General features: G+C 36.7%; 2 protein-coding genes and 1 long non-coding RNA gene across 4 annotated transcripts; 2 read left to right on the top strand and 1 right to left on the bottom strand.

The window, feature by feature from the left end:
• The first annotated feature begins 23,382 nt into the window (after positions 1–23,382).
• LOC120780298 (dolichyl-diphosphooligosaccharide--protein glycosyltransferase subunit STT3B) lies at positions 23,383–143,293 on the top strand. The gene is made up of 5 exons (XM_040112589.1): positions 23,383–24,890; positions 39,343–39,539; positions 90,884–91,354; positions 142,701–142,899; positions 142,956–143,293. The coding sequence occupies exons 1-5, from the start codon at positions 23,499–23,501 to the stop codon at positions 143,031–143,033; spliced, it is 2,337 nt and encodes a 778-aa protein (XP_039968523.1). The 5' UTR covers positions 23,383–23,498; the 3' UTR covers positions 143,034–143,293.
• On the bottom strand, positions 37,413–38,056 carry LOC120780299. Its single transcript, XM_040112590.1, has 2 exons — positions 37,785–38,056; positions 37,413–37,710 (listed from the first exon to the last, which is right to left on the bottom strand). Exons 1-2 carry the CDS (start codon positions 37,896–37,898, stop codon positions 37,447–37,449), a joined length of 378 nt encoding a protein of 125 aa, XP_039968524.1. The 5' UTR covers positions 37,899–38,056; the 3' UTR covers positions 37,413–37,446.
• Positions 67,214–68,333, top strand: LOC120780300. 2 transcript variants are annotated; one of them, XR_005705854.1, is made up of 3 exons: positions 67,214–67,563; positions 67,621–68,004; positions 68,062–68,333. It is a non-coding gene; the product is annotated as an uncharacterized LOC120780300 (long non-coding RNA). The 2 variants fall into 2 exon arrangements; XR_005705855.1 differs by having other exon boundaries at positions 68,093–68,138.
• Positions 143,294–144,179: the final 886 nt, after the last annotated feature.

Here is a 144,179-nt window from a genome sequence, read left to right as displayed (position 1 = left end):
CGCATGCCAAGCATTTTTTGCCAATGCCTTTCTCTGCCTACTCCTTCTTCCTTGCGGAGCAGCTCCTTTATGGAATGGGGAAGCACTCCAGTGAAGGGTTTGGGTCCTACCATGTTGGTGGAAGCTGCGGAGCGGGCGAGCTCATCAGCCAGTTCGTTACCGGTTATATCTCTGTGACCGAGCACTCGTTCTCTGCACTCCTGCACCAGTAGCGATTTCATTTCGTAGGAGGAGATCGCTCTTAGTGCCGCTTGACTATCACTAAGTATGGTTATCCGCTCATTGCGATACTTGCGAGGGAGGTTTATCTCTATGCACAGAATTATGGCAAAGACTTCTGCCTAAAAAATGCTCTTCCCATAGGTATGGAGATCTTAGTGCGTTGACCTGTGATCCCTGCACCGATTCCCTCTGAAGTTTTCGAGCCGTCATCGTACGACTTGAACGTACTATTCCTCAGCAGGAATCGTTCCACTCATCCTTACTGTCAAGGGTAACCTTGAACTTATTTGTGAAATTAACTTTTTTGGTAATGCTGTCCCTCGGTTGAAGGGCCAATGGTATAATGCCACTTATCTCTTTCATCCTCTGGGACGAGATTACCTTACCTTTGCCACACCCCTTTGCCGTTATTTGCAGAAGTGTGTGCTTGGCTACTTGACCCATCACTAAATGAAGCGGTGTGAGTTCACGCAAGACTTCAAGTGCTGCCGTCAGACAAGTGCGCATTGCACCTGACATGCATACAAAAGCTAGTCGTTGCAGCTTCGATAGTTGGAGTCCTACCGAAGTCTTCGAAGCTTTTGAGGCCAAGACCACCGCTCCGTACGTGATTATCGGTTGCATATCGGAGCCAATTGCACACCATAAGTGCTTTTGTCGCCTTGACCAAGGTCTGGTCAACATGCTGCTTCCACCGCAAAGTGGAATCCAGCGTGAGACCAAGATATTTGACCATGTTGGTCATCTCTATCCCTCTGCCCCCAAGTGTAAAGGGATGATGATCGTTTTGGAGGGGTTGATGTTCAACTCAACCCCACTACACCACCCTTTTGCCAGGTTTAAACCTCTTTGTAGTAGATCGCAGAGAGTTTCTTCAAATTTGTCTCTGGCTATAATTACAATGTCGTCCGCATACCCTTGGCAGCGGATCCCATTGTCGGTTAGAAGTACTAGAAGGTCGTCCACAACGAAACAGCAGAGGGTATGCACGCCCCCCTGTGCGCAGCCCTTTGTTGTGCCAAGACGGATCCTTGTATCTCCTACTGTGGTTTCAGCAATTCTGGTGCGCAGTACGGCCTCTATCCATCTGCGCACGGGTGCTGCCACATTTCTTTTCTCCAGTGCCCTGGCTACACTTCTGTGAAACGTGTTGTTAAAAGCACCTTCGATGTCTAGAAAGGTGCAAAGCATCACTTCCCCTTTCTCCAGCGAACTCTCTATCTCAGAGGTTAACTCATACAGAGCAGTATTGGTCGGTCTGCCTGCTCTGTAAGCATGCTGAGCAGATTGCAGGGGTGTTGCACTTCTTCGACCTTATTTCATGATCTACGATCTTAGTAAGAAGGAAGTTAGACTAATTGGCCTCAAGATGCCATCCACTCCCGGAGACTTGAATTTCTCGAACGAAGTCATTGCCCACTTGATCGAATCCGCAGTATATAGTTGCCTTGTGATTATCCAATCCGAGCGAGATGGCCTGTGTATTCATTATTATATAAGGTTTGGCTGCCCCTATATTCCTTCCAGACCCCTGTAAGTTTCGCTTTGGTGAACAGCCTCCGTACCTTTTTCCTGAGATCTGAGAGATTTCTTGACCACCAGGGCAGTTGCGCCTGTATGTGTTCGCTTTTAGGGGGCAGCTGCATTGATACGCGTCTATGATGAACTCATTAAAAGCAGACGACCTGCTCTCCATTCCTGGATCCGTAACACTATTGTCAGTCTGCCCCTCCCTGCTCAATTTCTCACTTAGCAAATCACGGAAGGCATTCCAGTTTGCCTTTCGAGGGTTACTTCTTGGGGGAGTTGCCTGACCTCTACCTTTAGCGCGAACCTTATGATTCGATGATCCGACAAGGAGGGCTCCGTTGACACCCTCCATTGTAAGATCAAACCGTTCACAGGCTCGTTGCTCAAGGTGATGTTAAGCATCTCTCTCTTGCTTATTGTAATGAAGGTGGGTTTACACCACACATTCTTTATAGTTAAGTTACCACTTATTATATACTTTAAAAGGGACTCACCTCGTGAGCTGCAATCCGTACTGCCCAACTCCATATGTTGGGCGTTCGCATCACACCCAATGATTAGGGCAGCCTGTGTTTCCTGCAGTGCCTTACTAGTCTGCCCACAGCCTCGCAACCTCTTCCGCCTTGCTGTCGCTGAATTGAGTAGTAACCTCATCCAACTGCATCTTATCCGCTTCCTTCCTCTCGGTGGTCGTTGTAGGCTTGTATGGCCTCAGGTCCACGTCATCTATATACAAATTTTGTCTCCCTACCTTTTTCTCGATCTTGCTGCTAACAACGCGCTAGGACGAGATACTGAGGGCCAGGTTCTGATTCTTGACCAGACCTAGAGCAAACTCATATGGCTTGTCTTCGCATCGAGGGAGGAAGGTCGTCATGCTCTTCATGATCGGTATGTCCTCGACCCTTCTTGCGCAGAGGACGGGACCTTTCCAGCAAGGGAGCGAAATCCCGTACCCAGTCGGCGGACGTCTCATTCATGCAGTCCACCTGCAACATGCCTCCTGTAAAATCCACCTCAAGGAAGGACACTTCGTATTCACTCCCTCTGAATACCATTTCCATCAAGAGGTCCTGGAGCACGGTAAGCTCTTCCGACTCCAACGTCTGCGCCGGGTAGCTTAGAGGCAGTATAGCCACGCAGACGCCTTTTACAGCATCCGCATATCTGCGCCGTCTCTCCTCCACCTGGGGGGGAACCGATGCGGTGGATTGGCCTCCGGCTGTCCTCGTGCTGTTGCCCTTCAGCCTTTTATAGGTGAGGGGCTCTTACGGCGTGATTTGCCTGCAGCAATACTAAGACTAAAGGACATTAGGTTTGCCTACAACCATTTGTACTATCGACAGACCATTCATAGTTTTCAGTTGTGTTCTTATTTTAAGCTGATAAATATATTTGGAAAAGTTCTTATCTGTCACTGATAATTACAATACATTATCATGATTATATGTCACGATACATGTTTTTATGCTTACAGCTGATAAGGATTTGTTGATTTGTTTGGGTTCGTGAGTATGATAAGGAATGTAATCTTCCTTAACTCTCCCCTCTGTTAAAATGAATTGTCCTCATTTCAAAGGCGCTGTGTTTGGAGTCGATGTACTTCAATTTATATACCTGCTTGAAAGCTCGGCATTTTTTTGGCTTCTTGTTTAATCTGGCAACATTTACATGCCTTTACTGTAGCGTATATAAATAATCCTAATATTATTAATAAAGGAATAACATAGCTTAAAAATTGTAAAGAGCGTTCCTAAACAGGAATTACTTATTAGTACATTTCTTGTATATTAGATTTTTTTCGATTTGGATTCTAATATTTTCATAATTTTGATTTGTTCATTTTGATGACCATGTATTATATTTTTTATTTCGTGGGCTTGGTTAAAATATGTCTTATTACCTAAAGTAGTGCTAATATTAAACTGAATTAATTTTGTGAATGTAATATTTTGGCCGTTCCATATATGGTTTCCGTAAATTAAAATATTTCCGTGATCTAATATAATTAATGGCACATTAGGGGGATTCTCTTGCTCTTGCAAAGCCCTTGCATGGTGCACGAATTGCAGATTTTTCCACCTAATGCAACGGCACAACAACAAACATACACAGAAAATTATTTTTAATGGCTGTAAAATATGTCAGACTAAAACCCATGTTTATTTTCGTGCAATGAAACTTAAAAAAATTATTGCAATCCTGTGCTAGCTGTCATTTTACTTAAATACATATTTTGACTTTAAATTGTTGAGGAAGATAAATTTTCAATACATTTTATAATTTCTTTTTAAATTATAAAGATTTGTTACAGTTTTTTTTTTGAAGAACGAAAGCGCCAGAAGGTGCGCCAATTCACAATAGCCATGCACAATAGTCATTTGCAATAAATTGACTGAATCAGCCGTTCATATATCACTAGATTTTGCAATGGGTGCTCTTGTGCCCTTGTATATTTCGGTATAGGATTTTTGCATTTTGTGTCATCGTGCAATCTTGCAAGAGCAAGAGAATCCCCCTATTGTTTTCTTGAACAATATTACAATATGCTTTGTCCTTATTTAGTAAAGGGATGATACAATTATCTTGCAATTCTTGTTTACAAATATTTATTCCTTAATTATTTTTAGACTTAGATACTCTTATAAATTTATTTTCACAATGTGTTATTTTTCTTCCAATTTGTAATTTTCCATGTTGTACCATTGGTTAACGGAATTAAATTGTATAATTTACATTTATTACACTGTGGAACATTTTTGGGATTATTGTCTGGGTGGTGAGAAATTCCAAGTCAGGGTGATGGTACTAGGTCAGTATAATAATACCCTCAAAGGGTTTGGCGTTCGTATGTGTCAGTTTTTTTATGACCTTTAAATTTTTTCCTTATCTTGATGTTTTTTCGCTTAGTTGTAAAATTTGGCAAAAACGTAGTTTAACATAACTCGCGAACCACTATTATCTATTTTTCCAATCCATTAGACGGTTGTAGCAGCTTTTACACACTATATTTGGTACCAATTTTCGTTCACTATAACATAAGAAAAAATTTAAAAGGTCATAAAAAAAACTGACACATACGAACGCCTAACCCTTTGAGGGTTTTACTATACTGACCTAGTACCATCACCCTGACTTGGAATTTCTCACCCCCCAGATTAGCTGTTGTACTGTGTTATTAATGATAGAGTATTTATATATTGTGAATATCGCATTCCTGTACATAAAAACGTGGATATCCGACTATTCTAACATATTTATGACAGGAACATCAAAAGTTTCATTTGAAATCAATTCGTGAATATTGTTCAAGTTTGTAAAGTTCCAGAGTAAAAATTTCCATTTCTAGCAAAATTAATTGTATTTGTAATTGCCTCTAGCTCTTTTTAAACTTCTCTAATTACAAATTATTCTACAACAGATGTCGAATCTAATTTTTCTAATAATATTTTAAACTGAAAGTACAGTGTAAGTATAATCGTTAAATTGGCTACGTGGTAAAAAAATTGTGTGTTTTCAAATAAATAAACGGGGTATTCGCTTGCTCTTGCAAGATTGCAGATTGCAAAAATACTATACCGAAATATCCAAGGGCACGAGAGCACCCATTGCAGAATCTAGTGATGTATGAACGGCTGATTCGGTCAATTTATTGTGAATGACTATTATACATGGCTATTGTGAGTACATTTTTAACAAAGAAAAACTGTAAAAAATCTTTATAATTTAAATGGAAATTATAAAATCTATTTAAAACTTACCTTCCTCAACAATTTAACGACGTAATATGTCTTTATGTAGAATGACAGCTAAAACAGGGTTGCAATTATATTTTTGCGTGACATTGCACGCAAATATACATGGGTTTTGGTCTGACATATTTTACAGCCATTGCAAATAATTTTCTGCGTGTGTTTGTTGTGGTGCCGGTGCACCAAGAGGAAATATATGCAGTTCTTGCACCGTGTAAGGGTTTTGCAAGAGCAAGATAATACCCCTACTATGTCTGTCTCAGTCAAAACAAATTTTCTATTACTGAGGCCAGTCACTAAATCTGCAAAAGAGAAGTAAATTGTAAATAATATTATAATACCGCCGTACATGCTGTAGCCAGTCTTCGAATGCTGTCCTTATGGATAATTTTTCCTCTCTCAGTTAGAATGGCGTCACCGCGATCTGCTTTTACAGTAAGTTTGTTATATTTATTAGCACTTTTATTCCGTCTGCCCATTCGGGAATAAAATATATCACCTGACTTATATGTATTTGTCTTTAATTTAATACTCTTCTACAGTTATTTAATACTCTTCTACAGTAAAATATCTTCTATTTCCAGATACTTTTCCCGATTGAAGAATACGTCTTCCGGTTTGTATCCTGTAGTCGAATGGATAGTTTTGTTGTACTGTCGTACAGCGTTAAACAATTCTTCCCCTGGTGCTGTTTTGTTTTCGCTAGCTAAGCTTGTCGAAGTTTCGATTAGAGTACTGTCAACCCGTTCAACTTGACCCTTCGTTGTTGAGTGGTGTATTGGAGTCAATACGTGTGCAATTTAAAGCCTGTTTTACGCTGCCTTCGCTACGTTTCCTACGAACACATGTTGGAATTGGAGTTTTACCTATAGGTTGTTTGTTTCGATATTTTCATACTCGTGTTGTAAAAAAATTTCACATTTTATTGCTTCTGTTCTACACATTTCCTTCACCTGGGACCAAAAATGTGTAATTAAAATTTCTTGAGTGTTATATTTACGGATATAATTGCGAGGAGCACGTCTGTGTGTCTTTACTACTAGTTCCTTTTGTTCTTCGGGTGGCGAAGAGAATATTAATACATCGTCTATATATACATGTGCAAATTTACCAATATATTCTCGTATGATATCGTCTACGCAAGCTAATGACAGCTTCCGGATAGCAACTTTACCATAACTGTAAATAAAATTGAATCTCTGTATTTTGCAATCACAAAGTCTCATAAATTAAAAATCTTAATTCACGTTTTTGATTACTTAAGAATTCGATATGCTTTTTCCGTTTTGAATCCAATAATCCATTCTTATCAAAACAATATCGCTCGCCCTCACAAGAAGGCATAACAATAATAATTGTGAAGGAAAGAGAACGTTTAATGTTCTGTCGAAGTATGCTGAAACAGCTAACATTGTAACTGACACTTTCTTTGTTCTGGATTCAATCACTAGGTGATGCTTACACTTCAGCTTTAGCTTTAACTTTAAGTAAAAAGAACAAAATGTATAAATACTGGTATTTGGAAATAAAGTTTTGATTTGTCTCTGGCAATCCACTAGAACCACATGTTTTGTGCGCGTTCGCGGATTCAAAATATATATTTTTTTGGGGCACGAAATAAAAAGTGCTCAAAAAAGTAGCTGTGCCTACTAAAGTGAAAATAAAAAAATAATTACAACACATTTTTTTTAAATAAATAGTGTAGTAAAAGCTATTTGTACTTACCTAAGTGAAAAGTGAAAGATATATAATTACAAACAATTATCTGGAAATGAAACATTTTAATAAAAACTATTTGTTCCTACTAAAGTGAATAGTGAAAGAAAAATAATTACAAACAATTTTGTTATAAAAAGAAACAGTTAAATAAAAACTATTTGTGCCTACCAAAGATTTAAAACGAAAATAGCTGTGTAAAAAAAACTAAGGAAAAATATTTTTAACTGGTGTAAAGAAAAGTAACAGTGACTAAAGAAGTGTAAAGAAAACTTGCACTAAAATATAATAAAAAACTACAAAAGTAGTATTCTTAATTGGCGTAGACACCGCTTACGCGATTATAGACGAGTTAACAACAGCGCGCCAGTTGTTCCTTCTTTCCTCTACGTGGCGCCGATTGGATATTCCAAGCGTAGCCAGGTCCTTTTTCACCTGGTCCTTCCAATGAAGTGGAGGTCTTCCTCTTCCTCTGCTTCCCCCTGCGGGTACTGCGTCGAATGCTTTCAGAGCTGGAGTGTTAATAACCAAACAAAAACTGAAATAAAGTGAGTGAGAACAAGCAACGAAGTGTCAATCGCAGGATAATAAAAACAAAAATAAGAAATTGGAAAAAAAGTTTTAATAATTAATTTCAAAATTAATATAATAATTAAAATAATTAACAACAAAATCAAAATTATAAAAACAGAAAGAGTGGCCTAAGTCACAAAAAGACAAATACACTCAGTCCTTTTTTACTCGATCTCTTATTACGCTATTTCACTTTAACGCGGTTATTTTTGCAGCGCAAATTCCTTTTTTTTACGCGAATTTATCACTTTAACGCGATTGCTATTTTCGTTTTTTGCTTGGTCTTAAACTTGCAGCAGAATTGGAAAATTATTTTGTAGCAAATGATACTGATGCCGAACGTGCACGAATTTTTCAAAAAGAATTGAGTCTCTGCATGTTAAGATATAAAGAACTACATTGGAATTTATTGGGTCCAAAAAGAAGCTTTCAAACAAAATCAACTGAATTTATGGTGCAAACTCAGTCGGAGATGCTATGTCAATCAGAACATCAATCCATAGTTCTTACTATTGATTCTGATACAAATTCTAGTGATATCAGTGCCGGCCATCAAAATAAGCGGCTAAGAATAATTTCCACTACGGATAATGACAGTGATTAAACATCATTCAACGGTTTTTTCAACAAATCTACCTATTTTCTATTTTCTTCTCTTTTATATATGGTTTTTGTTTTGTATTTTTTATTTTGTTATGAATGAATAAATCATAAGTCTGAAATTTGAAACTTATTGTATTGTTTTTGAATATTTTTTGCGCGTATATTTTGATATACGCGATATTTTTTATATTCGGAACCAATTCGTCAGTTAATATTGGAAAACTAACCGCTTTTACTCGATTTTTTTTTACGCGATTAGTGGCAGAACCAATAATCGCGTAAAAAAAGGACTGAGTGTATTTTATAAAACAGCATCATTAACAGCGGTAGCAACAGCAGCGGCAACAATTGTAAAAACAGCATCATCGGCGGAGGTTGCAACAGCGGCTGCGGCAATTATAAAGTACAACATCATCAACAGAGACAGCAACGGCCAATAATAAATTGAACCAGGAGAAAGCAGTTGACAACATGCAACAGAATATATTTGTAAGTTATATTTGAAAATTTACTGTTACTATTATTAAAAATGGGAAATAGCCCAACTATCAAATTTAAGAAATTATCATATTGCGACTTCTGTAAGGGCGCTCATGACAATAAGAAATGCCCAAAAATAAAAAAAAAAACTAACCAAAGAACATAACTAATGGTTTGTACAACCAATAAATAACATAATCAAAAGCTGCGATTCACCACCCTAGGGGGGACCCTCCAGCTTATAAAAATTAAAAATTCCCTGCGATTTACCACCCAAGGAACCCTCCAGAGAATTATAAAAAATTAAGACCTATCCGGCCATATTTAAATCAATAAAATAATAATTAAAGGCTCGACCAGCCATATAACAAAATATATTGAAACCGCGATTCAGCACCGCGAGGGGGACCCGGTTAGGTTTATAATAATTAATTCTGCTATTCTGAACTCCAGACCCTCCAGAATAAAAAAGCATCCCTTCCTAGAAGGGATAAAATAAAAATAGTTAACCAACAAGACGGTGATACATAAATTAAGGCTTGTACAGCCAATAAATTAAAGTAAAAATTCTATTATTCAAGCTCAATTCTGCGATTTTGAACTCCAGACCCTCCAGAATAGAAGAGCCTCCTTTCTTCAGGAAGGGACCAGGAAAAAGTAATATATACAAAAAAATTAATAATTTATCTCAAATTGTTACACTTGTGGTGAAAATAACTACCTTATAAAAAAAAAACAAAAACAACAGAAATACAGAAAATAAGACAAAATGGCTAACGTAGACTTAATAACTCGCCTTATGGCAGACAGTAATATAGCTCTTATAGCTATATTTTAATGTGAGTAGACAACAACGCAACCGAAATTTTAATCAAAATATATAACCAATACAAGCGAATGCAAACATTTAGGTTAATAGGGGTCAAAACCAGGAAGCACATGGTGTAAAGCGACAAAGAGAAAGTAATCATAGCTTTCGCCCGTAACAAAAATGTCAAAGAATTAATTATATGAATGAGAACCATTTTTTAGGCGAAGAGGGGATGAACTCCCCTATCTTAAACTTTATGATTTAAAATTAAAATTAAAATTTAAAAGCTTTTGTGGATACGGGAGCAACTTATTGCTATATCAAGCCAGGAGTCTATGATAATAAGACTTCATTAGTCAACCACCTACGGATAAAAACCGTGAATGGCTATTCCATTATCAAATATTCCCACATAATAAGTGACTGGTAGTTGGCACCACATAATTGAAAATTCATTGGTTTTTTATATAGATCAATAGTAGGACCTTTGTACATCATTGTAATACAATTAAAAAATTTTGTAGACCCTTCATTATTTTTTAATTAATTAAACAAAATAATGATGGGAAGTTAGCACCCCACCCCACTAATTTTTTATTTGTAGACCGAAATAATATTAACAATGGAAAGCAAATCGTTTGTAGACAATAATTTACACGTAATTATTCATTAAATTTTAATTAATTTAAAAAAAGGTCTACGCTTTTTAATAACTGCTACGACATCCTCAACAGCTACTTTACCATGAGGTGCCATTGTTGATGTAGCCTAAAAGAAAATTTAGTCGAAAAATTGCTAATAAAAAATTAAAAAGTCGACAAACTTTGTAAATATGCTCAATTCAAAATTCCTACCGTTAACAAATCACTTATTATATAGTTACTGATTTTAATTATCTTTAATCAAAACTCGAAAGCGAAAACCAGCCTGATAAACCTCAATAATAACTCATTCACCATATAACGATGTTAAGGAGGCTTATCCCACGGTAGTTGGCGCAGATTGTGGGGTCTCCCTTTTTGTGGATTGGACAGAGCACACTTTAATTCCAATCGTTGGGCATGCTTTCGTCCGACCATATTTTGCAAAGAAGCTGAAGCATGCTCCTTATCAGTTCTTCGCCGTCGTGTTTGAATAGCTCGGCCGGTAATCCATCGGCTCCCTCTGCTTTGTTGTTATTCAGACTGGTAAATGCTATTCGAACTTCTTCATGGTCGGGCAATGGAACGTCTGCTCCATCGTCATCGATTGGGGAATCGGGTTCGCCTTCTCATGGCGTTGTGCGTTCACTGCCATTCAGCAGGCTGGAGAAGTGTTCCCTCCATAATTTAAGTATGCTCTGGGCATCGGTGACTAGATCACCTTTGGGGGTTCTACAAGAGTATGCTCCAGTCTTGAAACCTTCAGTTAGCCGCTGCATCTTTTCGTAGAATTTTCGAGCATTACCCCTGTCGGCCAGCTTATCAAGCTCTTCATACTCACGCATTTCGGCCTCTTTCTTTTTCTGTCTACGAATGCGTCTCGCTTCCCTCGTCAACTCTCGGCATCTATCCCATCCCGCACGTGTTGTGGTCGATCTCAACGTTACGAGGTAAGCAGCCTGTTTTCTCTCCGCTGCGACACGGTACTCCTTGTCGTACCAGCTGTTCTTTGTCTTATAGTAAAAGCTCTAGGGGCCAGAGACAGTGATGCCAGACACTCTTCGACCAGCCCGGAACGCACCGTGAATGAGTTCAAGGCGAGTATCGTCGCTCTGCTATCTGAGTGAATGGTCACTTCTCTGAAGGTAGACACTCTCCGGAGTAGCAAATCTGCTGTCACCTTGATGGCTGCGACCGCCGCCTGGAAGACACTGCAATAGTCGGGAAGTCTGAAGCTGGATTTAATGGAGAGTTCCCGACAGTAGACCCCTCCACCAACCTTCCGCCCAAGATTTAAAGAAGCTTATTGTCCCTCTCCTCCAACGGCTTCTTCCCTCCCAAACCTCCCTCGTCGGTATATGGGCAGTGCAGAGCCGCCGAAGTTCGATATGGCGACTCCATGATCCAGACGATCCGGTATGAAGTCAAAGCTTGTGAGGATATCCGCGTGTTCAGATACACGCTCCATTAGGAACCCAGATTCCCTGAGCCTGATAGCCACTTTTTCGGCCATGCACATTCCGGCAATGTCCACCGGCGTTATGTTTAGAATTGCATTGAGTGCAATGATTGGGGTAGACCTTAATGCACCGCACATACTGATGAGCGTGGTCCGCTGAACGCTATCAAGTTTCTTTGCAAGTGTGGTCTTCTTTAAAGCCCTCCACCACATAAAGACTCCATAGAACATTATGGGCTTGACTATGGTGTCATAGAGCCAGAGGACCACCTTCGGCAAAAGTCCCCACATCTTGCCAATAGCTCTTCTACAGCAGTATAGGGCAATCGATGCCTTACTGGCTCTTTCCTCGATATTCGGCTTCCATGAAAGCTTCTTATCCAGGATGAGCCCTAAATACGTCACTGTATCCGCCGGTTGCAAGCGAACACCTCTCATTTGCGGCAACAGCCAAGGTCCTCTAGCTTTTTGAGGAGGTAGTTAACGACTAGGATCCATAAAAGAGGAAAAAGAACCCCCCCCTGAGGGGTTCCTCTGCTCACATTCCGCCGCGCGCTCGCGTTGCCCTATTCTGTTTCGACCACTCTGTCGCACGGAATACTAAAGATGAGGTGCTTGAGATTCCCTCAATATTTAGGAAGGTCCAAACAGTGAAGTCCTTAGCCTTGAAATCCTTGGCTGTGGCGTGTGAGCCCCTGCCAGCCTTCGGGATGAACGTAACTCTGACTCGTCTCCAGGCCCCCGGGATGTAACCTTATCTGATACAGTTTGCATAGATCGGTACTAACCAGCCGCATGACACCTTAGCAGCCTGCTGCAGCTGCGCTGGTATGATGCCGTCCGGTCCCGGGGACTTGAACGGTTTGAACGAATTGATCCCCACGTCAAGTGACGCTCATCCAGAAGGTCGACAAAGGCCGTGCAGTCAGCATGCAGCGCCCCGAGAGATACCTCCGCATAGGACGTGTTACTGGGGAAGTGAGCAACAAGGAGCATCTGAAGTGTATCTTCACTGCTCAGGGCCCACTTCCCACTTACGTCCTTGAGATACCCCAGGGACACAGGGTTTTTTGCGAGGATACGCCTGAATCTAGAGGACTCGTGACAGCCCTCCACTTTTTCCCAGGAGCTCTTCCACGAGGTCCTCTTAGCCCTTCTTAGCTTGGACTTGTATATCGAGAGTCCTGTTTTATACAAGGCCCAGTCGTCAGATAGCCCGCTCCTACGGGCCCTGTTAAATAAGCGTCTACAGGAAGCCCTAATTTCCGAGAGTTCCAAGGTCCATCACTGACCTTCTGTCTTTTCAGTAGACAAGAGCTCTCCAGTGAATTGTTGCACGCCGAGCTGAAAACTTAGACCCACCCATCCACCACATCGGCGGTGGCAAGCTCGTCCATCCTCGGTGCGCATGGGAGAGTTTGCCGAAGCCTCCTGCGATAACCTTCCTAGTTCGCGTTCCTGGCATTTCTGAAGGATTTTCTAAGCGGACCTTCTCCGACCAGAATAAACCCGATGTACCTGTGATCAGAAAAGGAGGGGTCATCGAAGACCTTCCAGTTTGAGATCAGTGAGGCAATTTCGTGTGAGGCCAAGGTGAGGTCAAGAACCTCCTCCCTGCCTGCGGTCACAAAAGTTGGAGAGTTTCCTCCGTTACAAATGCGAAGATTTTCGCTAACAATGAAATCAAAAAGCGACTCACCCCTGGTGTTGGTATCCGAGCTCCCCCAGATCGAATGTCGCGAGTTGGCGTCCGAACCGATGATGACACCGGCACCGTTCCGTGACGCTTCTGCCAAGGTCATCCTTAGCAAAACGGGAGGTGGCTCTACCTCATCGTCGTGAGATCAGCCAGACATTTCCGGTATCGCCCTCCAGTTTTGTTGTCACCACGTCAGGGTTGGTTGGTGATTAGGTAAAAGAAATACCGTTAATTCATTTCTGACCAGCATACAAGCTCTATTTCTACCTGCATCCTTGGCCGCCAGCAGCATATGGCTCTTCGTCCTCAAACCAGAGATCCCGTTGCCAGTTAGCCACGGTTCCTGGATCAGGACCACATCGGCTTCGTCTTGCTCCAGACGAAATAGTAGATTGGCGGAGGCCGCCTTTGCGTGATGGAGGTTAATCTGGAGGAATTTCATCCGTCAGACTCTCCTCCAGCAGCGCCAGTTCGGTGCTCAAGTCATGATCGACCCTCACCTCCTCAATTAATTCCTCGAGGCTGAAGACGGAGTCGCCGATCGACGAACCGCACCCAGAACTCGCCACGTCCGAGAGGTTTGGGTCGTTTGACCATCCTTGACGCCCTCTGTCTTCTCCCCCGCATCTGCAGCTTGGGTGCCATCAGCCCTGGTATCCGTCGGGAGTACTTTCAGCACTACCATTTCGAACCCATAACTGATGGCTCCCTTGGTTTTGCTGGAGGACCGATGGACTCCGCGTTTAGCATTATCAGCACCTGCCGATATGGTTCATCGGTTCTCCCAAGCCACATGACCCTCCAGTCGTGCGCGGGAAGTGAGAGGTTGCAGTATCGGAGGATTTCCTCGATCTCCTTCGCAGTAGACGGTTCGGCAGGCAGCCAGATGCGAGCCCTAGGGCGAAGAGGAATATTATCTTTGTCCACGGCCTCCAGTATGGCTCCCTTTCAAACCTCCTCCACCAGAGAAACTGCCTATTTATATAAGATGACCGATCTTTCATCGGCACATCTGGTCAGCTTGTGCAGCCCATGATGCCAACCGGCACTCATAGATTTTGGGGTGGCCCAGGGTTTTCCTTTACTACCTTGAGGAAGACTGAAGAGATAGCCGCAGCTACTCTCTACCACCTTTCATGGGGGATGGCACCGTCCTCCCTGCTGCTGCACACCAAGTACTCTAGCGTCGGCACGTTTTGCGATTTCGCTGAAGGTTGGTGCAGCCCCCGTTCGCTGTTTCTTACCAAGGGAGGTTTCTCCCTCATGCGACCATTGCCGCTTAACCACTGGTTCAGTTCTCTTTGTCTCGAGTCGCGTCCTATCGGTCTCGGTCTCACTCAGCACCTTCTTGGCCCATTCAAGCGTGTTAGCATGCTGCTCAGTTACCTGGCGAACATGCTTACCACCGTAGCGTTCCACTATTTTTGCCGCTAATCGACGGTCGGACTTCAGCTTCCTAGCTAAAGCACTTTTGCTAACGACCCCTGTGGAACCCTTGATAATTCTAGCAGAAGCTCCCCTGCTAGTACTGGCGATTCCGCCGTGTATGAAGGCTCCAACCTTCACTATTTCTTTCTCCGTTGGGTTTGCGCCGGTTTCCCCTATCTTGACTCCTACCGAAGTCTTGGTCATTTTGCTGCAGTTTCCCAACGACGGTTTCGTCGCTCTAGGAGCAGCAGCCCCGCCTTGGACAGATCTGGGTGTCGATTTCGACGTCCCTTCACCTCCTTTTGTCATCTTCTCGTCCGTGTGTTCGTTTGATGTATTCCTTAATTTTAAGTAAATAAGAACAAAATGTATAAACACTAGTATTTTGGAAATAAAGTTTTGTTTTGTCTCTGGCATCGCGGATCGTTCGCGGATATAAAATATATATTTTTTTTTAATTCCCTCGTCGCGGTAATTAATTCGTATCGCTGAAAGATTAAGGGTACGTTTTTAAACCCAAACGGCATCCTAACAAACTCATACTTTGCTCCATTGACTGCAAAAGGATTCCCATATTAAAATTTGATGGAATCCTGATTCTGAATCTTTTCCTAATTAACCCTAGGATGAAGGTGCTTACTGCTTCCTGATTCGCATAGTCTTTCATAGAACCACTGTTTTGGTTTTCGGACATGCAAATTAAAATTATTATGGAATACAGATTCATATTCGTGTTGTGGCTTGTAAGAATATCTGCTGCTGCTACTGTTATTTTTGTGCGTACTATACCAAGTGCACAAATTCAAGGTCAATTTCTATGGGATCGTTAATGTGCAAGGGTATTGCTTCGTATTGATCGACCGTCGATACTCCTTTTCACAATTGGTTTGATTCAAGCGCTGATAGCCGATTTTGCATCTCAATGCTCGATTGCGCGTAGTTGTGCAATTTCTGATGTCATCGTAACTGCTTCTGATTTTCTACGACTGCCGTGAATTTTCGCCATTTTTTATTTCCGGAATTTCCAGTTTTTAGTGGTTTCTCAGAATTCTGTTTTTCCTCCAATTTTTCAAGAACCTGCTGTGTCTTTCTTTCTTCTTCTTCTTAATTGGCGTAGACACCGCTTACGCGATTATAGCCGAGTTAACAACAGCGCGCCAGTCGTTTCTTCTTTTCGCTACGTTGCGCCAATTGGATATTCCAAGCGAAGCCAGGTCCTTCTCCATTTGGTCCTTCCAACGGAGTGGAGGTCTTCCTCTGCCTCTGTTTCCCCCCTGCGTCGAATACTTTCAGAGCTGGAGTGTTTTCGTCCATCCGTACAATATGACCTAGCCAGCGCAGCCGCTGTCTTTTAATTCGCTGAACTATGTCAATGTCGTCGTATGTCTCGTACAGCTCATTGTTCCATCGAATGCGATATTCGCCGTGGCCAATGCGCAAAGGACCATAAATTTTTCACAGAACCTTCCTCTCGAAAACTCGTAACGTCGACTCATCGGTTGCGGATTTTGGTTTTTAAGTCTTATATTTCAAAGACTGGCTGGAAAGCAAGTTGATTTGTGATCCCGGTTGATACCCCAGTTAAATAATAATAATATTTAATATTTAATTACCGACCCAATTTATTGGCCAATACAACACACTCGCGCGATTGTTTAAAATGAGAAAAAAGTTATTTATTTAACAGGTACAATTTATTTAAAATTATCGTTTGTTTACAGAACAATGTTTTGCGAAAATATATGTATGTATGTACATATATACATAGGTAAAAGCGTTGAGTCGCTGTAAGTCGGCGCAGGCGAAACAATGATGATCAAAGCAAATGGTGGGAAATCCGTGGCGCAGTGTAGAAGCGCAAGTATAAAGCGATTGTTGATGCGCGGCTTGTACAGATCGAATTGTAGATAACGAAAGTGTTGAGATCTAGCGGATTTGTAGCCGGAGTAAATATGAGAAATATGTCGACGCGGCGCAGTGTGTAAGCGAATGTCTGCTTTCTCGTTTTCCATCCTTTTTGATAAGTTTGTTGGTGTATAGGCATGGTAAGTTGTGTTGTCGTGTTCTCAGCTGTGGTGAACTATGCTGTCTTATTAGGGTGCGCCAGTTTTTCCCGGGTAGAGTGGGTGGATGTTTAACTCATTTAAACATCCTGGGCCCCCTAGGCGAATATTTTACCTAGTATTACGCTTTTATGCTGTTGCATGTATTTCGGCGTACTGCTGGTAGAGTAGCCGAGTGCGCAGAACACATGCTATAAATGTTGGTTTTAAACATAGTATTTGGTATGGTATGTACCATATTAGCTTTTATATGCATACAATAACAAAATATATTTTTATTTATGCGTTTTTAACTACTAGTTATTATATTTGCGGTTGTTTCTTTGATCGATTTATTATTTGTGGTTTTATTTAAAATCTTTATTTGAATTTTCCTTACAACGGTTTATCGGCAATAGTTTGCATTTCTTTATTATTGTGAAATATAGCGACGCCACGTCTGACTCCGATATAGCCAGAAGGCGTGCTCCTTAGCTTTGAGGTTTGAGCTGTGGAATTAGAAGGGTCTTGCGAGAGAGTGGCCGGTAAATACGAACGGCTTCATTTAGAATTATAATTTTTTAGGTGGGATGTTCAAGTTATTCTGCCGATTCCCACCGACTACCCATATGAGAAGCTCTAACGTAAGAATGATAAGAACGACCTTTGCTTTTTATAAGTCTAGGTGCGTCACACCATCGCATTGGGTATATGGTGCTCGTTGAACCTTAATTTTGTTTAAGATTTTATTTATTCTGAAAATTGAAAATTTACGAAAAAATGTCGATTTTTCGTTTTTTGATGCAACTGTGTTTATTTTATGTATGCGCTAATTTGGCATTTAGTAGCCCGCCCCCGCTCTAGGATCTGTTCGGAATTGTTTTTTTTTTCCATTTTTGGCGAAAGCCATCCTGCGGGGCCGAAAAGTAGTATGTCATTTTAATATGGGGACTGTCAGAGGTAATTCTAACTTTGTTTTTTATACCAATTTGTGGAGTGTTGGCTCTAGTGGTAGTCGTATGACGTACCGGCCATTATTTGACCGAGTAGTTGTGGCTTTAGAGAAGTGCTCACAATACTGATCCTTTAAAGTTTTGTTTGTTAATGGAAGTTTATTTAACTTTTGCGATTTACTTAATTGTGAATTAAGGTCTTTGTTCTCAACTTGAGTTGGTATGGTGGTAACTGGTTCTGTAACTAGTCCACTTTGTGTTTCGCTGTACAGCGTTTGAACTTTTTGTGCCTTTGAGCAACATGGTGTCTCTTGGCAATTTTTCGAATTTTGGGTTTGGTGATTTGCTTTTGCAATGTAACCCATGGTTCTTTTTGTAAAATCGCTTCTTTGGAGTGAGATCTGATATATGCTGTAACGAAGCATTGAATTGTGTCTTTTGTGACAATAGAAGCAATTATATTTGCTTTTGCAATTTTTAAGATTGTGTGTATGGGACAAGCAGTTTGTACAGAGTCTTTTTGATCTGACAAAGTTGTTCCTTTCGTTAATATTTAATTTTTTAAACTTATCGCAAGTTTTAAGCTTATTCCCTCTTGTGCATAGTTCGCATGACGTGTGTTTTTTCTGTTCGGATATGAACGAGTGCGTTTTGTGAAAGCTTTTGGGTCTATTGAAGCTTCTATTTTGGTCGTGTTTAATGATCTTAGTTTTGATTATTTTTTCTTCTAACCTTTCCGCAATTTCATATTGGGTGGTGAGAAAATCTTTCATTTGTTGCCACGTTGGACACTTTTTTCGTGATGAGAGCGATTGCTCCCTTAGAAGTAACGACTTTTCTGGTAATGCGGCGGTGCAAATGTTGACCAGAATTGGGTCCCAGCTGTCTGTGGGAATATTTAGTATCGATAGAATCGACAAACAATTCGAAACAGTGGATTCTAGTTTGATGAATTCTACACTAGTTCCTTTCTTAATTTTTGGTAAGTTCATTAGTGTCGTTACTTGTTTATCGACCAGTATTCTGTCGTTTTCATATCTAGCTTTTGAGAGATTCCCAAGCCAAATTGAAATTATTGTCATTTAATGCGAACTGTTTGACTATTTCGCCTGCTTGATCTTTAGTTCTGTATCTGAGGTGATACAATTTTTGCGCATGTGATAATTGAGGATGGTTTATGTACACGGCCGTGAACATGTCCCGGAAGGACGGCCATTCTTCATAACCTCCGTATAAGGTTTCTGTGTCACATGCGGGCAACTCGAGTTGGATGCCTGAACTTGCCTTCTGAATGTCTTCTTTTGACAGCTCTACTCTCGGATGTGGAGTAGGTGAAATTGCTTTTATTAGCTTCAATTGATCGGAGATCATAGCTTTCTTCTCTTCGTACTGGTCTAAGCAGTTTTCGTAAATATCGTAAGCCGATGATTTGAAATTGTGTGTATCTGAATCTGAATCTGAATCGCTAGAATCTAGAATGGCGTCATGAGCCGTTTGGAGGCGAATCCAAAAGTTTTCAAGATTTTGAATTTTGATTTCTAATAACGATTCAGAGTTTTCATGAATCGGCGAAGAGGCAAATCTAGTGCAGTATCTTAATAAACTGTCACTTTGTGAAATGAATTTAACAACCTGTTTTGGGCGTGTAGCTCCTGCAGGTGTATTTTTATTATTGTTGTTGTTAACCATATTTGCAAAATAATATTATTTATTTATATTTTAGTTCGAAAATATATTTGAATTGTTAATTGTTATTAAAAAACCGCGCTTTTTATTAATGAAAATATTTGTTGTCCGAATGATTTGTATTTAGGTACACCCTAATACTTGGACTTGTATTTGCTTATGTTTTGTGCAATTGAGAGCTCGTTGAAGAGATCAATATGCTTTGTACATAAGTATGCACGAATTGTTTGTTATGCTTTGTTCGTAAGCAATTGAGAGCTCGTTAGAGAGATCAATTAGCTTTTTGTCCACAATCCTGCTTGTTTTTGTTTGCCAAAGAACAAGAGGTATTGCTGGATAATTACAAATGTGGACTTTGAAGTTTTGGTTTTTTGAGATTTTGGGTTTTGCGTCACAGGCAGATTTTGCCGTATGTTTGTATGTAAATGATACTATATTATTTTGAAAAGGAAAACGAGATTGAAACTGGAGTTGAAAAAGGTAATTTTTTTTTAATTGATAATTTGGTGTGTTTTGAGAACACAAAGATAGCATTTTTATTTTTGATATATTTTAAAAGCTTTTGAAATGGATTTTAATCAAAGGTATAATATTAACTTCGACTGACATGCATATGTGCATAAATTAAATAAATAGTGGACATAATACGCTCACTTTGTTTCCCAGAAAGGGTTTTTGGGGATAATGCGGCTGTATATATGCATGCATGTATGTATATACTATATGTGCCTGCGGGTATTCGGGCTGTTGATGCTAATTCCTTCTCCTCCGCTTCCAGTTGGTTGTTCCCCTGGTTTCAGTATGTATGTATGTTGTTGCTGCTTTTTTTATTCTAGTTTAATTTAAATTCGCGCCCGTTTCTTTGTTTTTATTTATGTTTTGTTTTAGCGTTTCGCGCGCGATTTTCTGAGTGTTGTTCTCTGTTTCTTTTTTTTTATATATTTGTAAATGTGTTTGTATATATTGTATTGGTAGATTTTTCACCTACGGTAATTTTCTTCTTTCTGTTTGTGCAACTGCACTTTTCGTTTTTTAATGTTAGCACACATTCGCTCTTTTGGCTTGATTGCTTTTTTGTTTGTTTTAGTTTACAAAATATTGCATGTATTCATTTTGAATTTTGGAAATTCACCGCACATTTTTTTTTTTTTTGTAAAACTCAAATAAAATGCGTTACTGTATTGGGTACAATTTATAGTTTTAATGTGGCAATCCAATTATGTAAATATAACTTTTTGTAAGAAAACTATATGCAGCAAAGTCGTTTGTAATTATAAGACCACCACTGTATAAATATTTCGGCAATTCACTGCAGCTTTGTTTTAGTTGTCGGAATTTTTTTCTTTTGTTTTATGTGTGCATTTATTGTGTTACTGAGCATTTGCTTTGTTTTGTTTTCCGCACTTTTTAAACTTTGTCACCACAACTTATGTACACATTTATATACTTATGTTCTTTTCACAGCACTTTGTCACTGTTTAAAAATATATGTAAATTGTTTCTGTTTTGGTTTTGTGTTTTTATTTATGTATTTATTTATTTTATTAAATATCCGAGGTGCCTTTCGGAAAGGCTCGAAGGACCATGTTTACACCACTCAATTTTGGGGTATTCAAAATCAGCTAACACCCGCGATTAATAAAAATACTAGAGTAATTTGGTGCACAATTACTTTAATTTTTTGTATATTTAAAGCACAATAAAATTCCAAATATGTACATATGGATATGATTAATTAACCGCAGCGACAAATGTTGTTGGGTTGAAATAAGATGCTGCTCGCTGGAATTGGGTTGACCCGAAGTTGCTTTTAGCTCGGGGGAACTTTGTTGCGGCGCAGTGCAGAACGGACACAGTGTGGAATCGAATTGTGAGTCGGAAGGTGTCGACGCTGCGCAGTGTATAAGCGAAAGTAAGAAACGATTGTGGCCGGGCGGCTTGTGTAGAACGAATTGTGTCTGCTTTCTCCTTGTCCATCCTTTTTGATGAGTGGGTGGATGTACAAGTGTGGTCAGTTGTCTTGTGTGCGAGTGTGGTGTCGTCAAGTATTAGTGTGTGCTAGTTTTTCCCATTAAAGTGGGGGGATGCTTAACTCATTTAAACAATTGTTTTATCTAGTTGTTGAGTTTAATATTTCCACCTTCACGTTTGATGGCAATACTAAGATTAAAGGACATTAGGTTTGCTTACAACTATTTGTGCTATCGACAGAACATTCATGTTGTTCTGTTGTGCAACAAGATGCATCACATCTGGCAGCATTGTTTGTCAGTTATTCTGTTATTTTTCTATGTATATTCTTGGAAATGTACAGTTTCCAACTAAATTCCTATTCTTAGCTTACAGTTTTAAGAAGCGTCACTTTTTGTACAGACGCCGTCAAGAGTACAAGTGTTTAAGATCTCTTTAATAAATAATCGTTTTAATATTAAATGTGGTGTCTTATTATTTCCACAAATGTATTTGGATAAGATATATCTGTTACTGATAATTACAATACATTATTATGTGTATATGTCATGATACATGCTTTTATGTTTACAGCTAAAGAAGATTTATTGATATTTTTACGTTCGTGAGTATGACAAGGAATGTTATCTTTCTTAAAGTGCCCTAGAGACGATCAAATGATTGCGTCAAACACTTTAAGTGTGTTGGTGTCCTCGGCTCTCGTCGACTACACGTACGCTACACCGACATGTTTTTGGCTCTGGCTGATGAAAATCAAAAATTTTTGATATTTCTATTTGACGGACGATAATTTGATCGCCTCCACTCATGTTTGAGAAGCATGAGCTCATTTGCAATGGAGATTTCAAGCTGAGAGGACACAGAAAAATGAAGCTTATTGAAATTGAATTGACTCAGAAAAGTTAAGTGAATTGAAATAAGTCTGAAATTTTAAAATAAATAAAATAAAATAAAATAAATAAAGTAAAATCAAATAAAATATAACAAAATCAAATAAATAAATAAAATAAAATATAATAAAATCAAAAAAATAAAGTAAAGAAAATATAATAGAATCAAGTAAATAAAATAACAAAAACACATGCGAATAACAGATAATCATCCGACGCTGACATAATGACCGTTCGCTACGACCTCAAAACTAAACTGATGTTTCACGTATTAATTTTTACGTTTGTGGGCAAAACAGGATTGAACATCTCTAACACATACATATGCACTGTTTGACGTAATTATTTGATCGTCTCCAGGGCACTTAACTCGCGCGAGCTAACGCGGTCTTGCTACGCTTCTTTGCAAGGGTGTCTGCACTCGTGATACTTCTATCGTCAATAACGAGAATGCTAACACAAAATAGAATCGAGGATAAATTGCCAGAATTAACTCGACAGCAAAATTCGTGATTGCAAAAATGTTCAAGTGGCGATGGTTTGTTAACAATCTAAAGACTGCCGGATGAAACAGAGACAGTTTTAATTAGAGTGCTACCGTGATAAGAGCAAATGATATATAAATAGTAGTTGTTAATGCGGATAATGAGTAGTAAATAAATAAAGATATTATTGTATTTCTTATTTTTACCTTGAAGTTGGTCTTTTATTTAACAATCCAAGGCTCGAACTCAATAGTTGGTTATAAGGTAAACGATTTATCAAGAAATCCGTTACATTATGTATCACGATTTAAATATCACAATAAATATTGAACGTATGATAGTAGCCTAGGGCAATAATGACAAATACAATTGTCTAGGCAACATTTGTTGCTTGTCGAGATGTGTCGTTAGGTATCGATGTCTAATGTGTATCTCTATTAAAAGATTATTTAGAAACACGATAAGCAGTGACTACGTGTACTTTCTTAATTATATTGTTTAATTAGAGTAGATCAACTGTGGATTCCTTCATATAGAATATTGTATTTGTTGGAATAATGAATCATTCGCCCGCAGTAGTATCAAGGAGATCTGTTGGTTACAAAAGTTTAATAACGTTCACAGTACTTTTGATTGCGTGGCTTGCCGGTTTTTCTTCACGTTTATTCGCAGTGATTCGATTTGAATCTATTATTCATGAGTTCGATCCATGGTTTAATTACCGCGCTACAGGGTATATGGTGCAACATGGATTTTATAAATTTTTGAATTGGTTTGATGAACGAGCCTGGTATCCTTTGGGAAGAATTGTTGGTGGAACGGTATATCCAGGACTTATGATAACTTCTGGTTGCATACACTACATTTTACATACCTTGAATATACCGATACATATACGTGATATTTGCGTTTTTTTGGCACCGATTTTTAGTGGATTAACATCGATTTCAACCTATTTGCTTACTAGTGAATTATGGTCCCGAGGAGCAGGGCTTTTTGCTGCAAGTTTTATAGCTATTGTTCCTGGTTATATAAGCCGTTCAGTAGCAGGCTCTTACGACAACGAAGGAATTGCCATATTTGCACTACAATTTACATATTTCTTATGGGTACGTTCATTGAAAACTGGATCCGTTTTTTGGTCGGCTGGAGCAGCACTATCTTATTTTTACATGGTGTCGGCATGGGGAGGATATGTATTTATTACTAACTTAATACCACTTCACGTATTTGTCCTGCTTCTAATGGGTCGGTACTCTGAGAGGATTCTAACCAGCTATTCGACGTTCTACATTTTGGGACTACTATTATCGATGCAAATACCGTTTGTAGGTTTTCAACCTATACGAACAAGTGAGCACATGGCCGCTCTGGGAATATTTGTACTTTTGCTTATTATCGCAGTCCTTCGTCACTTACAAAGTGTATTATCTCGAAGTGAATATCGCAAAATATATCTCTTTGGAGTCATAGCGGCCGCAGTTATAGTATTTACTGGTGTAGTTGTTCTTACAGTATTGGGTGTTATTGCTCCGTGGAGTGGTCGATTTTATTCATTATGGGATACTGGATATGCTAAAATACATATCCCTATTATTGCCTCGGTATCGGAACATCAACCGACTACATGGTTTTCTTTTTTCTTCGATTTGCATATACTCGCTTGTTCGTTTCCAGTTGGAATTTGGTATTGCATAAAGAATGTTAATGATGAACGTGTTTTCGTTATACTTTATGCCATCAGTGCTGTATATTTTGCCGGTGTTATGGTGCGTTTAATGCTAACTCTTACTCCAGTCGTGTGCATTCTTGCTGGGATTGCATTTTCTAATTTGTTTGAAGTATTTCTCAAAGAAGACAGCAATTCAAATACATTTGCTCACAAAACTATAACCTATGTGGATGATCGCGATGATAATTCAATGGAGAAAAAAAATCTGTATGACAAAGTAAGAAATTTTAGAATACTAATATATGTATATACAGTAAATGCGTTATTTAATATGTGTATTTAAGGGGCTATACCAGTGTGACGCATGAAAAATTAGGCGATTTCGTGAATTTTTTTAAAAGAAATCTAGTTGAATGTTTCGACGTTCTATGTACGTAATAAAGTATATTTTTGGGGAATGCTTACTTTAGTATCCCATTTTGCAGAGGTTTTGCGCAAAGGGGGAGGGGTCTGGGGGCTTGCTACCCCCCTAATTTGAAAGATAATGAATAGAGCTTTTGAATAATAGCACCCTTCCCCCCTAAAATAGTAAAATCGTAGTTTTTCCATACAATTTTCACTAATTATTATAAAATGTATGAATTTTTACGCATAGAGTGACTCTATGTTTAGTATTTTTATTATTTCAATGATTTAAAGTGGAAATCCACTTTATTTAAATAATAAAAACACTGAAAATTAAAAATTGTATATGTATCGGTAATACCAAATTAACCCAACCAGCCATTTATACAAGACCGTGAAAAGTGGGCAATATATTACGTCCATATAACGAAAATTTGGAATAAAAAATCGCGCGATTTTCAGTATAATACATTGAAACAAGGGCACAATTCCGATTTCTTTGGCGCCGCGATTTGAAGGTACCGTTGGAAAGAGAAAGTCCTCCTGATTAAAAAATATATAGGGTTATAGGTACCGCAAACGCTTAGTTTACGAGATATTCGACCTTAAAGTTCAAAAATTCCCAAAATTCGAGCATTTCAACAAGCTATTTTACCGCATTAAACACACTTTACTCACATTTTTCACTTCAAATTAATTAATTTAAACTATGAACTTTTAAATAAATCCACATTTTACACTTTTAACAGTTTTTTTACCGAAGAAATCTTTATTTTAAAAATTACATTTTACACTCGTAGTGAACATAATGTGTGTGCTAAAATTACGACGAAATGGAGCGCTACCATGTGATAATAAGGAAATTCGCTGAAATGCCTTTTTTCCCAAAAATTCCTCTATCCATTCATATGGATATGTTCTTTATTTAATTTAATAAACAAATATGTATTATAATTTACATAAATTATAAAATAATATTATATAATAATATTTAACCATTTTATAATGAAAACTCAAACTTTGTTTGAATATTAGTGCAAGATAACCAAAAAATATAACCACTTTATAACGAAACTCAATATATTTTTTTTATTTTAACGCAGAAAGCAGTACTACGCGAAAGTACTTCAGACACCCCGGATATTCGCTCGACCAGGGTTATTTTTTTAAAGAGCGGCCGAAGGCCGCCAACGCAAAAGGAGTACTACACGAAAGTATTTCAGTCACCCCGGGTATTTGCTCGACCAGGGTTATTTTTTTAAAGCGCGGCCGAAGGCCGCCAACGCAGAAAGGAGTACTACGCGAAAGTACTTCAGTCACCCCGGGTATTCGCTCGACCAGGGTTATTTTTTTAAAGCGCGGCCGAAGACCGCCAACGCAGAAAGCAGTACTACGCGAAAGTACTTCAGTCACCCCGATATGATATAAATTTTACAATATTATTATAAATTTTTACTTCTTTATTTTTATTAAACATAAATCGCATATTATACATATACATACATATGTATAGTATATATATATACATATGTATATATACATGTGTATATGGAACAAGGGCTGGGATTTAGATTAGCATCCCCGGATTTCGGGGATAAAATGGGTGTCACTGGAAAGGTGGCGTTCTCCAGATCACGAAAATATATACATTTAGTTGCCGCTGACTTATAGTTTTAAAGATATTTGCATTTAAAGTTGAAAAATTGACAACTTTTACATTGATAATTTGTGTATTGTGAGTAACTTTTTCACTTATATTGTGCACTTTTCACTTACTAACACTTCACTATAACGTTTCTGTATATTATTTTTTTTAATATTTGTTGTAAATAAAGCTTTATTTTAATAATTTTATTTTAGTTACAATTCTCTGCATTTGCACAATAAGAAAAGGGTTGCCATGGCTATTTTTTTTTGGAGCGCGGCGCGGAAAGTGAAAAAGTTATTCACAATATACAAATTACCAGTGTAAAAGTTATAAATTTTGCAACCTTAAATGCAAATATCTTTAAAACTATAAGTCAGCGGCAACTATATGTATATATATATTTTCGTGATCTGGAGAACGTCACCTTTCCAGTGATTTTCTAAATCCCAGCCAAATTTTTTTTTTTACAGAAATATTGAAAAATAACAGAGTTATGTGATGTATGCGGAAGTGCCGAAAAAAAAGTGCCTCAACTGCTGGCATGACTCCGGTCGTTGAACTACGATCCTTGAAAAATATCAAAAATTAAGAAAATGGCATAATGGCGTAAAAAAAAATTCGTGGGGAAACTTTAGTATACGATCCCACGATTCAGGGTTAAAAGTGGTATGGTTGGATAGGGCTGATGCTCCAGATTAAGAAAATATATAATTGTTGCCGCCGCAAACTTATAGTTTCCGAGATATTTGCATTTAAAGTTGAAAATTTTGCAAATTTCTCGACTTATGGTTAGTTTTTCTTCCGTATTATGCACTTTTTATACACTTACAATTCACTACAATATTTCTACATATTTATTTTTTATCAATATTTTAGATATTTGCTTAAAATAAGCATTTTATATTTTACATAAATATTACTACACGCACAATAACAATAAGTGTTCCGTGTTGTCAAATAATAAGTGTTACCATATCACAAATGATTGAAAACAATAAAAATAAATAAAAAAAAACTCAAATGCATGAAAAAAATTATCCTGGGTGACCAACACCTGGGTGTGTCAGGTTTTTACGATTGAAACTCCTTTTTGCGATGGCGGCCTTCGGCCGCGCTTCAAAAAAATAACCCTGGCCGATCCAACACCGGGATGTATCAGGTTTTTTTTTTTTAAGTAAAACTCCTTTTCGCGTTGGCGGCCTTCGGCCGCGCTTCAAAAAAATAACCCTGGCCGATCCAACACCGGGGTGTATCAGGTTTTTTTTTAAGTAAAACTCCTTTTCGCGTTGGCGGCCTTCGGCGCGCTTCAAAAAAATAACCCTGGTCGGTCCAACACCAGGGTGTATCAGAATTTTTTTGCGTTGAACTCCTTTTTGCGTGGGCGGCCTTCGGCCGCGCTTCAAAAAAATAACCCTGGCCGATCCAACACCGAGGTGTATCAAAAATCTTGATATATCAAGAAAAAGGGCAATGATTTATGTATTTGGGGTATAGTCCTATTTTTTTATTCATTTTTATTCGTTTGATAAATGTGTAATTATGGCAACACTTATTATCTGTCAACACGGAATACTTTTGTTATTGTGCATGAAATGAAAATTGTTTAAAATATAAAATGCTTATTTTAAGCAAATAACTAAATAATTACTAGAAAAAAAATATGTAGAAACAATGTAGTGAAGTGTAAGTGCATAAAAAGTGCATAATATGAATTAAATAATTACTAGCAATCGAGAAATTGCAAGATAAAATTTGCAAAATTTTCAACTTTAAATGCAAATATCTCGAAAACTATAAGTTTGCGGCGGCAACAATAATATATTTTCTTAATCTGGAGCATCAGCCCTATCCAACCATACCACTTTTAACCATGAACTCGTGGGATCGTATACTAAAGCCGACACAAATTCGTTTTTCTACAAAAAAAAAATGGTGTTTTTTTTTTTAATGCCAAATTGACAATTTTCAACCAATCAAAAAGATCGTAGACCATTGTATAGCAAATGTATTCAACTATACCCAGTTTTAATTTGAAGTCGATCGGTCAATTTCTCGTTGAGTTATGATGTCAGCAATTTTGAAAAATGTCGTTTCGAGAAAAACGCCTTTAAAGTTTCACTTACATATGTTTGCACGTCTGAGCGGTCGCTGTTTAGAACGCTGCCATTAAAAAACTATTCAAGATACGACCTTGCCGATTTCACAGGATATTTTTGAATATATAAACTATCGAAAAAGCAAAAAAAATTTTTTTTTTTTAAGTGTGACACTGGTATAGCTCCTTAATATTAGTTTATAGTTTTAGTAGTAATAATATCTATCATATATTGAATTTCGAATGGGTCGAAGGGGTGAAATAGCTTGTCTTTAAAGTCGAATATCTCGTAAACTTAGTGTTTGCCGTAGATCGAAATTGTGCCGAAATGAGTACTACGCAAAAGTACTTCAGTCACCCTAGTATTGGCTCGACCAGGGTTATTTTTTTTTAAAGCGCGGTCGAAGTCCCGCAACGCGCCGAAAGGAGTATTACGCGAAAGAGCTTCTGTCACCCCGATATAATATAAATTTAATAATAAAGAAAAAAGAATCACTCGAAAATTCAAACGAAGAATGCGCTGTAGTTGGATATCCTACGTATTTGGTGTTTAAGAATTGGCAACGCTCGTTTTCCTCATAATTGTAAACAAATAAAAGTGAAATGTGAACTTTTTTCAATGTTTATAGTGTATATTTAAATATAAAAAGTTAAAAATGTGAAAATATTTAGTGAAACATTGTGAAATACTATGAGCTATTAATACACATTTTTGAATTTTAAATCGGTAAAATTATAAAAAAATAAACTTCTTAACAAAATAATTTAAACTTTAAGTGTGCTTAAATCGGCTGTCCAAACAGCGAAATCAATTTCCAACAGGATAACGACCCAAAATACACATCGTATCTTATAGTTGAGAGGTTTTTATGGAATTAAAAATAAGTCCATATGCCCCGCGATCACCAGACATTAATCCTATACAACATATCTGGAACTTATTAGAAAACCGTATTCGAAAACATCGAATTTCATCAAAAGAGTGCCTAAATACTGCTTTATAGTGGATCAAAATATCTCGAAAAAATACTATAAATTGAGTGGGAAGTTTGCGTCGACATCTGGGGGCAAAATTGCAACAAAATGAAGGCCAAAAAATAATAAATGCATCTAAAACTATTGTAATTACTTTTGTATGTAAACTACTTAGTGTATGTAAACTTTTGCGATATAAATTACTAGAGGACCCTTCCACGTTTTACTGTGGCTGATACATACTAGTTAGTACTACTAATACCATCTATATGACCTATGTCCTTACCCTGGTTCAATGCTACCTCCCTACCAATTTTCAGCCAAATCAGTTCAGCCGTTCCTGAGTTATAAATGGTGTAACTAACACGACTTTCTTTTATATACAGTTACGGACAATAAAATATAATCATCCATGGTACTAATTTTCCATTCTAAAAAAATTATGAATTTGATTTAAATTCAACTAAGTTATAGTTTTATTATGTACTTCATATCATGTGCTATTGGTAGCAGTAAAAATATTGAAAAAAAAAAAAAAACAATTCATAAATATTAAAAAAAGGTAAATAATATATTTCAAAAATTCGAAGGACAAAACAATTGAATCAAAATCTTTTACATTAAAAAAACATATTTTTTAAGGGAACTAATAGAAAAATTGGTAGTACATTTTAGAGTATTCTTAAACTTCTAATACCGATGCACATGTTCTAGGCATAGACCTAATTAGGCTACAGAAAGTGTTCTGTGGATCGGAATACCAGACCTTTGTACCTTCTCTCAGAATTCTGCCTTATTTTTCGATTTAAGGGGTGCAATACTTTCCTTAACAAAAAGTTTTAAAAGTTTTTGATGAGATTCAGATCTGCCGATTACTCTGGCTAAGCCATAACGCTAGCACCATGATCTGAAACCCATTTTTTGTAAGACCCGAAGTAAGTTTCGGGTCGCTCTCTTGTTGGAATTGCCAAAATGCAAGGCGAATTCTATTTAGCATATGGAAGTATGAAATTATCTAAAACTTTAAGTATAAATGGCGGTCTATGTTTTATTGTATCCAAAAAATAGGTCCCGCATTACAATATGAGAAACAATCCTAATCCATTATATTGACCCCACGGAGTTTGAAGGACCTAGTCGTGTAGCGGACGCACATTTCTTTGTTTTTTTGGACGTCGGACTCACGCGCAACTATCATTTCCTATAATATTAATTTTGCACTGAGACCATAATATGTCGGACCATTTTCTTTTAAATTTCAGCTCCGCCCTAATTAATGTGTCGTTTTGCAGACTGAATACGATTGCATCTATGCCGGCACCTTTCGGGACCATGTGCCAAAGCAATTTTTCTCCACAAGTCGTCTTCTTACTATTCTTGAAGAAATGTTTGCACATAATTCTTATTGAATGGCTTTAGAGGCCTTAAACGGTACGCGCATCCTCAATCATGCAATATTTCGAACGACTTGCGCAGTTATTTTTTTTTGTAGTCGGCCTATTTTTTCAACCTTTTTTCGGAAATTTTAAGGCATCAAACACAAATATGTGAGACATATTCCATAAGTTTGCAATTTGCCCTTACGTGTGACCCGTTCCTTGCAAATTTTGGACGCACAATCTTTCCTCCTGTGAATAAGGTTTTGCTCGACACATTTTTTTAAATAAATTCATAATTGATACAATTATTCATTCCACTAATTAAGTTAATATAACTACTTTTTACGCCTTTTAAATTCAGTCTTTTTAATTTATGAAACCATTTCACTTTTGATACTATTATTTTGTCACTAAGCACGAGGAATGCTATTTACACTTTTTAAGTTACAGTTAACTGTAAAACTCGACAATGCTATCTTTTCCTCTTTTTTAAAAGTACATACTATTGCCTTTGTTATTATGCAGAAAAGTTACTACATATGTATATGAAAATTTTCAAAAAAAATATGCCATTGTTTCAAAGCTACACCTTTGTTTCTATTTTATTGTCCGTAGTCCGTAACTGTATATAGATGTGAGGTTTCTATATTGTTGTTTTGTGTTTTTTTTCTTGTTTTTTTTTTTTTGAAGAAATGAAATTTTCAAATGATTCTTATATGAATTGGAACAAATACTTATGATTTTAAATATAATTTTTGTATTTATGAATTACAATGAATTTTAACATAAATAGAAAAATACATATCCTATGTCCTTACCCCGGTTCTAAGCTACCTCCCCACCAATTTTTAGCCAAATCGGTTTAGCCGTTCTTGAGTTATAAATCAAATAAACGTGTCGTAATTTAATAGAACTACATAGGTGTACGTAAACTTTATTGATTTACTGTACAGTACTTCTCCAATAAATTACGAACGAAAACAAAAATTTAATGTTTTTAATATAATTTAATAATATTGAATATGATTCAATACAAAAATATGATAATTTAAGTTTAATGTATATAGCATATAAAAAATAATTTTTTTTTAAATACGCCAAATATTTATGTTTTTATTAATGATTAAAGTTAGAACTCCGAATAATTTTTTTGTTCGTTTGTAATTTATTGGACAGATACTGTATATACATAGTTATAGCCGCGGAAAACTTGTAGTTTTCGCGATATTTGCGTTTAAAGTATGTATATAAATATTTACACTTATAAATTTGGTTTGATAACACTTCACTAATTCGTTTGTTTATATTAATTTTTCATTATATAGGCCAAAAATACTTGTAATTCAATATTTAACTTATTGTTCAATTCTATTTATTTAACAATAACAAGAGAGCTACAAGCTTTCAAATGATCAGCCCTTGAACGAATAAAATCCGGGCAATTCCGGTAACGTAGAACCGGCTGTCGTGGGAATTGACGTGTTTGAAGTCTATAACAGCGGTGCTTACGCTATAACTCGCTTTGACATATTTGGCTTTCAAGTAGCTGAGAAAAACATCTTTTACAAAAGCACAGCATTTTTAAGAATAACACTTAAAATGAGCACAACAAGCAAGTTGACCTGCGCTGGTGCCGTCTAACTCATGGTGTCTCACTTGAAACTAATGGTGTGATCATCATTCATTCAGTGCTGGCTGTCATTGGCTCAGCTACATCGCTTTTCTGTTAGTTCAACAAAAATATAGTTGAATTTTTTTTAGGAAACTGTGTTGTTTTAATATTTATTGATGCTCTTGTTGGGTGGATCCAAAGTTGAATTTTTTAGCCAATACGAATCCAAATATGATTATAATACAAGGTCTGTGGCAAAAGAAACAGGACTGTTAAAAAAAACAACAAAAAATCAATATTTTTCAAAAGTTATATTTTTTTATTCAAAGTAGTTTCCTTGTGCTTCGATACAGCGTTTAGCCCGGTCAATTAGCATTTCAAATGAGTGTTTGGTCATTTTTCGGAATGCTCTTGAGAATATCGGTCGTCGCCTTTTGGATAGCTGAAATGTCTTGAAACCAGTGTCCTTTCATGGGCAAATGAAGTTTTCCAAATAGGTAAAAATAACAGGGTGCCAAATCAGGTGAGTAGGGTGAGTGATTAATGGTTAATATGGAGGTTTTTGTCAAAAAATCAAGCGTCGACCGATGACACGGCGCATTATCGCATTACCCTGCCTCACGGTATTGTGGTCGAGCACGACGAATGCGTGAAAAAAGACGCTTCATAACACCAAGGTAAAACACAGTATTAATGGTTTGGCCAGGTGGGACGAACTCTCGGTGTACAATACTTTCGGAATCCTAAAAACAAATCAGCATTGTCTTTATTTTTGACTTCTGAAGACGACCGACCTCTGATCGTCACAGAGGTCCTCACGACCTCCTTGGAATCGCTTAAACCACTCATGCACATTACTACGGGATAGGCACTGATCACCATAAACTTTTTTCATCATTTGAAATGTCTCAGTAAACGTTTTCTCAAGTTTAAAACAAAATTTAATATTTGCTCTTTGTTCAAAATGCATTTTACATACGACCGATGACCAAAAAGCTGCTGTCACTTTTTGATCGATAACATCGATTGTAGTTATCCAATTGTCTTAAAATTTTTACGAAATGTCAAGAAGAGATCAAACTTTTTATTTCATATACCCACCAATAGGTGGCGCCACCAGAAACAGTTATAATTAAAAAAGTTCTGTTTCTTTTGCGACAGACTTTGTATATGGGTTATACTGATTATTGCGCCTGAACAAATTCGTTTTTTTTTTTTAAACGAGCCCTTCAGAAGGTAGGAAGGAAGGGCTAAGTTCGGATGCAACCGAACATTTTATACTCTTGCAACTTGCACAAATCAAAGCCAGGGAAATAATTTTAGGTATAAAACCAATCATATGGAGTAAAGTAAGCCGGATATTCGAAAATCCTGATATTAGTTATATAAGGGCTAGGCCATGTTGTTGCTCAATTTTATCTATTTTAGGCACAAAGATACACAGTTATGATTAAAACACGCCCTCTTATGCGGTAGAAAGTCACCCGGAAATTCGAAAATCTCTTTTTAGTAAGTATATGGTAGGTAAGGGAAGTATTGGTCCGATTTAACCCATTTTCGACATACAGATATACCATTATAACAGAAAGATTATCCCTTAATTTCAGTAATTTTCATCAAAGTCAACTATAGGTACCGGGGTCTAAATATTCGGTACCTTGGGGCTTGAACAGTTTCCATTGGATTTGAACAATTTTTGGTCATAAGGTGGCACACACTAAAGACATTATTCATGCTAAGTTTTATCCCGTTATAATAATTCTTTCTTGATTTGTGTACTGGAAACTGAACGAGTTAATTGGAATTTAAAATTGTGTTATATGGGAAGTAGGCGTGATTGTTGTCCGAGTTTGTCTATTTTCACAATTTGATATGTTGATAAGAATATGGAAAGGATGCCAGGTCGAAGTCGGATCTCGAAATATGGGTTTTCACCAAAAAGTGGGCGGTGTTATGCCCATCGTCCAATTTTCACACTGGCTCCTATAAAGCTCTCTGATACCATCCCGGGGGTAAAATTTAATGTCTCTGGCGTATTTTGTTATTTATTTATTGCGCTTTTAGTTGTTTTTAACAGTACCGTTATATAGGGAGGGAGCGGCGTTATCTTTCGAATTTATCGATTTTCACACTGTCGGTAGAGGTTCTTATAAGATTTATATTTAGCAAATTTAGTTGTTGTAGCTTAAGCGGCTTAGGAGATATGTACATCAGAGAACTGCAACGAGTAATACATTTTTGTTTATACTTAAGTACTGATCGGTTACTCTGCCTGATTCTGTCAGTTCAGTTCATATACACGAAACGCACTGTTTGTCTTCACATCAGCGATAGAGAACAACTTTGAATCTTTAGCGATCAGCTTATACCTGATTTGTTTATGAACGTTCGTATCAGCAGAAAATACCCGAAGTGATGCAAACTCATGCTTCAATGATTGAAATGATCGACAGAGTTTGGTTTGTATATCTTCCCCTAAACACAGATTTACTAGTGCACTTTTGTTCTATTTCAAATACATATGTTTGTATATAAATGTATGTATGTATATAATATATGTACATATGTTATATATATAATGGAAATTCCATCGAGTACATACATACAACAAATGTACATATGTAGACATGTATGTACGTTCTCGATGGAGTTTCCATTGTTTACGCTTCGAAAATTTGTAACATGCGCACATTTTCAAATCTGATACATTTTTGTCCACACATGATTCAAATCAGTCCAGCAGAAAATTGATTTATTGATAGTTTACCCAAAGTTTCAATTCAATTCAAACAATCGTCGCAACCACAGTATATACAGTGGAAAACCTTTTCGTGGTAGCTTTCTGAGGGGTGAATAGCAACCATCTTGGATTTTCAGTGGTAGCAACGCAGTGCTATTGAGGCAGTAAAAAGAGGAAAAAATTACAAATATTGTTATTTAATCTAAATCAAAAATGATTTATGTATGGTATATTTTTATTAATAGATGCTTTAAACGTCATAGTGTGTTATATTTCGTCCTTAAAACATTGATTTACTGATAATCAGATATTTTGCAAGTAGTGAGTTGTTATGTATAAAATGTCTCCCTGATCTTAGATTTCTCGGTGGTGAGTTTTCTACGGCTGTGTTTGTTTACAAAAGCTGCTGCTTTCCCAAGCCAATCTTGGTTTTTAACTTTAAATTCGCTTAATTCATTTAAATAAGTTATTTATAAAATTATATTCCTATATCTAAATGCAAATTACAACTAATTTTTTGTTGTAACGGCTAACCAATTTGTATATGTCAAAAGATAGCTTACCACCCAGGCCTGTATCTTCTTGCATGCAAAAGTTAACAAATTCTTGAAGCGTTTTGAACACTTGTTAAAAAAAACAGCAAGTAATATCCCAGTAAAATTTAAGAAACATGCAAAGTATTTCAAAATAATCACTTAAATAATGTGAATACTTGCATTTCATAATATCCATTAAAGTGTAGCTTATCAAACTTTAAAATTTATATGTAGCTTAAACCCCTGATTACTATGAAAGTAGCAAAAAAAAGTGTTATACAACACCCTAAGATCTTCTAGAGTTGAGTATACATATATACATAGTATGTAAATAAAGCAAAGGTTTATTACTGTATATACTATTCGAATTGATTACCAATGTTGTCTATGCTGAACTGAATTGATTTGATTGTGTTTTTGCCACGACTGTTTGTTCTGATTTTATCATACTCGTTGCAGCTCTCTGATGTACATTAAACTTATTAGCGGGTGTGGCCCATAAGTGCATCTTTTTACTGAGATCCCCTGTACCAAATTACAGCTTTATATCTTAGTCATCCTGTTCATTTATATATATATGATCCTATATCTATCTCGATTAGTGTTACGTGATATGTGATACGTACAGTGATACGGTGATACGTACAAGTTTAACAAAACTATAATAATAAAAAAGTCATACTATTTTATGCCCACAGTAGTATAATCCCTTTTGCTAAACCCAGAGTTTTATAATATTTGTTTAGTCTCTTTATGTGTTTTGTGGGTAGTATACAGATAAAAAATACAAGGTATTTTCCAAAGTATTTGGAATTTACCGCCCCCTGGTTGCGCCATCTATATGTCGATTAGTGCGTTAGAATCTGCCATTGTCCAGTGAGAATTTCATCGATTATAAATGAAGTTATTGCATTTTAGGTGTCAGTATGTTTGTGTTATCGGTGCGAAAATGAGCTTCGAACAAAGAGCCAACATTAAATTTTGTTTTAAAATTGGTAAAACTTTTACCGAAACGTTTCAATTGATGAAACAAGTTTATGGCGATGAGTGCCTATCCTGTAGCAGAAGTGCACGAGTGCCCTGCCAACATTACTTATAAGTGACTTCAAGCAGTTACAATTCAACGTCTGCGATACATTTTTTTCATCGTAGAAGTCACTTCCTTATTGAGAAGTTGTTCCCCGCGGACGTTACTTTCAGAAGTTACGTACTAGTGCCTTGTGGAAGTTACGTATTAGTGACTTGTGGAAGTTAAAATTTTCGTTTTTAAATTTTTTATATTTATTTCAATTCAAAAATATATTACAAAAAAAATAAATAATTAATTCATGTGAATATTAGAAATAAGATTTTTTTAATTTTATAGTTCATTAATTGTTTGTTTGTTTTTTTTTGTACGCTGTCTCGGGCGTGAAGTATGTATGTGCTGTTGACACACTTTATTTATATCCATATCGGTCGAGTTCGAATATTTGGAATGACAGGCATCTGTAGGAAAATAGAATTAATTGATTTCTTTAGAGTTATAGTTTTATGTGAAATATTACTTTTTATTAGTGCAAATGTTGTAAAGCGTTGGATACTGGGTTTGTCATTTGTTCCACGCCAAGTTAAATTAACGGCCATAGCATCCGATATAATGGATTTCAATGCCATTCTTAGGAATGAAGGGAAATTCTTTCCTCCAACTCCATATATGATATTTTTCTAAAATTAAATATGTTCCAAATATACAAATTTATTCATAATTATGGGCATTTAGTATAAGAAAATCGACCTACCAGCTGAGATGTTATTTTGTCGTTCAACAGCAGCTTCTTGTCAAAATCAATAAAATCCTTGACATCCATGAAAGGCAAGGAAGGTATTAGAGACGTATCATCCTTCTTACGCATATTTCTTTGCTGCTTGACTTCGGTTTTTAACGCAACGACTTCTTCCGTCAAAGTTTTTATTATTTTTCCTCGAATTTTTCAAATTTTGTTTGCAAAGAACGTAACTCTTGCAAGATCGTTTGTATGGTTCCTTGATCTGAAGACGCAGCTGTTGTGCTTACTAGAAAATTAAACATTTATTATAAATTGCAAAGAATTAAGATCTATTAAAATATATACCATTCGATATATTCGTCAGTGGGATGTATTGTACTTGGGTATAGCCATCACTCAAAAACAATTCACTCATTTTAATTATATTTTCAATAATATTTCAAATTAAAACACCACGAAACAAATAATTTTACTAGTTCCAAAAACAATATCGCACTTTAGCACTGACCACAAACTGCAGAAGACACAAAACCAATGAACCAGATGTCAACAACTTCTTTTTCTATTCTGTTGTTTTCATCTAATTTAATTTTGCAGTTGCTGCGACTTCAACGTCGGTGATCGCGTTCATTGTTTATCTTTTGCATAACGGGACAACAATCTTTAATTTAACGTCTGGAAGTGACTTAAAAGAGACGCATTTGGCGTTTTCGATAAAAGACTCTTCCAAATGTTGGCAGGGTGGTTTCAACTTTTTCAAAGTAGTGGTGAGGACATAAATGACGATCAACATGTGGGCCAATCAAACTGTGCGTGAATTCATCAAAAATCAGCCGAAATCAATATTGAAATTCATGGAAATGGAATTGAATATATCCAAAATATCGATTTATAGAATTTTAACTGAACATTTGGGATTAAGAAAGGTGTGGACGGTTTGTTCCGCAAAAATTGACAACTACCAAAAATTGCTCTCATCGATCGACGCTTGTGACCGATTATTTGACCAAAAATCACATTTTAACCATTAACCACTCCCCGTATTCACCTGATATGGCACCGTGCGACTTCTTCCTTTCCGGAAAAATGCATTTGCCCACGAAAGGAAAGCGTTATCCAGACGTAGAGGCCATACCGGCCAACGAGCTAAAACACTCGTTCGACATGCTTTTGGATCGTGCAAAAAGCTGTATTGAGCAGAAGGAGACTATTTTGAATGTAATAAATTGATTTTGAGCATACGAATTTTTGAATTGAAAAAATTCCACTGAGTTAAATTTTTTGAAACCGCGGTGTAGAAACGTGCAGTTGAAAAGTAATGTTAATTTGAAAATTCTTTTTTATGTGGTATTTAAACAGGAAATTTTGAATTCTTACAGACACCTTGTAAAATCAAGCTAAAATTCTTGACATGCAGTGTATTGTAGTTTAGCAAAACCGATCTGTAATAAATAAATAATTTTTTATTTAGGAAATAACTTCAAATTAACGAATTAGTGATGAAGTTAGCTACATATTTCTTTTAATTCTAATTTGAATATATTGAATTAAATATTGAATATTATTTTAGGCTGGAAAAGTTAAATTTCGTCCGAAACATGATTCTTTACATGAGACCCGAAGCGGAATAGGTTCCAACCTGAAAAGCGTTATTATCCTTGCTATTTTAATGATATTGATGATGTTTGCAGTGCATTGTACGTGGGTTACAAGTAACGCTTATTCGAGTCCATCGATTGTTCTAGCCTTCCATAACAACCAGGACGGGTAAGTTTTTATTATAAGTAAGTTTTTTTAAAAAAAATAAATAATTTGCAACCATATTGTAATAAGATATTGATATAATTAACTAACAAATATACTAACCGTAAGGAATCTTCTTCTTAATTGGCGTAGACACCGCTTACGCGATTATAGCCGAGTTAACAACAGCGCGCCAGTCGTTTCTTCTTTTCGCTACGTGGCGCCAATTGGATATTCCAAGCGAAGCCAGGTCCCTCTCCACTTGGTCCTTCCAACGGAGTGGAGGTCTTCCTCTTCCTCTGCTTCCCCCGGCGGGTACTGCGTCGAATACTTTCAGAGCTGGAGTGTTTTCATCCATCCGGACAACATGACCTAGCCAGCGTAGCCGCTGTCTTTAATTCGCTGAACTATGTCAATGTCGTCGTATATCTCGTACAGCTCATCGTTCCATCGAATGCGATATTCGCCGTGGCCAATACGCAAAGGACCATAAATCTTTCGCAGAATTTTTCTCTCGAAAACTCGTAACGTCGACTCATCGGTTGCTGTCATCGTCCAAGCCTCTGCATCATATAGCAGTGCGTTGGATTTCCAGGCTGACATTGTTGGAGGTGTTAATACTGGTTCCTAAATATACGGAATTATCTACAACTTCAAAGTTATGACTGTCAACAGTGACGTGAGAGCCAAGTCGCGAGTGCGACGATTGTTTGTTTGACGACAGGAGATATTTCGTCTTGCCCTCATTCACTGCCAGACCCATTTTCTGTGCTTCCTTGTCCAGCCTGGAGAAAGCAGAACTAACGGCGCGGGTGTTGAGGCCGATGATATCGATATCATCGGCATACGCCAGCAGCTGTACACTCTTATAGAAGATGGTACCTTCTCTATTTAGTTCTGCAGCTCGAACTATTTTCTCCAGAAGCAGGTTGAAGAATTCGCACGATAGGGAGTCGCCTTGTCTGAAACCTCGTTTGGTATCGAACGGCTCGGAGAGGTCCTTCCCGATCCTGACGGAGCTTTTCGTGTTGCTCAACGTCAGTTTACATAGCCGTATTAGTTTTGCGGGGATACCAAATTCAGACATCGCGGCATAAAGGCAGCTCCTTTTCGTGCTGTCGAAAGCAGCTTTGAAATCGACGACGAGGTGGTGTGTGTCGATTCTGAATATCTGGTCTGTTGTTGATTTTCCAGGTCTGAAGCCACACTGATAAGGTCCAATCAGTTTGTTGACCCTGGGCTTTAATCTTTCACACAATACGCTCGATAGAACCTTATATGCGATGTTGAGCAGGCTAATCCCACGGTAGCTGGCGCAGATTGTGGGGTCTCCTTTTTTATGGATTGGGCATAGCACACTTAAATTCCAATCGTTGGGCATGCTTTCGTCCGACCATATTTTACAAAGAAGCTGATGGATGCTCCTTATCAGTTCTTCGCAGCCGTGTTTGAATAGCTGGGCCGGCAATCCGTCGGCCCCTGCCGCTTTGTTGTTCTTCAGGCGGGCAATTGCTATTCGAACTTCTTCCTGGTCGGGTAATGGAACGTCTGCTCCATCGTCATCGATTGGGGAATCGGGTTCGCCTTCTCCTGGCGTTGTGCGTTCACTGTCATTCAGCAGGCTGGAGAAGTGTTCCCTCCATAATTTAAGTATGCTCTGGGCATCGGTCACTAGATCACCTTTGGGGGTTCTACAAGAGTGTGCTCCGGTCTTGAAACCTTCTGTAAGCCGCCGCATTTTTTCGTAGAATTTTCGAGCATTACCCCTGTCGGCCAGTCAAGCTCTTCGTACTCACGCATTTCAGCCTCTTTCTTTTTCTGTCTGCAAATGCGTCTCGCTTCCCTTTTCAACTCTCGGTATCTATCCCATCCCGCACGTGTTGTGGTCCATCGTAACGTAGCCAGGTAGGCAGCCTGTTTTCTCTCCTCTGCGACACGGCATTCTTCGTCGTACCAGCTGTTCTTTTGCACTTTCCGAAAACCAATGGCTTCGGTTGCAGCTGTACGTAAGGAGTTTGAAATGCCGTCCCACAGTTCCCTTATACCGAGTTGTTGACGAGTGCTCTCAGAGAGCAGGAGTGCAAGCCGAGTAGAAAATCGTTCGGCTGTCTGTTGTGATTGCAGCTTCTCGACGTCGAACCTTCCTTGTGTTTGTTGGCATGCGTTTTTTGCTGCACAGAGGCGGATGCGAATCTTGGCTGCAAGAAGATAGTGGTCCGAGTCGATGTTAGGACCTCGGAGCGCACGCACATCTAAAACACTGTCTTCCGTCTATCACAACATGATCGATCTGGTTGGTGGTTTTTCGATCCGGAGACAGTCAGGTGGCTTGATGAATCTTTTTATGCTGGAATCTAGTACTACAGATAACCATATTTCGGGCCCCGGCGAAGTCAATCAGCCTCAACCCATTTGGGGATGTTTCGTCGTGGAGGCTGAATTTACCGACCAGTGCCAAATATACCTTCTTTGCCCACCTTGGCGTTAAAGTCGCCAAGCACGATTTTGACATCGTGGCGGGGGCAGCTCTCGTAAGTGCGCTCCAAGCGCTCATAGAAGGCATCTTTGGTCCCATCGTCCTTCTCTTCCGTCGGGGCGTGGGCGCAAATCAGCGATATGTTGAAGAACCTCGCTTTGATGCGGATTGTGGCTAGATGCTCATTCACCGGAGTGAATGATAGTACTCGGCGACGAAGTCTCTCTCCCACCACGAATCCAACACCAAACTTGCGATCCTTTATATGGCCACTGTAGTAAATGTCACAAGGACCTACTCGTGTCTGTACTTGTCCCGTCCATCGCATTTCTTGGACGGCGGTGATGTCAGCCTTTATTTTCGCGAGGACATCAACCAGCTGGGCAGCGGCACCTTCCCAATTAAGGGTCCGGACATTCCAGGTGCATGCCCTCAAATCGTAGTCCTTATTTCGTTTGCCCTCGGGGGGTCTCTCATCCGAGGCTGATTGTTGATTTTCATTGGTAAGATTTTTTACGTGGCGGGTCCCAAACCCAGCGCACAACCCTGCGGAGGGGATGTTTCGCCTTCTCACATTAGCTCGCCTTCGAACGGATGTTCTTAGGCTACCCAGAGGACACTTGGTCAAAGACCGGAAGTAGTGAGCTGCTTGAGTCATATGTAAAAGAATCGTTTCTGGCCACTCCCAAGTGAATGGCGATCAGAGAACATTCCGCACTTGCGTGAAGGAATAATTGAGTATAATTTCGGAATTTACAGGATTCGTCGTTTTCAAATTCCCAGTCGGTTAGGTGCAGATTTGCGAATAATCAGAATGGGAACCATGCTGCCTAATCGATCTCATATGGACAGTGGAGGTGCTTTGTTGACTCCTCGGGTGGCAGTGCGCGAACTTGGTGCTGATTGCACAGCCGTAGCGGCTAATGTCGCAGTAGTACGTTGGCAGCATGGGGCAACGTAACTCGTGGTTCACTCCCGGTGTGTCTTAAGACCTCAGCAGATCTTAAAATGGCTCTGTTCCCATGACAGTCGGGTCTACGTAACCGGCATGGACGATGACAACATTTGATGAGTCGTCTTTTTTAGTTTTCGAGAGAAAGGTTCCGCGGAAGATTTATGATTCTTTGGGCATTGGCTACGGCGAATACCGCATTCGATGGAACAATGAGCGTATGAAATATACGACAACATTAACATAGTTCAGCGAATGAAAAGACAGCGGCTACGCTGGTTAGGTCATGTCGTCCGAATGAACAAAAAAAGTCCAGCTCTGAAGGTATCCAACGTAGTAAGTACCGGGGAAAGCAGACCAGGTAGAGAACGATCTGGGTTCGCTTGGAATCGACTGGCGCGCTGTTGTTAACTCGGTTATAAGCGCGTTAGCGGTGTCTACGCCAGTTCAGAAGAAGAGGTGGAGTTTTGATGGAGCGTTTTAGCGCAGACCAGTAGAAAAATTTCACCTTGCCGGCGTTGGACTCAGTGTCCAACCGGCTATCGTGTGAATTGAGCGCCGCCGCTCTCCGTGAATAGCCTCCACGTCTTCGGAGCTCAATAAAGCAGTTATATTTCAGTGGAATCAAGCTTCTCTTCACACTTCATCCATCTCCCAACCCTATACCATGACGGCTCAGCCTGTTTCATATGTCAGACGAAATCGTGATGTAAACCTATTTATTTTAGGCTATTCTAATGAGCTTCACTATCCTTGGCCTTATTTTAGATGCTAAAACTTTTAATGGTAGTCTGATATACAGTGGACCAATAAAGTTTACATACACCTAATTCTATTAAATTCCGACACGTTTATTTGTTTCAAAATGAATAAATTTTATGGTTTTTTTCTATCCATTTCAAGATATGTATATTTAACATTAAATATAGCATATACAAAATTTTTTTTTTACACAAATAAAAAAAATTAAAGCTGAAGCTTAAAATGAGCATAATTTATATCAAACAAGTTTACGTACGCTAATGATTGTTTATATAACTCAAAAGTAATTACAATACTTTTAAAGGTTTTTGGCCTACATTTTGTTGCTATTATTGTCCCTAGACATCGGTGTATGCTCCCCACTCAATTTTGTATTATTTCCGGATGTTTTGACCCACTAAGTCCATGATCCAGTTTTTTGGCCTTATTTTAATGAAATTCGATGTTTTCGAATACGGTTTTCCAAAAAGTTCTAGATATTTTGGAAAAGATTAATGTATGGTGATTGTGAAGATTGCGGGACCTATGGAGTTATTTTTAATTCCATAACAACCATTCACGTACAAGATAACACGTGTGTTTTGGGTCGTTATCCTGCAGAGAACGTTTAATATAGAGAAGGTTCACCGCGTTGCCAAACTTACGATATTTCATTTTTTGGAGGGGTACTCTTTTCTATTAGTGGATTTCACCGCGAAAGGAGGGGTACTCTTTTCTATAAGCGGATTTCACCAATATTTAACAGGAGCGTCGAAAATAGCAGAATTGAGCATTTTCAGTGTTAAATGCATATTTACAATGCGCAAACGGCTATGGATATCATTTATATATATTCTCCATATATTTGATAACAAAGCTCATTAGTATGTACATATGTATGTATGTATATGCAATTTGACCTATTTAATGATAAATTCCATTCAATCTGTTGAAATGTATAATAAAGTGTAAGGTTTGTATTATTACTTAAATATTTAATTAATATAATTATAAGTAATATAGGTTTATTAAGTTATACATATACATATGTACATATTTAATGCTTTGGGCATTAGAAGTTTTGAGAACATCTTAAAAGACGATGTCATATGCATATAAATATGTGTACATGCAAACAGATTTTGAAAAACCGTAAGCATAAAGTTCACATATTCACATATATATGTACATATGTAAATTTGTGTTCATGTAAGCAAATTTGAAAGAATTATTCGCATAATGTTTGTATATTTGTCTACATACAACTTTATGTGTAAATATATACACCCATTGTTTCATACATAAACTTCGTTGTCACGGACAACCAATGGCCGAACTTCACGTTTTGTCAAAAAGTCAATGTGTTGTTGGTAGAAAATCCGAGCTGTACCAAAAAAAATCAACCGATTGTCACCGCTTCCCTTGCCGCTGTACAGCTCCGCCTACAAACCAGCGTAAATATGTATGTTTGTGCGTGAGCTTGCATACATATCGACGCAGCTGTGTAAAAATATTTCAGAATCACAAAATATTTTTCACATTCCTTGACAAATACAGTCAATCCCGGTTATGTGCCACAATCAAAGATACAGATATTTGTAATTAGTTAAAAATAAAAATATAATATGGTACATAAGCGACCGCGGATACTTAAACGAGTCGTTCTTAAAACAATAATTTCTATGTGTTTTAAAAAACAAACTGTGAGATGCAGCAAGATATAATATAGGCTGTTAAGAGTGATGAGGGAGGGATTTGATTTTCATTTAAGCGGAGTACTATTTAGTCGGGATTGACTGTACACATGAATCAGAGCAATATTGAATATTTTCTTTGAAACATTTCTTGAATTGAAAATCGACAAATAAACTATGTTGTCTATTTTATTTTAATATTTTTTAGTACTTATATTTGCGGGGTTGACACTTTTTCCTTCTCATACATTTCAGAAATATATTCAATTTATGATTTTTAGCTTTTGAAATCGTCGCGAAAAGACTCTTGTAGGCAAGGCATGCTCGGGGAGATGAAATGGCGTCTGCTTTTATGAATGAATCGAATATGCTTTTTGAAAGTACGTTTGCGTTCATGAATGAACATTTTGTTGTTGGGTAATTTACAATAAATTTTGACGTCGGCAATTTGGCTGCCATATTGGTTTCTGATGCTTTTTCAAACGATTGTTGGTTTTGTAAAACAATATTTGTAATTTTTGCTGGTGACATATCCACATGTGAACGCATGCGAGTATGTATGTTGTGTATGCATTGTTTGTGTGGGAATGTCATACGCACATATTTACATGTGTACTCATATTGTAAGTATGTATGATGGTTTTTGAGACTATTGTTGTATTTCAGAAGAATGTTTGTATTTTTTGATTTACATGCGTACGCATATATTATTTGTGTGAGAATGCCATACGCACATACATACATATGTTTGTACGGAAATATAGAGAAGCGCGCGCTTTTTATATTACTGATAAATGATAATATCTTGATTTGAAATTGATTTGTACTTGCATACATACATACATACATACATATGTATCTGCAGGAAAGATGCGTATGAATGTTTTAAATGATAAGAGGTATGATTTACATACATATGTATGTATATTATTATTGTAATATATTATGATTTTAGGATATTACGATAATACTTCATATACATATATAGCATATGCATATGTATGCATAAGTAAATGTATGTATATGAAATTATAATATATTATCAAAGATAAGAAATATTTAAAAAGTAGCTTTTATTTGGACATTAACTACAAACATTACCATGAAAATAGCATAATTAAATAATAATGTTATCAATTTTGCATGAATTCACAAAAATTCGCAAAATGATATTCATATCAATTGATATGATTGCATGTAAACGTATAAAAATATAAGCAAAAGAGCAACATACGTCTGTAATAGCAATGTATATTTCTGAGCATAATTTTCAATCAATACTCAGCTCTGTTCACTCATTTCTGTTAAAATTTCTCCTTCTGAGCCAAAAGTGGTGAAATCCACTAATAGGATTTTGTTAGCTCTTGACAGTTCACACGCTTGTCCGCAGTTGAACCTTCTCTATATTAAACGTTCTCTGTATCCTGTTTTAAATTGATTTTGCTGCTATTAACAGCCGATTTAAGCACATTTTTTTCTTAAAATATTCAGATACATATGCTTATCCATGTTTTCACTAATAAAGTCCAAATGCCCAATTCTAGATGCAAACATACACCCGCAAACCATAACATTACCCCCACAGTGCTCTTCATTGATCTTTCTCCACACTTTTCGTGATCTATTCGAACCAAATATACTAAATTTTGATTCGTCGTTGAACACAATACGGTTTGTTTAAATATTGTTTAGCAAACGCCGGCCTCTTTTTATTAACCTTACTTATGTATGGCTTACGACGCGCGACTCGTCTATGATAACCAGCACTCTTCAACACATTCTTTACTGTTTCGGTATTTATTTTTTTTGTGTACATTACAAAAATAGATAAGCATATGTATCTGAACATTTTAAGAAAGCATTGAGAAATTATGCTCACTTTAAGCTTCAGCTTTATTTTTTTTTATTTGTGTAAAAAAAAAATATTTTGATATGCTATATTTAATGTTAAATATACATTTCTTGAAATGGACAGAACAAAACCACAAAATTTATTCATTTTGAAACAAATAAACGTGTCGGAATTTAATAGAACTAGGTGTATGTGTGTAAACTTTATTGGTCCACTGTATATATATTTGTGAGTTTGGCCTGCTGAACTTGGGCCCTCCAAACGTCTCGGTCTCGGCCCTTGCTTCAGTGGTGAATGTTGTGGCCTCTACATCTTTCCTTTGTGCTCCGTTGTCCATTTTCGTTACATAGCCGGGGCATCTTTGCGCTGCGCTTTGATAAAGCGTATGACTTTTTCAACTTTTATAACTGGTATAGCTCATCGTTCCACCTTATATGTCCCTCGACAATATCTTTTATTGCTCCAGAGATTTTTCTTAGGATCTTTCTTTCGAAGACTTTAATTTTGGTTTTGTCCTTTTCGAGTAGTGTCCATGATCCTGCTCAATGTCACAAAACTGGACGAATGGTGCAAAAGATGCGGCGACTAACAGAAGGTTTCAAAGCCGGAACATACTTGTAAAACCCTCAGAGGTGATTTAGTGACTAATGCCCAGAGCATACTAAAATTATAGAGGGAACACTTCTCCAGCCTGCTGAATGACAGTGAAAACATAACACCAGGAGAAGGCGAACCCGATTCCACAATCGCTGCCCGACCATGAAGAAGTTTGAATAGCAATTACCCGCCTGAAGAACAACAAAGCGGGGGGAGCGGATATATTGCCGGTTGAGCTATTCAAATACGGCGGCGAAGAACTGATAAGAAGCATGCATCAGCTTCTTTGTAGAATATAGGCGAACGAAAGCATGCCCGACTATAGGAATTTAAGTGTGCTCTGCCAAATCCTCGAAAAGTGAGACTCTACAATCTGCGCCAACTACAGTGGGATAAGCCTCTTCAACATCGCGTATAAGGTTCTATCGAGCGTATTGTCTGAAAGATTAAAGCCCACCGTCAAAAAACTGATTGGACCTTATTAGTGTGGCTTTAGACCTGTAAATTCAACATGTGATATTCACCATGTGCCAAATCGTGGAAAACACCCGTGAAAAGAGAATCGACACAATCCACCTCTTCATCGATTTCAAAGTTGCTTTTGGCAGCACGAAAAGGAGCTGCCTTTATGAATTTGGTATCCCCTCAAAACTAATGCGGCTGTGTAAACTGACGTTGAGCAATACCAAAACTCGTATCAGAATCGGCAAGGACATCTCCGAGCCGTTCGATAAAAAACGAGGTATCAGACAAGGCGATACCATATCATGCGACTTTTTTAATATGCTGCTGGAGGAAATAATTCGAGCTGGAGGTTCTTTGCGCATTGGCAATAGCGAATATTGCAATCTGTGGACGATGAGCTGTACGAGATATACGACGACATTGACATAATTCAATGAAACTCGGTACACATGTTCATTAGCCCCCTATGGAGGTTCGTATTGCAGATAGGTGACAGCGACTATTTCTACGCCCACAAAAGGTCGTTAAGGAAAAGTTATAAAGTGTAAATGTTAAGCCACGCCTATTTTCTATATACATATGTTATTTAAATTTCATATATTCTTTAACTTTACGGTATATAAGTAAATCGTGAGAATGACTTAATGAAACTATAACTTTGGGAAAAAAGTAGCTTATAGGTATGCCATCAAGAATTCTACTTTATCTACAACTGGGAGTTCTGTTACTTTTTCTGGCTAAATATCTTTAGAGGAAGATGTAAACGTTTCATTAGGAAAATACCGTAAAAAAATATTTAAACGACTAATAAAGGTTTTAAAATGGACATTTTGCTGAGGATGGGCTGTATTGGAAATGCATAGTAATGATTTAATAAAATCTGAGTGGTATTTTATGGAAAAATTCGTTATACCGGAAATATCAAGCAGTATCAATACTATGATTGTAGATTTTTTTGTTGTACAAATAATGATCGACTATTTAATTTGAAAAAAAAACAGTATTTCGATTAAAAAAAAAACTCTTTTCTCTTCACTTTGCGGCATCAGTCACACTTCAAAGAGTTGCCCTATATGCTAACGCCAAAAACTACAAACTGGTTAAAGTATAAAAAATACATCAGCACACACATAGAACTCGAACCAAATTTAGATACACGGGCCGATATTGAAAACATCATCGCAGCATTCGAATCAACGGAAGTGGCAGGTTCATAAGTCTCCAGCCTAAAATAACTGCCCTCAGAAGCGAGGAACAGCGTGCACAGCACAAGTATATTCAAAAGCTGTCACCGACTAGTACAAAACACCCGTTGTGGAAAGTACATCAAACTCTAAGTGCGCCAATAAAGTATGAAATGCCAATACGTGACAATAATGGCAAATGGGCTCGGAGTGATGCAGAAAAATCAGCAACCTTCGCTGCTCATCTAAAAAATGTCTTCCAGCCAAACCCAGAAACTAATGACTTTACACTGCTAACCGTACCCTATTTGGTGGAATCTGAGCAATTGAAATTCGTACCTAGAGATATCAAAATTAATTATGGAGAAATTGAAACTGCTTAACCTCCAATTGGGTAGGGTATGCACAACTCACTTACACCCGCGATTAAGCATACAAATGAAAATGCGCGAGTAATTTTGTGTACAATTAACTTTAATGTTTTATAATATATTTTAAATACAATACAATTATCTATATACATATCTAAATAGAATTGGAACTGTGGTGTTTTGTTAGTTTAGCGGCATGCGATGTCTTCGTGTGGTGACCGCTTGCTGGGTGTGGTGATGTTCTCAATTGTGGTGTGATGTATTGTCATCAGCTGTGGTGAATTAAGCTGTCTTATTAAGGTGCGCCAGATTTTCCGGGTAAAGTGGGTGGATGCTTAACTCATTTAAACATCCTGACCCCCCTAGGCGAATATTTTGTATATATTATTGTGTATATATATGCGATGGAATGTATATCGGCGTACTGCCATAAATGCTGAAAATGGCTTTGGTTTCAAAAATATTTTAGTATGTATTTGATTTTACGTTCATACGATAAGAAACTATATATTGCGCATTTACGAGTTTGTAACTGCTTTTCGTAGTTATTATATAAAGCGGTTGTTTCTTTGATAGTTATTTTGTGGATAATTTATTACTTGCTTTTTCTGTATTGTCGCCAAATAAATCGGCGTATGAAGGATAGTATCTCCACGTCTGGCTCATATAGGACCATAATGGGTACTCCTTAACCCTGGATTAGGACTATGAAATTAGAGGGATCTTGCGAGGGTGTGGCCGTGAATAGAGAACGGCTTCGATTCGGGAAGTAGATAATTCTTTATAATTATGCTTTGTATAGCTGTTTCCCATAACCCACCCATATGATAAGCGCTTGGATATGTGCGATAAGAGCGACCTTTGTTTTTTTTAAATGTATGTGAGTCACTGTATCGCATAGAGAATATGGTGATCCCTTAACTTTCTTTTTGAGTTTTTGCTCATAATTTGAAATTTTAGCTATCAAGCAATATTGAACGAAATGTCTCGATTTGTTGACTTTCTAGTATGTACAATTGAGGATATAAGCGATATTATTTACATTGCCCTATTGAATTAGTAATTAGATTGTGTTCGTGGTATCGCATTGTCTGCGCACATATGTAGATGTTGCGCAATTATGGATATTCAGAAACAGTATTAGCTTGGTATGTGGGGAATAGTTTACCCATCGCTGTATTTATATCTGCAAAATTTTAGTTTGGTTTCATTTGTTCGTCCCATAAATCTTGCGTCAGTAATCATAAGTGGCGAAGGCCACCATGGGGGGTCGAAAAGTGACATATATTTGAATATTCATCAGATTGAATTCTGACATTGTTTTTTCTGTCAATATGTGGGATGTTGGACAATTGTGGCTCTAAAGGTAGTCGTGGGACGTACTGGCCATCATTTGATCTCGTAGATGTGGCTTTAGAGAAGCCCTCATAATACCGATGTTATAGAGTTTTGTTCGTTAGGGGGGTACGGTTTTTTAACTTTTGAAATTTCCTTAATTGTGAATTAAGGTATTTGTTTGTTTTATACTCAACTTGAGGTGGTATTGTGGTAACTAGTTCTGTAACTAGTCCACTTTGTGTTTCACTGTGCAGCGTTTGAGCTTTTTGTGCCTTTGAGCAACATGGTGTCTCTTGGCAATTAGAATTTTGGGATTCGGGATTTGCTTTTGCAATTAAACCCGTGGTTCTTTTTGTATGAGCGCTCCTTTGGGGTGAAATGGGATATGTGCTGTAATGAAGCATCGAATGGTGTCTTTTTTGACAATATAAGCAATTAAGCCGACGGACTACCGGCCGAGCTATTCAAACACGGCGGCGAAGAACTAATAGGGAGCATGCATCAGCTTCTTTGTAAAATATGGTCGGACGAGAGCATGCCCAACGATTGGAATTTAAGTGTGCTATGCCCAATCCATAAAAAAGGAGACCCCACAATCTGCGCCAACTACCGTGGGATTAGCCTCCTCAACATCGCATATAAGGTCCTATCGAGCGTATTGTGTGAAAGATTAAAGCCCACCGTCAACAAACTGATTGGACCTTATCAGTGTGGCTTTAGACCTGGAAAATCAACAACCGACCAGATATTCACCATGCGCCAAATCTTGGAAAAGACCCGTGAAAGGAGAATCGACACACACCACCTCTTCGTCGATTTCAAAACTGCTTTCGACAGCACGAAAAGGAACTGCCTCTATACCGCGATGTCTGAATTTGGTATCCCCGCAAAACTAATACGGCTGTGTAAACTGACGTTGAGCAACACGAAGAGCTCCGTCAGAATCGCGAAGGACCTCTCCGAGCCGTTCGATACCAAACGAGGTTTCAGACAAGGCGACTCCCTATCGTGCGACTTCTTCAACCTGCTCCTGGAGAAAATAGTTCGAGCTGCGGAACTAAACAGAGAAGGTACCATCTTCTATAAGAGTGTACAGCTGTTGGCGTATGCCGACGATATTGATATCATCGGCCTCAACACCCGCGCCGTTAGTTCTGCTTTCTCTAGGCTGGACAAGGAAGCACAGAAAATGGGTCTGGTAGTGAACGAGGGCAAATCGAAATATCTCCTGTCATCAAACAAACAGTCGTCGCACTCGCGACTTGGCTCTCACGTCACTGTTGACAGTCATAACTTTGAAGTTGTAGATAATTTCGTCTGTTTAGGAACCAGCAACACCACTAATAATGTCAGCCTGGAAATCCAACGCAGGATTGCTCTTGCCAACAGGTGCTACTTCGGACTGAGTAGGCAATTGAAAAGTAAAGTCCTCTCTCGACGAACAAAAGCAAAACTCTATGAGTCGCTCATAATTCCCGTCCTGCTATATGGTTGCAGAGGCTTGGGCGATGACAGCAACCGATGAGTCGACGTTACGAGTTTTCGAGAAAAAATTCTGCGAAAGATTTATGGTCCTTTGCGCATTGTGCCACGGCGAATATCGCATCCGATGGAACGATGAGCTGTACGAGATATATGACGACATTGACATAGTTCAGCGAATTAAAAGACAGCGGCTACGCTGGCTGGGTCATGTTGTCCGGATGGATGAAAACACTCCAGCTCTGAAAGTATTCGAAGCAGTACCCGCCGGAAGCAGAGGAAGAGGAAGACCTCCTCTCCGTTGGAAGGACCAAGTGGAGAAGGACCTGGCTTCGCTTGGAATATCCAATTGGCGCCACGCAGCGAAAAGAAGAAACGACTGGCGCGCTGTTGTTAACTCGGCTATAATCGCGTAAGCGGTGTCTACGCCAATTAAGAAGAAGAAGAAGCAATTAAATTTGCTTTTGCAATTTGTATATGTATGCGCATGTAACAGGCAATTTGTAAGTTTTTGCCCTTTTTTCCATAGTTCGCATGACGTTTGTTTTCTTTGTTCTGATGTGAACGTTTGTATTTTGTGAAGGCTTTTGTTTAAATTTTTGTTGCTTCTAGCTTGGGGTCTATTTAAGCTTCCATTTTGGTCGTATTTAATGTTCTTTGTTTTGATTATTTTTTCTTTTAACCTTTCCGCAATTTAATATTGGGTGGTGAGAAAATCTTTCATTTGTTGCCACGTTGGGCACTTCGTTCGTGATGAGAACGATTGCTCCCACAAAAGTAACGATTTTTCTGGTAATGCGGCAGTGCATATATTTACCAGAATTGGGTCCCACCTGTCTTTGGGGATATTTAGTGTCGATAAGACCGACAAACAATTTGAAACTGTGGATTCTAGTTTGATGAATTCTACATTTGTTTCTTTCTTAATTTTTGGCAAGTTCATTAGTCTCGTTACTTGTTTATCGACCAGTATTCTTTCATTTTCGTATCTTGCTTTTAGAGCTTCACAAGCCAAATTGAAATTATCGTCATTGAGAGCGAACTGTTTTACTATTATGCCTGCTTGACCTTTGGTTTTGTATCTCAGGTGATACAGTTTTTGTGCTTTTGATAGTTGCGGATGGTTGATGTAAACGGCTGAAAACATGTCCAGAAAGGACGGCCATTTTTCATAACCTCTATAAAATGTTTCTGTGTCACATGCGGACACCTCGAGGTGGATGCCTGAACTTGCCTTTTGACTGTCTATTTGTGGCAGCTCTACTCTACTGTGGGGAGTAGGTGCAATTGCTTTTATTAGCTTTTGTTTTCGTATATTGCGGTAGCAGGTAATTTAAAATTTTGTGGTAGATCTGAATAGTCAGAATCTATAATGGCGTCATGAGCTGTTTGGAGGCGAGTCCAAAAATTTTTAAGATTTTGGCCTTTTACTTATAACGATTCAGAGTTTTCGTGAATCGGTGAGGAGGCAAATCTAGTGCAGTATCTTATTAAACTGTCACTTTGTGAAATGAATTTAGCAACCGGTTTTGAGCGTGTAGTTCCTGCAGGTGTATTTTTTTTTTTTGTGTCATTATGAACTATTTTTGTTATCTAATATATAAAAATAAGTAGGGTTTTCCCTCCTGACGCTATAACTCCAGAACGCACGAACCGATTTCCACGGTTTTGCATTCGTTGGAAAGGTCTCGCGCTCCGTGAGGTTTATAGCAAAGAAAATACAGGAAAGACCAATCGCTTAGTGTTTGCGGGATATATTTAGAAAGTCATTGTTTTTCACATGAGCAGTTATACGTTGCGTGTTCGCGAGTTGGGAAACCATCCGCTTTGTTTGTGTTAACATCAGACCAAAAAACAAAAAATGTGGTTTACCAAAGAGCACTTCAATGAAACGGATAATTTGCGGACACGTATAATGCTTCGATTCAGTATTTACTTTGGATTCACTTTCATTTACTTAGAGAAGTTCAACTAAATAACACTTAATTTTTGTAATCGAAATGAATTCATTACTGTTATATGATAATATAATATATATGATATATTATATGATAATATAATATAATTTTTCCTTTTCAAATATAAAACAAAAAAAAATGTTTCTTTATCTTTTAACCACCAAACGAAATGTTACATAAAACGAAGCGATTTGGTGGCGAAAGGGAGTTCGCCGGGTTTTCTAGTTAAACTTATAAATTTTGCACTTTGATCATTTTGAAATTGAACTCATATATTAGTGGTTAGCGATAATGTTTTTACGTTATTCCACAAAGGTGATGCCTTCAGGCAAGCATTCAATTCATCTGCTGGCGTTTCACGGAAATTACTGGCAACGTCTGCCTGAAATCGCCTGCCAACAATATCATTAAGCCGCCAAAGATGTTGTTATTTCTCCGAAGATCCTTCAGTGTGAAGTTAAGTGCTTCAAGTGATTTCTTATGTGCCATTGTGCACTCATCCCAAACAATGAGCTTGCATTACATCAACAATTTTCCCATTGCACTGGATCGGGAAATATTGCATGTTGGAGTATCAATTGTGTTTAAATTGAGTGGCAACTTAAGCACAGATGTGCAATACGACCGCCATCTAGAAGAGTCGCTGCAATTCCAGATGATGCTAACGCCAAAGCTATGTCACATCTTGATCGAATAGTGGCCAGTGGTGGTTTTCCCTGTTCCTCCAGGTGCGTCCAGGAAGAATAGACCACCGGTATTATAGCCCACTTTTGGTTTCAAAATAATAAAAGTGCCGCTAAAACTGAATCACCAAATAATATGATGACTAAGTGATGATTATGATTAGTTACACATCTTAATTTAGGTGAGAGAACATATTGTTGGCTAAAATAATTAGGATTCACGAACTACATTTGTTGATCCAAATGAAGTCATTTGAAAGCAACTGTTATATTGTTGTATATTTGTCAAAAACTGTATAGAATCTGTTCCTATTCCTGAAACCAATGAGTATAATGGCTCTGGTGGTGGTTCCAATGGTATCAATTTCACCTTAGCATTAGCTTCATTTTTATATTTTAATGCCTTACAATGTGAGCAAACCAAGTTCATCGAACCAATAACAACACATTGGTAGTTACTGTAGTCAATTGACACATCGTAACTGAAAGCAGCTCGATTCAAACTAGCGCGATTTTGTTTTGAATGTCGCGCTCGCGCTTCACGCGTTTGTGATATCTGAATCCTTTCACGTTCATTTCGATCGTCACATTCTTGTGCAGCATTATAAGATTGGTAATTGGCTTGGTTTGGAGTATTTCGGGTTCTACCTAAATTACTTCGTCTAATAGGAGGCATCTCTAAAATGCAATAATTAGTTATCATAGGTAACTAAACACTGCACAAAACAGGATATACATAGGTACGATTTGCTTCGTGTATCAGTTGACAAAAACAAACTCAGTAGAGTATGTGACCGAAAATTAAAGAAAAAAACACTGGTATTGATAGCTTGTTGTTGGTTAATTTTTTTTTTTAAATTTGATAATTAATTTGAGTCAATTCCTTCAAGTCTTACTAATGTTTTATGTATGTAAAATAGGGATATAATAAAACACTTATTTTAACGCTGTTTGTGTTTGTCTGATGTAATGACGTGGAAACTGATTAATTTTAAAGTAAGTCTGATAATTCGGGTGGTGGAGCACGGTGCTCGCTCGTTCCGTTGATGTGGTTGGCAGTGGAGAAACGGTCGGCGCAAATTTATTCCACAAAAGTTAAATAAAACAAAGGGTTTCATATAATATATGTATTTAAATATAATATAATTGGACAAACACTTACCACGTCTGTATAGCTGAACGGTCACAAAAGGAGAGAGCGCGCGCAACTTTTTTAGTTAGTGTTTAGTTGCGCGCGAATTGAAACTTCAAAAAAGAAGAAAAGAAATGATTGCTCTGCCGATACAGACGTGGCAAAAGAAATTGGGCGGGGGCGGCGTCAACATTCTCCCCGCCTTGAAGTATTACTGGAAATGCAGTTAACAATAAATTACTTAAAGCTTACTTAACTAACTGGCTCCTGCACTTCCTCTTCCACGTCTTCTTTGCAGATGGGGTGGCCGACAAGACGAATCGAGTCTGATTCGGTCCGGGAAATGCCGCTGAGATGAATCGAGTCTCAGTCGGTCATTGCCATGCCGCCAATTTGCATAGAAGTCACCACCTTCCGAGGTCGGCGAGACGACTCGAGTCTCACTCGATCCTGGGTAGGCTGTAAATGTGAGAGGCGTTGGCAGCCAGTGCACTTTATTGTGCCGATATTATACGACACCGGGTATTATATATCCCAGTGTCGTATTTTGGGTGAAGAGTTGTCCCACTGCCGCTGGTTGTAACTCTGGCAACATGAGCCGGTAGTAAACATCCACTCCCAAAATTACATCGACTGGCGCTGCCCTGTTGGAATGGTCTTATAAGGGGTCTATATTGGCGTCGGCGTTATGAACCTGGTTGCAGTTCGAACTCTTATTAAAGCAGTTGGTGACAGCGCACTTCTTTGCTGCCAAGGTAGAGTTGCTTGCCTATCCTTGATGATACGGCGTGCATATGCTTGACGTCAAGGGTCTCGTCCACCCCTTCGCCTCGGATGGGGTGGCCGGCGGAACGAATGGAGTTCCGCTCGGTCCGGGCAATGTCGCTGAGACGAATCGAGTCTCAGTCGATCGTTGCCATGCCGCCAATCCGAAAGGAAGTTACCAGCATGACGAAGTCGGCGAGACGACTCGAGTCTGGCTCGATCTTGGGCGTGTGGTATGCGGGAGATGCCTCGTTGGTCAGAGCTTTGCGTGACTGATGGCGTCGGTTGAGACGGTTGAGAGAGGTCCGAATACGTCGTGTCAATTGTCAATAAATTCTCTTCCGTTTCTATTGTTGTGCGTGTAGCGCTACGACTAAAGCCGACACGCGTTCGACTTTAGATTGTGGCGATGCTTCTTTTTCAGTCTACTCGTATTTCTTTGCAGCTGATACATGCTGTGCGTTATTTGTGCATGCTGTGACAATTATATCTTGTCATTTGTGGTGGTCGTACTTTGTTTGCTCGTTGACGACGCTGAGGATTATGCATGTGTTAGTGATTGGTGTTCCTCTTGTTTCACCGGTGGTTTTTTCTGGTGTTTTTTGAGCACCTGTATGAGTTCGCCCTTGACATTGGGTCGAATCTCTTCGGGTATACGTTTGATCTCCTCGTATAATGAGAGCAAGAAGAGCTTGTCGGGATCACGATTCTTCCGTCTTTTTGCTTTTGTGGATTCTCGTTTCATTGCGGCTGCAGCATGTTGTTGGCGGCACAACAGATGCGAGTGCAGGACGCCGTGGAATGCCTGCAGGTGTGGCATCGAATTGTGTTGTTGTGACGAACTGCTGTCAGATACCTGGTCACCGTTGGGCGATTGCATCCCAACGCCGGGTGCTCGAAATGTGCCACCATGTGTATCGGTGTGATTCGATGAGCCGGGCACATCATTTGTTTTGCCATCATTGCTGGCACGATCCTGTTGTTGCTGCTGCTGGTGTTAATGCTGCTGATGTTGTTGCTGTTGTATAAATATAAAATTAGTATTATTTTTACTACAAATATGGTTTTGTGATTGTTGTTTAGTTATTGCTGAATTTCGTCCGTCACCTTTGTCATTTATCTTCGTTTCTTCGGAGGGAACGGAACCTGTTATAATCCAACCGAACACCGTACGTTGTGCTACGAGGGATCCGAAGATTTTCGATTTTATCCAATTTAGAATGACTTTCGGGTAAAGATCCGCTCCAATCAACAAGTCAACCTTTTGACTCGTAGAGAAACTATTATCCGCTAAGGGGATATTGGGTTACCCTTTTAAAATTTAAGAGTTAATTGACCTGGATGGAAGCAGTCCAGTCAATTTTGGCAGTACCAACGCTTCCGCTTCTAATCTTAGGCTTTTGTTACGGGGCGAGCCAATTGTAATCGAGCATACCGATTGAACTCGTCCTGATACGGTATTATTCAATCCTGAAACTCGCGCGCTGACCTTTTTGCTTGCCAGCCAATCCTTGACTGCAAGGTTGGTATCCGACCTTCACCATCAGCCGACTTAATCTTGGGTTGAGTACCCAAATCGCCTTTGAGGTTTGATATGACATCCCAACTATCTACATTGATGCCATGTATATGTAAAGCTGAAATGCAGCTATTAATCTCCCGCTGTAAATTTCTGAGTTCGGTCTCAGATTCTGAAGAAATGTGCGGAAGCTTGAATAATAAATTTGATTGTGTGTTGACAAGCACTCGCTTGTTTTCATACCTACACAACAAAGTATTCCAAGCCAATGCGAATCCATCATTTGTCAGTGGCGCTTTCGAAACAATAGCTTTTGCTTCACCTCGTGTTTTTTGATTTAAATGGAATAACTTTTCTACTGGAGATAGCCTTGGGTTATTCCCATAAATGGCGGCAAATGCCATTTACAAAGGGTAAAACATCGCCATGAAATATTTCGGTATCACATGGCGGTAAGTTGATGGAATACCTCACGGGTTCTACTGTTTGTTGTAACCGTTCAGGTTGAATCACCGTTGAATTCGAAGTAGGGCTTTGGTTGAAAGCCGTGAGGTTGTGCATGTGTTCGCCCATCAAGGTCGCGCAACACACATACGCGTGGTAACAGCTTGAATATTTAAGCTTGATGTTGTCAATTGAGCTTGTGTCAGAAGGATCCACCTTTGGCAAACACAACTTGTATTCTGAGTTTACCTCTGCCCACAGAGATTTCAGTTCAGTTTGTTGTACTTCCAGAGAGTAGGCACTTTGGTTGTTTGCTGTTGGAGTAAAAGACTCCTCAAACTCCAGTAGAGCGTCTGCAGCAGTGATAAATGCTCTGATGGCTTCCATTTTGTTCGAAAATTGAACCGGAACTGCAAAAATGTTGCACAAAATCGGATCTAAAACTTGAAATTAAAATTTAAAAAATATTTGCAAATATGTTGCAAAAGTTCAAAAGTTATAGAACCAATCACGGACAAACTACAAATTAGTAGTGCGTTGTTTTTTAGTGAAGCGTGAATATTCGAAGGCACAAAAAAAAAATTAATAAATTTCAAACTATTTTCGCAAAGTATTTTTTTCGAATTTAATTAGAATGTGCTTGTTGGGTAATCGGCCCAATGCACTTGTACTTGCACTTGCAAATTTAGTGAAGTATTTCCTAAAAGTATTTTTCCAAAATTTAAATTGCTTGGTAATCGCCCCAATGCACTTGCACGCCTAGTCTTCGAATATGTATGTACACAAACAAAATTGCTTAGTGCTTAATTGCTTTATTAAAATCCAAATACAAATACAGATAAAAATTCACAAGCACTTCACTTTCACTTTTGTTCACTGGGTTATTTAATTTAACACTACACTATTTGTTTGTTGCTGTCCTTCTGGGATGGCTGCTACGCTGCTTTGCCTTTGCTGCTCTCCCTTTGCTGCTTGCCTGTGCTGCTTTGCCGATGCTGCTTTGCCGGTGCTGCTCTCTCTTTGTTGCTTACCCTTAGCTGCTCTGCCTTTGCAGTTTTGCTAGTGCTGCTTTGCCTGTGCGTCTTTGCCTTTGCTGCTTGGCTTTCTTTCTCACTTCACTTGCTCCAATTTTTGATGTCGCTCACTTCACTTGTTTTAATTTTTGTATTATTCTTTTTTTTTCTGTTCACTCGCGAAACTGCAGCTGCGTTATTGCCGCTTGCCTTTATTGCTATTCGAGCAATATATGGAAAGGCAGAGTTGAGCGACTAGACTCAAATTAACGACAAGAAAACACAAAAACCGAGAGAGATTGTTGACGCTCCAGACGAGGTTTGTGCGTCCTAGAAATTTATAATTTTTTTCGAATAACAGTGTGTGTGGTTTTTGTTTTTTTACAAAGTGAAATATTCAGTGCATTTGTCAGGTGTATTTATTGTTGTACTTAAATGAAGTACAATACTACCTGCAATCTTGTGCGTTGATTTTGTGGGTAGAGTGCCAAACATAAGTTTTAGTCTCCACTTCACACAGCACAATGGGTTTTGTACATAAATGATGCACAAATTAACCAATCTATTGCCTTATAGCTTGCAGAGCACAGATCCAAAATATGTTTGGCTATAACTTGCGTGTTGCTATATTGGGCAAATTATGCACTTTCACTTTAAATAAAAATCAACTTGTTATCTGTTATCCGGCTCGAAGGACCAATGATAATTCGGGTGGTGGAGCACGGTGCTCGCTCGTTCCGTTGATGTGGTTGGCCGTGGGGAAACGGTCGGCGCAAATTTATTCCACAAAAGTTAAATAAAACAAAGGGTTTCATATACTACATGTATTTAAATATAATATAATTGGACAAACACTTACCACGTCTGTATAGCTGAACGGTCGCAAAAGGAGAGAGCGCGCGCAGCTTTTTTAGTTAGTGTTTAGTTGCGCGCGAATTGAAACTTCGAAAAAGAAGAAAAGAAATGATTGCTCTGCCGATACAGACGTGGCAAAAGAAATTGGGCGGGGGCGGCGTCAACAAAGTCAAAAGAAATAATATCGCGAGTTTATTAGCCGATAGCTTTAAGGCGTAAATAGTGCTTACTTGTAAAATAAAAGGTTTTTATATCTTTTTAATTTGAGAACAAAGCGAATAGTTTAAAATAACCTATTGTTTTCTTCGTCGGAATTGTACAAATTATAAATCTTTTTTCTTGTTTTATTTTCACACTATGAACTTTATTTATGACACTTAATAATTTTCAAAACAACCACCAACAATGTCAGCCTGGAAATCCAACGCGGGATTGCTCTTGCCAACAGGTGCGACTTCGGACTGAGTAGGCAATTGAAAAGTAAGTAGTCCTCTCTCGACGAACAAAAGCTAAACTCTATAAGTCGCTCATAATTCCCGTCCTGCTATATGGTGCAGAGGCTTGGCCGATGACAGCAACCGATGAGTCGACGTTGCGAGTTTTCGAGAGAAAAGTTCTGCGAAAAATTTATGGTCCTTTGCGCATTGGTCACGGCGAATATCGCATTCGATGGAACGATGAGCTGTACGAGATATACGACGACATTGACATAGTTCAGCGAATTAAAAGACAGCGGCTACGCTGGCTAGGTCATGTTGTCCGGATGGATGAAAACACTCCAGCTCTGAAAGTATTCGACGCATTACCCGCCGGGGGAAGCAGAGGAAGAGGAATACCTCCACTCCGTTGGAAGGACCAATTGGAGAAGGACCTGGCTTCGCTTGGAATATCCAATTGGCGCCACGTAGCGAAAAGAAGAAACGACTGGCGCGCTGTTGTTAACTCGGCTATAATCGCGTAAGCGGTGTCTACGCCAATTAAGAAGAAGAATAATTTTCAAAAAGAAAGCAAACGACCGAAATTGAATGCTTCAAAAAATGTACAAATAAATTAATTAGAAAACAAAACAAAAAAATTGAAAGAAAAAAGTTGTATTGAAAAGTCACTTTGAAATCTACGCTCGTAAATCAGTTAAAAATTTACATTTTCTGTTTTTTTTTTCAGGCGTTGTTGAGTTATGCGCTTAGCAACACATTTTACGCTTTATTTTTATATACATAATATACATACATATATAAGAAGATGTATATTTTCCACAATTTCACAGTGAACACAATACCGGTTTGTCACATGAAATTAACTGAGCAGAGAACAATGAGTAGCTGTCAATGTATCACGCACTGGCGCCATCTACTTAAAAAAAGATTTTCCCGCTTTTTTCTTGAAATTTTTCCTCAATTTTCTTTGCTATAAACCTCACGGAGCCCGAGACCTTTCTAACGAATGCAAAACCGTGGAAATCGGTTCGTGCGCTCTGGAGTTATAGCGTCAGGAAGGAAAACCCTACTTATTTTTATATATTAGATAATTTAGTATAAAATTACGATTCTATGCCGTGTGTACAAATATATACTTATGTATGTGCGCTCTGAGAAGATAATGTGCAGGTATGTTTCGCATGCACTTTGTATGTTGTTTGTTAATTTGTAAGAAGTTAGGTTTATGTTTATTAGATACTTCGTTTATGTTGCTGATATGAACATTTACATATATAGTATGAACATATATTAAAAATATGTGTATCGGAGAAATATATTTCCATTGGGTAAATATGCGAATATGTATGTATGTGTCTCTTAAATTTATTTTATGTGTTACTTCTTATGTAATGATATTGTTGTTTGCCTGCGCTTACAAATTTTAAGCAATCCTGCTTATTACTTGATAAAGTATAAGAGGTATTGCCGGATACAAGTGCAAGTAAATTCTTGAGTATTTATTTTATCAAGCGTATTTTTTATTTCAAGTTTTATGTCGGATAAAACTGTAATATTGGTCATACATATTTGCATATATTAAATTAAGATGAACATAATTGGTACTCTGAATGGTATATTTTGTAGGGTGTGTGTCTGCGCATATGTTGGCTGCTCTCTGCATTCCCCGTTCTATGTTCCATGGCTACTTCCTTGTGCTTTTGTTTGTTTGTATATTTTTTTAATTGTTCGCGCCCGTTTGATCCCTTTTTGTGTTTTTTCGTTTTGATGTTTAGGCATTTTTGGAATTTGGCGGCCGATTTTTGTTTTGTTTTTAAGTTTCGCGGATTTGCTTATTCCTTTTTTGTTTGCTTAACCTGTTTGGTAGTTTCATTTTTCTGAAGACTTTGTTTTTGTTTCTGTCACTTCACCAGAAAACCACTCTTTTCACATTTTTGTCACCTTACTGATATGCATATGTAAATACATACGTATGGATAAGCTACCTTTTTTTTTGTTGTTCTGTTTGTTTGAGTCACTGGGTTTTATTTTGTTTTGTGTCACTGGACTTTCATACCGAACTTCCTTTTGTTTTCTATCACCACAGTTTATTTTAATTTATTTAAATATTTATTTTTTTTTTTGCCTTATAAAAATCCGAAGGTGCCTTTCGGTAAGGCTCGAAGGACTATGCTTAACCAATTTGGTAGGGTATGCACAACTCACTTACACCCGCGATTAAGCATACAAATGAAAATGCGCCAGTAATTTTGTGTACAATTAACTTTAATGTTTGATATATTTAAAATACAATACAATTTTCAATATATCTAAATAGAATTGGAACTGTAGTGTTTAAATTATCCCAGTGCGATATTGTTGTTGAATCACGTAGAGTTCTGGCGAATTTTGTACGACGAACGAAAGCTACTAACAGCGAGGTATATGGCGGAAAGGTTGAACGAAAGTAGTGTTTACGCGGCGCAGTGGGGAATCGAATCGTCCCAATCCCTTTTGTTAGTTTAGCGGCATGCGATGTCTTCGTGTGGTGACCGCTTGCTGGGTGTGGTGATGTTCTCAATTGTGGTGTGATGTATTGTCATCAGCTGTGGTGAATTAAGCTGTCTTATTAAGGTGCGCCAGATTTTCCGGGTAAAGTGGGTGGATGCTTAACTCATTTAACCCTCATCGAGACCCTCGGGTCTGGCCAGGCTTATTTTTTATTTTAAATATTATTTAAATATATTTAGAGTGTATCAAATGACTTGCGCTTCCAGGTAGCTTCCTAGAATTTTATTGTCTATAGAATTCAGAAAAAATATTCAAGGACATCGTATCGAAAAGGACGAAAAAAGGATGTCATAATATTACACCTTAGTGCACCAATGGTGCTTGGCTAGACCCCATATATTTTGTATGAAAATATATGAACTTTGGTATGTTTCTATCACTTCGCACGGTTTACTTATCTGTTTTCATGTTCGTTACATATCCAAATTGGTTTGTATGTTTATCTAGGTCAAATAATTTAGCCGCTAGAGTGTTTTAAAGGTTAAGAAAATGTAATTTTTCTCAAAATGTTACATTTTTTGTGAACGCTATTGCCACGCCCCTGGTAGGGATAGAGGGGAGGTTGAGGGCTTTCCTGAAAGCCCCAGGGGTGAACTAACTCGCAAAGTGGTTTTGATCCCCCCCGGCCTCATACCCCCCCAACTGTAGTGAAACAAAAGGGGGGACATGGTGAAAACCCATTTTTGCCTATTGCCACGCCCCCAGTGGGGCCTTGGGGGCGAATTATACATTTCCTGAAAGCTCTTTAAATTACCTAACCGTTGCATTTTATTTGACCCACCTAGGTCAAATACTTTAGCCCCTAGAGTGGTTTTCTGGTGAAGTTTTAAAAGGTTAAGAAAAAATGTAATTTTTCTCAAAATGTTACATTTTTTGTGAACGCTATTGCCACGCCAAGCGTGAACAGGGCAGTCAATTTGATTTCAACCAAATCGAGAGGTAAGATATTTCAAAAATGTAACTATATTGTACATACATATATGAGCGTAAATACAACACGTATTTCCATACAAATGTTTGCAAACACCATTTGACCTAGCCAAGCACCATTGGTCTCGACTAAGTGTATCAGACCCTTGTCCCGACCAGGGTTAAACAGAAACCAAGGAAAGCTCCTGGGCACGACTTAATTAATCCAAATATGGTTATTGAGCTACCGAACTGTGCTATATGCATTATGTTTTTCAGTGTAATCACAAAACAAGCTCACTTTTCTCAACAATGGAAAAAGCACTATAGTTGACTTTTACCTAAGCCTGGAAAGGACAAAACGCACTATCCTCCTGTCGGCCCACCCCCTTGATATCGTGAATGTCGAAAGTATTTGAAAGATTTCTTATGCTCCGAATTAAGCCACATCTTCAAACCCACAACATAATACCATCTCTCCAATTTGGCATCAGGGAAAAGCATGGAACGATCGGGCAAGCATATAGGAGCACATCTGAAATTCGAACAGCTTTTGAAAAACTGCAATATATCTTGATGTCGCGCAGGCTTTTAATCGAGTATGGTTGGATGGTCCTATGTATAAGAAAAAAACGCTACTCCCACAAAATACCCACGAACTGTTTAAGTCTTACTTTTATGATCGAAATTTTGTAGTTCGATGTAACACCACTACATCTAAAGCCCAAACGATTGAATCTGGTGTACCACAAGGTAGTGTTCTTGGCCCAATGTTGTATGTTTTATACACTTCAGATATCCCAATAAATGACTGCTTGACTATGTCTACTTTTGCTGATGACACTGCAATAATCAGCCGCTCCAAGTGTCCCATTTATGCAAATGCGCTCCTAGGAAATCATATCGAAGCTGTGGCCAACTGGCTCGCAAACTGTCCTCCAGTTGACGAGCAAAAATGTAAGCATGTTACATTTACCCTAAACAAGAACAGATGCTCGCCTCTAACACTGAACAACGTACAAATGCCACAAAGCCATCATGTTACTTACCTAGGGGTCCATCTGAATAGGCGACTTACTAGGCGAAACTACATAGAGGCTAAAAGGACTTATCTTAAGTTAAAGGCAGGTTCTTTGCACTGGCTTATTAACTCGCTCACCTCTGCCTCTGGACTATAAAGTCATTATATACAATACAGTTTTAAAACTAATTTGGACCTATGGATGTCAGCTGTGGGGCAACGCGAGTAGCAGCAACATCGAAATTCTTCGTCGTGCACAATCGTACAATCACCGGTGCACCGTGATGTATCCGAAATGAGAACATCCAACGCGACTTAAAAATTCCGGACGAACTGAAATAGAGTAACGAAGTGCGAAATATGCATTGAAGCTTTCAGTTCACTTAAACCAACTAGCAAGATCTTTATTGCGTGTGATCAGGAGCTTGAGATTACGTAGAAATGACTTACCAGCCCAGAGGTAATATATTTAAGGCCAAGTTAGAAAAATCATCATCAATATAAGATGTAAATTAAGTGAGTAATTTAGGATTCGCAAACCTATTGTTAGGCTCTTAAGTAGAGTAGATTCAATAAATAATGGTAAAGTTAAAAAAAGAAGAAAACGTGTTTGACCGATTCGTAGCATTCTTTTCATATTCCTATATCACGGTGTGAAAATGGACGAAATCGGGCTACAACCACGCCTACTTCCCATATAACACAATTTTAAATTCCACTTGGTTCTTTCACTTTCCATCACACAAATCAAGAAGTAATTAATATAACGGGATAGGACTTAGCACGAATAATGTCTTTAGTATGTGCCACCTTATGACCAAAAACTGTTTAAATCTAATAAAAACCATTCAAGCCCCTAGGTACCGAATATTTAGACCCCGGTACCTATAGTTTAGTTTTGATCGAAAATGTCGGTCAATGTGTGAAATATATAACTGAAATTACGGGATAATCCTTCCTTTATAATGGTCTGGCCATAAGTGAAAAATGGGTTGAATGGGACCGGGAAGTATTGGGGGGAAGTAGCCCACATAATATAAATATTTTCGAACCTCCGGGTGAGTTTGCACTGCATAAATCGGCCAATATGTGATTTATCTCAGTGAAAATAAGAGAGCGTATTTTATTCATAACATTGTACATATCTTTGTGCTGAAAATAAATAAATTTGAGCGAAAACTTGACCTTTCGAACATCCAGCAGACTTTACTTTTTTTAGACCTTAAAGTATGGGCTTATTCGAGGAACTCCATAACTGCGACAATATTGCAGCCCTGATACTCAATTTGCAACACTGTTGCAGATGCTCAGCTGATACTTAAGCAAAATAATTGCAATATTTTGCGCGAATTGTGACCGAAAATGAAACTTTAACCATGAACTTTTTAATAAATATAGCGATAGATAATTTTGAAAGCAGTGATAATAACCTGCTGCTTAAGTATGGAAAAAATAGAAAACAAAGTTTTTTAAGAAAGAGAAAGTGGTTCCTCGCTGAAATTTCAAAAAAGAGAACAGTGACGAAGATGATAAAGGTTTGGAAAACAATTCCATTGTACCATGATGATACATATTTCACGCATTTTCGCATGACTCGTGAAACATTTGCAGTAAGTATTGTTGTTTACTTTGTGGAAGTACGTGATAAATAAATTAATTTGTCTTAGGACTTGAAAAATGCGTTAGAATCTTTTTGGTCAACACCACACGGGGAATATTCCTTGGAACATTCCTTGCATATGACTCTTTGGAAGCTAAGCAATAGTAGAGTCACATATCGTGAGCTTGCCGATAGATTTAATGTTGGGCAAGGAACTGCCCACAAACTTTTCCTTAAAACAATCAAGACAATCTGCAAACTTAAAAACGAGATATGTTGGCCGTCAGTTTTACAGCAGAATAAAATAATGGAAAACTTTCAAACAAGCCGGCTAAATTCATTTCCTTTTGTTGTCGGATGCTTAGATGGAACGCATTTCAAAATTAACACTCCTCAAACAGATGCAATCAGTTATTATGACCGTAAAGGAAATTTTTTAGTTATTATGCAGGTATGTACTTGGCCAATGATCTATTTTAAGATAAGTGTTATATAATCAATTATTTAGGCCATATGCGACAGTAAGTTCTGTTTTTTAGATGTGTTCATCGGCTACCCAGGTAGCTGTCATGATGCCAATGTGTGGGAAAATAGTCCACTTTACAAAGGGATCACATCTGGACAAATAAAACTTGCGAAAGATGCAATTATTCTAGCCGATTCAGCATATCCCGTTTCAAGATACTTAATTGCTCCTTTTAGAGATAACGGACATCATTCCAGAGAGGAAAAACAATTCAACTATTATATGAGTTCAACCCGAGTATTTATCGAACAAACATTTGGAATTTTCAGGGCTAAGTTCAAAATATTGAATCGTATTGATATGCGCAATATAGAAGACATATCAACTGTGATATTAGCTTGCGCAATTTTACATAAATTTATACTGCGAAGCAATCCGGTTCATTCTGAAGACAATCATACGAGTATGGCTGAAAATTTAGAAAATTCAAATGATCACGATATGATTGAACTACCTGAAAATATAAATGACACTAATGAAGGAATTGTCAGACGAAATAACTTGAAAATGCTTTTTATTTCATAGAAGTATTATTTCAATAATGTATATATGTATGTATGTACATATCAAATAAATGATTAATTGATTGAAATCTTGTTATATCAGTTAATTTAATTAAAATCACCTACCCTAGAATACTAAACCATTTTCTGTTTCTTTTTTAATAAAATATTAATTAATTAATTAATATTTATTTTATTGAAAATAGGAACTCATACTTATAATAATAATATATATTATATTAATATAAACATAAAGTTTATTATAAAATGAACACTTTTTATTTTTGGCACAATCCCTCCAAAACTTGCCGCAAATCCAACATTGCTTTAATCCTTTCCTTGTCAACCAGCAATTTTTCCTTTTCGATCTTCATAGTTTCTTCGTGCCGAATCTGCTCTTTCCGCGCTTCTTCTTTAAAAAAAATCCAATGTTTCATATGCAATAGTTTTTGGTCGTTTTTTTCGACTGACACCTTCTGCATCGCTTTCTTCCACGCACCTTTCCTCCTCACTCACTCCACATTCAACTAAATATTGCAGTGAGCTCTGGAGGTTCCTTATGGGAGGCTCAATGGAGTGCCTATTTCCGAAAACGTTATCAAAATCCTTAAAATATTCCCTCGTCGTGGCACCTCGACCTGTCGCGTCGTTGCGTTTTTTAATCCTCTTATACGTCGCAAACAAATTTAAAAACTTCCTCTGCATAAATTCTTTTGTTTGCGACACCTCCGGATTTATAATACGCATATTTTCGACCACCTTACCCCATAGGGCAGACTTTTTCCTCTTCCCGCCAGCAAACTCGGGCTCCAGGTCAAGTCGAGACCTTACTAGAAGTTTTGTAACCGGTGAATTTAACTTTTCACTGAAAAAATATAAATCACGATATAATATATATTATTAAATTCAATAAATACCACTTTTACTTACCTCTCTTCTTCCATTATTGGCGCGCAATACAAAAAATTTTGAAGCAACAAAATACAACTATTTAAGAATTACTATAAAATATTTGCGCGCAGTAGAAAAATTTTTGATGCATAATGATGACATTTGGCGCGCATCAAGTGTCAAATTTTTACTCGCTCGAACGTCTGACTTTTGCACGAGTTGCCACATTTTTACATCGAATATGATGTTTGCGCAATATTGCGCAGTACTGCCAAGCTCGAATAAGCCCTATTTCTCGGCTTGCAAGTTGCAAGAGTATAAAATGTTCGATTGCACCCGAACTTAGCCCTTCCTTACTTGTTTAAGTTTGTTTTGCATCCACCTTTTTTCTTCATCCTTTGCATGTCCTTTTGAGTTATTCTTTCATTCATTTGTAGCATAAATGTTTCGCTTTAAAATTAACACATGTTCAATCTCCATCACTGATGCATACAATTCGCTCAGTTTTTTCGATCTTCTTAATACGAGACGTCGTCCCGTGAAATTAAAAAAATGAGTGCTCAGTATAAGAAAAGTTTTGAAACTTTGAGGTGGTCTGACCGCCAGAGATCTGGCATCAACCGCAGCAGTACTATAATCAAACCTCAACTTTTAAAAAACACATTGTAAAAAGTTTGCATTGGGCGCAGGAAAACATCAATTGTGATTGCAGCAATGTAATATTGGGTAGTCGGAAAAGTAGTATTTTACATCAACATTTATTTCATTTTTTACATTCTGCTATTACGAGCAAGTATTGAATAAACGTCATTCATAAAAAACAATGTATTTTTTACAATTACAACATTTTTCCAAATAAACGATACCTACAATTTGGAAAATTAAAACGTAGTGTACGTAAGTATGTTCTGTAGTTGTTTACAATTTTCTAGAGGAATACTTTTCGAAAAACTATTTTGAAAGCCTAAATTCAGCTCTTCTAGTACCGATTCTATTCTATTATTGGTGGAGAGATTATTACAAGAAAACTGTTCCGCTTAAAAAAATTTAACTCATCTAGCATTTTCGGCAGATAAAACAAAAGGAACTGCTTATCACCGGGGACTCATCAAAACGCCGCACAATGGGTAAAAGGCGGAAAAAATATGTAATTTTTAACTATCTAATTTTAATAAAATTTCATTCCAGTAGTGTTTCTAGACAATGAATATAGTTTAATTTATCACGTATCACGCGAATTGACATTTCGCTGAAATAACAACGTATTTTTAAAGTCAAATAAAAATAGAACTCTTGAAAATTGTGAAAAATATTGAGAAAAATATGAAAACAGACGTATGGGGTTTCGACGTTTTATGCAATAAGAAGTGACTTTAAAGTCTATCCTAATATATATTATAATATATGTATTATAAAATAGTTATTTTCATTTCATAGGCCTAATTCATGTCAATTTTGACAAAGTTTTAAAATAAAACCATTTTTTAAACACTTTTACATAAAAATTATAGTTTTGACTATTAGCTACATGTACCTCATAGTCTAGTTAGTCCTAATATTTTATGTACACTTTAAGGAATATGATAACGAAAAAATGAACTGCGGATACGTGCGGATGAGGATCAAAGATAGCTATGAACGAAAAAGTGATATGTTGTCGCAGTTTTCGAGAGATAAATTCCCTTCTTTTAGTGAAGATAAGGTAAAGTTAATTTTAGAACAAATTAAAAAAAGGTACATAAGTTCATTCAATTCAAAATGGAACCAGTGCCGCAGGAAAAAAAGTACTATTTAAAAATCATTCTGTATGGCTGAATAAGAATTTTACTGTAGAGATGGTTGATAAATTATTACCCGGGACTTCATATAAACGTAGTTTAATTGCTGGACGACCGGTAAAGAAATTTGAAGAATGTATTTAACGGGCTAAACGTTACAAGGTCCAACAACTTCGAGATAAGTACTCTGAACAAGAATTAAAGGCCGAAGCTGGATTAGCAGCTATTAAGGAGACATACTTAGATTCTCAAAAAGCGTTGGCGATGTTAATTGATGCACAGTTATCAAAGCATCAGTATGAAGTTATTCGAAATGTGCTTAAAGACTTCCGAGGGAGGAAAAAAGGCATTGTTACCCTGAAATATTACTATTACACCAATATCTGCGCAAGTTTTTTTTTTTTTGCAATATCTTTTTTATTTATTGAATCTGCTTTTTGTTTTAAAAGCCTAACAATAAGTTTTAAAATCTTAAATCTATTTAAAAACTAGACAAGCTCAAGCAAGTGTTTGAGCTGTTTTGGTGATACGTTGCTCCTTAGTACGCAGGCATATCTCTTCTTTTAAGGCGTGTTTGATCGCAGGAATGTACCAAAGCATTAGCCAAAGGGTTTGGGTGATCTCGGAGTTTAGATATATATTTAATTATGCTGTCTTCTACTTCTTTCTTTACCATAGAAATACCAAGGTCTTTATGGATATTTTCATTACGCATTTACCACGGTGAAAACGTGATTTTTCTAAGCATTTTTGATTGGAACCTTTGTATTATATCAATATTAGTTGCACAGGTCGTACCCCACAGTTGAATGCCATACATCCAAATCGGCTTTATGGCCGCATTATATAAAAGCACTTTGTTGTCTAGGCTAAGTTTAGAGTTTTTATTTAAAAGCCAATTTAAATTTGCAGCTCTTATCTTCATGCAAGTTATTTTACTAGATATGTGTTTTCTCCACGTAAGTCTTCTATCTAGGTGAATACCAAGATAAGTTACGTCGTTTGCTTGGGGTACTGGAATATTGTTCATTTTTACTGCCGGACTCATTTTAGGTCTTAGTGAAAACGTAACATGCTTGAATTTTTGTTCATTTACATTTATACGCCAGTTGGCTAGCCATTCTTCGACAGACCTTAAGTGCTCGGCTAATATTCTTGATGCTATTATGTGGCATTTGTTAGGGCTCACTAAAGCTGTGTCATCCGCAAAAGTTGAGGTCAATATATTATTAGCTGTAGGAAGATCTGCAGTATAAATGATGTATAGAGTTGGGCCTAAAACACTACCCTGGGGTACACCAGCCCTTATCTGTCGTTCGTCAGATATGAAATCTCCCACTTTTACCATAAATTGTCTATTTTTTTAATAAAACTCCAATGTTTTATACAATTCTAAAGGTAGAATGTTTTTAATCTTATACAAAAGGCCTTCATGCCACACCTTATCAAACGCCTGAGCCACGTCTAGAAATAAAGCTGAACAGTACTCTCTTTGCTCAAATGCTTTTCTTATTTCGTTAGTAATTCTATTTACTTGCTCTATCGTGCTATGTTTTTCACGAAACCCGAATTGGTGCGTTGGTATTATATTATTTTCGTGGAGGAAAGGAGACATCTTTGATAGTAACACTTTTTCAAATATTTTAGAAAGACAGGGTAGAAGACTGATTGGTCTGTATGAAGACGGCTGTGTTAAGTCTTTCCCAGGTTTATCTATCAAGATAAACTGCGACTTTTTCCATAAAATTGGATAGTATCCGAAACTAAGAATTGCATTAAAGAGCAAAGAGAGCACCTCTACAGCAATAATTGGTAACTCAATTAGCATTTTTGGGGAAATATTATCATATCCCGGCGCCTTTTTTGGATTAAGTTCTTTGATGATACAAATAATTTCAGAAGGTGAGGTCTTAAGAGACTCGATCGACTCTTTAGCTGTGATGGGTAAGATTGACAGCTTAAAGTTATTCTTTGGCAAATTGGGTTGAAATACCTTTTCTAGGTGATTTGCAAAACAATTAGCCTTTTCCTCGTCACTTCGAGCCCAATTTCCACTCAAGTCTCGTATTGGCATGTTGGAGTCAGTTGGTGGCTTCATGGACTTTTGGGCTTTCCAAAGGGAATTTTGCTTGTTTGAATTTGGACACAGCTTCTTTATATACATTTCAGTGTTCAATTCTTCCTCAAGTTTGAGCGCTTTTTTTAATTTACGTACCGCAGCTTTCAATTGAAGCTGAGTGGAGGGGGAGCGATTTATCTGCCATTCACGTCTTGCACGCCTTTTTTCGTTTACAAGCTTTTCTATTTCTCTGTTAGTAATTTTTCTGGCAACAAGCGGCTTATAGTTTTTGTTTGGTGTTGCTAAGACAGCTGCTTTAGTTATTATCATTGAGTTCTTCTATGCTTTCGTCGATATCTCTACCTGTATTTATTTTGTACTCAACATTAATGTGGCTACTCACGTATTTTTTATATTTTAGCCAATTCGTTTTATAAGAAGTCAAACCTACTTTTGGATTAACGAATATGGGTTGTTCACATAACTTTATTAGTACAGGAGAGTGATCAGAAGATAGATCAGTACTTGTATCAGCTGTTATAAGCGATTTATCTATATTTTTGATTACAGCAAAATCAATTAAATCTGGTATTTTTTACGATCACTAGGCCAATATGTCGGCTTACCAGGAGATATTATGTCAAGGTTATTGTGCCTATTTATAATAGTGTGATACAGCTGTCGTCCTTTCGGATTAATTAGCCGTGAGCCCCAATACGTGTGCTTTGCATTGTAATCTCCACCTGCTATAAATCTATGGCCTAGTGTTCCAAAAAAGTCTTTGAATTGGATGTCTGTAATTTTAAACCGAGGCGGGCAGTATATGGCCGTCAGATTTAAGTCCCCAGCGATTTTTAATAGTTATTGTTGTAGCTTGTAATTGCGCGGTGGCATAAGATTCTGATGTGTGGTGATTTAACCGTTTTCTAACCAACACTGCTGTTCCTCCATGTGCCTTTCCATCTGGGTGGTTTGTAACATAGAGTCTAAATCCCGGTATAAAGAAATTGTTTTTGTTCGTGAGATGAGTTTCTGACAATAGCATTACATCGATACTTTTTTCATCCAGAAATCTAATGAGTTCCAATTTATGTTGGTTAACACCGTTAGCATTCCATAAACAAATGTTCAATACACTCATTTTTTACTTAAAAAAGTTTGCAACATTTGGTTTTGTGATTTGATTACCTCTTGAATCATATTTTGCATTGAAGCCATAAATTGTGTCATACATTGGGTGAGGTTTAAAATCATAGTTTCAACGCTTCCATTTGGTTGGTTTTGGGGCAATTGCATTTGTGTAGTATTGCCTTTCACCACGTTTGCATAACTCCCTTGTGTAGCATTGTCCTTAAGATTTACTGGTTTTGAAATTTGGACGGGGATTTTAATATTTTCATTAGATGGAATATTCATCATTTGGTTACGACGTGCTTGGATGCCCTGTGACAACTTCGATTTTAAATCTTTGTATACAGGGCAACCCCTGTAGTTAGCAGTGTGATTTCCTCCACAATTGCTGCATTTTTTATTTAAATCCTCTTTTTTTAAGAGTACATTTTGAAGTTGGATGTAGATCACCACATACTACACATACACTTCGTAGAGTGCAATATGCTTTCGTGTGTCCATACTCTTGGCAGTTTGTACATTGTACTGTACCATTTCTCTTGTGTGGTTCCTCAACGGTGATTCTGCGATGGAGAAGATATTTTAAATTGTAAATCGGGTGTATTTCATTTTTCTTTAATTTAATTTGGCATCAATTCTATTTTGAACAGTTGTTGTGGGACTTTGTTCTTGTTAAAAATATTTACTACTGATTTAATGCTAAAACCACCTTCTTCTAGTGCTTCTCTAACATCGTTAAAGTCTACCGAAGACTCTATACCTTTTATGACAACAACTAGGCCTTTTGAGCTCTTCAGTTGGTAAGAGTAGTAATTCTTGTTATCATTTGATAGGAATTTTACAATTTCCATGAAACTTTTTTCAGTGTATGTTTGAATTTTTGTTTCATCTATGTTACCTTTTTTCAAAGGCACAATGTGGAAATTGTTTGTGCCTATTATATTGCTCATTTTTGAAACAAGCGCATTTTAGCTACGCTCACGCAAATAGATTGGAGGGGGTTTGGAATTCACGACCGTGGTGGTACCCGTTGCTTCGTCGTTAGGCCCTTTGCTTAATAAGGCAAATCTGTTGCCATTAAGAATTTCTGGCTTTTTGGTGTTTGGCGTGTTTGCTTGAAATTTTTTGGTATTGACCGCTGTTTTAATAGGACTCAATTTCCTTTTTACATTAATGAAGCGATCGATACCAGTCTGAACTGATGGCCCTTTTTTTGTTGTTGCCCGATTGCTGTTTACTGCTGCTTCTGCTGACTGCGCTTGCTTAGTCTCTCTTTCGTCTGATCGATGCGATGACTCATCATCGCCGTTACATTTGTTTTTGCCAGGAGTTGCTTTTGTTGGCTCGACAAAACTGAAGTAGGCATTTAAGGAATGCCTACGGTTTTGCGGTTGAGGCTGCGAAGCACTCATAATTGTTTGTTTTTTTGTTTTGTTTTTATATATTTGTTTTGTGCACTATTTGTTAATGTTTATTATTAAAAGTTTGTGTGCACTGTTTTTTTATTTGTTTGTTTGTTTTTATTTATTATTTTTGTTTGCTTACTTTTTGCAAAAATTAGAATCACGGAGCGAATTCAAAAACACGTCCGTACACTTTGAACACAATCGAATGCGCAAGTTGATTTGCAAAGTTTACTTGATCACACAGCTAAAAGAATTATTTTGGCCGCCGAGAACTTCACAAATCTAGCTCATGTTCCAGAAATAATGACTCTAACATCGATATAGGGTTGTGTCAAATCAAAGTCAATACCACCAGTTCATACCTAACGAATTTGATGGTATATCTGATGCAAATTTATTTATGGTATCTATGGTTCCTTTAGTGCTTAAAACTATAGACCAAACCGACACGTTATGGAAGAACTTTAGGCTTTCTTCCAAAAAGTTTTGTCGGCCGATTCAATTTGACTATGCCAAGGAAACCGCAAGCCATTGTCGAGAGGATACAGGAAACCATAAGGACAAGGTTATTGAAATACGTCACAATTTTTTATTTACCATGATGGACACAAAAGTAGCTCAAGCAGCAACTGGTTGTAAAGCATCATCTGTCTGTTACATATGTAATGCAAGCCCTAAAGAAATGAGCAACCTAGAATCCGTCGTCAAAAAATCATGCAATCAGGAAGCAGTTAAGTTGGGAATTTCTCCCTTACATGCTAGAATTAAAACAATGGAATTTTTTTTACATATTGGGTATAATTTAACTTTTAAAAGGTGGTCTACTAATGCGGAAACCAAGCCACTTAAAGAAGAAAACAAGAAAAGGATTCAGACAGAATTACGCCAAATATTGGGTATTAGGGTTGAACATGTTCCTAATCCCTGTTGAACATGGTCAACCCTAATAACCAATCTTTGGCGTAATTCTGTCTGAATCCTTTTCTTGTTTTCTTCTTTAAGTGGCTCAAATACTGGAAATGCGTCTAGAAAATTTTTTCAAAATCCCGAGGTAGTTTTGGAGGTAACGGGTTGACCTGGAATTAATCAAACGATTGGCTACAATACTTGAAGTTATTACTTGTGGTGAGAGCATAGACCCAGTAAAATATGGAAAGTATGCTTTAGATACGGCTAGACTATTTGTTGGGACGTATAACTGGTATTATATGCCAGTGACAATAGATAAAATGCTGGTACATGGCGAAAGTATAATTAGAAGTTCTTTTCTCCCTATCGGTAATCTTTCTGAAGAGGCGCAGGAGGCTCGTAACAAGGATTATAGAAACTATCGCTTTCGTTACGCAAGGAAATGCAGTCGAACTTCAACTAACGAAGATATTTTAAAGAGACTCTTAGCTACTTCTGATCCACTTTTATCAAGTGTAAGAGTTACGACTTTAATAAAACACATAGATCTATTAGAAGATGCAAAAGGACTACTTTTAAATTAAATCTCAAACTTAGTAAATGAGAACGTATTTTTTTTATAATCTTAAATTTGTTTATTACATGTTATCATTTTGTTCAACTATGCCTTTAATTTTTTATTAGATTTAAGAATTCATTACTATTCATTATAATCAAGATAAAATGAGAGCGATTAGATAGTGTTAAGTAAGTATTTAATATGGTATATCGTAAATATTATATGATAGATATTAATAAATAACAGTTATTATTAATTCTTTTTCTATAGCCATTTTCTTGCTATGAAAAGTACTCTGTGTAAGATATTCCTGTTAAAACAAGTTTTATAATGTCCCAAAAAATTGAATACTCTGTATAATTAAATTATTAAAAAGTTAAAGAATCAACTGGTTACTTAATTTTTCATTTTATTTTGCAACTCGTCTCGCTCATCTTGGGCGAGCCAACCTCTACTACAACAGGCTATAGACTCGCTATATCTTTTCACCAACTTCTTAGATCTAAGAAGTCACACTTATCAATCAAATTTATATAAGCAAGCAGTTTTAAAATAAGTACAACATTTTTGCCGAAAAATGCCGTTTCTGACCCATTGTGCGCCGTCGTAAAGATACAATTGGTTACAATATTGTTAACAAAAATGAGTATTTTAATAACAACACTTTCGAGAAACTCTGCTTTTGATATCCTAATGAAAGTATGGTCAGAAGGGGCAATCTGGGCATTATTAGCCATTCTTCAGTTGAGGTTAAATATGGTAAACAGTCTGATATTTCATCAATCTTTAGTATATTTGGAAAAATAATTTTGGAATGTTTGTTTTAGTCCAAGCAATTTTGAAAGTTACGCACACATTTTAATTTCCAACTTCAGAAGGTTCCAATTTCATATACTTAGGATTTCTGCTGCCAAGATCTCTCTCTTCCCTAGTAAAATAAAGTATAAATACTTTTTCTTCAAACGAATTTGAGGTTTCGCCAAGTTCTTTTTATACTTTGCTTTTCAAAACGGATTTTGAAGCTTAGTCTTTTGTATATATTTGTTTATAATTAATGCCTTCGCACCGTATAGAGATCGTCATTCTACGTGAGTGGTGTACTCATAAAACACTCCCCCTGTTTCATTTGTTTCATGTTGCTAATATGCGGGAATAAACATCCGTCTTATAATTATTTTGTTTTAATTTGCCTGTATTTTGAACAGGACTTTTTTATATATTGCCTGTTTTATTAATACAGGACTTTTTAATTTGGCCGAGCTCTAAATCCGGCTCGAAGGACCAAATGTATATTAGTAACAGGGCTTTATTTTATTTGCCTGTATTTTTTATAATATCAGGGCTTTTTTAAATTTGGCTGAGCTCTTTTTTAAGGCTCGATAGGACCAAATATTTAATTTGATTTATGTTGCCTGTATTTTAAGCAGGGCTTTTTTGTAGATTGACTGTTTTGTAAATACAGGACTTTTTAATTTGGCCGAGCTCTAAATCCGGCTCAAAGGACCAAATGTTTAAAACTCAATGAAGATTTTATCAAACCTTACCACTGGTGGGGGGAAATGAAAAAACCTTCACTAAGCTGAGAATTATTTCATTCTGGTTTTTATTTGGTATTTTCCTTGCTTATATACAAATTTTAAAACTATCTTAAATAACTAAATATATGTGTATGTGTATATGTTTGTACGTATTAGCAGCATATTGCTTATGCTGCTTGATATGCTACGAGTACATGTGGTTGTTTTCAAGTGTACAATTTAAAACATGTGTGTGGCTTTAACGTTATCTGATCTGTAACTTTATGACTTGTCTTTACCCATGCATTTTTAATATTATAATTCAAATTAAAATAATACAATAATTCAAATTAAATTAATTTCAAAGACCAATGTTTATCTATGGTATGGTTGTTGTTACGGAAACTACCGGTGCTGTGCGCAAACTGAAATTGCCAGTTTGTCATGTGACCTATTGTGAGATAGAGACAACTATAGGCATTAGCATTCATACATTCAATAGTGCATGAACATTTGACCGTGGTAACTCTGGACCGAAGTGGAGAGAATTAAAGTGTGATAGAAATTAATACAATAATTTTAAATATTTACTATAATAATAATAATATAAAAAAATTGTTTTTACACCGAAATGCTTTTCACGGAGATTGTCTGAAAGTTGAAGCGCGGTGAGATGATCGAGTGGAGAAGCTGTCGCACCTGCTAAAAGTTTCCCAGTAGTTGTAAGGCCTTTTACACGGCTTACGTATTACATTAGTCTAAAAGTTTACACCGAAATTGTTAAATCTGATAGTTGCCATATAGTTATTTTTACTCCACCTGGTGGTGACCAACTACCTGAAAACCCAAAAACTACGGCAAATAAACATATTAATTATGAAACAATTATGAATAAAAAATCCAGAAATTTGGATACAATAGAGCAATAGTGCGCAGAACTAAAAAAGAGAGTATTCTTGCTCAAAGCCGAAAATCAGAACTTAAAAACAAAAAATATAAATCCCACAAATAATGAAATAAATGCTGAAATTTATGCAACATATGAGGAAGAGCTTGCCCGCGAAACAGATTAGATCCTGAAAAAAGGCCTAGTAATAAAAAGAAAACTGAACTATCTTCTCACTTGTGGTTCCAGCTACATCAAATACCATAAAAGAAGAAGCAAGGAATCAAACAGAAAAGAAAATATCATGACCTCCACTAATAATGATATCGAGTAACTGTGAATACCAAAAAAAATTATAATATTAATAATACATATAAAAATCAATACATCAGACCCTGATGATCATAGAAAGTTAACCAAAATTCTAACTACACAGAATTTACCATGGCTTTCTTATGAAAATAAGCAATTAAGGTAATCGCCAAAAATTTACATCATTCAAACGAGCCAGAGACAATAATATCAATCCTTCATAAAAGGGATTCTTAGCGATAAACGCAGCCAACAAACTAAGGTGGAAAATCAAAGAGCTGTTGGATATGTATCTTCTTACCTACTCACATCTACTGTCAACTGGCACAAAGAAAACCGATCCACATCCTAAAAGCTTGGTTGACAAAGATAACAAAAGGCTTCCAAACACACAATACGCCAATCAATTGCTAAGAATAAAGTTTCAACCGCAAATGGGCTAACTTATTCGCAAGTTGTAAAATATAACACTTGCTCAAATGATGCTAGCATTCTACAACAAATTTTAGAAAGGCTTACAAAGCAAAATAAGTTTACCCTTGTACTTGAAGAGAGGCTTCAAAAAGCAGTACAAAATATTTTTTGTTTTTCAATATTATTTTATTTATTGGATTTGCTTTTTTAAGCCTAAAATAAGTTATAAAATCTTAAATCTATTTAAAAACTAGACAAGCTCAAGCAAGTGATTGAGCTGCTTTAGTGATACATTGCTATTTAATACGCAGGCATATATCTTCTTTTAAGGCGTGTTTAATCGCAGGAATGTACCAAAGCAAAGTTTAGATATATATTTAATTCTGCTGTCTTCTACTTCTTTCTTTACCATAGGAATACCAAGGTCTTTATGGATATTTTCGTTACGCATGTACCATGGTGAACACGTAATTGTTCGAAGCATTTTCGATTGGAACCTTTGTATTATATCAATATTAGTTGCACAGGTCGTACCCCACAGTTGAATGCCGTACATCCAAAACGGGTTTATGACCGCATTATATAAAAGCACTTTGTTGTCTAGGCTAAGATTATTTAAAAGCCTATTTAAATTGGCAGCTCTTATCTTTATGAAAGTTATTTTGCTAGATATATGTTTTCTCTACGTAAGTCTTCTATCTAGGTGAATACCAAGGTAAGTTACTTCATTCGCTTGGGGTACTAAAATATTGTTAATTTTTACTGCCGGACACATTTTTGGTCTTAGCGAAAACGTAAAATGCTTACACGTTTGTTCATTCACATTTATACGCCAGTTGGCCAGCCATTCTTCGACACCTACATAAGTGCTCGGCTAATACTCTTGATGCTTTTATGTGGTATTTTGAACGGCTCACTAAAGCTGTGTCATCCGCAAAACATTGTTAGCAGTTGGAAGATCTGCTGTATACAGCCATGGTCAAGCAAATAGCACACTTAGTCGTAAGAAGCAATAAGCGCTTATACAATTGACAAAACTTTTTTAAAGATTAAAAAGGGCTTAAAATATGATTACTTGTTTATTAATTTACCCATTTAAGTAAAAAACAGCAAATAGAAATTCACGAATAATTAGTATTAATTGAAAAACTTGAACTCCCTCTAAAATGGCTGGGCACAAAAATAGCACATTTTTTAGAAAGTTAAAATTTGTTTGCAAAAACATGATAAGGAATGAATTTTTATTACTAATTAAGGTTGTCTATGATAAAGTGATTTAATTCGAGTGGAAATGGGCCGTGGTAAGCAATGTAGTGCTGAAAAAAGACGCATTATGCACAATTTGAAAAAATCCGGGAAAACTGTTCAGAAATTGCTGTTTTATTGAATTGTTCCCAGAAAATGGCTTAAAATGGTCTTAAATTCACAAAAGCTAACGAGATCTATTTCACCAAAACCAAAAAAAAACTACAACCACTGCGAAAAACAACAATTACTGAAGATAGAGCCATAGTCTGGAGAAGCAAGGCCGACCCTTTTAAGTTTTCATGACAAATAGTGCAGGAAATCAATGAAGAAAATGGATTAAATATATCGCGGAAGACTGTTGGAAGACGTTTTAATGAGGTACAACCTTTTGGCTGCCCGAGTAAAAAAAAACACTTCTGTCAAAATCGGCTACGTTTCGCGAAAACACATAGGGATGAAGACCTTATTTTTAGGAAAAATGTATCGGGTGATTTTTTAAGAGCTTGATAACTTTTTTTAAAAAAAAAACGCATAAAATTTGCAAAATCTCATCGGTTCTTTATTTGAAACGTTAGATTGGTTCATGACATTTACTTTTTGAAGATAATTTCATTTAAATGTTGACCGCGGCTGCGTCTTAGGTGGTCCATTCGGAAAGTCAATTTTGGGCAACTTTTTCGAGCATTTCGGCCGGAATAGCCCGAATTTCTTCGGAAATGTTGTCTTCCAAAGCTGGAATAGTTGCTGGCTTATTTCTGTAGACTTTAGACTTGACGTAGCCCCACAAAAAATAGTCTAAAGGCGTTAAATCGCATGATCTTGGTGGCCAACTTACGGGTCCATTTCTTGAGATGAATTGTTCTCCGAAGTTTTCCCTCAAAATGGCCATAGAATCGCGAGCTGTGTGGCATGTAGCGCCATCTTGTTGAAACCACATGAGTCAACATTTAAATGAAATTATCTTCAAAAAGTAAATGTCATGAACCAATCTAACGTTTCAAATAAAGAACCGATGAGATTTTGCAAATTTTATGCGTTTTTTTTTTAAAAAAAGTTATCAAGCTCTTAAAAAATCACCCGATACTATATATATTGATGAAACCAAAATTAATAGAATGGTCCTGAGGGGAAAAGTAATGTCTATCGTCCTAAAAGTCAATCCTTGAATTCCAGGTGCACAAAAAAGACGATAACATATGCAGGCGGAAGTATGATGATATGGGGTGCCCTTTCCTGGCATGGCGTGGATCCAATTATTCCCATTTAGGGGAAAATGGATCGGTATCAATATTTAGACATATTAAGAAACGAAACGGAACCATTTGCTTTCAATTGCATGCCCTTTCGATGTACTTTTATGCATGATAACGGCATTAATCAGACAGCCAAAATCACAAAGGATTTGCTTAAGAAAGAAAAAAAAAATTGGATTAGCCGGCTCTAAGCCCTGACCTTAATCCAATAGAAAACTTATGTAACGATGTTAACCTTAAAATTGCTGCTAAGAATTTTACACATTTTGAGGATTTATAGGAAGGTATTAAGGAAGCTTGGTACTCCATCCCAAAGAAGAAATGCGAGAAGCTTGTAGAAAATATGATATGCGGATGTGATGCTATAATTGAAAATCTGGAATATAGAACCAAGTATTAGCAACGTAAGCATATTATGGTACCAAAATTCAATTGATTAAATTTCACTAATTTCACATGACTTTTGCAGATATAGTAAAATGTGCTATTTGGGTGACCAAGACATTTTAGAGCGTGTTCAAGTTTTTCAAATAATGCAAATTAGTTGTGAATTGCTATTTGGCTTTTTTTTTACTTAAATGGATAAATAATTAAACAAGTAATCATATTTTAAGCTCTTTTAAAGATCTTTGTCAATTGTATTAGCGCTTATTGCTTCCTATGACTAACTAAGTGTGCTATTTGCGTGACCACGGCTGCATATGATGTATAGAGTTGGGCCTAAAACACTGGCCTGTGGTACACGAGCCCTTATCTGTCGTTCATCAGATATGAAATCTCCCACTTTTACCATAAATTAATGTATCTTCCTGTATTTTTTTGCAATCAATATTGATGTGGCTGCTGATATATTTTCTATACTTCAACCAGTTACTTTTATGTGATGTAAGAGAAACTTTTGGCTCAAATATCATGGGCTGTTCGTATAACTTTATTAGTACAGGATAATGATCAGATTATAAGTCTGTACATGTATCAGCTGCCATAAGCGATCTATCTATACTTTTTACTACAGCAAAATCTATTAAGTCTGGTATTTTTTTCTATCACTGGGTCAGTGTGTCGGCTTACCAGGAGATATTATATCCAGCTTATTATGCTTATTCGTAATAGTGTAGTACAGCTGTCTTCCTTTCGGATTAATAACACATGAGCCCCAATACGTGTGTTTTGCGTTGTAATCTCTACCTGCTAGAAATCTTTGACCTAGTGTTCAAAAAAAGTCTTTAAATTCGCTATCTGTAATTTTAAAACAAGGTGGAGAGTATATAGCCGTAAGGTTTAAGTCACAAACCCGATTTTTTAGTGATGTTGTAGCTTGTAACTGTGGTGTAGCATGAGATTCTAGAGCATAGTGGTTTAAACGATTTCTAATCAACACTGCCGTGCCACCATGCGCTTTTCCAACCGGATGATTTGTAACATATAGCTTAAATTCCGGTTTATTGAAATTATTTTTATTTGTTAGATGAGTTTCTGATATAAGCATTACATCTTTTTTTTCAGACAGAAATCTAATAATCTCTAATTTATGTTGGTTAACACCATTACCATTCCATATACAGATATTTAGTACAAATATAAATAAATATCACTAAATTCTTAAAAATTATGCTATGGAACGCAAACGGCCAAACACCAAAATGACATAGAAACAGAGAGTTGTTGAAAGCTCTTCAACTGACAGGGCGCAGTATAATGTCTACTGGGACACTAACGTACTGGCCAACAAATCCTCTTACAACACCAGATCTAATCGTTTTTTTCATTACCAAACATATCTCTTCAAATTATATTTGCATAGAAAACGGTTTGGATAAAACTTCTGTCCATTCACTAATATACAATTTTTATAGAGTGGTATTATTAAGGAATACACCACATACGCTAACAAATAGCACTGACTGGGAATACTTTTAGCAAATGCTATCCAATGTTTATAATCACGTAAAAATACCTTGTAATTTCGATCCAGATAACGAAATCATAAATTTGACGAAAACAATTAATATGCAGCCTGTAGTAGTACACCAATTAAAAGAAACGTCACAGCAGGTCATAAGTATACTAAAGAAATTAAAAAATGGTAGCAGAAAAACGCCGATTACGCCGAAAGTGGCAACAAACAAGACCTCCATCCGATAAAAGTTGTCAACTGCTGTGATGTTAATAGTAAAATGTGTAAAAAACATAAGACCAATAAGATAAAGGCTTTTGAAAATATAACTCTCAGCTATTATCTGAAAAGTCTACATTAGGAGCGTAAGCATAATTATTTACTTTGGAAGTGTACTAAAATTTTTTCTCGATCCGTAATTCAGCATCATCTAATTAAAAAAGCATATCAGACATAGGCCAAGAGCAATATGGAGAGAGCACATGTTTTTTCGGAATACTTTAAAGGTGTTTTTGAAACATATGATACATCTAATGCAGCGGAAATGAAACTTCATACTTACGGCAATCCCTACAATCCCGAAATCTCTATAGTAAGTAACGATTAGGTATGTGGGTTTGACCTTATTACCAGTGAAATATTAAAACACCTTCCTCACTGCTATAATGAATGTTACTATTAATCTACAATGCGTATCTAAGTTTTCAATGGCAGGCTCCTAATCCTTTCCGAACTGTTTTTTTTTCGAATTAAACGTGAAGATATATACTCTGATTTAAAGGAAATAATGCTGGTGTTCCTCAGGGGAGTGTGTTAGGACCCATCCTTTTATTACTCTTTACGTGCGATCTACCAAACGATGACAATTGTATTGCACAAAGTGCTCCAATTGCAAGATATCGCATGTTTTTGCGAACATTGAAACAAAATATTTGAACATACACCCAACTCTTTTTTTTACACGGTAGATACGTTCCTCAGAAATCCGTGGAAAAGAGAAGCGTTTTCTATAGTAAAATGGGGGAAACTATAAAATTTCAGATATGCATACAAATTGTATATTCATATGGCATTTTAATGAGCATTAAAACTTAAAATACGTAATTCATACAGGTGAAAAATTGGTAGATTAAGCAAAAAACAAAAGAAATCTGTTAATCCAGAATTAAGAACAGAAAACTTGGAATAGAAAAAAGGAAAAAATATTTTTATAGCTACATAATTACTCGTCGCTACTTGATAACAAGCGCAATAGTTTGTGACGAACTGGACTAAATCATCTCTCGGTATCATCGCTGGAGATATCCATTTCAGGAATGTAAATATCATGCGAACAAAATGTGTAGGTAAGAGTTATCGAATAAGGTTACTACTACAGTTACGGACAATAAAATAGAATCAAAGGTATTGCTTGGAAACAATAGCATAAAATTTTCGAAATTTTTCATTTATGTAGTAATTTTTCTACATAATAACAAAGGCTATAATATGTACTTTGAAAAAAGAGGAAAAGATAGCATTGTCGAGTTTTACAGTTAACTGTAATTTAAAAAGTGTAAATAGCGTGCCTCATGCTTAGTGACAAAATAATAGAATCAGTAGCGAAATGACTTCTTAAATGAAAAATATTGAATTTAAAAAGCGCAAAAAGTAGTTGTATTAACTTAATTAGTTATTATGAATTTATTTAAAAAAAAGGAGCCGAGCAAAACCTTATTCAGAGGAGGAAAGATTGTGCGTCCAAAATTTGCAAGGAATAGGTCACACGTAAGGGCGAATTGCAAACATATGAAATATGTCTCAAACATTTGTCTTTGATGCCTTAAAGTTTCCGAAAAAGGTTGAGAAAATAGTCCGACCACAAAAAAATTAATGCGCAAGTCATTCGAAATATTGCATGATTGCCGATGCGCGTACTGTTTAAGACCTCCGCAGCTATAAAATAAGAATTATGTGCAAACATTTCTTCAAGAACAGTAAGAAGACGACTTGTGGAGAAAAATTGCTTTCGCACATGGTCCCGAAAGGTGCCAATGCTGAGAAAACGGCATAGATGCAATCGTATTATTAAGAAAAAATGGTTCGACATTTTATGGTCTCAATGCAAAATTAATATGATAGGAAATGATAGTTGGGTGTGGGTCCAACCAAAAAAATAAAGAAATGTACGTCCGCTACACGACTAGGTCCTTCAGACCCCGTGGCGACATTATAATGACTTAGCATTGTTTCTCATATTGTGTTTCGGGACCTATTTTTTGGATACAGGAAAACATAGATCGCCATATGTAGGTAAAAGTTTTAGATAAGGTCATACTCCCAAATATTGAATAGAATTCGCCTTGCATTTTGGCAATTCCATCAAGAGAGCGACCCGAAACATACTTCGGGTCTTAAAAAAAATGGTTATCGGATCATGAAGCTAGCGTTATGGCTTGGCCGCTTACTCTGATTCTCGCCAAAAACTTATGGAAAATTGTTAAGGAAAATATTGCACCCCTTAAACCGAAAAATAAGGCAGAATTCTGAGCGAAGGTAGAAAGGTCTGGTATTCTGTTCCACAGAACACTTTCGGTAGCCTAATTAGGTCTATGCCTAAAAGTTGTGCATATGTATTAGACGATTAAGAATACACTACAATGTATTACCAAGTTTTCTATTATTTCGCTTAATAAAAATATTTTTTTTATTATAAAAGATTTTGATTATATTTTTTGTCCTTTGAACTTTTGAAATATATTTTTTACCTTCTTTTTGTAATATTTATGACAGTGACTTTGAAACCGTACTAGATTAAAATTAAAAAAAAAAAATTTTTTTCAACCGTGTAACTTTAAATCCGTTTGAAAAGAAACCGTGTAAAAAAAGAGTTGGGTGTATATTAGGGTGCTTCAAAAAATATTTTTTAATTTTTTTTTCAACTCTTACCCCCTCAAATGTTAGTTGTTGACAGACAAAAAATCCTCCTTCAAGCCAGGCGCTGTAGCTTAAGTCTAAGGGGTCGCTATTTTTGTTTTAGGTTCCCATACATTTAACATAGGAATTTTCGTTTTTTCATTCAAACTAAAATTTCACCAACTAATTTTCGTTTCTCAAAAATAACTATCACATACTTATAAAGTTGGCTTTTCAAACTTTAATATATTATACACTAATATATAAATCAGTTCACATTTAATTTACATACAACAATACTAGATATATGCCCTATACTTTAACGGTGTGCAAATACCATATCACAATTTTGAGAAATATCTAGACACGACCTTGTACACAAAACTTACATATCAAAAAGAAAAAAAGAAGAAATAAAATTCAGAAACATGTATTGGCTATTGGGTAGAAACTCTGCAGACCAGTTTAGGCTTATGGGATACAACTTTTGGGCCGCTAAAGCCATAGCTTCTCCTTCCTTTTTGGCGTAAACACCGCTTACGCGATTATCGGCGAGTTTACAATAGCGCGCGAGTCGTTTCTTCTTTTCGCAATTTGGCGCCAATTCGAGATATCAAGTGCAGCCAGGCCTTCTCCACCTGATCTCTCCAACGGAGTGAAGATTATCCTTTTCCTCTGCTTCCCCCCGCGGGTACTGTGTCGAATACTTTTAGAGCTGGAGCGTTTTTATCCATTTGGACGACATGACTTAGCCGCTGTCTCTTAATTCCCTGAACTATGTCAAATACTGGTTTCAAGATGGACGAAATTTTCTGCGACTTCGAAGTTATGACTGTCAACACTGACGTGAGAGCCTAGTCGCGAGTGCGACGAGTGTTTGTTTGATGACAAAAGATATTCGTGTTTCCTCTCGTTCACTACATTCTGGTGAAAGCAGAACTAACTGCGTGGTTGTTGATAATAATGATATCAATATCATCAGTATACGCCAGCAGCTGTACACTCTTATGAAAGATTGTACCTGCTCGATTAAGTTCAGCAGCTTGAATTATTTTCTCCAGCAGCAAATTGAAGAAGTCCCAAGGTAGGGAGTCGCCTTGTCTGAAACCTCGTTTGGTATCGAACGGATCGGAGAGGTTCTTCTCGATCTTGACTGAACGTTTTGGTATTGCTCAATATGAGTTTACACAGTTATATTAGTTTTGCGGGGATACCAAATTCTGTCGTATAAATCTAGGGATTCAAAAACAACATTTTAAGATGCACCTTGGTTTGTTCGCAGTAACGATCTTGAACGGATCTCGGAATTGAATCAGTTGCCGCATCAATCAACAAATATGCAAAGTGCCATATGGAAAGACTTTCTGACCATGTGAACACTGAAGCTAGGGCCCTTGTCGCTCAAATTAGATAGAAAGAAGGGCCTAAACTCAAAATAACGTATCACCTTAACTGTACAGTAGTCAGACTCTCTGAAATTTGTACGCAGAACACCATTAATTATTTGTAATAGCCGATATATAAATTTAGGAAAAACTTAACACAGCTGTGTTCATACAGACGAATTAGCTCGTACAACTACGTCCTTTCATATTTCTTGGTTAGAGAGGTTAGAGTTTTGTAATTTAAAAAAATTGTATGATATAAAAAATAGAAAAGCTGAACGCTTCTAAACTTACTTATGTATATTGGCTTATAAGGGGTCTATTTAAAATAGTTTTCTTCATAAGTATTTTAATCTAAACACTGACTTCAGTAAAGATTTTAATAAGTAAATCAATCAATATTTGTTTATAAAAATAATTTTTAAATCGGAATGGAATATTACCAAGCCCATATTTTAATGTGATTTAATCAGCAAAAGTCCATTCTAGCGAAAGGATGAATGATTTGAATAAGCCTACGCTATGCAAGCCATACCAAACAGTAACGTTTTCTGGATACAAAGGGGTGTGAGTAAATTGGTTAAGTCATATAAATGCCTAATTTTCTAAACACAAGTATCAAACACTAAACATATGTGCAGCTATCAACCTAAAAAGGTTTATACCTCTTAAAGGAAACGGGTGTTCGAAAATGTAATTTTTTTAATGTATGCTGTTCACGCTTAGAGATTACTTGTCCACCACAAATCAAACTAATGGTCTGCCTAGTATACTGTGCTAATAACGGTTGATCCAAGTAGACGTACTTTTTTCAATCGCCTTTTTTAAATATATCACGCGTGAGTCTTGGCAAGTTGTCATGTTATTTTGGTTTAGTATTGTTTGGCATTTCATCATGGAAAGACTTGTGCCTGAACAACGTTTACAAATCATCAACTTTATTTCGAAAATTCAGGTTTTGTAAAGAATGCGTTTCGGGCGCTTCGCTCAACTTATCAACATAATCGGCATACTGAACGTACTATTCACATTCACCCATCTTGAGACCAAGCATTCGTTATTGGATAATATTCGACCGAATAGACTGCATGCTCTTGAAAAGTTCTAAGAAGATCGTCAAATTTGTTTAGCGATGAGGCCCATTTCTGGCTCAAAGGGTATGTAAACAATTAAAATTGCCCCATTTGAGACGAAGAGATTCAAGAGCTGCCTTTTCATCCAGAACGAGGGATGAAGAGATTGAAAGCCGGTGAAATCATCGGTTATTTCTTTAAAAATGATGCCGGTGAGAACATAACCGTCAATGGCGACCGGTATCGCGCCATGATAACCTACACTCGTGGCCACGCAAACTTTACCACTCAAAATTTTCAAGTATTGTGCATATTTGACTACATTCTATAGCGGTACTTTTTACGGTATAGAAATTTTTTATTTAGAAATAAGTTAATGACATGTTAGAAATCAAAAATATTAAAAATAAAAAACAAAACACATTCAGCTATAGATATATCAATTGAAAGATAGTGAACTTTACAAAATGAGCTCGAAATGCAAAAGACTGACATGCGATGAATAAATTGTATTTTTTATTTTTTTAATTGAAGCACGACGTTTAGTATGTAGGTGTATCATTTTAATAACAATAATATCGGCTTAAAAGTAATATTATTTTTAAATCTTAAATTAATTGAATGCTTAATAAGTTGAATTTGTGTTATATTTATATTAAGATTTATATATATGTTTTTTAACTTATAGTTCACGTAATATATTGGATGACTTCCGGGAAGCTTATTATTGGCTTTCCCAAAATACTGATGATAATGCCCGTATTATGTCATGGTGGGACTATGGTTATCAAATTGCTGGAATGGCAAACAGAACTACATTGGTTGACAATAACACTTGGAATAATAGTCATATAGCATTAGTTGGAAAAGCTATGTCATCTACGGAGGAAAAATCATATGAAATTATGACTTCTTTAGATGTGGATTATGTTCTCGTTATATTCGGTGGAGTTATTGGTTATTCTGGTGATGATATTAATAAGTTTTTGTGGATGGTTCGAATCGCTGAGGGTGAGCATCCCAAAGACATTAAAGAAAGTGATTACTTTACGGACAGGGGAGAGTTTCGTATAGATTCCGAAGGTGCTCCTGCTCTTCTTAACTGTCTCATGTATAAACTAAGTTACTATCGATTCGGAGAATTGAAGCTTGATTACAGGTAAGGCTTGCTTATATATTTATATATAATTCATTTTTTACCAGTGTTTCATAGAAAATTATATCACCTTTATTAAATATGTTCGTGTCACACGATCGTAAAAATATATACATATCTAAATTTTTAACAACAATTAAGTGAATACATGTAGTAAAACTTACGTTCGATCGTTCGTTTAGCATAACGCTGCAATGTTTTGTTCTCATCGAGTAAAGTTTATGAAAACGGCAGATGCAAATGCATGCACGACATTCTTTCTAAACAATGTTGCTTCAAAAGAATGTTGCAGGAGAAGCCAATAAAGGCAATGAAAATCATGAAAGTGATAATGAGTGCAATAAATCTAACATATTAGCTTTGTTTTCATATTTAAGTTAGAGATATGCTATTTGGAAAAAAATACTTAGGTAGAACCATTTTACACATTTTTTTCTAATTGACCTTATCTTATTACAAATGCATAATTTCACTAGGCATAAAATATTTAAAATACGTTGGGTGTTTGTGTTACGAGGGCTGCTATATATATTCTGGCCTAGGGCAACACTAAGTGTTGCCAGGTGCAATCTGACATTTCCATTGGAAAGTTTGACATTTTTTAGCATAACATCACTCAGAACGTTTTGTCATTTAATCGTGAATTGTTCTATTTACAGGGAATTAAAAAATTCATCTCGGCCAAAAAATGGAATTAACTCGTGAACATTTTCGTTCGATCATTTTTCACAACTTTCGACGTGAATTATCACGACAAGAGTGCATCGATGAACTAAAATTTTTGTATGGCTATGAAGCACCATCCTATAGCACTGTGAAAAACTGGTACAACGAATTCAATCAATAATGTAAATAGGCATATTTATAAGCGAAAATGTTTTTTTTATTTTTTTAGTATTTTTTTATATTTTTTTATTTTTTTTGTCGATTGCTGTTTTGTTTGGCTCATACGCATAGATCCATGATTCGTCACCTGCGACGATCTTATAAACGTCTTTTGAAGCACCGCGATCGTATTTCTTCAGCATTTCTTTACACCAATCCACACGAGCCTTTTTTTTAGCGATTGTCAAATTGTGCGGGATCCAACGAGAACAAACCTTTTTTACGGCCATCGAATGTATGCTGGTGGGAGAAATGCATAGGCATGCCTCTATCTGAAGGTATTTTACATGACGGTCTTGCATTATCAGTTCACGTACGGCATCGATGTTTTCTGGCACAACGGCTGTTTTTGGACGACCTTCATGGAAGTTGTACCAGTTGTTCACAGTGCTATAGGATGGTTCTTCATAGCCATATAAAGGTTTTAGTTCATTGATGCACTCTTGTCGTGATAATCCACGTCGAAAGTTGTGAAAAATGATCGCACGAAAATGTTCACGAGTTAATGTATTTCACTTCAACTGTTCAAAACTTGTCATTGCTTGACAATTTAATTTAAATAAAGCCTGTAAAGGATGTGAAGCACCGACGACTCGCTAAAAAACTGAGAAAAGTGCATTCATACATATACATAGTATACCTTTGAACAATTTAAAACTCACCGTTTGTATGAATGCACTCAACAACATGTTTAAAAATATAAACACAAAGCAATAATTATCGCTGACAATTTGCTTTAATCGAAGCACGTCTGAAATGAAATGACCGCATGAATGACATCACAACATAATATTTGACATCTCCATATTAAAAAATTCAATTTGAAACAAAAATCACCATTAACATTTATTGAATTCATTTGTTACAAAAAATGATAAATGAAAAACTGCTCAACCGATTTTGTGCAAACTTCACATAAATCATCTACTAGTAATTTAATACGTCACGATTACTTGGTAGATTTAGATCACTTAAATCTCTTGGCAAGCCAATATTCACACTGGGAAGAACACAAGACCCGCAGTTCATTGAAATTGTATCAATTTCTGAATTGGTGGAATCAACTGACATTGCAGACGTTTCCATTTTAATTTATTAATCGAAAACTATTTAAAACTTTTTTTTTTCCAAAATTTTATTTTATTTATTGAATCTGCTTTTTCTTAAAGCCTAACAATAAGTTATAAAATCTTAAATCTAATTAAAAACTAGACAGGCTCAAGCAAGTGATTGAGCTGTTTTGGTGATACGTTGCTCCTTAGTACGCTGGCATATCTCTTCTTTTAAGTCGTGTTTGATCGCAAGAATGTACCAAAGCATTAGCCAGAGGGTTTGGGTGATCTCGGAGTTTAGATATATATTTAATTCTGCTGTCTTCTACTTCTTTCTTTACCATAGGGATACCAAGGTCTTTATGGATATTTTCGTTACGCATGTACCATAGTGAACACGTGATTGTTCTAAGCATTTTTGATTGAAACCTTTGTAATATATCAATATTGGTTGCACAGGTCGTACCCCACAGTTGAATGCCATACATCCAAATCGGCTTTATGACCGCATTATACAAAAGCACTTTGTTGTCTAGGCTAAGTTTTGAGTTTTTATTTAAAAGCCAATTTAAATTTGCAGCTCTAATCTTCATACATGTTATTTTACTAGAGATGTGTTTTCTCCACGTGAGCCTTCTATCTAGGTGAATACCAAGATATGTTACTTCGTTCGCTTGGGGTACTAATATATTGTTTATTTTTACTGCCGGGCACATCTTTGGTCTTAGCGAAAATGTAATATGCTTACACTTCTGTTCATTCACGTTTATACGCCAGTTCGCTAGCCACTCTTCGACAGAACTTAAATTCTTCGCTAATATTCGTGATGCTAAAATGTGGCATTTGTTACGGCTCACTATAGCTGTGTCATCCGCAAAAGTTGAAGTTAATACATTATTAGCTGTTGGAAGATCTGCTGTATATATGATGTATAGTGTTGGGCCTAAAACACTGCCCTGGGGTACACCAGCTCTTATCTGTCGTTCATCAGATATGAAATCTCCCACTTTTACCACAAATCGTATATTTTTAAAAGACCTTCGTGCCACACCTTATCAAACGCCTGAGCTACATCTAAAAATATTGCTGAACAGTACTCCCTGTGCTCAAATGCTTTCCTTATCTCGTTAGTAATTCTATTTACTTGCTCTATTGTGCCATGTTTCGCACGAAAACCGAATTGATGCATGGGTATTGTATTATTTTCATGGAGGAAAGAGTTATCTTTGATAGTAATACTTTTTCAAATACTTTTGAAAGACAGGGTAGAAGACTGATTGGTCTGTATGAAGACGGCTGTGTTAAGTCTTTCCCAGGTTTATCTATCAAGATAATATGCGACTTTTTCCATGAAATTGGATAGTATCCGAAACTAAGAATTGCATTAAAGAGCAACGAGAGCACCTCTACAGCAATAATTGGTAACTCAATTAGCATTTTTGGGGAAATATTATCATATCCCGGCGCCTTTTTTGGATTAAGTTCTTTGATGATACAAATAATTTCAGAAGGTGAGGTCTTAAGAGACTCGATCGACTCTTTAGCTGTGATGGGTAAGATTGACAGCTTAAAGTTATTCTTTGGCAAATTGGGTTGAAATACCTTTTCTAGGTGATTTGCAAACCAATTAGCCTTTTCCTCGTCACTTCGAGCCCAATTTCCACCCAAGTCTCGTATTGGCATGTTGGAGTCAGTTGGTGGCTTCATGGACTTTTGGGCTTTCCAAAGGAAATTTTGCTTGTTTGAATTTGGACACAGCTTCTTTATATACATTTCGGTGTTCAATTCTTCCTCACGTTTGAGCGCTTTTTTAATTTACGTACCGCAGCTTTCAATTGAAGCTGAGTGGAGGGGGAGCGATTTATCTGCCATTCACGTCTTGCACGCCTTTTTCATTTACAAGCATTTCTATTTCTCTATTAGAGATTTTTCTGAAGCCAAGCGGATTACGAGTATATCTTTTGTTTGGTGTTGCTTAGACAGCTGCGCTGGTTATTATATCATTAACTTCTCTTATACTTTCGTCAATATCACTTTCCGTATTTATTTTGTACTCAATATTAATGTGGCTACTGACGTATTTTTTATATTTTAGCCAATTCGTTTTATAAGAAGTTAGACCCACTTTTGGATTAACGAATATGGGTTGTTCAAATAACTTTATTAGTACAGGGGAATGATCAGAAGATAGATCAGTACATGTATCAGCTGTTATGTGCGATTTATCTATATTTTTGATTACAGCAAAATCAATCAAATCTGGTATTTTCTTACGATCACTAGGCCAATATGTCGGCTTACCAGGAGATATTATTTCAAGGTTATTGTGCCTATTTAAAACAGTTTGATACAGCTGTCGTCCTTTCGGATTAATAAGACGTGAGCCCCAGTACATGTGTTTTGCGTTGTAATCTCCACCTGCTAGAAATCTTTGACCTAGTGTTCCACAAAAGTCTTTAAATTCGATTTCTGTAATTTTAAAACGAAGTGGACAGTATATAGCCGTAAGGTTTAGGTCACAACCCCGATTTTTTAGTGATATTGTTGTAGCTTGTAACTGTGGTGTAGCATGAGATTCTAGAGCATAGTGGTTTAAACGATTTCTAATCAACACTGCCGTACCACCATGTGCTTTTCCATCCGGATGATTTGTAACATATAGTCTAAATCCCGGTATATTGAAATTATTTTTATTTGTTAAATGAGTTTCTGATATAAGCATTACATCTATGTTTTTTTTCAGATAGAAATCTAATAATCTCTAATTTATGTTGGTTAACACCGTTAGCATTCCATGTACATATATTTAGTAAGCTCATTTATACTTAATAAATTTTGCAGCATTTGATTTTGTGATTTTATTAAATCCTGGATCATGTTTTGCATGCTAGACATAAATTGTATCATACACTGTGTAAGATTTATAATCATAGTTTCAATACCTCCATTTGGAGGATTTTGCGGCAGTTGCATTTGCACAGTGTTGCCTTTCACCACATTAGCATAGCTTCCGTGCATATTATTATTGGTAGAAGTAATAGGTTTTGAACTTTTCTCTGAGGTTATTATAATATCAGTACGGGGTGTTTGTAACATTTGGTTACGACGTGCTTGAATGCCCTGTGACAACTTCGATTTCAAATCTTTATATACAGGACAACCCCTGTAGTTAGCAGTGTGATTTCCTCCACAATTGCTGCATTTTTTATTTAATTCTTCTTTCTTAAGGGTGCATTTAGAAGTGGGATGTAAATCACCACATACCACACAAACACTGCGCAGAGTGCAGTATGATTTAGTATGCCCATATTCTTGGCAGTTAGTACATTGTACCGGACCGTTTCTTTTATGTGGTTCTTCCACAGTTACTCTACGATGCAGCAAATATTTCAAATTATATATTGGATGTGTTTCATTTTTTTTAAGTTGATTTGAGTTCGGCAACAACTCAATTTTAAACATTGGCTGAGGTACTTTGTTTCTATTAAATATATTTACAACTGTTTTAATTCCAAAACCGCATTCTTCCAATGCTTCTTTGACTTCACTAGAGTCTACGGCAGACTCTATACCCTTGATTACAACAACTAGGCCCTTAGAGCTCTTCAGTTGATACGAATAATAATTTTTGTTTTTATTTGACAAAAATTTAACTATTTCCATAAAACTTTTTTCAGTGTACGACTGAATTTTTGTTTCGTCTATATTGCCTTTTTTCAAAGGCACTATATGAAAATTGTTAGTGCCAACAATTTGACTTAATTTCGCAACAAGAGTATTACTGCTACGTTAGCGCAAATATATTGGAGGTGGTTTTGGCATTAACGACTGTGGTGGTACCCTTCGCATCGTCGTCTGAACCATTGCTTAGTATGGCAAATCCGGTCAATGCCTGTTTGTACAGACGGGCCTTTTTTTATTACGTTCTCACCTTGCGTTGTAATTTTCTTCGCTGCCTGTGCGCTTGCTGGTAGACTGGTTGCTGTCAGTGCATTTGTTGTTGCCCGATTGCTGTTTTCTGCTGCTTCTGCTGACTGCGTTCTTTGCTGCGTTCCCTTTTCTGCTGAACGTCGCGATGACTCATCATCGCTGTTACCCTTTTTACTGCCAGTAGTTGTTATTGTTGTTGGGTCGACAAAGCTGAAGTAGGCATTTAGGGAATGCCTACGGCCTTGCTGGTGAGGCTGCGAAGCACTCATTTTTGTTTTTATTATTATTTTTTTTTTTTGTTTTGTTTTTATCTATTTATTTCGTGCACTATTTGCTTATGTTTATAAATAATAATATAATTTTAATATAATAATTCAAAACTTGAAAAAAATTATTTAGAACACACTATTGTTTATTCAACGCAGACCAATTGTGTGGTAAGAGTACCGTACGATTGCTTTTTTTTTTGTTGTTTTTTGCTCAGCCACGTGAAAAAACAAATAAGTTACAAAAGCCTGCTATTATTGCATTAATTGCATGGCATGCTCTTATTTTTAAAACTATAGGTTTTTGAGTACAATTTAATAAGTATGACCTCAAAATTTAAAGTCGCTCTGCGCGAACTGGGAATATATTTTAGACCCATGGTTTCTTGGCAAAACTTTCTTAGAATTTTCTGTAGTTTTCGTTTTTGCTAGCCGCTTTGTTGGTTTTTTTCCACCCATACAAATCGACCCGGCCTAATAGACATAATAAAATTAAATGCTTTTCATTGAAATTGGAAATATTTTCAGTACCTAGTGGTAATACTTTGTCACATACGGTCTTCGTGGGATTCAACCCTTGCAGAGTAGTTGGGTCAAAAGCCTATCTCTCTTGGAGCAGTGAGGTCTTCTACGCACTAAAATTAAAAATGATTCATTGTTATAGTGCATTATAACTAAAGTAATAATAATATATTCAATACAATTCTTTATGCACATTTATCGTCGACACTTTTCTTCGAAGAAAATAAGAAGCTGTGTTTCTTTATTCGTTCTGTATAGCTGCCAGATCACAAATATATCAATTATCATATAACTATTTTTTATAAACTATAGTATACAAATCGCAATGTCGTTTTTAAATAACGGTACTACAAATAAGATGATCGAAAGAATGTGAAATTTTTTTTCGATATGGTCCCCTCTTACTTTAACTGAAGTACTCAGATGATTTAATCATCAAACAATAGTAAGGCATAGTAGGCACAGTTTCAGTTGGTATTGACGATACTGCTCGAACCAGAGTTTTTTTAAATTTAATTTTTGTGGTGGATTCGACAGCTCATTTTCTCAAATCCTGACCAAAAACAATAGTCTAAAGGAGTACAAGCCACCGCTGGGTAGTTGTTACCTTGTGTGCCGAAGAAGAATCGCGCTGGAAGATCTAATGTTATCCATCGAAAAAATTATTGCTTAACTGCTTCATCACGCCTTCTAAAACATCCTGCTGGTACATTTTTGCTACAGTTTTAAGCCACGGAAGTGAAGAGGTGTAATAAATCATTATGATCATGTTGAACCCTTTTAATACAATTTTTTGCGTCTTTGCAAGGTTTTGCGTAGTTTTTGTCGTTTTGTTTTTTATCTACTCAAGGCTTTGTAAGGTTCGCAGGCAATTGTTATGGCTGAATCGGTTCGAACTACTCAAGGACGATCACTTCTCTTTCTGTCAGCAACTGTAGATGTTTGTGAAAAACGAAACAACGGTAAACAAAAATTCTCGATATATTAGGTTTTTTGATAAGGTCATAAATTTCGTTTGTGCTTTTTTCACACTTATGTAAAGCACTCCATTGGCAATATGCGAAAGCAAACTCTGATTGTTATATAATTGAGTAGACACTACATACAAATTATAATAAACAAGTAAGAAATGACTAAGTTCGACATTTAATATTCCTTCAACTTGCAAGGATCAAAGCAGGCTTGTTAGAGTAACGAAAATCATTACATATAGTAAAGGATTTTTCAATAGCTACGCTACAAAAGTAGACCAATATGGGCAGCAAAGCACGCCATATTTTTTCCCGCTCTTTCGACATATGTATCTCTTCAGTAAGATTTGCCATTTCATCATGGAAAGATATACGATCCAACAACGAGTCAAAATTATTAAAATTGACTACCGAAATTCGGAGTCAATGGCCTCAATTTTAAGATAAACAAATAAAATACAATAAAACAAAAACGGTTTGCGATATCAATGAAATTATTTATTCCTATGAAAGTACATTCATACTTACTCCATGAGTATCCATTGCATTCCAAAAAATTACGGTTTGGTGCGGTTTATGGGCCGGCGGCATCATTGGGCCGTACTTCCGTGATGATCAAGACCGGCATTTTACTGTGAATGGGAATCGCTACCGCTCAATGATAACCGAATATTTTTGGCCTGATTTGGATGATATGGACTTGGACAATATGTGGTTCGAACAGGACGGCACCACAAGTCACACAGCAAATGTCACAATCGATATATTGAAAACCAAGTTTGGTGAACGTGTTACCTCACGAAATGGTCCAGTCAATTGGCCGCCACGGTCGTGCGTATCACCTAAAACAAAGCGAGATATATATAGGGTTATAAACATATATATAAATTATCAGGATGACGAGAAAAATTTAAATCTTGTTGATTGTCTGTCTGTCCGTCCGTGCAAGCTATAAGTTGGGTAAAAATAGAGATATCTCAATGAAACTTGGTATGTGGGTTCCTTAGTACAAAAAAAAATCGAGTTTGTAGATGGGTGTAATCGGCCCATTGCCACGCTCACAAATTGCCATTAACCAACAATACACATAGTGCCATAACTAAGTAGTAAATTAAGATATAAAACTAATTTGGTACAGAAGATCGCAGTAGCAAGGGGCACCTTGGTGCAAAAATTTTTGAAAAAATGGGCGGGGCCGCGCCTTGTTACAAGTTTAATGTACATATCTCCTAAACCTTTTAATCTACAAGAACCAAAAGAGTACACGATTTTAAATTCCACTTGATTCGTTTAGTTTCCAGAACACCAATCAAGAAACAATTAATATAACGGTATACAACTTTGCGCGAATAATGTCTGTAGTGTGTGCCACTGGTGCTTATGGCCAAAAATTGTTTAAATCCAATAAAAACTGTTCCAGGCCCTAGGTACCGAATATTTAGACCCCGGTACCTATAGTTTACTTGTGATCGAAAATGTCGGTCAATGTGTGATATATATAACTGAAATTGAAAGATATTCCTTATAGTATAATGGTTTGTCTGTATGTCAAAAATGGGTTGAATCGGGCCTCCATTTACTTAATAAAAAAGATTTTCGAACTTCCGGGTGACTTTGTACCGCATATGTGAGTCATCCCAATGAAAATAAGAGCGTGTTTTACTCATAACTGTGTATCTTTGTGCCTAAAATAGATACATTTGAGCTAAAACATGGCCTAGCCCCTAGATAACTAATATCAGGATTTTCGAACATCCGGCTGACATTAATCTATATGATTGTTTTTACACCTAAAAGTATTTCCCTGGCTTTGACTCTTGCAAGTTGCAAGAGTATAAAATGTTCGGTTGCACCCGAACTTAGCCCTTCCTTACTTGTTACGAATAACTTACCGCTCAAATAGTATTTCTTGTTGACAGCTTGACTGGTCGGAAGGAATTCGGAGTGCGGCAAACCTCGATAATCTAAGGAAACTGTCAACATAGCCTTGACATTTGACCTGCTTTCAATGGTTTTTTCAGCTTCGTGCCACCTCTGCACGATATTCGGCCGATTGATCGTCTATTTTCATGTCGTAAGCATAGATCGAACACCCATCGCCAGTAATAATATGTTTCATGACATCCTGGTCGTCAGAACGTATTGTTTTACTGGCGTTTACGCGACGCTGTTTTTGAAAAAATTCAGTGATTTTGGAACCAATCGTTCTTTCACTTTTCTTAGGCCCAAACGATCTTCCAAAATGATTTTCACTGATCCTTCTGATATTCTAATGACTTCAATAATTTCCCTGACTTTTAATCGTCGATTCTCAAGCACGAGTTTTTTTATTTTATTGTCGTGTTGATTATCAGTTGATGTTGATGGTCGTCCTTGACGTGGTTGATCGTCAACGCGTTTTCTACTATCTGTGAGTAATTTGTTCTAATTAAAAACACTTGCTCGCGACAAATCATTTTCACCGAAGGCCTTTTTCAACATTGTGAACGTTTCGGCACCAGAAATTTGATTCCGTGCACAAAATTTAATGGAACTTCTTTGTTGAATAATTTCACTCATCGTAAAAGCGCAAATGCACTTTATGTACTTCAGAAAGACAAGTGCATAATAAACACCAGTGAGTAATTGACTACCGAACAGTAAACAAGTTCTTAGTAATTGTTTTTCTCGTATTTCGTTCGCTCTAAACAATTTGGTTGTTGTCAAGTGTCAATTTTATAAGATAGTGACTTTCTCTTAATAATTAAACTTATAATTTATCAGTGTAAGCAAAAATGTAGTGAATTTTGTGTAATTTAAAAAAATATTTTGCATTGTGAATCAATCATGGCCTCCGATCCTGGAGGTGGTGAACAAAACTACTTGTCAGTCTTGGGAGCGGAGCCAGCATCCAAACGGAAAATTCCAAACCTCAATAATCCACATGACTTCCCACATTTAAAGAAAAACAACAAAACCCGGAACCTCTCCCCTTCCTCTTGTCCCAAATTTCTAATAGTTAAAAACAAAGACAGTCAAAAACCTTTAAAATCCATTAAATATTTCTTCTCCAAAAAGGCCTAGAATCGATTACATATGAACCACCCAGTTCTGTCTCATTTACCAGAGACGGAGATCTCCTCATTCTCACCAAAAATAATCAACAAACAAACAAATTCCTTAAAGCAACAAAACTATCAAACATTTGTGAAATTTTCGTTAATTTACACCCAACACTAAACATGGTGAAAGGCGTTATATATGCAAGCTATTTTGGTAGTCTTACTGAAAATGAAATAGTGGACGGTCTACGCCAACAGGGTGCAACAGAGTGTAAAAAAATTACAAAAATCATAGATGGTAAAACTATAAACACCCCTCTTCACATAATTTCCTTAACGCATATGAACTACCCAAAGAAGTTAATGTCGCTTGGCTTAAAGTTAAAGTTGAACCTTATATCCCATCCCCAATGCAGTGTAAAAACTGCTTTGTTTTGGGCCATACAGCCAAACATTTGCAAATCCGATCCGAAGAGTAACGTTTGCTCCTCTTCAACCCATGTAGTAAAGTAGAATGCATTAACTGTAGATAACAATATAGATCGGACCACAAACTATGTCCCACCCTACTTAAAAGGAAAGACATTCTAACATATAAAACACTAAATAAATGTAGTTACAAAGAAGCAACTGCAAAAATAAACAACAAATGCAAAAAATACGTCGCACCAACAGAAAATTTAGAAGAAGCAATAAATAAAAAAAATCAGAAAACCAATAGAACAAAAAACAAACAACAAACAATTCCCATCCTCTGATACTTCTCTTACTATTAACAATAGCAACAATAACAGCAATACTCCTTACCAACAGAACAAATTAAAGATGTATGCTGTAATCACTATATGATGTGTATGAGCCGGTCGTCGGACGCGGCAATACTTACACTAGTTGTATGTATGTTTTGCAAATACACTTTATTGGCCAGGTCCATGTGCTCGGCTTATGCTCAACTTAAATCTAACCTAGCTCAAAACCTAACTTAACCATTAAGCCCTAAGAACGCATATTCAGTAGTCGACGCTGCCGGCTTTGACGTCTGCGTCGTGCTGACTCTGTTTCATACCATCATTACGCAATCGGCTATTGACACTGTTTATGTAAGAACGCTCACTTGCGTGTGGCTTGCTGTCCGTCCGCCTCGCCGCCTTGGTGGTTGTTATTGTTTACGTAATCTGCAGAACGGCGAATGATATGTCGTTGCTTTAGTGGCGGTCGTTGCCCACACAATCTGCTGATGAGGCAAGATGTTGTATTGGCCTCGCCACATTCGTACCCAACTTGGGCATTATGTGTTAACTACTCTCCCTTTCGAAACACGATCGTCCTCGTTCGTTGCCATATCTTTCACTACCAGGTTGATATCGTGTAATGCTCGTGTTTTCTTCTTGTGCTGCCAGAGGAAAGCGAGGCCACTGATCAACGCAGCTACTCCCAGACCCAGGATGAAAGCAAGTGTCCGGCTCTTGACGGTCGTTAGTTCTTCTTTAATTTCGTCAATGGTTTGTAGATTTTGATTGTTGACGCGGTGAAGGTAAGGCAAACTCAAAACAAATGGTCTCATGGCCAGTGATGTTCAGCAGGGGTGAAGCAGCAATACCTGGAGCCTTTTCCAGCCTGCTCGTTCTGTTAACGTACTTAGTGCCGTTCAGGAACACAACGTCCTCGAAAGTGACGATATACGTGCCACTTACATTTCTCTCAGGTGTTTCATCAATGGCGATTCTGGTTGGGCTGTCGTTAATGATTATGACTCCATCGTCAACTATGGTGCTAGCGTTAAGGTGACTCGGTTGCGTGTTACAATGTGCTGTGCCACCGGTGTGAAGTTGCAGAGCGCATGTTGTAATTGTAGTTAATCTGCAGAACGTTTTTTTTTTTTCAAAATTTTATTTTATTTATTGAATCTGCTTTTTCTTAAAGCCTAACAATAAGTTATAAAATCTTAAATCTAATTAAAAACTAGACAGGCTCAAGCAGTGATTGAGCTGTTTTGGTGATACGTTGCTCCTTAGTACGCTGGCATATCTCTTCTTTTAAGTCGTGTTTGATCGCAGGAATGTACCAAAGCATTAGCCAGAGGGTTTGGGTGATCTCGGAGTTTAGATATATATTTAATTCTGCTGTCTTCTACTTCTTTCTTTACCATAGGGATACCAAGGTCTTTATGGATATTTTCGTTACGCATGTACCATGGTGAACACGTGATTGTTCTAAGCATTTTTGATTGAAACCTTTGTAATATATCAATATTGGTTGCACAGGTCGTACCCCACAGTTGAATGCCATACATCCAAATCGGATTTATGACCGCATTATACAAAAGCACTTTGTTGTCTAGGTTTTGAGTTTTTATTTAAAAGCCAATTTAAATTTGCAGCTCTAATCTTCATACATGTTATTTTACTAGAGATGTGTTTTCTCCACGTGAGCCTTCTATCTAGGTGAATACCAAGATATGTTACTTCGTTCGCTTGGGGTACTAATATATTGTTTATTTTTACTGCCGGGCACATCTTTGGTCTTAGCGAAAATGTAATATGCTTACACTTCTGTTCATTCACGTTTATACGCCAGTTCGCTAGCCACTCTTCGACAGAACTTAAATTCTTCGCTAATATTCGTGATGCTAAAATGTGGCATTTGTTACGGCTCACTATAGCTGTGTCATCCGCAAAAGTTGAAGTTAATATATTATTAGCTGTTGGAAGATCTGCTGTATATATGATGTATAGTGTTGGGCCTAAAACACTGCCCTGGGGTATATCAGCTCTTATCTGTCGTTCATCAGATATAAAATCTCCCACTTTACCACAAATCGTCTATTTTTTAAATAAGACTCAATGTTTTATACAGTTCTAAAAGGTAGAATTTTTTTAATCTTGTATAAAAGACCTTTCGTGCCACACCTTATCAAACGCCTGAGCTACATCTAAAAATATTGCTGAACAGTACTCCTGTGCTCAAATGCTTTCCTTATCTCGTTAGTAATTCTATTTACTTGCTCTATTGTGCCATGTTTCGCACGAAAACCGAATTGATGCATGGGTATTGTATTATTTTCATGGAGGAAAGAGTTATCTTTGATAGTAATACTTTTTCAAATACTTTTTGAAAGACAGGGTAGAAGACTGATTGGTCTGTATGAAGACGGCTGTGTTAAGTCTTTCCCAGGTTTATCTATCAAGATAATCTGGCGACTTTTCCATGAAATTGGATAGTATCCGAAACTAAGAATTGTATTGAAGAAGCAAAGAGAGCACCTCTACAGCAATAATTGGTAACTCAATTAGCATTTTTGAAATATTATCATATCCCGGCGCCTTTTTGGATTAAGTTCTTTGATGATACAAATAATTTCAGAAGGTGAGGTCTTAAGAGACTCGATCGACTCTTTAGCTGTGTTGGGTAAGATTGACAGCTTAAAAGTTATTCTTTTTTGGCAAATTGGGTTGAAATACCTTTTCTAGGTGATTTGCAAAACAATTAGCCTTTTCCTCGTCACTTCGAGCCCAATTTCCACCCAAGTCTCTGTATTGGCATGTTGTTGGAGTCTGTTGGTGGCTTCATGGACTTTTGGGCTTTCCAAAGGAAATTTTGCTTGTTTGAATTTGGACACAGCTTCTTTATATACATTTCGGTGTTCAATTCTTCCTCACGTTTGAGCGCTTTTTTTAATTTACGTACCGCAGCTTTCAATTGAAGCTGAGTGGAGGGGGAGCGATTTATCTGCCATTCACGTCTTGCACGCCTTTTTTCATTTACAAAGCATTTCTATTTCTCTATTAGAGATTTTTCTGAAGCCAAGCGGATTACGAGTATATCTTTTGTTTGGTGTTGCTAAGACAGCTGCGCTGGTTATTATATCATTAACTTCTCTTATACTTTCGTCAATATCACTTTCCGTATTTATTTTGTACTCAATATTAATGTGGCTACTGACGTATTTTTTATATTTTAGCCAATTCGTTTTATAAGAAGTTAGACCCACTTTTGGATTAACGAATATGGGTTGTTCAAATAACTTTATTAGGTACAGGAGAATGATCAGAAGATAGATCAGTACATGTATCAGCTGTTATGTGCGATTTATCTATATTTTTGATTACAGCAAAATCAATTAAATCTGGTATTTTCTTACGATCACTAGGCCAATATGTCGGCTTACCAGGAGATATTATTTCAAGGTTATTGTGCCTATTTATAACAGTTTGATACAACTGTCGTCCTTTCGGATTAATAAGACGTGAGCCCCAGTACGTGTGTTTTGCGTTGTAATCTCCACCTGCTAAAAATCTTTGACCTAGTGTTCCAAAAAAGTCTTTAAATTCGATTTCTGTAATTTTAAAACGAGGTGGACAGCATATATAGCCGTAAGGTTTAGGTCACAACCCGATTTTTTAGTGATATTGTTGTAGCTTGTAACTGTGGTGTAGCATGAGATTCTAGAGCATAATGGCTTAAACGATTTCTAATCAACACTGCCGTACCACCATGTGCTTTTCCATCCGGATGATTTGTAACATATAGTCTAAATCCCGGTATATTGAAATTATTTTTATTTGTTAAATGAGTTTCTGATATAAGCATTACATCTATGTTTTTCAGACAGAAATCTAATAATCTCCTAATTTATGTTGGTTAACACCGTTAGCATTCCATATACATATATTTAGTAAGCTCATTTTTTACTTAATAAATTTTGCAGCATTTGATTTGTGATTTTATTAAATCCTGGATCATGTTTTGCATGCTAGACATAAATTGTGTCATACACTGTGTAAGATTTATAATCATAGTTTCAATACCTCCATTTGGAGGATTTTGCGGCAGTTGCATTTGCACAGTGTTCCCTTTCACCACATTAGCATAGCTTCCTTTGCATATTATTATTGGTAGAAGTAATAGGTTTTGAACTTTTCTCTGAGGTTATTATAATATCAATTACGGGTGTTTGTAACATTTGGTTACGACGTGCTTGAATGCCCTGTGACAACTTCGATTTCAAATCTTTATATACAGGACAACCCCTGTAGTTAGCAGTGTGATTTCCTCCACAATTGCTGCATTTTTTATTTAATTCTTCTTTCTTAAGGGTGCATTTAGAAGTGGGATGTAAATCACCACATACCACACAAACACTGCGTAGAGTGCAGTATGATTTAGTATGCCCATATTCTTGGCAGTTAGTACATTGTACCGGACCGTTTCTTTTATGTGGTTCTTCCACAGTTACTCTACGATGCAGCAAATATTTAAAATTATATATTGGATGTGTTTCATTTTTTTTAAGTTGATTTGAGTTCGGCAACAACTCAATTTTAAACATTGGCTGAGGTACTTTGTTTCTATTAAATATATTTACAACTGTTTTAATTCCAAAACCGCATTCTTCCAATGCTTCTTTGACTTCACTAGAGTCTACGGCGGACTCTATACCCTTGATTACAACAACTAGGCCCTTAGAGCTCTTCAGTTGATACGAATAATAATTTTTGTTTTTATTTGACAAAAATTTAACTATTTCCATAAAACTTTTTTCAGTGTACGACTGAATTTTTGTTTCGTCTATATTGCCTTTTTTCAAAGGCACTATATGAAAATTGTTAGTGCCAACAATTTCACTTAATTTCGCAACAAGAGTATTACTGCTACGTTCGCGCAAATATATTGGAGGTGGTTTGGCATTAACGACTGTGGTGGTACCCTTCGCATCGTCGTCTGAACCATTGCTTAGTATGGCAAATCTGGTCAATGCCTGTTTGTACAGACGGGCCTTTTTTTATTACGTTCTCACCTTGCGTTGTAATTTTCTTCGCTGCCTGTGCGCTTGCTGGTAGACTGGTTGCTGTCAGTGCATTTGTTGTTGCCCGATTGCTGTATTCTGCTGCTTCTGCTGACTGCGTTCTTTGCTGCGTTCCCTTTTCTGCTGATCGTCGCGATGACTCATCATCGCCGTTACCCTTTTTATTGCCAGTAGTTGTTATTGTTGTTGGGTCGACAAAGCTGAAGTAGGCATTTAGGGAATGCCTACGGCCTTGCTGGTGAGGCTGCGAAGCACTCATTTTTGTTTTTATTATTATTTTTTTTTTGTTTTGTTTTTATCTATTTATTTCGTGCACTATTTGCTTATGTTTATAAATAATAATTTGTGAGCACTTATTTTTTGTTGATTGTTTGTTTTTATTTTATTATTATAAATTGGTTACTTTTTTCACAATTTGAATACACGGAGCGAGTTAGAAAACACGTCCGTACACCTTGAAGGACAAACAAGGACCCCTGCAGAACGTTGAAGTTGATGTTGCTTCACAGTTGTTGACCGCCAAAATTCCGCTTTTGCACTCGACCACTGTGTTTTCGTTGATTTGCAGCACGACGTCGTTGTGTACCACCGGAAAAATCAAAACTTTCCTACACAAAAACTCAATTCTAGGATAATTGATTATAAAACGAATTACATCATTGTGCTGAATAACTTTAACGGTTGACACTTCCATTAGTTCAGTGATTGCTATATCTGTGATTGGCCCAACCAATATGGATTTCAAACCCTCGTCATCAATGATTACTGGATTTACTACCTTTATTTTCGCAAGGGTTATTACGAGCATTATATTCTGAATTTCCGTGATCATAATCCTATTCCGAGTAAGTAAAATTTCAAAAATGTGCGCCGTATCGATTTTTTATTTCTTCGCTTCTTTGAGGAGTTCATTTACCATACTAGTTGGTGCGTTAATCTGTTCCTGTGTCTTTGTGTTAATCACTACCTCTATTGTTGGATTCTATTAGTTTTTACCATTACCTTTTCCCCCACTTCAAAGACCCTGTTCTGCCTTGACGGGTTATTTCTATCGAGCTGAGCCTGTTGTGCTTGTTCAATTTTACCTTTCACTTCCTTTCGGAATTCTTCGGTTGTACTGTGAAACTTCTCTAACTGTCCGTTGGAAGTACTGTGGAGAGGGGGAGCGTTTACTATATCAATCCCATATTGGTTCTTCAACAGAGTCACAATGGTGTCCGAGTTGAAGGACGCCTCATTATCACAATAAATAGTTTTTGTTCCTGGGAAGAAATTAATCAACTGGAGGATGGGTATTTTTACATCCGTTATTGTCCGCGACGGTATCGGTTGAACTACTGCAAATTTAGAGAATTTATCAACACAAGTTAAAAAATGCTTCTTGTCTGTGGAGAAAATATCTATGTGTAGCATTTCACCTGCGTATGATGGAATCGGCGTATCGCCGAGTTTCTGCCTTCTAGGGTGTCGATCGTATTTGGCTTTCGTGCATATTTTGCAGTTTGTGACAATTTCGTTAGCCAATTTGGACATTTTCGGAAAATAATAGTCACAGAGGATCTGTTTCACATTTTCCTGCGCAGCTCTATGAACACGATTGTGTTCAGTAGTGACTATTTCCCTTTGTTCATCCTTGTTCGTAATATCCGACACCATGTTTTTGCAGTACCAGAATTTGGTAGATGGGAAGCATCTTACCAATTCGTGTTGTATGCTGGCTAGCGCCGGTAGCTCGCAGTGAATCGCGTTCACCACGAGGGGGTTAATAACCTCCTTTACTTCGTCAATGAGGCTGTTTCTATCCATGAAGTGAATAACGTGGCGGGTTTTTCCGCCAAAGGGTATAAAATCTCGTTTCAGAGGAAAACGCGACTCTTTCAAAACTATTTGATTCCTGAAGCAGTTTATGGGTTTTTCTGTTGCTTCGACCGTGTAGGTCAGTGACAATTCACTGTGAACTGTCGCCGCGTCAGATTTGAGTTCGCTCTCCAACACATTTATGTTCTGCCGGGCAAGAGCATCAGCGACAGAGTTTTCCTTACCAGGTTTATAATGAATTTTAGCATTATGTTCGTCTATGAATGCTTTCCACCGTTTTATCTTTGCATTCGGGTTCTTATGAGAAACCGCAAATGTTAGAGGCTGGTGGTCTGTATAGATGTTGATATCCCTAGTTCCGTAGAGATAATTTTGAAGCTTCCCTAAAGCCCATACTATGGCCAGTAATTCTCTTTCATTAGTTGCATAATGCATTTCCCTATCTTTCAGCGCTCTTGAAATCATTGTAATGGGTTTACCATTCTGCGAGAGGACCTCGCCAATGCCGTGAGCGGAGGCGTCTGTCGTTAGGTCGAATGGTTTTTTAAAATCTGGGTACATTAAGATGACATCTTCAGATGCCAGGATGTTTTTTAATCTTTCGAAGGCATTGCGTTGCGCTTCACTAAAATCAATGGGTACCCTTCTAGACTTGTGTTTACTTACTGAGCCATTTTCACCTTTTAGGATCTCAGTTAAAGGTCTTGCTATGGAGGCGAAATCTTTTACGAAACACCTGTAATAGCTTGCTAGCCCTAAAAAGGATCTAAGGCTGAACAAATCCTTAGGTTCAGGATATTCCTGAATGGCTTTGACCTTTGCGGGGTCAGTTTTTGCCCCACCTCTTGTTACTATGAAACCGAGATATTCCACACTTGTTTTAAAAAAATGTGTTTTTTCTCGTGACACTTTCATGTTGGCCTCACACAGTTTTTCCAAAACCCAATTTATATGTTTGACATGCTCCGATTCATTTTCGGAAAAAATTATGACGTCATCGACGTAAACATAGCATGATTTGCCAATTTGTTCGCGTAAGACGTCGTCGATCGCCCTCTGGAAGATGCTTCAAGCATTCTTCAAACCGAATGGCAATCGACAAAACTCATATTTCCCACCGTTAACGGAAAAAGACGTTTTCTCGCGATCCTTCTCGGCGAGGACAATCTGATGGTAGCCTGACTTTAAATCTAAAGTCGTAAAGTGCTTGGCTTTCCCTAAGTTTACCAGTATCATTGAAATATTCGGCATTGGGTACTTATCAGCAATAGTGCGCTCATTGAGCTTCCTAAAATCAATAACCAGACGTTTGTTTTTGTTGCCTAACTCGTCGTAACCCTTTTTATCTACGACCCAGGTTGGGTTATTATAAGGAGACCTTGACGGTCTAATGATTTTATTGCGTAGCAATTCTCTTATTTCCTTTTCGACAAAATCTGCTACTCCCATTGGGTGAGGGTACAACTTCGAATAAATAGGCTCGTTATCTTTGGTTCGGATCGGGGCCACAACCGAAGTGTTAAATGGCAACAGCTCGTTAGAGCCTGCGAATGCCTTAATCCTTTTCAGGATCATTTTTTTAAATTCTGCCTTCACTGAACTTGGTACCTATATGTCGTTGACATTTGTAAAGTTAACGTTGCTGCACTTATGATATTGCTGATCTTCTGACATGGTACCATAATTTATTTTGCCTCCGTCTAGGTCAACAGTCGCGCCCACCTGCGTTAGCAGGACAAGGCCTATGATTCCGTCGAACAGTGTTAGACTATCCAACACAAAGAATGGGGATGTTACCCCGAAAATATTTATCAGGCATTTCTGTTTGATTTTATTGGACCCATGGATAGAGTTCACATTAAACGGGGAGTCTACCGGCTTTACGCCTTCAAGCTCCTTTACGGGCCTGACATAATTTTTTGCCGCCCCCCTGTCAATTAAAAACCTTAGTGTTTTCCCAGCCAACGTCCGCTCAAGGAACGGTAGCCGGGAGTGGCCTCTAAAAAATTAATAGAGTCACTTTCGTAGTCAACCCCATTTTCATTGTCTACCTCTGCTACTGCAGCTGCGGCAGCAACATCATACGCTTGGAAATCATGATCAACATCTGAATGATTCAAATTGTTGATCCTTTGACGCCTAAAATCTGTCATACGCTCTGAATTATTCTGTCTCTTATTTCCCTGAACGGGAGCATTGTGAATACCGGCAGCTTGTGCCTGTTGGTATTCCGTTGGATGCCTAAATTTAAACGAACTAGGATCGACATCCCTGTCATTTTCGCGTTGCCTATATGATGAAGCCTTTCCTGCATTATTTCTGCTTTGACTCTTGAAGTAATGTGTGGATTTTTTGCGTGATTGGCATCGCCGCCACTATTCTGTGAATAATTATTTTGCCGCCGAGTTTGGGATTTTTGACCCCCTGACTTTTGAGCTCTCTCTTCGGCATTTTTAGCGTAAGTTGCCGCGAACATGTACCTATCGAGACTCGACTCGGCCTCGCGGGCTAGTGCCAAGGCACTTAGTAGATCCTTTGGTCTAGCTGGGAGTACAGCCTGGTGTAGGGGTCTTTTTAAACCCGATATGAACGTGTTTAGGGCATCACATCTAAATTTTTCATTTAGGACAGCTGCAGCAGCTGCATCATATGTCATAAGCGTTTTATCTATTATGAGGGTCAGTTTCCTTTCTATCTCATCATAGTACTGTGACAAGCACAAATCGCCCTGACGCAAGGTATCTAACTCTTGTTGGAGAATGCGCACTGGAGTTTTGTCAGCGTAGGTGAAATCTAACCGTGCCACAATGGCCTTAAAATTTAAAACTGTGTTAAATGAGGCCAGTATATTATTCGCTGAACCCCTAATCTTATTCCGAATAATACCTACTGCCTCGTAATGCTTTACGCTGCCTTCATAAGGTTCGAATAATTCGTAGGCGGCCATCGCTGCCTGCCTCCACGAAATATATTCCTCTTGTTTACCATCAAACTCTGACAATGACTTGATGAGGTCTAACGTCTGACTACACGATTTTCACTGCACTATCGAAATTTTCTAGTAGCTTTGTACTTCAGGGGTCGTGACCCTCAATGCACTCATCTCGTTCCTAACTTCACTAATTTTTTCATCAATAACCTGTTTCCATTGAGCGGCCTGTGCCGCAAATGCGGCTTCTAACACCACTTGTACCTGTCTTGCGTCCATACCCGTTTCTGTTTCCACTACGTCTGCCACACGTAACCTGCTAGTATGGTTTATCAATTCCTGCACTGAGTTATCGTAAAGCTCTTTATCGTGAGGGGGGTGGCTCATTAGACCCTCAAACAAACTAACACACACAAGTATTTTTTCACTCAAACGCGGCACAATCGTTAACGGCCACCAAAACAATAAAAAATAAAAAAAGATCACTTCACTCTTTATATAATGCTGCTTTATTAATTTCACAAATGATGACGATTGGCTGTGCCATTCACATACATGATTTTTCAATAAATATGGTAATTCCGTTGCTCTGTGGCTGGGTTGTTGATTGTTGATCGCTAATTTTCCTCTTCGTGCCCCACGTTGGGCGCCAATTAATGATGTACATATGCTGTAATCACTATATGATGTGTATGAGCCGGTCGTCGGACACGGCAATAATTACACTAGTTGTATGTTTTGCAAATACACTTTATTGGCCAGGCCCATGTGCTCCGGCTTATGCTCAACTTAAATCTAACCTAGCCCAAATTCAAAATAAACACTCACATAACATATCCTCTTCCAATTCTTCTTTACCAAACAACAACAATAACCCAATCTCCCTTTTAAAGGCACACGTTACATATATAAATAATCCAACAACAAACAGATAAATTTGCTGAATTTCTTAATGAAATAAATAGATCAACCGGAAATCAGTAAAATTGTAATATGATACTATTTCCTTTGCTATTGTAAAAATCAACTTAAATTATACAAAACAAAATCATTTTGTTAACAATATTTCCGAGAATCTGTATAAATGTATTATGAGATTATTACCTTAATCAGCATTTAAGTAAAAAGTGATGTATAAGCAAGCACTTACTTTCTTGCAAAACATATGTAATAAGTATAATAAGTATTTATGATTTGTAAGCAATAATTCATTGCAATAGTAACTCCAATGACCTGGTTCAATCCTTTAGGGTTAATTCGGTACAAGCTTTTTAAAAACGTTTGAACGCGACCGTAATAAATATAAAATTCACGCACTCAATAATACAGTACTACAAAACACCGAAGACAGAACTGCTATCCAAAATACTCTTCTAGCTCTCTCAACAGATTCTCTTAGCTCAGGAACTGTTGGCGATATAGTTTTATAAAAAACTCTTACTTCCAAATATTTCTTTAATAGTGAAGTTTCTTCTCACCTAACACTCATTGATTCTTTATGGTACTTAAGATTCTGCAGTGGAATCTTAATGGTTACTACCACAATTACAATGAGCTTACTTTACTTCTAATAGAAAATCTGTTTCATATACATATGTAGTTGCTCTCCAAGAAACTCATTTATTTAATAACCCACCAAACAGTATGATACCGCCAAACTTTTCTATTTACACAAATAACGACATAGAGCGCGATACAATTGCTAAAAGGGGAGTAGCTCTATTAATCCATAACACACTTGAACATTCCAATCTTAACATAAAAACTAATATCCTTTCAGTGGCTGCTAATATTAAATCCACCACTACTTTCACAATAATTAACGCTTATATATCGCCAACCAACCGTCGATTTATCAAATCTTATTAACACTTCATCACAATCTACTTTACTTCTTGGCGACTTTAACGGGTGGAGTCCTCTATGGGGTTCCCCTAATTATAGCAAAAGAGGTAAAATCATTTCCAACTTCATACAAAACAATAATCTAATACTACTTAACGACAAATCCCCTACTCATTTATCAACACGATCAACACTAACACACATTGATCTTAGCATCTGTAATCTGCCTCTCAATATTGCTGCCACTTGGAAGACCTCTGACCAACCACATGGCAGCGATCATCTCCCATTTTCATATCTCTATTTGGGCTTAATCGGTGTCAGAGCACTCTTAAGTCTTAAGCACTTCCACTCCAATAGAAATAGCACAGGTTTTTGTCAAAACCTGGTCAAACTATTCAAAAAATAGCAATTTTAGCGATGAATACGTAATTAGGAAAAGTCGATATATTAATTCTGTCCACATTAATTACCAATTAAGTCAAAAAGCAATGCAAATAGATCTTCCTTTCTCTACACTTGAACTTAATTCTTGCCTCTCTACACTGAAAGGTAAAACTCCAGGCTTGGACAAAATCCCATATCCGCTTATTACAAACCTTCCCCCCATTGGTAAAACTAAACTATGCCAATTATACAACATAATATTTACAAATAGCGTATTACCTCAATTTTGGAAAACAAGTCTCACTATCCCCATACCAAAACCCAATAAACCAAAAAACACCACTGAAGGTTATCGCCCAATTTCACTTATTCCATGTCTATCGAAAGTAATGGAAAAAATGGTAGCAAGAAGATTAATGTGGTACCTCTTAAATAATAATCTACTTTCTAACCGACAAACAGCATTTAAGCCTGGTCGCGGTAAAATTGATGCTCTTCTTACCTTAGATGAGGAAATATCAAACTCTCTCTCTAGTAAAAACCATTTTTCAATTATTTCGATTGACATGGAAAAAGCTTTCGACCGAGTTGGTCTCCATAATATCATAGCACAACTAACCACTTGGAAACTCGGTCCAAAAATAATTAACTATATACGGCACTACCTTCTCAATCGAAAAATTCGCGTAAAAGTTAATGGTGTTATAAGTGAGCAATGTCCAATTGGAAACGGTATTCCACAAGGCTCTCCTTTGTCCGCAACACTTTTCCTTATAGCCTTCGATCATTTAAGCCGTATTATATATGAGCATAAATACTTTAAACATTTTCTATATGCCGATGATCTTCAACATCGTGCGAAATTCAAATACTTTTACTAACCAAATTAACACTATTTTTTACAATATCTTAAGCTGGTGTCATATCAGTGGTCCTAAAATCACTACTAGTAAATCTAAACACCTACACATACAAGGTCTGTCGCAAAAGAAACATAACTTTTTAAATATAACTGTTTCTGGTGGCGCCCCCTATTGGTGGGTATATAAAAAGTTTGATCTCTTGTTGACATTTCGTAAAAATTTTAAGACAATTGGATAACTACAATTGATGTTATCGATCAAAAAGTGACAGCAGCTTTTGGTCATCGGTCGTAAAATGCAAAGAGCAAATAATAAATTTTGTTTTAAACTTGAGAAAACGTTTACTGAAACATTTCAAATGATGAAAAAAGTTTATGGTGATCAGTGCCTATCCCGTAGTAATGTGCATGAGTGGTTTAAGCGATTCCAAGAAGGTCGTGAGGACCTCTGTGACGATCAGAAGTCGGTCGTCTTCAGAAGTCAAAAATCAAGACAATGCTGATTTGTTTTTACGATTCCGAGGGTATTGTACACCGAGAGTTCGTCCCACCTGGCCAAAGGATTGATGCTGTGTTTTACCTTGGTGTTATGAAGCGTCTTTTGTCACGCATTCGTCGTGCTCGACCACAATACCGTAAGGCAGGGTCCTGGTGCCTGTTGCACGATAATGCGCCGTGTCTTCGGTCGACGCTTGTCACTGATTTTTTGACAAAAAACTCCATATTAACCATTAATCACTCACCCTACTCACCTGATCTGGCACCCTGTGATTCTTACCTATTTGGAAAACTTCATTTGCCCATGAAAGGACACTGGTTCCAGGACATTTCAGCTATCCAAAAGGAGACGACCGATATTCTAAAGAGCATTCCGAAAAATGATGAATGCTAATTGACCGGGCTAAACGCTGTATCGAAGCACAAGGAAACTACTTTGAATAAAAAAAAATAACTTTTGAAAAATATTAATTTTTTGTTGTTTTTTTTTTAACAGTCCTGTTTCTTTTGCGGCAGACCTTTTATGTATCAAACGAAATTGTAATAATATCTCATTAAGCATCAACAACTGTAATATTATAAATGTAAATAAACTTAAAATTTTAGGCTTAATATTTAATCATAAGTACACATGGAATGATCAAATACCACAATTATGTTCATCACTTCATAATACATTAAACGTAATCAAGTGCCTCAGCTATATAAAATTAGAAAGTAATTCCAACACACTAACTCACATAGTTAAATCAATAATTCTGTCAAAAATTGATTATGTGTTCCCTATATTCAGCAAAACATCAAAAATTAACTGGTCAAAGATGGCGTCAGCATACTACACTGCAGCCCGACTTGACATTGGAGCTTTCCGTACTACCCCTATAACAAACATTCTAGCCGAAGCCGGGTTACCTACCTTAGAAAACAGATTGCTTTACATCACCAGAAGCATGATTACGTAATTGATCAATGCCGAAGGGTCTCCTGTTAAAGCCGCACTAACAAACAGGCTACGTCGGAAAAGAAAACCCAGGAAAACCTCAGCCTTACAAACGCTGATCCATGCTACAAAGGAAATTAATGTTTTTTAAAATAATCCAGTGATCCCAAGCCTTCGCGCTCCCCCTTAGAGTCTTATAAAAACGTGCGTTATTGGATTTGGCTAAATTTAAAAAATAAATTACACCACCAGACGTTTACTTAAGATACTTCTCAGAAATAATAAGTTCTCACAAAAATTGGGATACACTCTACACAGATGGATCAAAGGATTATAATAATGTGGCCTTCAGTGTCGTTAAGGATAACTCTGTAATCATGTCAGCTATACTACCTCCTTTTGCCTCAATTTTCACGGCAGAAGCAATAGCCATCCTGCACGCCTGCCTAATAGCAAAAAAGAGTAGGCGTAAGCATCTCATCTTCAGTCCATCGTACATCGTGCTGATCCAACTGTTTCGCAAATTAGAGATATCCTCATCGACAATATTAGTAAAATTGAGTTATCATGGATACCCAGCCACATTGGTATACAAGGCAATACTCTAGTCGACTCCCAAGCCAAACATGCGACAAGAGCTCCCTTAAAACTTATAAATACCAACAATAAAGAAGACATAAAAAATGTTGCTAAAAAGTCCTATCGTGAGGCCGAAAATGAACTCTGGAGCCAATACTCCCACTACTACAAAACAATAAATCCTCAACGAAGATCGCCTCTTTTCCCTACAACCATATCCAGAAGACATTGCATTGTATATACTCGCTTTCGGTTGGGTCACACCAAATTAACACACAAACATATATTGGAAAACTCCCAAACACCAGTTTGCCCATATTGTAATACCGAGAATCTCACAACTAAACATTTAATACAAAACTGCACATCAATGGAACACAACCGTCTCAACTTAAACTTAACAGAATTACTAACAAACGTAACACATACTAACATAAAACGGTTTAATAAATTTATATGTACACTAGATATCTATTTTGAAGTGTGATATACTCTTAAATAACTAAACCATTGTACTATATAAGTTTATCAATATTTAAATATGTCATTTTTAAAGTCGGTGACCAGCCTACAGAAAAAACTACTGCATCGATCGTTTTCAAATTTTGTACAAATGTTCTACATATACATAGCTCGGTGACCAGCCTACAGAAAAAACTACTGCATCGATCGTTTTCAAATTTTGTACAAATGTTCTACATATACATAGCTCTCGAATGACGTCGAGTTTTTCCAAAAATTTTAATTTCTAAGAATTTTACAATAACAAATAAGTCGATTTTTTCGTCTAAAATCGTCATTATTACTTGAAAATGGTACCAAAATTAAAAAAAAAACTCGACGTTAATTGAAAGATAAACTATTAAACTAAAGAAAGCATTTTGATTTTTTGGTTTCGAATGATCCAGTGATGCTGTAGGCTGGTCACCGCACAACAATTTTTTTTCGAGGTGCCTGCAGAGATCGACTATAAATCCGTTATTCCTCGCTATTTTTCGATAAAACTTTTTTAAGTATCTTTCAAATGTTGTACTTTCATATAATAATAAGTAAAATAAACCTACAGTAGTAATTTTTTCTAAAAAAATTCACGAAAAAAGGTCTTTTTCCGACGAAACAAACCTTACCCCCCCCCCCTTAAGGAGCTGATGACCTTAGTCGCTAATGCTGTAAAATTCTTAGAATGTTAAGCTGTAATGTATTATCCTTTTCAATAACAAAAAATGATAATAATAATAAACACTATTATTTATTTTGATGCGACACAAAGTTGTCACTGACAGTCACACCAACCTAGAAAAAAAATATTTTCGACGAATAGGTTGTCGCGCGAAATTTTAATTAAAAAGTCTTACTATTTTTACCCACAGTAGTAAATAAAGATACCCTGAAATCATAATTACTTATATGTTTTCAATATGATCCTTTCAATTTTACAATACCAATTGGCTTAGTGGCAGCCGATGTCATAAACTATACCCAACAAGACTGGGTACTTATTGAAAACGAAGATGTTTCTATTTACATAGAAAATGGAGGAAATATTTCACATCACAAGTATGCCATATTTTGAAGAAACAAGAAAAATTAGATTTTGACATTGTTTTTTATCCATTGTGGGAAAGATAATTATGACAATCGAAAATTACCACTCAAGAAACAGATTTAGAAATATTAATAATTGAAACTTTATTCGGACAGTTGAAACAAAACCATGTTAAACATAAAAGAAGAATAAACAAATTTGGAACACTTTGTAAATGGATAAGGAGAATTCCAGACCATGACGATTTCGTAAAAATAAATCAGATTTTGGTTGAATAATAATATGTAATAACAAACAATTTACAACAAACTCCGAAATTTGTATACTAATATCAGAATTAACTGATACGGTAAATAACATTCTAGGTGATACTATCACCCAACAATTAAAAATAAAAGAATTCATGAATTGCCTAACATAATAAATGCAATAACACATTTTGCATTTTATATTTTGAATAATTAAGAAATATATATTTTACCAACACTGTAAAATGACCATTTCTAATAGATATTTCACATTTTAATATAGCTGAGAAAAATTATATAATTATTATTTATATAAAATATCCGAAAATATAATAACATGTAAATATTGTGATGTAAAAGCTACAGCGCAATTAGATGGTACTAATTGATCGAAACACAACGTTTTGTAGTAATGATTTTTTACATACAAAGTTGTAAAACTGAAATTACAAGAGCGTTTTATAAGGTAATTGAAAAAAAAAAATAAAAGAGAACATTTTTCAAATAGACATAATAAAAAAGCAATATTTGTTTAAATCAGTTAAGCCTCCCCCATTCCATCCGGGAATATTTGGTACAAACACATTTACATTATTTTACATTTTTTCTATTGTTCAATATAAAATGCCAACATTACTTTTATTAATTAAATTCAATTAATTTTTATCCAAAAACCAAGAGCATTTTTTCTTGCCCCCGTTTTAAACATGGTACTTCGAGCCTCACAGAAAGGCACTATTGGAGAAACAAAAACACACAATAAACATATATGCACTAGTGCGGTGAACAAAAAACATAAAAAAGTAGTAATAAGTATTATACTAAGAAAAAATTAATTCATATTGAAAAAAATCAAAATACACCTACAGAAGCTACACGCTCAAAACAGGTTGCCAATTTTATTTCAGAAAGTGACAGCTTATTAAGATACTGCACTAGGTTTTCCGGCTCACCGATTCAAGATCAATTAGAAATAAAATGCCGAAATCTTAACAAAATTTAAACTCGTCTCGTCGTCATCGCCTTACGATATATACTAAAACTGCTTATACTATGTTCGGACCGACATTGAAAACATTTTGAAAACACATTTGTATGTTGTGGAGTCTATGTCGTTCGGACCGCGGCATTCTCTTACTCTTGCAAGATTGCACGATGACACAAAATGCAAAAATCGTATATCGAAATATGCAAGGCCAAGAGAGCACCCATTGCAGAATTTAGGGATATATGACGGCACGAAAATAAACGTGGGTTTAGGTCTGACATATTTATAGCCATTCCAAATAATTTTCTGCGTATGTTTGTAGTTGTGCCATTGCACCAAGAGGAAAATTCTGCAATTTCTGCACCGTGCAAGGTTTCGCAAGAGCAAGAGAATCTCCCTAATATGAGAATATCAAGCGACAGCTGTTTTTTTATATGGAATGTAAACAAATATTAAGTGACAATTTAGGGCCGACAAAATATGTCTTCAAAAAACATCGATTAAACTAGAGCAGACACCGATTATAATGAGGGGAATGTAAGTTTCCATGTAGTTTTCAGCGAAAACTGTGTTTTCGTTTGACAGATTTTAAATGGACGAAAACACAAATTTTCGTGCGAAAACCAGTTTTTCCCACGAAAACATGTTTTCGTTGTCGGTCCGAACATAGTATTACACTAAAATGAAGAAACCGAAGCTATGATCTCCGATCAATTAAAGGTAATAAAAGCATTTACTCCACCACATCTTTATTACACACCACATCATCATTACATTCTACTTCACGCGCACACAAATAAGGGACCGACGGACGGAGCACCTTCACCTTTCATGATTTCGATACCAACTCGCACACATCAAATCGCTTGCGTTCCTCCGATCCTTTTCAGTTGCTATTTTCTTTGCGAATTTTCCTTGTTTTCGACTACAAGGTGAGTGCCGCGAAAACTAGCAGTTTTTACAGTGCCGCGAAACCTTACATTTTTTACATGTTCCTTCGAGATTGGTTAAAGACAGAAATGAAACATGGAGACAAAACCATCATCAAAGTGAACAACAAAGCGAAGTGATAAAAAATCCGTAAGAAAAAAAAAAATAAAACCTTACATATAAAAACCTTACGATACATAAAAGTGGACAAAAGTGCAAAAAGTGCAGTGACAGATGACAAAAAACTGCGGAAAATAACACATAAAATACATATAGTGGAGTGACTTAAACAACAAGAAACAAGTATAAAGTGAGATGGTATGGTGAAATCGTGGTGCGCAAATTAATAATATAAAATATTTTATTTATTTATTTATTTATTTATAATAATTCATATAACAAAAAGAGTTTTATTATATAAATACATAAACGCAGCACTGATTACGAGGCCTTCAGCCTCAGCATATAAAATATATATATGTACATATATTATAAGAGGGAGGAAACGGAATAAACAAAAAAAAACCGAAATCCAAAAAACAAAACGATCAAACGATTCTCTTACGGTCTTACATTTGTGTATATATGTACACATAAATCAAACACAATACAAATTCAAGTACCTACTATACTTGCACTATTCTCCCGCAATACCCCTTCTGCTTCTTAAAGCAGTAAGCAGGGGTCCAATCGTTACATCCGTGCACGGATCGGCAAACATACGAAAGAAAATTACGTGATAGGTAAATCGTATGCGGTGATTGGCATTATGACAGACGATAGTAAACGGATCGTAATGAATTTTCAATTCACAATAGTTTTTAAATTCCACATTGCTTTGCATCGTATTTTTAGGTCACAATAGGTGTGGAACTGTCAAAACTGTTGCGAATTTTTCTATAAACTAACAAAAGCTAATTAAATATCAAAATGGGTCCCACTTTATTTTATTATTTGACCTTTAGTGAAAGTGATGGGGATAAAAAAATAGTGTGGAGATAGCTAAGAGATCGTAACAATAGCGTAGGTATAAAAAAAAAAACAAATTATGAATCCTCAATAACAAAATTTTCTTTGTAGATGAATCGTTGAAAAAAGCATTGGAATTTTAAAAAGGCGATGGAGAATTTTAGGATATAGCAAGGGAGGAAGGTATCGCTCCACAAAAGTGGTAGATTTGCTAACGTTTGTGAGGCATTACATAACATCTGTATAAAATATACAATAAGTTACGACCCTTAAAAAAACGATTCTTAACACACCCCAAAAATGGGCATGGGTAGCGAACCGCCTCACCGCAATCGACCAAATGATAAGAAACCAAATTAAGTATTCTTTAATAAATTTAATCAAAAATGTATATGTCCGTTACGTAAATAATTTTATTTTTAATGTCAACTAAAATACAAAAATTTTGTTCATATAAATATTTTTTTTTTAAGGAGATATTCCATTCATTGGTTTCTTATTTATGCTCTTTATTACTAAAAATTATAAAAAACATAAAATTTAAAAAAAATTTGCTCACATTTCCATAAATTTGTCTATTATGATTGGTAATTTGTGTTCGAATGACGATTCGAACGAACGGATACGTTTACATAGTATACTCGTTCACGTATATCATCATTCCAGATTACGATAGAAGCGTTACGATCACGTATTTCATAATACGAAATACGGGCTTTTACGTGACGAGTGATACGTTCACGGATGTGACGATTCGACCGCAGGATTGCTTAAACATACGCAAGCTAAGGCAGACTATAACAAAAGCTACACTATAACGTGAAAAATGAATGAAAAAGAACAAAATACAAACATACACATACTCTATTGCAATTTGCATATATATATATATATATATATATATATATATATATAAATATATATACACACTTACATACGTATATATATTTTACAAACGTATATAAAAGCTGTAAACATGAGTGCAGACGGTAAAATACCTGCGATTTCTTTGGTAAATTTTCTCTCACCTTAGAAATATTGCGAATAAGCATATTCATATATATATTCATACGTATGTACATACGGCACACGATCAGTCTATGTTATTTACACGGGTAATATAAAAATTCACCACACATACGATACAAAAATATCGCTTTAAAGTCGATTTTGGACTACATCCCGCAATACTCCTTGTTCTTTGACCGACAAAGACAAGCAGGATTGCATATAAAAGTGTAATACATACATATACAAAGTGCAGTGATCTCTAAACGAGCTCTCATTAGCACATAAGACAATTACAAAAGATCCGCTAATAACCTACAAGAGTTTTCGGTTTTCGAGTTCATATACACTGCGCATCATCAGGTTAGCACATATCCTCGTGTAAGTGCTTTAGGTTCGAAACATAAAGCGCTAATGTTTTTAAAATTAACAAAAGTTATTTTTGTTTATGGCCCATTCAATTCCGAGTTAAATAAAACAAAAAATACTGTTTTTTTATTTTTGTAATATATTTTTTTGTTTTTTTTTTTCGAAAAATAACATAAAAATTAACAATTCAAATTTTTTTTATTGTTGAAAAGTGTTTTAACCATGAATTTTTTTATAAAGTGTTACATATAGTAATTTAAACATTTTTATACAAAAAATAATAATGTGTCGATCCTCCCTTGTTGAGAATTACCTCATAGATTCGATTGGGAAGCGATTCATATAATTTTCCAATATAATTAAGTGAAATGGTGGACCAAGCGTCCTTGATGCCTTCAATTAGCTCCTCTATGTTGGAATATTGTTTCCCAGTCTCGTAAACTTTACGAGCCAGCCATCCCCATACGTTTTCTATTATATTGATGTCGGGTGAATAAGGCGGCCACTGCATTAGACGGACATTTTGGTCCTCAATCCATGACTTACCCACCCGGGCAGTGTGGATCGGGGCATTGTCGTGTTGGAAAGTCCACGGCAGATCTCCGAACACGTTTTGGAAATGGGGAAAAGCTATTTCAAGTACGTTTTTGTAAGTGTTTGCATTCATATTTGTAGTTAAAAACTGTAACTCGCACGTACCGTAATAGGAGATGGCGCCCCACACCATCACACTCCCCACCCTACTATGAAGGCGATCCAACTGATGTTTCTCTTTGCGAAGATCATGGAAGTAGTAGTTGTATCCGTCCGGACCTTCCAAATTAAAATTTTTTTAATCCGATAAGACAACGTAGCGCCAATCAGAATTCCATGTCATATGCTTCCTCGCAAAATTCAAGCGCACTTCCTTTCTAGCAACGTTTAGTGGGGTTTTTTTTCTTTAATTTCAGTCTTTTTAAATGTGGAGCACTACGTATCACTCTTTGAATTGTAGATAAGCTCGCTTTAACATTAACATTTGCCCTAATCTTTGCGGTCGAGGAGTGAGAGTTCGAGGATTCTCTCAAAATTCCTCTCTTATCAGCAGCGGTAATCACTCTATTATTCCCTCCTTTGTTATTTTTGCCATAATTCAACTTATTGCTGAGGAACGCTGATATAACTTTACGACTTCTGCCCATTTTTTTTAGATATTGAACTTATTGACAGCCCTGCTTCCTTGTAAGCTTCAATTTTGGATCTCTCCTCAACAGATAGCGATTTTCCTTTACGCATATTAAAGCTATAGTTTACTTTAGCAGTATAAAAAACTTGGTTGCAATACGCATTCAACTGTTGAAGATAAACTGAAAAGAATTTGCATGTGCTAACCTGGTGACGCAAAAATACAACACACTTCTCCATCAAAAATAATAGAAAATAGCAAAAACCAAATAACGGGATCTCTCTTTCACATGTTCTCTTTACCAGTGATGGTGTATACGAAGATCAGAAAAATAGAGTAAAATAATTTTTAACCCGAATGAGCTCAGATTCTAAAGAATCAAAACAATTCAGTCGCTAAAAGTTCCAAAAATTATTTCAAACGAAAAAAGTCCATGGAAACCTTCAGAAGCTACACGCTCAAAGCAAGCTGTTACAAAACAAAAAAGGGTGACAGATATTTCATACACCAAATATATTTCTGAGAGTGACAGTGGCAGACAGAGAGTGACAAATTGAGTACAAGAGTTTTCATCGTCACCGATTCCGGACAATTCTGAATCGGCATTAGAAATCAAAAATGAAAATCTTGACTACTCAGATCTACCAGAATATTTAATTTTCTCGGCTTACGTAAAATACGAAAATTGCTTAGACTAGAATCAATTGTACCTACTCCACAACCGAGAGTAGGGCGGCCACAAAGACAAGCCCAAGAGGCAAGTTCAGGCATTCACCTTAAAGCAGAGTTCGTAAAACCATCAAAATACGCTCTTGCTCTGATGAGTAATATTCTGCAAGAGAACATCATTTCAAATACTCAGGAGCGCAAGCTTAACTAACATTCTCATCACAAAAAACTCCTCACGTATTTGGCTCACTCATATATTAGCATGAGCGAGCATTTTTAAAAGATAACTATTTGCCTAACGCATCATCTTTATTTTTATCGCTCTGAGTGTTCAAGTGATGCGAAAAATAAAACTCATCTTTACACTCTCGCAACAAAGTTGCTAAGGAGAGTATTATAGTTTTGTTTACATAACCCCTACTAAGTTTTTTGAACATATCTCGGAAACTACGATAGCTATGTATGTCAACCAAACTCTATAGAGTCGTTTTCTTCAGGCATTCCCATATACAGTTCAAAAATGGAAGAAATCGGATAATAACCGCGCCCACCTCCCATACAAAGGTTATGTTGAAAATCACTAAAAGTGCGTTAACGGACTAACAAAAAACGTCGGAAACACTAAATTTTACGAAAGAAATGGAAAAAAAAGCTGCACCCAGCCTTTTTTTTTAAATCGAAAATGGGCGTGGCGTCGCCCACTTATGGACCAAAAACCATATCTCAGGAACTACTTAACCGATTTTAATGAAATTCGGTACATAATATTTTCTTAACACTTTGATGACATGTACGAAATATGGGTGAAATCGGTTCACAACCACGCCTTCTTCCATTATAACGCTATTTTGAATACCATCTGATGCCTTCTCTGTATAATATGTATATACATACATTAGGAACCAATGATGATAGCGGAATAAAGCTTTAGACAAATACGGTATTTGAAAAATATGTAAATGACTGATAATGAAATCTCGATTATCACTTTATCGTGCGAGAGTATAAAATGATCGGAGACACCCGAACTTAGCCCTTCCTTTCTTGTTTTTACTTGTCATTAGTATTGTCTCTTATTTAAAGACAAAAAGCAACAGCATATACATATGTATTTACAAATAAAGAATAGGCACTCAAATTTTTATTTAGTTATTTTCCGTATTTGTACATACATATGTACGTGCATAAGTAAGTACTTATTTATTAAAACAAACAAAACATGTATATATTTCAATAGAAAATATTCAATAAATAAATAAATAATTCAATAAATAAAGTTGATAATTTTTTTATGAAAAAAATACCTTAAGAAAAATTCATATTATTAAAAAGTTCTTCATTTAACCTTATCAAAAGCAAATTATTGATATTTTGTGCGTTGAGCCTGGAACGATGCTTAGTTAAAATTAACGAAAGAGCACTAAAGGCACGTTCCACTGAAGTCTGACTACATGGAACAGATAGAACTACTTCGGCTAATTTGGCTAAAGCTGGCTCATGGCTTCGCAAACCTTTCCAGTAATCCAGTATGTTTGTTTGGAAAGGCATCCGAGTTTCGTGTGCTAGTCCTTCAAGTTTTTGACGAATTGTTTGAACATTGCTTGTTGACTGAGGAGATTGCTGCGTCCAAGAAGGAACTTTTTGTTCAAGTAATTGAAAAGTATCATTTGAAGACAGAGAAGGTTCGAATTCAACTTGGCTGTCCACTGCATCATTGTATATTGGATTTCCCTCCAAAGAACTTAACATTGTGCTTGTAGAAATTATATGTGACTAGAGAATATAAACCAACAAAAAATGATAATCATATTTTATCGATCAGTAATGTCATTCATAATTTTTAGTAAATAATAAAGTAAGGATATTATAGATTGAAATGTACTTACTACCGCCTGTTTTCTTCGCATTTCATTGAAGAACAGTGAATCCATATAATTAAATCTTCGATCCATATATAAAGCGGAAACGAATGCATTGTTTTCAAGAAGCTTTTCCTTCCGCAACTGCATTGATCCTAATAAAGTACTAGCGAAGATATTGTTCGGCATAGTTTCCAATTTCGTTTCGCAAAGCAGCCAATCCCTGTAGAAATCACCCATTATATAATCTTCAGTTTGCAAACTTCTTGTACATTCAGCAATGGGCTTAAACGCAGCAACAAAATTTTGTACGAAATCCCAATTTATTTGACAGTTAACTTCGTGAATATTTACAAATTCTTCCAAGTTCAACAGAGAATTTAACATATCGAACGTAGAATTCCATCTAGTTAAATTGTCTAATGTAGGCATTCGGATACCTTCACCAAAATTTTCATTACGAATCTTTTTTCGAAGAAAACGTGCCGCCTCTCTACACTTTGTTAATTCTGTTGAAACAGTTTTATATACATCATGTGCAGCTAGTTGGAGCGTATGTACAGCACATCTTACCACCGACAATACCGAATTCAATCTAGTGTGAATTTGTTCATATTCATCATCATCCGTGGTTTCACTTTCTTGAAGTAACTCTGAAGTTTTCACAACGTTCGCTCCATTATCGGTAGTAGAAGAATATATTTGTGCCGCGTTTATACCAAATTTATGGAAACTTTTTAAGATTTCTTCCTTTAGAAACAGTGCAGTGTGTCTTTTTTCAATTCCACCATCCCAATAGTAAAAATTTTTATTTGAAAATTATCAATAACTTGAACGTTTATTCCCAATATACTTTTTTCCATTCGTGAAGCAATGTCCAACTTTATGCAAATCATTTTGTTTCGTAGTAAATCAGATAGTTTGATTTTCATTTGTTCGGCACACGTGCCAAGTCTTTCAATTATATTCCTTGAGTTTACTGTTATATTAAATTCGTGTTCATAAGGCTCTATTATTTTTTTAAAATACTGTTCATCATCAAAAAGCCTAAATGGTATTGCTTTAACAGTAATCAGCCCTACACAGCACTTAAAAAAATTACTTTGATTCAATTTTATTTTTACTTTTCTTAATGTTTCCGATGACTCAATTTGTACAAAATTATATTTGTGAACTAAAGTGTAATGTCTTTTTATGTTGTGCAAAACTAGACCTTTAAATTGTTTTTTGCATAAAAGGCACATCGATTGATTTGTTTCACTGTCGTATGATACGTACTTTGTTTTGTCAATTTTTGAAAACCTGCCCATTTTTAACTTATAAAATTTTAAGCTAACAAAACTGCAATGCATCTTAATCCAAAATGACAATTGAGAAAATGCCGACCCATGACAAAAAAAAACAGTCATTGTATAGCGAAATTCTCTTAGAGAACAGTATTTTTGCATTGTCTTCCTGATTAAAATTATTTACCTACACACAATACAACTTAAATTAACGGTTAATCATGCATGTACCCAAAACTGTTAATATTTACACCAACAACAATTAAACTTTAACATAAATTTATACATAAATATACATACTCTCTAAGAGAATAAGAAATTGCTCAAGTGCACTCTCTGCTGCATTACTGACTTTATTAGCGATACAAAATACTGAGTGCTGAAACCTGAGATGAGAAAAAGAAACTTAGCGCTCTTGTGAGGAGTATTATTTTGAGGAGCACGTACGTATGCGGAAAATATTAGAGCGAAAAGATAAGATAAGTATTAAAAAGAAATATTCTAGAAGAGCACTCTTTCCTTTGAACTCACAATTGAGGAAATCAAAATTTATTGCTCCTCAATTCTGTTGTACCGAGGAGGAAGATAAAAATTTTACTCCTCAGTGATGAGTATTTGCGAACTCTGCCTTAAAGTGCCAGCATGTGACACAGATATACATATTTCATGGAGGTTATGAACAGTGGCCGTCCTTGCTGGACATGTTTACAGCCGTGTACATAAACCATCCTAAATTATCTTCTTCTTCTTAATTGGCGTAGACACCGCTTACACGATTATAGCCGAGTTAACAACAGCGCGCCAGTCGTTTCTTCTTTTCGCTGCGTGGCGCCAATTGGATATTCCAAGCGAAGCCAGGTCCTTCTCCACTTGGTCCTTCCAACGGAGTGGAGGTCTTCCTCTTCCTCTGCTTCCGGCGGGTACTGCTTCGAATACTTTCAGAGCTGGAGTGTTTTCATCCATCCGGACAATGATGACTCCAGCCAGCGTAGCCGCTGTCTTTTAATTCGCTGAACTATGTCAATGTCGTCGTATATCTCGTACAGCTCATCGTTCCATCGGATGCGATATTCGCCGTGGCCAATGCGCAAAGGACCATAAATCTTTCGCAGAATTTTTCTCTCTCGAAAACTCGTAACGTCGACTCATCGGTTGCTGTCATCGCCCAAGCCTCTGCACCATATAGCAGTGACGGGAATTATGAGCGACTTATAGAGTTTTGCTTTTGTTCGTCGAGAGAGGACTTTACTTTTCAATTGCCTACTCAGTCCGAAGTAGCACCTGTTGGCAAGAGCAATCCTGCGTTGGATTTCCAGGCTGACATTATTAGTGGTGTTAATGCTGGTTCCTAAGTAGACGAAATTATCTACAACTTCAAAGTTATGACTGTCAACAGTGACGTGAGAGCCAAGTCGCGAGTGCGACGACTGTTTGTTTGAGGACAGGAGATATTTCGTTTTGCCCTCGTTCACTACCAGACCCATTTTCTGTGCTTCCTTGTCCAGCCTAGAGAAAGCAGAACTAATGGCGCGGGTGTTGAGGCCGATGATATCAATATCGTCGGCATACGCCAACAGCTGTACACTCTTATAGAAGATGGTACCTTCTCTGTTTAGTTCTGCAGCTCGAACTATTTTCTCCAGGAGCAGGTTGAAGAAGTCGCACGATAGGGAGTCATAACTTGTCTGAAACCTCGTTTGGTATCGAACGGCTCGGAGAGGTCCTTCCCGATCCTGACGGAGCTTTTCGTGTTGTTCAACGTCAGTTTACACAGCCGTATTAGTTTTGCGGGATACCAAATTCAGACATCGCGGCATAAAGGCAGCTCCTTTTCGTGCTGTCGAAAGCAGCTTTGAAATCGACGAAGAGGAGGTGTGTGTCGATTCTCCTCTTTCACGGGTCTTTTCCAAGATTTGGCGCATGGTGAATATCTGGTCGGTTGTTGATTTTCCAGGTCTGAAGCCACACTGATAAGGTCCAATCAGTTTGTTGACGGTGGGCTTTAATCTTTCACACAATACGCTCGATAGAACCTTATATGCGATGTTGAGGAGGCTAATCCCACGGTAGTTGGCGCAGATTGTGGGGTCTCCTTTTTTATTGGATTGATCCTAAATTATCACAAGCGCAGAAATTGTACCACCTCAGATTCAAAACCAAAGGTCAAGCAGGCGTAATAGTCAAACAGTTCGCTCTTAATGACGAAAATTTTAATTTTGCTGGGGAAGCTCTAAAAGCACGTAACGAAAACGAAAGAATATTGGTCGACAAAACAACTGCCGATATTAATTTACCAAAATGTTACCAATAATTCAGAAAGAAATAAGTGACGAATGCATAAAATTTCAATCTACTGTTTTAAATTGTTTGTCGATTCTATCGACACAGAATGTTCCCACAGACAATAGAGACCCTATTCTGGTAATATATGCACAGCTGCATTACCAGAAAGGGCCCAACGTGGCAGAATTTCTTACTACCCAATACGAAATTGCAGAAAGAAGCTTAAATAGACCGCAAGCTGGTAGCAACAATAATTTTAATAGAAGCTTTTTTAAGAATCAATCGTTCACATCCGAACAATATAAACAAACGTCATGCGAACTGTGTAAAGGAGGGCACAAGCTCAAATCTTGCGAGAAATTCAAAAAAAATTAATATTAGCGATCGAAACAATTTCGTAAAAACGAAAAGACTTTTATCAACTGTTTGTCACATGCGCATACGCTTAAAAATTTCGAAAGCAAATTTAATTGCGTATACTGCCATAAAAGACATTATTCAATGTTACATATAACAAATTGTTCCAGTTTATCCCCAAACAGCGCAAATATCAAAAGAGCCACGGGTTTAGTTGCAACAACAAATCCCGAAGTACCAAGTCAACAAAATTCCGAAGAGGCATCATGCTGCTCAAAGGCATTAAAAATTCAAACGCTACACAGCGATAATCATAGTAGGGTACTACTAGCCACAGCAGTCGTCTCAGAGCCTTAATAGACCAAGGATCACAACGATCTTTTACAGCGTCTAGGGCACAAAACAGGCTATAGTTGCCAACAAAACTAGTAAATTTTGAAATCACGGTAATGGGAGGAAAAGTAGTTCAAAACTCAAATAAAATCTGCCCCATTACCCTCATTTCCCCCAAAGCAGATAAGCGCATACAAGCAGAAGCTATTGCATTACCGCAATTAACAAATATTTATGCTTCCTAGCTATCATATAGCATAGCATTGGCAAAATAGTTCACACCTAAAGCTTCTATTAGGCAGCGGTCTCATACCACAGAAGGTATTGAGAAAATATCAAACACACTTCTGGCACAAAAGACTATTTTCGGTTGGATCCTAAGTGGACTAGTTACGGTACCAGTCACAACAATGACAATTCAAGTTGAGCAAATCTCAAACGAGTACATCTCTTCACAATTGAGTAAATTTTGGGAATTAGAAAAAAATGGTCGGTACGTCGTACGACTACCACTTAAGCAACAATTTCCTAACACCCTCGCCTTAGGTCATTCTCGCACCTCTTCAATACAGTACTTTCTTAGTATGGAAAGAAACCTACTTAAAAAATGAAAACTCAAATCAGAATATGATGGTGTGCTAGAAGAATACCTCCATTTAGACCACATGCAGGAAGTAAACCCAATTGAAAAAGTCGTCAACGGCAAATACTACTCCTTTTACTTGCCACATCATGCAGTAGAAAAGCCAGACAAACAACAACAATAGTAACAGAGAGAGTTGTCTTCAACGCCTCAAAAACCACTAGCTCGGGAAATTTCCTAAATGATATCCTATTTATGGGGCCTACACTCAAATCAGATTTAATGCTCCTCATATTAAATTGGCTTATAATCAAATACGTATTCAATGAGGAAGTTGAAAAAATTTATCGGCAAATAGTCGTACATAAAGACGACCAAGATTTTCAACGAATTATGTTCAGAAGATCCCCCACCAGTCCACTACACGACTTCAAATTAAAATCAGTTACTTTTGATGCTAACAGTGCACTGTATCTAGCCATTCAAACACTCCACGAAGTGGCAGAAACCACAAAGTCAGAATTTCCTCTGGCAAGAGAAGTGTTCAAAGCTCAAACGTATGTAGACGATATTCTGTCAGGAAGTCACACGCATACGCATCTTAATCATAAGTAATAAAAGCAGGGTTTCCATTAAAAAAGATTACGGCAAATGACCCAAATATACTCAAAAATATACCAAACAAATATTTTTTGGACACTAATTTCTTTATATTCGAGCAGAAAAGTATAATAAAAACTCTGGGCATCCAATGGAATGCGATATCGGACCAGTTCTCATAAACGACTGAGTCCATATCCACATTATCAGCCATATCAAAAAGACAGATTTTATCCTCGGTGGCAAAACCCCGCAGGATGGCTTTCGCCAATTATGATACAAGCGAAAATCTTAATGCAAGAATTATGGCTGGATGGACGAACAAGTGTAACCTCTTCGCTTAGAAAAATGGTCCCAGTTTATTAAAAATCTGAATGACATTTCTTAGATCCAAATTCCACGAACTACAAGGCTTCTGTGACACATCTGAGAAAGCATACACCGCTACTATCTATGTGCGCACGTCAAGTGGTCAAGTGACACTACGACCACAAGCCACTTATTAGTAGCAAAAGCAAAAGTGGCTCCTTTCAAACCGCTAAGTCTACCACGACTTGAGCAATGTGGCGCACTACTACTTACCAAGTTAGTAGCCATGGTGTAAATGCATTTAAACATGATAAAATGCAAATTATATCTGTGGTCCGATTCCGAAAATGTACTAGCCGGTTTAGAAAAACCGCCACATTCATGTAGGACGTACATTTCAAATCGAACGTCTCAAATACTTGACCGAGTGGGGTCAGCCACTTGGAGACACGTAGCCAGTGCTGACAATTCTCCCGACTGCCCCTTGTCACCGCCACCCTTTGGTGGAATGGCCCCCGGTCGTTAATAGAATCTCCTGATTCTTGGCCACAATCGCATGTGCACAACATAATCGCCCCAGAAGGTCGATAAATCGCCACCTTCCATACATTACTGGATGATGCCGACATCCTTGAACAATTTTATCGTTTCTCTGAGTTCTCAGAGTAGTTGCTTAAATATTCAAATTTATAGAGCAACTCAAAAGCAAAGTCAAGGGAACACCTAATTGCCCGTGCAATGCAGTAACGCACCTAGAGTTACAAAAGGCAAAGTTCGCACTAATCACATATACTCAAGCGCGCTACTTCAGCCACGATATATTACTACTGAGAGAATCGAAGCCGATTGATAAAAAACTCGATTCCGATTCTACTCGAAAATCGAGTTTTCTCGTAAAAAAATCGATTTTTCGGAATCGATCTTCAGTAGTCGAAGTCGATTAAGAATCGATTCTTGACATTCGAAAAATCGATTATTTTACGAGAAAACTCGATTTTCGAGTAGAATCGGAATCGAGCTTACATATAATAACCTCTGTACAATAACCACCACAAAAAAAAATGATTTTTTTTCCATGTAATTTATATGGAAAACAGAAAATTTGAAAGAGGCACCTCTTAATATTAATGTTAAGAGCTCATCTTTTGAGTGACTTTTTTTTTACACATTTCGAAAGTTTTGAGCCTGTTTTTCAGTTGAAAAAAAAAGTTGCCTCAAAATGGCACACCCTAATGTCCACATATTAATGCTACATGCCGAACATCGCCTCATGCAACATATGGTGCGCCAAGAGTACTATATACACAAGCAGAAGATGCGAACGCTGATTATAGCAGCACTTCCACCTGAGCGCTGCAATTTCGCTCTGCCTTTTACCACAACAGGTGTCGATTTTGCTGGGCCTTTTAATGTAAAAGCGCTCATGCTAAGGGCTCCCACAATTCTGAAAGGCTATGTGCCTGTCTTTGTATGTTTCAGATTGTTTGTAAGCAAAGGCAGTACACCTTGAGTTGTGTAGTAATCTGACGACGGAGGCTTTTCTCGCGGCATTTGCTCGTTTCGTCGCTCGACGTGGCTTCCCCTCAAAAATCATGAGCCACAATGGCAAACATTTATTAGAGCTCATCGAGCCACAGAAAAACAGTTTGTGGATTTCCTAAAACAAGTTTCACCTGTCATCGTACAAAAGTACGCCCCTCAAGGTATCAATTGGCAATTTATACCCCCAAGCGCTCCGCATATGCCCGGTTTATGGGAATCAGCTGTAAAAAGCTACAAATCCCACTTCAAACGGGTAACTGGAAATTACAAACCACTTTATTAAATCGAATTGAAGCCGTTCTCAATTCAAGGCTACTCACAGTACTCTCGCAAGATTTCACCGCCTTAACTTCTGGGGATTTCCTAAAAGGAGCACCCATTCTGTCCATTCCTGAGCCAAGCGTGGAGTCGCTATCAATATTAAATCGAGGGGAAGAATTAAAAATCTCCATCATAATTTCAGCCGTCGATGGAAATACGAATACATATTGGATCTTCACAAAAAGTATAATTAACCATCTCCTTTGTACAGATTACCATGGACGTAGCTACGCTAGTGATAGCAACGCCAACCGTTCGTTCGGCTGCAGTTGCAACAGCATCGGCAACAGCACCTTGCAACGGGATCTGCCCCCGCACCTCGGTGTGACAACCGATCATCACTGACCTCGGCAGGCCATCGTATAAGATGCCCCCTATGTCGACGCCCACATCGTCTGCACCATTGTTGGATCTTTAGAGGGACTCGACCATTACAACGACAGCAAATTGCACAGGCACACGGGCACTGCCAGAACTGTCTATCACATACGCATAGGATTTAAGAGTGTGATTACAGGAGTCTGTGCCAAATCTGCAACAGGCCGCATCACAGGCTGCTGCTACATCGCACCTCGATGCGCGACGTCAATCGGACACCTATCCTCGCAGCCGCGCAACAAGACATCAACTCGTAACTCGTGTAGTACATCAGCAGATTGAAACATCGATTCGGCGTCGACAGCCTAGACCCCAACTACGCCGATCCACCGGTCTTAGCAGCGTTGTGACAACGCTGCAACAGTTGCAGCGACTCCTAGGCTAATCATTTGCCTAGGGGGGCCGGGATTGCTAAATGAGCCTTAGACTCTACTCATAATATAATACTATCACACCACACAATGACGATAATTTCAATTTGGGTGGGAAGCTTTAAAAGCAAAATATTAAAACGAAAGAATACTTGTCGATAAACAAGTAACGACACTAATAAACATGCCAAAAATTAAAAAAGAAATAAGTAAAGAATTTGTAAGACTATAATCCACTGCTTTTAATTGTTTGTCGATTCTGTCGACACAAAATATTCCCACAGACAGCTGGGACCCTATTCTGGCAAACATTTGCACCGTCACATTACCAGAAAAATCGTTATTCCTTTGAAAGCAATCGCTCTCATCAGAAAAAAAATACCCCACGTGGGACCAAATTAATGATTTTCTAACTACCCGATATGAAATTGCGGAAGGGTAGAGGAAAAAATAGTCTGAACTAAAAACAATAAACACGGACAAATTCGACTATTCAATAGACTCCAAGTTAGAAGCAAAAACTAATCAAACACAAGCTTTAATAAAACACCATCGTTTACATCCGAACATAAAAAGAAAACGTCATGCGAAGTATGAAAAAGAGGCCATAAACTTATATGTATCTTGCGAGAAGTTTAAAAACTTAAAAGTTAACGAACGCAATAATTTTGTCAGGTCAAAAAGACTTTGCTCAAATTGCCTGTCACATGGGCAAACATATAAAAATTGCAAAAGCTAATTGAATTGCTTATATTGTCACAAAAGACACCATTCAATCCATTGTTTAAACCTACAAGTAACAAAAGAATCAGCTGTTTTCCAAGAATTTTTCACAACTGAGATCACCTGATCGAAATCTGCCTTTTTTAGGCACAGGGATGTAATTAAAAGAAATGTAGTATATCAACTTTTTTGTGAAAAAGTATTTGTAACGGAAAACATTAATGAAAACTTTCAAGAATATTTTTGAAACAAAAGTTTATTGGATATTTATTGCTCTTCCTCACCACCTCTGAGGTTGCAATGTAGGCGAGCTACCGATCTTTTTTGGATGTTCGGTTCACCAGGAGGCCTACTTTCACCCTTTTTATATATACAGTTTTAAATCAATCTACTTATTTTAAAAAGTATGACTAGACAAAAATAAATATATAAGGTCAGGTACAATTCATGAATATTAATTACATTAAAAATATAACATTGACAATATATGTCAAAACAATCAACTGGAAATTATTTGAACAAAAACCAAAATAAATATAAAAAAATCAGGTACAATTCCATTGTATGTATGTATACATTAACAATACAAGTCAAAACAATCAACTTGTAATTATTTAAACAAAAACTAAAATAAATATAAAAAGTCGGATACATAGTTTTTACACAAATATTATATAAATATTTTTAATAAAATTGGAAACATTTAATAATACATTGATACAATAATTAATATTTTGGAAAAAACTGATTAAATTTAATATTTAAATAACCGAAAAATACCTGAATATTTTATAAAAATATTGTTAAAGTTATAAATTTTAAAACCTAACACGGCAACACACTATAGCAGATTTGAGGAATTTTAACGTTTTAGTAGTAGAATATTTGGGGGCAACCCGTACCAAGTGACTAATTAGTAGCAGAATATTTGGGGGCAACCCGAACCAAGTGCCTAATTTGTAGTAGACTTTTGCGTATGTGTCAGTGAAAAATGAAGGATTGGTTACTTGTAGGTTTATACAATGATTCAATCCTTCATTACAGCACATATCCCATCTTATCCCAAAAAAGCGCTTATACAAACAGAATTTTAATTGCAAAAGCAAATCCCGAAAGCCGAAATCTTCTAAAAATTGACAAAACCAGTTACGACCATACCAACTCAAGCTGAGGATAATGAAAACAAATACAATAATTAAAAATTTATATTTCAAAGTTTAAGGAAATATCCCCCCAATAGCAAACAAAACTAAAGATCAGTATTGTGAGGACTTCTCTAAAGCCACAACTACCCGATCAATTTCTGGCTCTCACGTCGTACTACTACCACTAGAGCCACAATTTTCCAAAACTCCGCATATTGGTAGAAAAAACAAAGTCAAAATTCTGTCTAGCAGTATTAAAATCTCAAATACATGTTACTTTTCGACTCCGCAGGATGGCTTTCGCCGATAATGAAAACTAAAACAAATTCCTGAACAAATCCTTGAGCGGTGGCGGGTTGCTACTTGCCAGATTAGTGCATAGGCACTTAAATATTACATACAGTGCCACGACAATTTTTGCATACTAAAATTATTCATTATTATTTGAATTTAATTTTAGTAATTTTCAAATTTATAGGACAACTCAAAATTAAGGTTAAGTGAACAACTTATGTCCAATCCGATACTGTGACGTACGTAGACTTACAAAAAGCAAATTATATTATCGGACTTACATAAGCGCTTCTCATAAGAGCAGTTGGTGGAAATCTGTTGTAAAATTTTAACATTCCACTTCAAAAAAGTATCTGGAAATTACCACAATACAATTCGAAACGTTCATTTTCTCATAACATCCCTTTAATTTCGCAGGGCCATATCATAATAAAGAAATTACAAACCATTGACAATAATACAGAGAAAGCAAATAATAAACAGCAAGCCAATGGTAAAGAAATTTTTTAATAAAAAATATAAATAATAAACCTATCGAAGAAACAATCACAAATATAATAACTACGAAAAGCAGTTACAAAGTCATAAACACGCAATATATAGTTTCTTATCGTACGCACGTAAAAGAAAATACATACCAAATACTACGTTTAAAACAGGTTTTCATTTACTACTCCGTAGCAGCAAAATTTCTTGAACTATTGCTATGCTATAGCTATCGCTCTCACTTTGACGGGAGCCATAGGAGAACAATTTAAAAGTATGTGCTATGCTCTGCTCGCGATTTTGTTAGGTAAAAAACTATAGCTGTAGTAATAGCCAAAAATGAAGTGCTGTGCTCTACTCTGTCGTAGCGGTAGCAAAAAATTGGAAGCGGTATGAGAGCAGAGCTAATTAAAATTTTCACGTGCTACAGCTCACGCATTTGTAACTGTATCTTACAGCCTCATCAATAAAACTCTTAATAAACATCTTATCCTATTTAAATATCCGATATACTTTTTCCATTCAGTTCAGACCACCAACAAAATGTAAACAATAGTAAATAAGAAACCAATTACTAAGTAAGCAATTGTCTTTAAATGCAAATGAATAAAAAGCATTATGATTTTATTTCGATGTGTGCTCATATGTACATATATGGTAGACTTTAAGTTATATTGTTACTTCTTTTGTATTCCTCTGATAGGTATTTGATGATCTCATTAATCTGTAATAACACTGAAGTTTTTAGTTTTGTTCGTATAAATATGCAGATATATGTAAATATATATTTACAAAGCGAGAATATTTTCCTCCTTTTTGCGTTTTCGGCTTTCAGCCGCGATTTCAAAATAATAACCCTGTTCCATCCATCCAGCGCAGTTTCCAAAGAGAAAGGAAAAATTGTTTGATTCCTCATTGACCATCAATGTTTATGGTCTCTGTATTTGGGATACAATCTTTATTTTATTTTATTTTTTCGATTGTAAAATATTTTTAGTTATAATTTAAAGCAAATAAATATGAAATAAATGTGTTGAAGCAATTAAGTTAGCCATTTTATTACCGAAATCTTGGGAAACCAAACCTAGTTATGATATTAAAATTGTTTCCGGAGTATTGAATTTGCCAATATATTAGTTGCATAAAAGAATACTTCTTCAAAATACATACCTACAGACTTATGTGCTCTAATTAGATCAGTCTCATAATTTTGCAACAGAGTAAAAAAAAAATTAGGGGTGTTCTCTTGCTCTTGCAAAACCCTTGCACGGTGCAAGAATTGCATATATTTCCTCTTGGTGCACTGGCACAACAACAGACACGCAGAAAATTATTTGCAATGGCTGTGAAATATGTCAGAACAAAAGCCATGTATATTTGCGGGCAATGTCACGCAAAAATATAATTGCAACCCTGTTTTAGCTTTCATTTTACTTAAATACATATTTTGACGTTAAATTGTTGAGGAAGGTAAATTTTAAATAGATTTTGTAATTTCTATTTAAATTATAAAGATTTGTAACAGTTTTTTTGTTAAGAATGAATGCAGAAGGTGCGCCAATTTACAATAGTCTTTTACAATAAATTGACCGAATCAGCCGTTCATATATCACTAGTTCTGCAATGGGTGCTCTCGTGCCCTTGTATATTACAGTATAGGATTTTTGCAATCTGCAATTTTGCAAGAGCAAAAGAATCTCCCTATTGTTCTATTACAATCTTCTTATAACTACATATAAATGGCTATAAGTAAGCCACGAATTAAGATAAAAAATTGTAATTTAGTACAGGGCATAAAGGGAGCATGTTTGGTTTAAAAATGTTTCAAAGGTGAGCATGGTCCAGCCCTCCAATGGGTTTAATTTACGTGTGCGTGGGCCTCGAAGTTTATATACTCTACTTACACTATAATTTCATAAAAAATTTGTCAGACTTTTTCGTTCGTTCGGGATTAAAAAAATATTTTTTTTTTTTGTTTTTAGTAAGCACAGGTCAACTATAATATATTATCTAATTATAATTATGGTCTTTACTTTATTACGTTAAATGAGTAAAACAAACTGCATATACAAAAGCAGCCGATTTTATTGTTTTTAAAGAAAAAGCGCGACTAAACTTCAATTTAAAAAAGGAAATTTGTGATTCAGTCTGTAACTGAATGTGTTTTATTTTTAATATTTTTGATAAATAACATGCAAAAAGTACTATATGCGCAACAATTGAAAATGTTGAGTGATAAGTTGGGCATGGCCGCAGATGTTTGTTCAACAACATCCTCCTCATACCCTGAGAAAATCGTTGAAATGAGATGGTAATCACGCCCACTGCTCCATATAACAATTACGCCGAAAACTTCTAATGGTATGGTATTACAAGAATCCTAAACCATAAAGGAGTGCGAAGAAGGTATTTAAGAGCTTCATAGAAATTCTTGTAAAAACTGTTATCCCCAAATATAGCGATTTCTTTTAACTCTTTGAACGACAAAGAAATTTCAGAAAATTGAGCGACAAGATTTTCCGCAGTTTTTCACACCATATTCCACTTACATGCACAACTTTGAGGTTAATGACGTGAAATTAACGACAAAACGAGTAGAAACAGAAAAACTGCACCTGAAAATATGACATAATGGTGCCATTAATCCGTTATATTATTTGGTGCACATTTAAACCTGTGATTTACTTAGAATAAATGAAAAAAGTATGTGCACGAAAAAACTGGTCACATAGAAATCCGCACAACTTAAACATTTCTAACGGTAAAATCAAAATTCAAATTTACGCGCAAAGTTTACTACATTATCTACATAATTGCTTTATATTCTTTACAAAAACATGGTTAGTGTAAAATTTGTCAGCAATGAATCGCGAATCGGTTTTGCGCAAAAAGCTGGAAAATCCAGGTATGTCTCACAGCGACATCGCCAAAAAATTTAAAATTGCAAAATCTTCGGTATTTTTCCTACTCAAGAGATACAGTGACTCCTTATCATTGAATAGAAAGGCCGGTAGTGGTAGAAAACAAGGATTTGAATCTCCACTTACAGCAAAAGAAGTGTTGACCTATTCGAAACGAAATATTGGACTTTCAAAACGATATGTCGCCAAAAAAGTGCAAATGTCGCCTTAATATGTACAGAAAGTAGGCAAACGAAATGGATTACGTTCCTTCAAAGTAAATGCAGCAATGATAACCAATATGTTGTGACAAAACGACGTGCTCGACAATTATATGAAAAGTTCATGCCTAATTTTAACTGCGTTGTAATGGATGATAAATCCTATGTAAAAGCGGACTTTAAACAAATTCGAAGGCGACAATTTTACACAGCTAACATAAATTTTAAAATAAAAAAAATTGACAAATTCCAAAAAAAAAAATTTCTAGTATGGCAGGCCATTTGAAACTGTGGCTTTAAAAGTGCACCTTTTATAGGCTATGGAACAATAAATCAAAAAATGTATGTTAATGAGTGCTTTAATTAAGCTTCATAAGGATCCAGTACTCTTTTGGCCTGATCTTGCGACATATCATTGCGGAAAACCCGCTTTAAAGTTATACCAAGACAATAGAGTGGTTGTTGTTCCCAAAGAGATGAACCATCCGAATTACCCAGAGCTCAGGCCTATTGAGACCTATTGGATCATTATTAAAGCGAAACTGTTAAAGACGCAACATACAGCGCAAAATGAGAGGCAATTTAGGAATAAGTGGCGAAATGTCACTAAAGACTTAAATAAGGATTCTGTGCAAGCGCTTATGAAGGATGTTAAGTCTAAATTACGATTATTCGCTTATAAAAAAATCCTGAATATCATATCTTGAATTCGTATAAATCTATATATAAACTATAACTTGTATAAATATTTCTGAACTTGAATAATAAACATAAGTTTTATAATGTTATACTTTCGAACAACTGTTTTCGTGCACATATTTTAGTTCAAAAAATGTACCACCTGAAAGTAAGTTAGTGGTACAAATTTTAAACCGGCGCTGCTCAAAGAGTTAAACTGAATATGCTGGTCAATGATGTGATATTTTAATAAAACGAAAATTATTTCCTCACCTTAGATCTTCACAAATTGCGAGTAAAATGTTTGATTACACCCGTACTTAGCGGTTATTTACTTATGAGATCTTAATATTCGTACATATGTTCAGAGTAATTTAAATTTTTGTAATAATCTTACATTTTTGGAATGACGGTACCCATCAGAATAATAATTATCGCTTTCGGTTCTATTTTTCAGGGGTCCTGCAGGATACGATCGAACAAGGAACGCAATTATAGGAAACAAAGATTTTGAACTTACTTATCTTGAGGAAGCTTATACTACTGAACATTGGTTAGTACGCATCTACCGCGTAAAAAAACCAAATGAATTCAATCGACCTTCATTAAAGCTCAGTGAAAGAATACTAACACCAACCAATTATATCACTAAAAAGGTGTTATTATGTTTTGAAAATTGCTATTAATTTTTTAATACCTTGAATATTTTCAGAATCCTAAACGCCGTAAAGGATACATAAAAAGTCGACCAACTGTTATCAAAGGAAAAAGAACCAAAAAATTACAATAATATAGGCTAAAAACTAAAACCTTTACATTTAACATGCGACAAGCTCTTATTTTCGGCTAAATATCACATGTCATCATACATGAACATTATATATCTTTCGCTATGTTAATAAAAATCTATTATTTTTATTAATTCAATGTTTTGTAACAAGAGCTAGTTAAAACATATAACATGTTTCCTTAAATACCATAAATTACAAGACGACTACACCATACTCATACTCGTAAGGATAAGGGTAATATATTGCAGATATTAAACGACTCTTTTTTTACACTTATTCATAAATAAACACAACAGGTGGATCAAATTAGTCAAGTAAGTTTCTGGCTTGCGCAATATGCTTTTTTTACAGGCATCCCAGAAGTTGTGTGGTATTGGGAGGAATTCTTATCCATTTTAGGATTTCTATCGGTGATTTATCACACAGATTGTGTGCGAATTGTACCCTTTCTCTAAGCGAAGTGACCATATGGGTGCTACGTAGTTGATGGCGATTTTAATTATTATTTTTTTATTTTTATTTTAGCTGCATTATATGTATTGTAGTAGTGTTATATGATTAAATACATCAAAATATTTTGCCAAGACTAACGATATTACGCTTATCCTCTCACAGGGTGGTTTTTATTCCTTCAGGTCCGAGTAATCAAAGCGCAGATCAGAAGGATGCGGAGCTATCCTGTCCAGAAAACTTGCTGTGCCCGCATCCTTTTGGAGAAATGAGTGTGGTTCGCTGGGCATACAAAGAGATAGTTAGACGCATGCACGGTCGCACTACAACCGCCCCTGCTTTCCATAAAACACAATTTGAATGTTCAGCAGATTCTTTCACTCACCCCAGTGTCTTTTTATACCCTAAACAGGGTATATTAAGTTTGTCACGAAGTTTGTAACACCCAGAAGGAATCGTCGGAGACCCTATAAAGTGTATATATAAATGATCAGTATGTCGAGCTGAGTCGATTTAGCTATGTCTGTCTGTCTGTCTGTATATATACGAACTAGTCCCTCAGTTTTTAAGATATCGTTTTCAAACGTCATTTTCTCTTCAAGAAGCTGCTCATTTGTCGGAACGGCCGATATCGAACCACTATAACATATAGCTGCCATACAAACTGAACGATCGGAATCAAATGCTTGTATGGA

Source organism: Bactrocera tryoni, unplaced genomic scaffold (assembly GCF_016617805.1).
Source record: "Bactrocera tryoni isolate S06 unplaced genomic scaffold, CSIRO_BtryS06_freeze2 scaffold_25, whole genome shotgun sequence".
Classification (NCBI taxonomy): Eukaryota; Metazoa; Arthropoda; class Insecta; order Diptera; family Tephritidae; genus Bactrocera; species Bactrocera tryoni.
This window is presented reverse-complemented; position numbering and strand designations above follow the sequence as displayed.

Coding starts and splice junctions, on each gene's coding strand:
- LOC120780298 (XM_040112589.1), top strand. CDS start 23,499: ATGAATCATTCGCCCGCAGTAGTATCAAGGAGATCTGTTGGTTACAAA. Junction 24,891..39,342: donor AAAAAAATCTGTATGACAAA/GTAAGAAATTTT, acceptor ATATTATTTTAG/GCTGGAAAAGTTAAATTTCG. Junction 142,900..142,955: donor CCAATTATATCACTAAAAAG/GTGTTATTATGT, acceptor GAATATTTTCAG/AATCCTAAACGCCGTAAAGG.
- LOC120780299 (XM_040112590.1), bottom strand. CDS start 37,898: ATGCGTAAGAAGGATGATACGTCTCTAATACCTTCCTTGCCTTTCATG. Junction 37,711..37,784: donor ACAAAATAACATCTCAGCTG/GTAGGTCGATTT, acceptor ATTTAATTTTAG/AAAAATATCATATATGGAGT.